The sequence below is a fragment of the Prionailurus viverrinus genome, chromosome C2 (assembly GCF_022837055.1).
Source record: "Prionailurus viverrinus isolate Anna chromosome C2, UM_Priviv_1.0, whole genome shotgun sequence".
Classification (NCBI taxonomy): domain Eukaryota; kingdom Metazoa; phylum Chordata; class Mammalia; order Carnivora; family Felidae; genus Prionailurus; species Prionailurus viverrinus.
This window is the reverse complement of record NC_062569.1, coordinates 152,568,823-152,712,697: the sequence shown is the minus strand read 5'-3', so window position 1 is coordinate 152,712,697 and position 143,875 is coordinate 152,568,823. Positions and strand designations below refer to the sequence as shown.

Genomic DNA, 143,875 nt, shown 5'->3' with positions numbered 1-143,875 from the left:
GGATGTTCCATTTCCTCTGCGAGACGGCTCAGAGTTCACTTTGGGCACAGTGGGTTTTGGTATTCCCCAGAAGATTCACTTCCTCTGCCCAGTGTTCTCTGTTGGTTAGTTATTGTGGAATGTCTATGCGGCATTGCGTCTGTCTCTATGAGGCCCCTGTGATTGTCCTCCCTTCAAGAGGTGGAGCTTAATTCCCCACCCTTCAAGTGTAGGATGGACTAAATAACCTGCTCCGACTAAACAGAATGTGGTAGATGGGACAGCGTGTGTCTCCTGAGATTAGGTGATAAAAGGCATTGTGACTTTCTCCCTGCCTTGTCTCTTGGCTAACTCATTCTGGGGAAAGCTGGCCGCCATGTCATGAGGACCCTCAAGCAGCACTAGGAGGTCCAAGGTGTGAGGAACTGAGAAGTCCTGCCAATAGCCAGCCCTATAGCCCCAATCAAGCCTGCAGATCAGCGTGTCCTTGGTCAAGATTTTGTCCGAAATCTCATAAGAATCCATGAACCAGAACCACCCAATTAAGCTGCTTCTGAATTCCTGACGCACAGAAACTATAAGGGAATAAATGCTCATTGTTTCGACACACTAAGTTTTAGGGAAATTTATTATGCAACAATAGATAACTAATACACCTTGCGTTCTCAGGATTGATTTGGACCCAACCTATATATTGATTTGGACTTTAAGAATGGCTGAGGTGATATAGCCTGGTTTGACTTCAGATCTGCAAGGTGCTTCCTCTGCTTCTGAAATATCTTCAGCTGATTCTTATCTCATTCCACTCTCCGGAGTTGACTCTCCGGTTTTCTGAGACTAAATAATATTGCTTCTTCCCCCAGATGATAAAGGGGTCATTATAAAAGCCTAAGCCTTCGAAATTCTGGGTTTTGTAGATTGTAGTTGAAATGGTGTGGGCTTTCAAACCCCACAGGCAAGCACTGGGTCCTACCCTTTGCTGGTTGTTTGACCTTGGGTACGGCATTAGCCTCCAGGAGTTCTCGCTCCTTATCTGTTGGTCAAATGCCAGTCACACAATTAAATACATGTCACTTAGGATTAAGTTTGGCCATGAAAGAGAAAAACAATGGCTTTATTTATTGTTTTAAATTTTTTAACGTTTATTTATTTTTGGGACAGAGAGAGACAGAGCATGAGAGAGAGGGAGACACAGAATCGGAAACAGACTCCAGGCTCTGAGCCATCAGCCCAGAGCCTGACGCGGGGCTCGAACTCATGGACTGCGAGATCGTGACCTGGCTGAAGTCGGACGCTTAACCGACTGCACCACCCAGGCGCCCCGAAAACCAATGGCTTTAATCAAGGTAGGATTTTGTGTCTCTTCCGTGTCAAAATCCAAAGGTAGGTGGTCTAAGGATTGTATGATATCCTTGATATCAGGAAACCCAGGATCTTTTTGTGTTGTTGTTCCACCATGTGTAGTTATTCTGGTCAAAGATAGATGCTCCAACTCCAAAATATTCACTGAAAAAGCAGAAGTTGGACTTGAACTCTTTATCAGGGTTCTACCTAAGAAACCAAACCAGTAGGATAGTGTGTGTGTGTGTGTGTGTGTGTGTGTGTGTGTGTTTGCGTGTTCCAAGGAATTAGCTTCTGCCGTCATGGAAACCAGCTGGGGAAGTCTCAAATCTGGTGGGCTGGCCAGCTGGCTGGAAGCTCTTGGGCAGAAATTCTTCTTCAGTTTTGCTCCTAAGATCTTTCAACTAATTGGATGAGGCCCACCCAGATTATTAAGGATGATCTCCTTTCCTTAAAGCGAACTGCTTATAGCTGCTAATCACACCTACCAAATACCTTCAGAGGGACACCTGGATTAGTGTTTGGAGACCTGTCAGGAGTGACAGTTGCAGGCTACAAGTCTGGTTAAGATTGAGTCACCACTTCTTGGTTTCCTGCAAAGCTCCATGAAAACTGCTACAGCAGAGTGCTCGGGGGCGCAAATCAGGTCTCCTCTGCCATGTCACAGGAACCATGTCTACAAGGCTTGCACTTGGAGCCCTGGTTTGCCAGACGAGGGGCCAGAGCTCCCCAAGCATGAATCTGAGCGTCTGGGACAGGACCGGAGATGGAAGTCCTGTCACCCCCCAGCTCCAGTCTTGCTGGGAGAGGCAAACTTAAAACCCCTCTAGGGGTAGGGATCCCACTATTCAGCCTGATGCCAGGGCCCGCTAGCCCTCTGGGCACTGCCACACAAATGCAGCAGGCGACGCACGCACCCGCTTCCGTTGCTGACTCCATACGTTTTCTCCAGTTCACGCTTTCCAGCAGGCCCAGCGTGTGAGATCAGGCTGTGCGTCCTTGAGTGCTTGGTCAACATAGAGCTAATGAAGAAGGGACAGAGAGGAAGAGGGACGCAGCGCAGGACGAACGTGCTTACTTCCCACGGATGCACCTAGCAGCAGGGAGTCTGAAGAGGGCCGTCATGATTCCGTTATTACGGAGAAAGAGCAAGGGAAGGGATTGACCTTTGCAGCAGGGCCCCCGCTAGCCCGCTAGCACACAGGGCTCCTTTGTGCAGATTAGAAAAAGCCCTCGTTCTGGGCAGACAGCCTCCCAGGGCCAACGACTCACGGCAGCGTGGCCCTCCCCCGACGCCGAGCCAGCCTCTGCTCGCCCCGTAGGGGTGTGTCGTTCTGCAGTGCCTGGACATCTCAACCCTGTGCCATGGCACTGTCTGTCCCAGGACCGGCTGCTCTTTCTTCCGGCCTAAGTGACTTGTGGCTGAACGTGTCCTTTCAGAATCCGGGCCGGATTCACGGGAGTAAGTGCGGGCCACCCTCTGTTACGGGCGTCTGGCCTGTGCTCCGGCCCAGGGATACAACGCCACGTGAACACAGAACCCCGCATCTTGTCCGTGTGGACGCCAGAAACACTCCTGTCCGGCAACCTGAATGGCAGTCCTTGAGGGGTTCTGGGCTTGGGCCTCACAAAGACCTGGAAAGGATTTACTGACATGACCGTAGCTACACTTTTTAAGGAAAACTGAACACGGTGTACTGAATACCTGTTATTTGCACATATAATGGACTGTAAGGGATACAGACGGAGGACACCTTCCCGTTCTTTTGCACAAGGGAGCCGCACAGGACTTTTAGTTCTAGAAGCTTCTTATCAGGCCAAGAGTACAACTCAAGACTTCCCATCAGGCCCGCAAGGCTCTGGGTGACTTGGCCCTGCCTGCCGCCTTTCTTATTGTGCCACATGCACCCGTGACCTCGTCCGCAAAGCAGGCTTCCTGTTCTGCAGCTCTCAGGGAGGCCTCCCTGCCCAGTCCCGCGGCCCCTGGGCTGCTTCCTCTCCCTAGTGTCCTCTTCTACATTGTGGATTTCCATCATCATCCCGGCTACGGCCTCCCTGAAGGAGAGTCCTGGCCCAGGGCAGGGGAACGCAGTAAGGACCTTTTTACTTGTAGGTGATGCTGATTTGGAAAGTTCGGGGGTGGACTTCAGGCAGGGGTGCACCCTCTCCGTCGGCCTCAATGTCGGGTGGGCTCATTTTACGTCCAAACCAAACTCCGGGCTCCCAGATCTCTAAGCTCCACCACCCTTGATATTTTGGGACAAACAATTCTTTGGCGTGGGGGCCGTCGCGTGCACTGTAGGTGGTCGGCAGGATCCTTGGCCTCTCCCCACCCGATGCCAGTCATGCCGCCCCTTAGCCCCAACAAGATCTGGAGACATATTTCCGGTGAGCCCACGAGAGACAAAGTCGTCCCTGGTTAAGACTCACTGGCCTGCGTCACGGCCTTTCAGCCACTCCAAAGGAAAAGCACTTCTCGGGGCCCCTGGGTGGCTCAGTCGGTTAAGTGTCCGACTTTGGCTCAGGTCATGGTCTCATAGTTCATGAGTTCAGGTCCCGCGTCGGGCCCTGTGCTGATTCGGATTCCGTGTCTCCCTCTCTCTCTGCCCCTCCCTCACTTGCTCTCTTTCTGTCTCTCTCTCTCTCTCTCTCTCTCTCAAAAATAAATCAATAGGGGCGCCTGGGTGGCGCAGTCGGTTAAGCGTCTGACTTCAGCCAGGTCACGATCTCGCGGTCCGTGAGTTCGAGCCCCGCGTCGGGCTCTGGGCTGATGGCTCGGAGCCGGGAGCCTGTTTCGGATTCTGTGTCTCCCTCTCTCTCTGCCCCTCCCCCGTTCATGCTCTGTCTCTCTCTCTCCCAAAAATAAATAAACGTTGAAAAAAAAAAATTAAAAAAAAAAAATAAATAAATCAATAAACATTAATTTTTTTTTGAAAGCACTTCTTTTTTCCAATATTTACAAGAGGACTAACTGGAATTATTCCCTGACTTCGGTCACACGTCCACCCCCAAACCCATCACTGCAGCCAGAGGGAGGCCAGTCTGAGCCATGTGCCCTAAAAGTAGGGTTGGTTCACACTCCGATCTTTGATGGGGGCGGGGAGGAGCTGTTACCCAAAGGGTAGTGAGGGGACCGCCAGGGCAGAGCTATCGCGAGATCCGCAGGAAGTCTCCCCCCAGGGCACACGCTGCTGTTCCCACAGGTGCAGGTCTGCACCGGGCCCACTTCATGCCAGGTCAGGAAAGCTCTCGGAAAGTGCAGATGATTTCCGGACTTTTCCATAGAGCGGAGATCCATAGCTGGGGCTGGGTAACCTCTAAATTGCATTAGCAAAATCCCTTGCATTTATAAATTTTTCTGGTGAGATGGTCTGTTTCTTTCATCAAATCGCCGAAGTTTGCCATCTCCCTGAAATATTAAAGGCAACTGTTATAGAGGCCGACCTCCTAATTTCCAACCTTTCATTTAAAAACATTATTACTTTATTTTATTAAAAAAATTTTTTTTAATGTTTATTTATTTTTGAGAGAATGAGAGACAGAGTGTGAGCAGGGGAGGGGCAGAGAAAGAGAGGGCGACACACAATGCGATGCAGGCTCCAGGCTCCGAGCTGTCAGCACAGAGCCCAATGTGGGACTTGAACTCAGGAGCAGTGAAATCATGACCTGAGCCGAAGTTGGACGCTTAGCCCACTGGGCCACCCAGGCACCCCTTGTGTATCTTCTTAAAATCAAAAAAACCATGAATATAAACTTCTATCTTCCTTTACCTTTTATATGAAATATAGCAGAATACATTCCCTTTACACCGCTGTGTGTTCTGCCTTTTCCACTTAAAAATGCATCCCAGAGGGGCACTTGGGTGGCTCAGTACGTTAAGCATCCGACTTTGGCTCAGGTCATGATCTCGTGGTTTGTGAGTTTGAGCCCCGCATCTGGCTCACTGCTGTCAGCACAGAGCCCACTTTGGATCCTCTGTCCCCCCTCTCTCTGCCCCTCTCAATCTCCCTCTCCCTCTCTTAAAAATAAATAAACATTTAAAAAATGTATCCCAGAGGCATTCAGTTTCCATGAAAGCTTCCTGGTTTGTTTTCATAGCTGCATGGTATTCCAAGACTTGGACGTACGATATTTTACGTGACTTCTCTATTAAGGAATTTTTGACTTTTGCCAACCTCTTGGTTACCCAAGTAACACTGCCATGAGGAACCTTGGACACCCAGAGGAGAATCAGCAGAAGCCAGAAGTGGTAAATGGATGCGTGTTTCAAAGGAGCAGTTTTGAAAATATTTGTAGTAAGGATTTCAACCCTACATACATTTGACATCACCTCGGGGCATCTAAAAACTCCTGATACCCAGACCCAGCTTCCGGAAATTCCAATTGCCCCCATCTGAGGTGGGATCCGGGGGCTGGTCCCTTTACAAGTTTTTCGGGTGCACTGAATGGACAGGGAAGGCTAAGAACCGGGAGGGGAGGAGGGCTGAGAGCGCGTGGAAAGGAAAGTATTTGTGAAGCAACGCTGGAGAGAGAGGAGAGGTTGGGGCTGCCTGCTCTGTGGACTTTAGCAAGATAAGTGGGTTAAAGGCTTTGAAAATGTTTAGGTGTATTTAGCTGGGTTGTGTGTTATGTGGCTCCGCCTCCTGTCTCCCTTCGAGTGACAAGGCAGGGCCCACATTCCTTTCCGGGGGAAGTCTGTTCCGCTCCACGTCTGTTCCACGTGTGGTCGGCAGGGTGGGCTGGCAAAGGAAAGCCTGCTGTCACTCGGGTAAACACATCCTGCTGACCCATCGGCTCTCCATGAGGAGTCAGGCACTCTTACAATCTTCATTTTGTGGAGGAGGAAGCTGGGACTCAGAGAGGTGAGGCGGCCTGCCCAAGGTCACACAGCTCAGAAATACGAGATTCACACTCAGGCCTGAGCACCGAAGCTTCCTGCCAGATGAGACCAGCGTCCTTCCCTGCAGCTGTCAGGACGATCAGACCTGTGGCACTTGCTGCTTGCTGTTTGTCTGTTTCCCTTTATCTTTTCTAGATCCTGTCCTTCCCTGGCCTCTTGAAACTTTGTCCACATCAGCCCCCACAGGGTGAACCAGGCTAGGTGAGGGGTGGACTGTCATCGCTCCCCTACAAGGGGACTTACCAGCCCAGCAGCTCACCGGCCTTTGGCAGGAAGCACTATAGGAATGTGGGGGGTGACCTGTCCCCGGGAGCTTCTGTCGTGGCCACTGATAAGGGCTGGGCGGGCAGAGATGGGAATGTGAACCATCAGCCACCCTGGCTCACAGTGGGAGCGTGAGTCCCCCTCGTGGGACTGTCCCCCCGCCCCCCATCCTGATCTGAGGTTGGCAGAAAAGGGACTCTTTATTTTAGACCAGGCCAGGACCTTGATGAGGCACGTTGGCCATCAGGGCTCATCAGTGTAATGTTTCTCCCGCGCTCTAGAACGCAGCAAGATCTGGGGGTGGACAGTGTGCTGGGCTCACCGCCCCCCACCCCGCGCCCCCCAGCTGAGAGCCTGGGCGGGGCCTGGGGAGAGACGGGATTGAGCCTGTGGGCACACACACTTCTCTTTCTGAATGTGTGTGTGTGTGTGTGTGTGTGTGTGTCTGTATGTATCCCCGTATGTATCCCTGTGTGCATGTCTGTGTGTTTTCACGTGTCTTTGTGTGTGTGTCCCGATGCGTGTATCTGTGTCTATGTTGCTGTGTTTGTGTGTGTGTCTCCACGTGTCCACGTGTATCTTGTCTGGACCCTTGTGTGCCTGTGTGTGTGTGCATGTGTCCACCTGTGTGTCTGTGTGTCCCTCTCTCCCTACTGCGCCCCGGCACCTGCCGCTGGGCTCCGCAGCGCCGGGCCAACCCCGTCGTGCCACCAGGGGGCGCTGGAGCCACGTGCGTCGCCGCTTCCGCAGGGGACCAAGGCCGAGTCCTGCCTCCTTTGCCTTCCTAACTTGGAACGCTTTCTCTTTAAGGCTTCACTTGTCCCTCCGGAATGTAGAGGCCAGTTGTTGGGTCATCTCCCGACAATCCCGAAGCACCAAAGCTCCTTTTTGTGGACGTTTAAGCTGAGGCGCAGCTGTCCCGGGTCTGGGGACAGAGGGAGCCTCAGTTATAAATGTAATGAATTACAGAGTCAGACTCTAAATGTTCATCGAATGTATAGCCTGGCTGAAAATATACCCTACAGGTTCTTAGGAAAACCGTGTAATATTGGCCCTGTTTTCCAGAGGTTGGGCCTAACGTACCATCGGAGGAGGAGGCCCTGAGGTCGTGGGCCGTGCACCTGCCGCGGTGGGGATTAGACCAGGCGGCAGAGCTTGAAGCGGGCGCCAGTCACACGATCCGACTTAGGGGACACGGGGGAGACACCGGGCAAGGGGCTCTCGTGGCCATCCCCCGGCCGCAAGGCTCCCTCTTGCGGGAACCGGAGTGCGGCCTGCCTAGGCCTCCTTCCCAGCAGGCGCGCTCCCTCCCGCCCGCGTCCCCGCTGGGGCCCAGGTCAGCGGCAGCTCCAGGCCCCGGCCCTGCAGCCCAAGCCCGCGCCACCCGGCTCAGGACCCCGCGGGCACCCCTCTGGACGCCTACATCACCGCACCGGCCCCAGGGACACTTCCTCCACCGAAGCCTTCCGCCTTCAACCCCAAACACCCCGGTTGGTCCCCTGGCCTCAGGGAAACAGGTCTGCTGACCTGCAACGGCCAGCGCGCGTGGGTCAGGACGTCTGTCCCTCCTGCCCACAGCTGCCCTGTGAAGAGGGAGACACCTGGAAGCCCTGGAATTCTGTCTCCTCCCCAGGGGTCCTTGTGACAAACCTGGGGCTTCACCAGGATGTAAGCAGTTTACCAAAGGAATTCATGTCCAAGCCCTTCCTTCCGACAGACTGCCTCTCTCCCCTCCCCATGTTCATCTGTCCTCACGTGACAGCTCGGGTCTGTTGGGTCTGTTTTAGACCAGGGGCAGAAGTTTGGTGGGCAGCGCGGCCATCGGGGCTCATCAGGGAGCCCAGGGTTTGTCCCCAACTCTGGAAAACGCAAGATCTGGAGAGGCCGGGGTGCCGCGTGCAGGTGCCCCCGCCAGCCTGGGCAGGGCCCGGGGGGACACTTGGGATGGAGCCTGTGGACACACACTGCCCTTTTTGAGTGTCCGTGCGTGTGTGAGTTGTGTGTGCGTGCTGTGTCTGTTGTGTCTGTGTGTGCCCATGTGTGTATTGTCTCTGTGTGTGTCTGAGTCCCTCTGTGCCTGTGTGTGTGTGTTGAGTTTCCCTGTGTGCGTGTGTGTATGTATGTTGTGTGTTGTGAGTTTCTGTGCGTGTCCACGTGTGCGTGTCCACCTGTCTGTGTGTGTCGTGGGCTGATGCCCCGGAACCGTCCTTTCCAGAATTTGGAGCGGGTCCCCCGAGAAGAGCCAGCGCTGGGAGCTCTGGGCCAGCAGACCCCCTGGTGGCCCCCGGGGTCTGGGCACAAGAGTCATGGAAACTGGGAGCCTCCTGCAGACTCTGCCCCGGCTGTGACTTCCCCGACACGGGCGTGATCCCTGTGTGTGCATTCGAATCCGTCCCGCATGGGGGCTGTGTGTGATCCCACATCACAAGAGGGAGGCGTCAGGTGCCAGGGGCCACGGTCAGGGTCGTGTTTCCCGAGAAGCAGCAGAGAAGTGTCTTCCTGGTGGATCCAGGGTCAGAGCACACGGGCGTGATCCCCGGTTGTGACCGCCCGAGTCGGTCGCACGCGCGGTGCGGTACGTGTCCCGGCCCCAGCACAGTCTGTGAAGGGGAGTTCTGCTCTCTCCGCCCCTCGGTCGGATGTGCTGCCGTTTCGAGAACAAGTCCACGCGTGGTGGTTGACGCCACAGGGAGACATTCCTTTGTCCTAAAACATCGTGAGGTTCAGAGCCAGACTCCCCATCACCCTTGCCAGCCACTCACCCCACCGAGTTGGGTTGGGAAAGACCCGTTTATTATTTCATCTCCTTCTCCGATACAGTGCACAAAAACGGCTCGGCCCTCGTAGGGAAAACGTGCGCATGTGCGTTCTTACTGGAGCAAAAGGAAGAAAGCGTTCTGAGCGCCAGTTGCCCTGAAATGTCCTGTTATACTAAACATTTCTTAAAGGAGCTGGAGAAGGAGGCACACATGAGCCGAGCGCTTGTGTCTGGAGGGCCAGGTAGGTGCTCCCTCTACGTGGGGGGGGGTGCAGTCACGGCCCCGGGGGGCTCCCAGTGGGTGCGGCGCTTCTAAAACTGAGGCTGCAAATCACCGTGTCTGTGTGTTAACAATATGCCTTCCCGAGCGTGGCCCTAACTGCTTTCATAGCACACTCTGCACGAACACTGGCCTCGTGGGTGACCCGACAGGTCAAGCGAAACCATATTCCCGCCTGGTAAGTGTTGTAGGAGGGAACGCGGCCCCTGAAACCCCTTGGTGGCAAACACTCAGTTCTCGGTCCGCCACGGGCCTCTTCTAAGTGCTTCACAGGCACTGACGCACCTAATGCCACCACAAGCGTTGGCGTTGGCTTCTGCCGGCGGCTTTGTTTTCCGGATGAGGAAACGGAGGCACAGAGAGGTTAAGTAACTTGCCCAAGGTCACACGGCTGGAGAGGGATCGGGACACAGGCAGCCTGGCAGCAGAGGGCAGGACGTTGACTGCTCTGCTCCCCCCCGCCCGCCGCTGCTAAGGTGTAGGAAGGAGAAACCCTTCGTGTTACGGGGCTGAACATAATCCTCCTAGAGAATCAGCCTTTGAAGCTTTGAACTGAGCTATGAAATTAGAAACGAGGACGAAAACTCCCTCGAAGGTACCGGTCAAAGACCCAGAGAAACTAGGCAGGAGCGGTTGGGGTGGAAGAGAGGGGAATAAACGTGTCCACCAGGCCCTTACAAGGAAATAGCGAAGACCGGTTCTCGGGGAAGAGGGTTCAGGTGAGGGAATCACAGCCAACAGCCCAGCTGAGTCAGTGCGGCTCTCGTCCAAGAGGTGGCGCTGTGTTTCCTAAAAGGGAAGAGGCTAAGGGCTGCGGCTCTCCAGGCCCCCCTGAAATGCTGAGGTTCGCGGTTGGTTCCTGGGGTGGCTTGAGAGCAGGAAAACCTTTGCTGGGATCCCCTGGCGGGGGGGGGGGGGGAGCACCCCCGGCGCCTGCCGGTGTCAGACCCGGAGAGGGGCGTCATCAAAGCCCTCCTAGCAGAGCCAAGGTCTCAGGCCTTGGGGCCAGCCCGGGCTGCCCTTGGCCTCGTGCAAAGACAACTGCGTGCACGAGTTCAGAAAGGCGCCGGGTCCTGTCCAGCGGCTGCCAGGTGAGCAGTCCCCCAAAGTCCTAATCTTTGCAACGACGACTCTACTGAAGAGGCTCTAGGTTTTTAATCCCCAGTGCGTGGGCCAAGAAATCAAGCCCAGAGGTAGGCAGCAGCCAGGATGACGCGGCCCGGCGCCTGGAGACCCTGCCGTCCCCGCCAAGTCCCTTCCCGCCGCCACCGACCGCCACCCGCCTCGGAGCACCGAGCATAGGGCAAAGGTGCCTGTGCCCAGCCCCCAGCCCCGGCGGCGCTCTGAGTGTTGCAGAAAGAGGGAAGGATAAATCCCAGGTGCGAATTTGTGTTCCCAGTACTTGTTTTCCCCTGAAAGGTAGAAGCTGAGCCGAGCACGGGAGGGTTTCTGTTAGTTGCGTGGTGTTCCGGCTCCAGACCGCGGTGTGACCGCCAACCACGCGTGATCCGTCGAGCTCCCAGCTCTTACAGGAACGGACGAGGCCGCCTTTTTTTGGACGTGGGAGGCGAACGGAAGAGGCCTTCGGTGTCAAGCTTCTTACATTCCCCGGGCTCTGGTCCTAGTTTACGTCATCAAAGCTGACCTGGGAGGAAAGGGGAAAGGAGAAACCGTGTGTCACGTGACTGAGGTAAGCCAGGTGTCAAAATTCTCCCCCTCTCTCCCTCTCCCCCTTCCCCCTCTCTCTCCCCCTCCCTCTCTCCCCCCTGCTTCCAGTCATCCCTCCCAACCGACCAACCAACTTCCTCCCTCCCTTTCTTCTCCTTTCCTCCTCTTGCCTCTGCCCTCCCTCCTCCCCCCTCCCCTCCCTTCCCTTCCTACTTTACTCTGAGCGTGGGGTGGGAGAGGACCACTCAGAGCCAGCCCAGGAGGCAGAGACCAGAGCTTCTCAAAAAAGAAAAATTTTTTAATATTTATTTATTTTGGTGGTGGGCAGGGGGGCAGAGAGAGGGGGAGACAGAGAATCCCAAGCCGGCTCCACGCTGTCAGCACAGAGGCAGACCCGGGGCTCGATCTCAGGCCCCGTGAGATCGTGACCTGAGCCAAGATCACGAGTCTGACGCTTAACCGACTGAGCCCCCCAGGTGCCCCCCCACCCCCCCGCCACAGCTTCTCCAATGTTAATGGGCTCACAGGTAAATAACCTCCGGTCCTCGCTAGCGTCTGGGGTGAGCCCGCGATTCTGCATTTCCAGCAAGCTTCCAGATGCTGCTGCCGTGTGATGCTTTGGACAGAAAGGCATGAGGGGGCGTCAAGGATCGAGTGATGTGCCTGACCTAGTGGTCTTGGGGTCTTGCTGTGGTGACGGCCCAGCAGGGGCTGCTGACGACTGCCATGAGGCCCGGCCAGCTGACCAGGACAGCCGGGCCCTGGGCCCCTCAGACCAGCTACTCTGGGAGCTGCAGCTTTGCATCTTGGGTCTGGGGATCTTTTGAACCCAACACCCTCTTACAGGCTCTGGGAGACGGGCTGAGGCGAGTGGAAAGGGAGAGAAGAAAACGGACAGCCGTCTTGTTGGGGGTCCCCTCATTAGATGCGGGGGCAGAGGTGAGAGGTGTCCCTTTTCGGCTGGGCACCAACTCAGCCCTGACGGGCTTCTGACTCCCCGATCTGAGAGGGTTGGACAAAACTGGGAAATTAGCATCCCATGGAGTGTTGTGCAGGGACAAAGGTAGCCCTGAGTGTGCCTGAATCTCCAGGGGCAGGTGACCCTGGAGCTGACCCATCTGTTGACAAGCAGCCCGGGTGATTCTGACCTACACTCTCATTTAAGAGCCACCATCACCAAGGTCACGTCCAGCTGTACAAGTTTCTCTTTCCAAGCTCGTCAAGCTGTCACTCTTGCAGTGTCTCAGCAGGCCCGCAGGAGGGGCTGCTGTGCAGGGTAGTCGGGGCGGCCAGCCTCTGCCCCTCCCCCCCTCCTCCTTCCCCACTCTAGAGGAACCGAGGCCAGATAAATTAAATCTTGGTGCACAGCCCCCAAGTGCAGGCCGGGACTAAGTTCAGATGTTTGGATCCTGGGTCTAAAACACGTTCATCGTAGCCACCCCTCCCTCCTTTGCCCTGAACATGCCCACTAGTTTCTCTGCCCCCACTCACACATGTTTTTCCTGGTGCCCAGCTACTGCAAAAAAGCCCAACTTCCTGTCTCAGGGAGACCTGCTGTATTTTGCCAGCCACTCACCTGCCGCTCCATTCTGCCCCTTCCAGGCAAGTCTGCTTTCAGCCGCTCCGTTTTCCTGACTTGCTCATCCTTGGAAAATCATCTACCGAGAGCTTTCCTGCCCTGAACACCTTCCCTGCCAAGGTCTTCCTCATCCTTCCGGGACCAACATCAGTATTCCCCCTCTCTGGGGATTTCCGCAAGAGGCCCCCTCCTCTGACTTCCCGTGGACGCTGCTCTGTGGCTGGAAAGCTCTTTGTATTCAGGGGATCTGATTCACCTTGCCAGGCCCAAACCCTCGCCCAGCACGCGGCATCCTGCAGCTAGGAAGTGCCTGTCGATAGGTTGGCAGAATGAATGCATTATTTAGTTTTTTTAGAGGGCCAAGCTTGTGCTGAAAGAGTCTGACGGTCTTTTTCTTTTTTTAACTTTTTAAGGTTTTTTTTTAATCTTTGAGAGAAAGAGAGACAGACGGAGCATGAGTGGGGGAGGGGCAGAGAGCGAGAGAGACACCAAATCCCAAGCAGGCTCCAGGCTCCGAGCTGTCAGCACAGAGCCCGACGCGGGGCTCGAACTCACGGACCGGGAGATTGTGACCTGAGCCAGAGTTGGTCGCTCAACCGACTGAGCCACCCTGGCGCCCCTGGATGCATTATTGACCAAGGCTTATGTATTGAATGACCCATTTTGACTATTTGAGCTTCATGATCTCCAGGGTCTTAGGATCTTCCACTGATTAGTGAAGATAGGTAAAATTTTTGAGTTTTTAACCCAGAATATAAAAGCGCATGTAAGATGCCCTTAGTTTATCCTCCAAATAGAGCGTAACAGACCCAGATCACCACACAGGAACCACAAAGACACATCGGAAAGAAAACACTAAGGGTGATGGTCAAACAACTAAAATTGCCTGCATTTTCAAGGCGTTGTTATTCCTTAACGGGTTGATTCAGAACTAAGGAAACCGTCCGTGCCTTAATACTATGCGCGATAACTGCCTAGAAGCATCTTCACGTCAGACAGCTTGGTTGACATGTAATAGACTGACCTTATTAAAAGAGCATGACAATAAGTCCTTGGGGGTTCATGGTGGGTAGACGTCAGAGACCCGAGCTACGTTCTTCTCTAGGGAGTGTGGGCAACAAATCAGACGAAATAGATTCTCTTATTTCATCTCGAAGTCTGGCCAGTCTCCAGAAACCAGAACCTTCCCATCTCCCACTTAAGAGTAACTAACCACAGCATGCTTCGGCTGTGGAATTATCCTGATAACTGACACAGAATGATGTTTCCTCGGCTCTGGCCTGCTCACTGGCTTGTTCTCCCTGCCCGCGCCCCCCAGGTAATTTGAAAACACTGTTCCACTTTGCTTCCTGTAACTGTAGCCAGACATGCGGGGCAGTGAAGAGAGTCATTATTTCCATAACTGTCCACGAGCAATTTTCTTACTTAAACCACATCTCCGACCCTCCCCTCAGAAAACAACTCAAACGGAGAATATGTTTTCTTAGCAAACCTCAGGCAAATATCTTGGCCGGTTTGCCATTTTCTTTCAGTGGATTCCAGGAAACGGGGATGCAGGGGTGCCTTACGAAGCCCCAGCGTGTGAGGTTCCGGACGTGAACCTCCCATCCTGAGAAAGGGTGGCGAGGGGTCAGGTGTATGTGTTTTTTTTTTTTCTTCCTTTTTCTTCTAGTAGACACAAATTATAAGTTTAGCCTTTTCCCCCGCTTTTCTCTTAAGAATGCTACTGTTTTTTTAGAAACTGTGCTCACATGAGTTTTTCCTCCCTCGTGGGTGCAGATGGTGACAATTACCGGGAAACTTAGCTGCTTATTTCTAACGCAAACAGTGATAGAATCTTTAGGAATCTTAGCGGACACGGCGTGCTTCCCTGTGGGTTGCTGGTGCCATGGACTGCAGGGAAGGGGTGGGCCCTGCTCCTAGCCCCTCCCCTATGAAATCCTGTCCCCAAATCAGCCATGGTTGTGCTCCCCAGAGATTCCTAAGCAGGGACATCTTCGCTCCCAGGATCTGGGGTATCTAGGAATCCGTCTTTCATTCAAACCATTAGACTATGAAACCAGGGTCTAAGGGACTCAGCCTTCTCACATTTCCTGTCCTACCATTGGAGTGACAGATCTCCAGTGTCCTGGGCAGCAGGAAAATGTGTGACTCGGAGGCCTGTTTCCTGATCACCCCCCACTAGAGGCCACAGCACAGGGGACCCACCGCCTTCTGAGACGAGTTGCATCCTGGAAGCCTCCGCAAAGAAAATTCCTGATGGCAGCAAGCTAGCCCTGCTGCGTCTCTCTCAAGAAAAGACTCCTCCTCCGCCGGTCACAGAAGGTGTGGCCCTGTTCCCCTGGGAACCAGCTCTGAGGAAAGAAGTAGTCCCTCCAAAGGGGGTCGCCCCGCCTATTTGTCACATGAGGAAATTACCGTTCGGTTTCTGCGACGCTGTTCAAGTAAACGCTTCCCCTTCCCCCTAAACACTTACTGTCACGGAGCAACCTTCACGGGTGGGGCTTCATCTTCACGTGAGGACCTGAACGCCAAACATTGTCGTGGCTGCACAGGGACAAACCATCTTTGGGAGGAGGAGCACTCCTGTCTGGGAAGCCATCTCGGAACTGTGGTCACAGCTCATGGCCACTGTTTTTGTAAGTCAGGCGACGGGGATAACAGAATAAGGGCAGGAGGCAGTTGGTGGGGATTGCTGTGGGTCCAGCGACCCGAGCTCTGAAATGCACAACAGTCCAAGAGTGATAACCTACCAATATGTCCCCTGGAGAAAATAGTGGCTACCGACGCTGGATCACTGCGTAGCAGGCATTGTGTGTGTATTATCGCACCCTATTGGTGACTATATTTACAGAGGGAAACACTCAGATTTAGAGAGATTCGTAAATTGCGTAAGGATGTAGTTTCGCAATTGATAAATGATAGGGCTTAGAATCTGTTATGGACTGAACTGTGTCCACCCCCCAGATTTGTATGTTGAAGCCCTAATTCCAGCGTGATTACATGCAGAGAGCGCCTTAAGGAGGTAATTAAGGTTAAAGGAAGTCATAGGGTGAGGACCTAATCCAATTAGACTGGTATCCTTTTAACAAGAGGAAGAGACACCGGAGGTCTTTCTCTCTTCACAACACACACGGGGAGGGGTCCGTGTGAGGACATGTCGAGAAGGTGGCCATCCACAAGCCAGAAAGGGAGTCCTCACCAGAAATGAACTGTGGAGGCACCTCGATCTTGGGCCTCCAGCCTTCAGAACGAGGAGAAAATAAACGTCTGAGGTTTCAGCCACCCTGCCTGTGGTATTTGTTATGGCAGCCTGAGGTAACACAGAATCTGACCCAGAATCTATGCTCTTCACCATCTGCCACGCTCCGTGGTCCCCTTGCTGCATAGTAGGGACTTTCACGCTTGATGGGCTGATGTAATGCTGATATCCAGGGCTGATGGGGAGCCCTCTTGCCCCCAGAAAGAAACTTGAGCGGTGATAGTGGCCTCTTCCCCTGTGTGTACACTAACTACGTTATATTAACAAATGGGCATGCCGGATGAGGTGGATCGTAACCAAGCAGGAAGGGCTGGAATCTTGTGAGAGGATAGAACCATGTGTCCTTTGAGGATTCAATACCAGAGATGTCCCTAAGGCACCTCAGCGCCCCGCAGGTCCAAAGGACTCATGCTGTTCCCTGCCTCCCGCCCCAACCCCCAAACACCACCACCCTGGTTTTCTGCCCATGATCCACATCTCGGAGAGCGGCACCCCCCACTTCACCCCAGCTTTATCCCTGAGACGCTCTCCCCGACATCTCTGTGACCCATCTGTAACTGAATTCTCGTCTTTCCTTTAAAAACAAAATGATTGAATTATAAATAACACACGGTGTTATGTGCATTGCAGGTGGATATAATGATTGGGCAGCTCTGTGCACCGTTCAGTGCTTCTCACAAGTGTACTCTTAATCCCCTGTGTCTGTGTGTTCTTTTAATGCCCTACCTATCTTCGAAATACATCTGCTCCTCCCCAGCTCCACCGATACCACCCCACTTAGATTACCGAAATAGCCGTCCATCTGGTCTACCCGTAAGATCGTGCTGGGTAGTCGTTAAGTATGTGACTTCGCAGCCAGATAGCCCGGTTGGAACACTAGCTATGTGTTCTGTCCGTGGTTTAGTTTCTTCGTAGTTAAAATAAGGATCAAAACAGTACCTGCTTCGTCGGGTGCCTGCACTCCAATTAAACACTGGTGAGTACGCCAGACACGTACTAAATCACTCCGTGCCGGCTGTCGTTACTATTACCCGCTCTGGCCTCCTCTCATCTGTCCTTCCCTGTGCGGCCAGAACACTCGTTTGAATGCTCCACGTAAATCGATCGTATGGCTCGTCATCGCGCTTTAGGATAAAGATGATGGTCTTTAACTCACCCGCCAGGAATTGCCCCGTGTGGTTCTCGCTCACCTCTACAGCCCTGCCCCACAACTCACTCCCCTGCTTCCACGGCCTCACCCCCAGGCTTCTAGACCTCGTGCTCACTGGCCCCCTTGCCACGGGGACTCCTTTGCGCTCGCATTTAATCAGACAAGGAACCACCTTCCCTCCCTTCCTTGTCAACGTAACTCCTACCCATCATTTGTTTCTCAGTTCAAATGCCACTTCTTAGTGGAGGCCTTCTGTGACTCCTCTTACTTGGCTCCTTTCCATGTGGGAGGCTTTTATTTGTGTGAGGGATTTTCGGTAATGTTACGCCCCCCATGTGAACAGCACGAGAGACTGGCCTAATGCACGACAGGTAGCGGGGACTCAAGATTACCCTACTGTGAGAGTTTAATGAGAAAATCATGCCCCCCCATCACTTCTAGACCCCCGCTCTTCTCTACGATCAGCTTGCAGGGTGGGAATTGAAGGGCAGAGTAGAAACTCATCCTTTCAGGCTATTGTACCGAAGCTCCTACTGGCTTCTCAATCTTTTGTTGGGGGAGAGAGAAATGGCCACTAGCAGGTGGAGTGTTACGGTTCCCTGTGCTCATTCACATCATTACTCTACCAGACCCTCACACCATGACTCAACTGGGAGGTGGGGAGTCTCCCTGCTTGCCAATGGATAAACAGAGGCCCCAGGAGGTTGATCTATCCAAGATCGTACAGCTAGTGAGTGACGGAGCTAGGGTGAGACAGCTGCCCGAGGAACCTAGCTGTGCTCCAGCACCTGGCTGCTGCAGAGACCCAGACAGGGACAGGTGATGATGGCACAAAGGAAGGAGGTCTGCCCCTTGCCCTTGTCATTCGCTTCTTTGTCTTGGAGAAGTCCATCCATTCTATTTCCTAGTTGTCACAATTTGAGTTGTCTGGGAGAACACTCTGACCTGGAGTTTAGGGTAGGTGTTGATGAAAGGGTGCCCTTGGGATGGACAGGGACGGGCGGGAGGGACGGGTGGGACAGCATGGGTGGGCTGAGGGAGAAGCTGAGCTGCGGTGCGGGACAGGCAGCCTCGGCTGACTCTGCGGAGAACTTGGGAGCTAAAATGGCCAAATGCTGGGCCTTTATACTCCCTCTTCCACCCATCATTGGTTGTGGGCCATCCCCCCGTGACTGAGGCCATCCAGGAGGGCTGATAGCCATCCTGGCAGCTGGGAGCGATACGTCCTCCCCTGAAGGGGAATCTGGGCAGGGCATCATCACGTCTACTCAGCTAGTCCCCATCTCCTGCTTTTTCTGCCTCATCTATGGTTTTTGCCCTTTCGTCTACTCTTTGCATGTTTTCTAGTCACTCATCAGTCTGGGAGGACTTTTCCTGAATGAGTCTCTAATGATACGTGCCTATGATCCTGGGGCGGCCGTGTGTCTGAGCGCGTCGGATTTTTGATCTGTGATAACTGACACTAGAGTGATTACACGGCCTAAGGGATTAAAAGCAAAGAAAGAACCAAAGCAAAAGTAACCTACCTGCCCTTTTCCATCAGGGGCTTTATATTCCAGCCCACAGTTCCTATTCTTTTGAAGATAATTCCCACGAAGCCGAATAATTACATAACGCATATCCTCGCGCAAGGCCCGGCTGTGGTAGGACCAATGCCCCTGGGACCTTGCTTCTGTTTGGCCCTTTGTCCTTCTCAAGGGTTTCCACGTGTGCTTGATTTCTCATATCAAGGCAGGCCCAGCAGATATCAATTCCCTCTCGAGCCCGAGAGGACATACGGAGGTCGGTACCATGCTCAAGGCCACGGCACCGACTCCCGGCAGAACCAGGAGGAAAGCACGGGTCTCTCAACACGTAGAGCTTTTCGTTCTTCCGGTTTTTAGGGAGAAGGCGTCGGTCACAGGGAGAATCCCCTTTTGTGTGATGGTTTACTTTTTGTGAAAATATCCAGATTCCTTTTATCGGCCAGTTGTTAGATTACTCAGGCTTTAAATTGGGATAATTTGCTTTCTTTTGGAGTCAGAAGAGCCCAGGTTTGGGGGCGTCCGACTTTGGCTCAGGTCATGATCTCGTGGTTCGTGAGTTCGAGCCCCACGTTGGGCTGTCTGCGGTCAGCACAGAGCCTGCTTCTGATCCTGTCTCCCTCTCTCTCTCTCTGCTCCCCTCTCTCTCTCTCTCTCTCTCTCAAAAATAAACATTAAAAAAAAAAAGAGAGTCCAGTTTTTGTCACATTTGCTCCAGTGAGCCCCAAGGGAGCCAAAAGTGTAGACAGCAGCAGATGTGAGCAAACAGCTCAGTGGATGTTTATTAATATATGAATATTATAATAATCACGATAATTTTAGTAATACTAGGAATCACGATCTTTTTTTTTTTTTTTTTTTTTTTTTTTTTTTTTTGCCTCTCTGGAAAAACAGGCTCCAGTCTCAGCAGAGTGCACTCCCAATCTGCAAAAGATGTCTTGGGACTGCTCTTTTTCACTCTCTCTGTTCTTTCCTGCCAGCGGGCTTCTAATCTCTCTTGGCATTAGGGCTCAGTTTCTTGCTGTGGGACCTGCACTCAGCCAAAGTGACCCCGGGACAGACTCAGCATAAACACAGTCCCTTGTGAGTCGACCTTCTGGGGTAAGTGAACAGGCGCTGGGCTAAAAACCCGGAACTGGGCACCGTTTAAGGATTGTCACCTGCTCCTTGGCTCTCTTTGTCCCCCGGGGGTGGCTGGCTCGCGGAGTGCATGCCCGGCCCAGAACCACACGAAAGCCAACATTTTATCGACACTCGACAGCCAAGCAAACACTTGATTCGCTTACTTTTTCCTGGCTTTGCTCTACTTGATAACAGAGGAAGTGTCCCGGGGAGAGAGAGTGATGGCGGGTGTCAGCAGGAGTAATTGTTCTGGGCTCGCTGGGGCAGGCGCGGTGCTCACCAGAGCTTACGCTGGCTGCGGGGCCGTTATTCGTGGGTGGGAAAGGGCAGTTCTCATCCAAGTCATCCGTGGCCTCTTTCGCTGGGTAAATGTGCTGCATTTGAATTCACCGAGGCCGTGGAAGGGACTATTTGATTATTCAGAAGAGGGAAAGACTGAGCAGAAGGATTGTTTCCCAGTCTAAGTGACCAAGACTGTCAGATTAAAGGGGCTGATTCTTTCCTCCTCATACAATCCCCATCATTCTTGAAAGACCTTCTGAACGCTAGTCCACTATCATGCTATGGGGACATTTATGAGGTCAGCATCTCTCAAGGAAATGCAAGGCCAATACTCTGGGGTTATAAATGCGATTCTAAATATCTTGATGAGAATGTAACGTCTCAGCAGGTGGCCCGGTGCTTCACAGAGACCCTTTTAAACCTAAAGTCTGTTTCTATTTTCTGATCATCCGGGGGAAGGGACGGAGTTTGAGGCGGCAAAATGAAAAAGAGTTTGAGAAGGTGGTTACAGAGGAACTGTTCCCTCCCTACCAGCTCAGGGACTCCCGGGCTGAACCTGTCCATATACTCCTGATGGCATCTGGAGGTCAACTGGGGAAGTAAGGTAATGAAAGAGATCGAAACCGTGTCGTACAGGTGGGTAAGAAAGAGTGAGGTGGTCAGTGAGTAGCAGATTGGGAGACACAACCCTGGTAATAAGGAGCTGAAGATTTCTGCCAGGGCAGCTGTGACCTAGGCATTGGGGATAAGATCATGAAGGAGAGGGACGTCCCTGCCCTCACCGAGCTAACGCATCGTTCCACAGATAGCAGTTAATTGAAGACATGGATGCCACAAACGATGGGGTGCACTTTTCTGAAAGCTACCAAGCTTTAAACCTTTTGGTGGAGAACACGGGAGATCCGAGCGTAAGACCTCTCATGCTTAATACTTGTACGACATCAAGGGTCAAGATGCAAGGGTCAAGACTGAACACCAGATGTGGCCATCTAAGCCTATTGACCTCGGACTCTTGACCTTGCTGTATCAAGGGAATGGGGACTCTTGGCCACTCCATGGACACCTCAGGCTCTACCGTAGGGTGTGTTTGGAGCAGCAGTGACTGTTGATGACTTCATGTCTCGGTTCTCAGCTTGGGCTTGTTGCCTTTGGCCCTTGGTCCAGGCTCTGCCCTCATGCGTCCTCTGGCTGGGTTCTGATGATCACATGAGGGAGGCACTTTTCCTCAGAAGCAAAAACAGAGTTGTTGGTTAGTTAGCAGGGTGGGCCGGTGGCCCCCTGGCAAAGATGCTGGCTGTGACTTAAAGCACCGGGAGTGGGCAAGGGAAACCCTCCTTTCCAAAAACTGATGAGGGAGAAAGAACAGAGGTTTGTGGTGGGGAATTTGAAACTCTGGGCAAAGATAGGCCTGGAAGCGAAACACAGGCATGACTTCCAGGAACCAGGTCTGCTGGGAACTGCTGGGGAAACGCCAGCCAGGAACACCTGGCCAGGAAGCCAAGGACGCAACAGCCTCTGTGCTTCAAGGCTCTGTAGGCTGGAAGAGAAGGTGCGTGGCTACTATAAGGACTATGTGTTCCATACCCTTTTCCCAAAGAGGACAAGTTATCTCACTGCAATACACGGGCTTCTAAGGATAATAGATCAAAAGAGTAGAATTTGGGATTACTCCGAAAATCTAGAATGTATGACTGTCATGTTGTGGGGGAGGTGACATTTCTTCCCCATCCCATGTGGAGGGATATATATTATGTGGTTTAGCCTCCTTTCTTTCTTTCTTTTCTTTTCTTTTCTTTTCTTTCTTTCTTTCTTTCTTTCTTCTTTCTTTCTTCTTTCTTTCTTTCTTTCTTTCTTTCTTTCTTCTTTCTTTCTCCTTTCTTCTTTCTTTCTTTCTTTCTTTCTTTCTTCTTTACCAATCGCTTGAAAACATGGCAGGTATGAATGGCATTATTTTTTCCTATTTGTACTACACTTCACAATGTTCACATACACCTTAAAGGAAGGATGAAAAATCTGTCCACCCTGGTGTGTATTTGTAAGTTAGCACCTAAATGTTTTCATCACAAGTTTGCACAAGTCTAGTTCTTGGCAATAAATAAGACAAATACACAATATTCTGTAAGGTGAAGTAATATGATGATTGATTATGATTAGAATACATGTTATGTGACTTAATAAGTTTTAACTATTTTATTGAAGAAAGCCCACCAACTGTAACAGGAATCTCATAAAAATTTTCTCTGCACATTTTATGTAATGTAGCTTGAAGAATTTGCTCATTCCACAAAGTGTTCTGCTTACATCTAAGAACAAGTGACGATGACCTGAACTGCTTTGGCTGTTCTGTATTCAGAATATCACAATATAAGTCAAAATATGCCATTTCTAATGCCACGCTTCACCATTAACAGAAATCTCAGACAGGGAAAGACAGGAAGCCCTATGGCTCAATGGTGTTCGTTTAATCATTGAAATGTTCCTTTTCTATGATGCCATAGCTGTATTTCAGCTGAGGGCAATGAGCCACAGTAATATTTGAAGTGGGTGAGGGACACGAATTTTTACAGGGGGAAAGACTCTTCAAATGAAGATTCGCTCTCAGATAAATCTTAGGAAAGCGTACAATGTTAGCATACGTACTTTGGAACCACTCAGAGAGCTGGATGGAGAAGCTGACTGGAGAGTGTTCTGGAGGAAATCTACATCTAAGGAAGTGGGGAAGACACCAGTGAGCAGAGGGAGAGGCTGATAATGGCTATCATTGAACTGACGCGTGTTGTCCCCCCTTATCCACTGCCCAGTCTAGATTCCCTCCTCCTCGGCTACAGCTCTGCTGGTGTAGACAGATCGCCTGATAGAATGACCCAGATTCTCATCTGTGACGAATCTGAGTCCCTGTGTACCATACCCATTTAGGTCATGGTTTCTGTTCTTTTATCATTGGAACTGAGAGGACGAGCACTGAGAGATGCCCTACTTTGTTACCCAAGTGCCAAACCTTTTTTTTCTATGCCCGCTGTGTAGCAGCAGCCTATCATTTCTTAAAGATCAGGACTTACCCTTGGCAGTATGACACCCCCTTTCTTTGCCTGCTCGTCCCTCGGCATAAGGAGCCTGACGTTACTTGATGGCAGCCGTAGCTTAAGTTTCAGCGAGGTTCTTCATATCCCCTGTGAAGCATTTCCCAACTCTGGGAACTAGGACCTCTAGACCCAGAAATCTTCAAACCATACGGACTTCAAAGTGCAAATTCCTTAAATGGCTCATCTGCAGTGATGGTGGGAGCAGGGCCATTTGACTCCCAACCTCTGGTTCCCAGACTTAGATGTTGGACCTGTTTCAGACAGAGCACCATAGGATGGTCATTAGTTGGTGTACCACATCCTGCATGATGGCACCCTATCCCTGCCACGTGTCATCTGTACGTCAGCGGCTCAACTTTAGGAGACCATTCCACTGTCCTCCAGGCCAGTAGCTTCTGGGTGGGTGCGGTGTAGGATAGACAGCACTGCTTTTGTTTGTGATTCCTGATTTGTGGATCAAACATTCTAGAAGTACCCAGATAGTGGGTTTGGCTGGGATCCTGTGGACAAGAAAGGTGAGCCCACACTTGCAACATAAATGTATGTCTAAAAAATAAATGATTGCTCGTGTGCAAATATCTCCTGGAAATTTTCCCCTCTGGTTGGTTTCACCATATGTGCATGTTGCTTAAGTTCAGGCCCCTGGCTGCCTGTGGTTTTCCCAAGAGTGAGCCAGAGAAGGTTCTGGAATAGTCAATGAGGTTAATGTCTTAGATTAGCCTGCTTTCAAACGGGAGCATTTTTACTCCCAGGGCACAGAGCCCTCAACTGAGGCAACGCGAAACCACAGGGCACATTTTTTTGAAGTTCTGGGCAATCTCTAATTCTATATTTAATATAATAGACATCAGTATATTACGGAGTGGGACGTAAAACTCCCATCAATTATTAAGATAAATACAAGACTTCAAAGACATTCCATAATCATTATGGGGCTACTCCAAGCTATCCCTCCAGTCCCGGGGTGTCCTTTATAGCTGGAGGTACTCAGTAGAAAATTCTGAGAAATGCTGCCCTGTATACACCAAGGGCATTGCAAAACTTGACCTACTGCCTGTGGTCCCTGGCTTACCCAAGTCACAGGTAGCTGGACTTATGGTGAGGTAGACATTTGGGGCACCATGGAGAGTCAGTTCAAAGTGGGGTGCAGAGTCACAGATTCTAGAACTCCTGGAGCCACCTGGGGCCCCCCCGGGGGGACTTGGTCTCCAGAACCATCTGTGTTATGTAGGAGACCACTCCAGGCAAACCCCTGGTATGGACTTGCCCTTGAGGCTGAGCTGGGTGGTGGGCCTAACCTCCTGTCTGCCCGGCACCTGCCTGTGGCCCCCCACACAGTGTGAGCACATGACCTGGGACTTCACTTTTGGCCCTCGTTACTCTAGCTGGGTCCTGAGCTCAAGCACATTTTATGCTACACACATCATCTAAATATAGTTGCAATTAGACACCTAAACCACAGCCTTAGGACAAGAGCCTGCATGAGATTTACATACGTAAAGATCTCCAAGTATGGGAAAGTGTTCCCTGACTGAGTGTTCCCTGCCAGGGCTATTTGAAAGCCAGGGCTCATGGAAGGCTGACATTGACTCATGGATCCTGCAGTGCAAACCCAAAGTTTGGCAGAGAGAAGGGAGGAGGAGACTGAGCTCAGAGATTTCAGTCGTCCACTCTCTTTGAGCAAGGAACCCCCACTTTCACACCAACCTGTCTGCCAGTGAAAACGAGAAGGCAGCAAAGAATCGGGATTGGGCTGGTATTTCCTTGAGCTCTCTTTCTGGACTTCTGGCGTCACCGCTTCCTGACTGTGTGATCTTGTGCAATCTTCCCATGTTCCCATCACCCACGCTGAGACTCCATTGCTGCATTTGTAAAGCGGGGAACCGTGAACACAAACAGCATACACCCTATATACAAGGTATATAAGAGCTGTCATCAGAATTAATAAAACGGGTGTATTAAATCCTTATCAGGGAGTGCAGCACCTTGGAAGTGATTAATAAATCTGAGATTTCACATTTTACTTAGTCACATCACAGCTTCCGGCTGCTGGGATCAGAAGGTTGGCGAAAGCAAAGAAACGAGTAAGAACAAGTCCCCGACACAGGTGAGTGCCTGTGCCCACTGGCCTCTGGGGCTGCGTGGGTGCCTGGGGAGGCTGTTGGACAGGGTAGGGCCCTAAAAAAGCTTGGGTGGAAGAAAGATGAATGGTAGTTCCTGCCCTCAGGATCTCAGGTCGTGGGAGGAAAGAAACACGTTTTAAACAAGGAGCGACCGTGGCTTTGGGCATAGTCTAAGCCAGAGGCCTGTGGAAGGCACTAAGAAAGGCTGGGAGAAGAATTCGCCGCACAACCTAGGAGGCAGAAGATGACTTTGAGCGCCCGGTGAGCGAAAGCTCGGGACAGGAGAGCAGGAGGGAGGAGGGGCAGGGATGTGAGGAAAGGAAGCGAGTCACAAGAGGCACCCGAAGGGTGAGGCTGGTATGTGAAGGGGGGCGGAGCTCTCAGCGGGCAGCCGGCTCCTTCGTGGGAGGGAGGGGCGGGAAGGGGGTGGCTGTCACAGGCAGGTGACAGAGGTGCAGACAGCCTGGTGAGCTGGCTGCTTAGGCTTTGAGCACGTGGCAGGGTTAGGACACAGCTAGAACAAAGGGCCCGATTGATTCCAGGCCCAGGGACTCAATAACATAACATAGATTATCCTAGGACCAAGGTCCTGCTGGGAGGCCCCCAGTGGCTTCATGAACCCCTGTACCCTACTTTGAACTGATCTCCATAGACCCCACGTTGCCTCCATCCAAATACTCTGTCTCGTAAATCAAGCTCTCCGGGACTTGACTAAAGCATGAGAAAGCTTGAGGGTGACGTTGTGATTGATAATGGTAATCCCGGGACCCAGGGAAGCAGAGTGCAAGTCACGAGCTTGGTGTAGGAGTTGAGGTGTGACGGTGATCCTGCTTGAGACGTCAGGACAGTCCAACTCCAGGAATGACACCTCACGAGCATATTGAAGTCTGGGCATGACGTTAGAGCAGATCTGCGAGCTGGAAGGCTGAACAAACAGGGCACCGACCAAGAGGGCCTTACAGCCTCACTGCCCAAAGGTAGCCTGTGCCCCAGCAGCACATCCGTGGCTGGGGACTTTCAGAAACGCAGAGCTTCGGGCCAGGTTGCTGTGTCGCAGCTCTGAGAGTCTCCTCATGGTTGAAAGACACTTCCTCTGGCTTCGAGCATCGTGTCCTCAAGGGCTCTTATAGGAGCCAGGGGGCAGGGGTTGGGGTATAGCATCCTTCGGCTGCCATGGCAAAGTTCCGCAGACTGGGGCCAGGGCGGGGGGCGCTTAAGCAACAGAAACTTACGGTCTCACAACTCAGGGGCTGGAGGTCTGAGATCAAGAGGTCAGCAGGCAGGTTGGTTTCTGCTGAGTCTTCTCTCCTTGGCTCATGATGTTCCCTTCTCTACGTCTCATATCATCTTCTCTTTGTGTGTGTCTGCGTCCTAATCTCCTCTTAGAAGGACAGCAGTCATAGTAGTCTAGGGCCACCCTAATGTCCTCCTTTTAACTCGATTACCACTTTAAAGACTACACCTCCAAATGCTGTCACCTTCCATGGTAGGAGGGGGGTGGGGTGGGTGGGTAGGACTACAGCATAAGAATTTGGGGGGTGGGCACAATTCAGCCCCAGACAGGTGAGCGGGGAAGAGAAAGAGTTCTCTTTGCTTCCCTCTTTTCTTCAATCAGGGAGGAAAATTCTCTCCCGGATTCCCTCGGCAGATTCCCTCGTGATACGTCTGCGTCGAATGGTCACCCTAACCGCAAGGGACTTCGAAAAAGAGCGCAACTGCCTTCTTTGACCTCTACAGCGGGAGGGCTCACAGGAGGAGGGGGTCGGTAAAGGGTCTAAGAAAGGGATTCAAGCAGGTCCTGCCCTGACTCAGTTTGTGGCCTTGAGGATACCACTCAAGCTTTGTTTCTTTAACTGGGCAACGAAGGGGCGGGATTAGATGAGATTTAAGATCCCTTTCAATGCTAAGGAATTTATTCTAGAAATCCAAGCCCCGTTGGCATGCCCAACATGCATGTGCAGAAGGGTGACTAATTCGGGGCAATCTTTGGCTTGGGCCTTTGCAACACCTGGGAGCTGGTTGATCTGCTTGGATGATTTCTCTTCCCCAGGGCAGTATAATCAGAAGTGCGTCCGGAGCAGTTGGGCTTGTAGGCATGCATTTCAGGGGCCAGTGATTAAAGTACCAGGTTGCACATCTGAAGTAGAGTCTGGCTGCTAACGGTCAGTGGGGCTGTATTATTAACCCAGCTGCCTTGGGGAAGGTTGTGTGGGACTGGAAAAGTCAAATCGTGGGTGAGCAGAGGAAGAGACTGTGTTTAAATGGAGCTTTATGGCTTTTGGGGGAGGGTAGCATGTGGTGTATTTGCTTATGTTCTTTCTTTCTTCTTTCTTTCTTTCTTTCTTTCTTTGCTTTCTTTCTCGTCCCCTCTCCCCGTCCATTCCTAAGGTGGACGATTACATCTGCCCTGGAAGCAATTGTTTATGGGGTCAGGCTCCAGGATTAACAAACAGATTTGAATGCCAGCTCAGCTGCTTACCAGCTGGCTAACACTGGACACTTTGCTAAGTTTCGGATTCACCGTCTGTAAAATGGTGATATTTTGTAGGAGTGTTTTGATGATGCAGTTACTTGAAGTGTGTGTGGCATAAGGCCTAAAATTAAGGCTTAATGTCATGTGCTGCCTTAAATCTGTTCAGGGGCGCCTGGGTGGCTCAATTGGTTAAAGTGTCCAACTTTGGCTCAGGTCGTGATCTCACGGCTTGTGGATTCAAGCCTCGCATCGGGCTTGATCTCATGGCTTGTGGGTTCGAGCCCCGCATTGGGCTCTGTGCTGACAGCTCGGAGCCTGGATCCTGCTTCGGATTCTGTGTCTCCTTCTCTCTCTGCCCCTCCCCTGCTCACGGTCTGTCTCTGTCTTTCTCTCAAAAATAAAATAAACATTTAAAAAATCAGTTCAAATCAGGAGAGCCCCAAATGGCCCAATGCCTCATCATTCCTCCATTCTGTTCCCGCCGATAGGGTCCTCCTAAGCAGGTAATATTTCTTATCAAGTGGACCAGATGCAATTCTTGCTTATCCGCGAGTAGTAGGTTTCATTCAGTCATCCGCCAGCCCACAGAATTATTCAAGGAAGCCAATCACATCCTGGAGCCTTATCCACTGATGAAGGTGGGGTATGAAAGTCCCCGCTATTGTCAATTTCTTCCTTTAGGTCTGTTACTAGTTGCTTCCACGTAAGCCTCATGGTAACCACAAAGCCAAAATCTATAGTAAACATACAGAACGTAGAGAGAAAGGAATATAAGAATACCATTAAAGAAAGTCATCAAACCACAAATGAAGAAAGCAAGAAAAAAAGGAACAGGGAGAAACTTTTAAACACACACCCACACCCACCCCCCCACCCCCCCCCCCACACACACATACACACAAACACTCTTCTCTCTTGTCTTTTTAGTCTCTATTTCATTTTCTTCTGCTCTTATCGTCGTTATTTACTTCCTTCTACTAACTTTGGGCTTCATTTATTCTTCTTTTTCTAGTTCCTTGAGGTGTAAAATTAGGTTGCTTATTTGAGACTTTTCTTGTTTCTATGAGCTTCCCTCTCAGAACTGCTTTTGCTGCATCTAACAAATTCTAGTATGTTATGTTTCCACTTTCACTTGCGTCGAGGTATTTTTCGATTTCCTTTTTGAATTCTTCTTTGACCCTTTGTTGTTGGGTAGCATGTGGTTTCATCTCTACCTATTTGTGATTTTTCAAGTTTTCTTTGTGTAATTGATTTCTGGTTTCATATCGTTGTTGGCAGAAAAGATGTTTGATGTGATTTCAATCCTCTTAAATTTATTAAGACTTATCTTGTGGCCCAACATCTGATCTTTCCTGGAGTATGTCCTGTGTGCACTTGAGAAGGATATGTATTCTGTTGCTTTTGGGTGGAACGTTCTATATATATCTGTTAAGTCCATCTGGTCTAGTGTGCACTTAAGGCCATGTTTCCTTATTGCTTTTCTGTTTGATGATGTCTACATTGATGTAAGTGGGGTATTAAAGTCCCCGATTATTATTGTATTGCTGTCAGTTTCCTTCTTTAGGTATGTTATAATATTCGTTTTATATATTTAAGTGATCCTATGTTGAGTGCATAAATATTTATAAATGTTACACACTGGTGTTCGATTGACCCCTTTATCACTGTGTAACACCTAACCTTCGTCTCTTATTACAAGCTTTATTTTAAAATCTATGTAGTCTATTCAGCCTTCTTTTGGTTTCCATTTGCATGGAAAATCTTTTCCCATTCTTTCACTTTCAGACTGTGTGTCCTTTGGAGGAACATTAAGGACATTACGTTAACTGAAATAAGTTAGAGAGGGAAACACAAAGACTGTACGATATCTCTCAGATGTAGAACTTTCCAAAACAAACCAAATCAAAACAAAGAACAAACTCATAGATATAGAGAACAGATTGGTGGTTTCCAGAGGAAGAAACAGAGTATAGAGTGTGAGAAACAGGTGAAGAAATTCAAAAAGTATAAAACAAAACAAAACTCAGTTGATTGAAAACAGACATAGACATTTTAAATCATATTCAAAATACTGGCTTTACACACATACACATTTACATAAGGAAAAAAGGAAAAGAAATTATAAGCAAGCAAACAAACAAATAAAACAAAATCTTCCCTCAACAACCTGTCCAATTCTCACCTGTTCAGCTTTCTCCGGTCTTCTTTATAGCACTAACTTCTTGAAAGTATCTACACTCATTGGTTTCATTTCCTAATCTTAACTTTCTATTCAACCCACCCCACCCATTATTTACTTTATCAAAACTGTTCTCCGGGGATCATCAGTGAGTTCCAAGAGAGTGAAGTCAATGGAAACTGTTTGATCCTCATTTTCTTGGCTTTCCAGTGGCATTTGAGACTGTTGACAGTGACCTTGGCTTCTGTGACATCACACTCTGTTTTTTTCTCCTCTTGATATTCAAACAAACAAACAAACAGTGTCTTTTTCAAGCTAAAATAAAACTGTAACTCTAATCGGGATGTCTTACTTCGTCAGTTTGGTGTCTCACACTCTAACCACAAGGGCTACCCGTGCCCAGATGAGAAGGAAGTTCATTTTTCCCTGGCTCTTTGTCTGTTTTTAGAAGGAAGGCACCAAACTCCACTCTTGTCCCTTGAGGCTGGAGGACTTCACAACCTCACTAATGGCAGCTCAGAAGGAGTGCTGAAATGGTCCCAGAGCCTGACGTTAGTGCCTAATCTGGCGGGGGGCAGGGGGCATCTAAAGAGATAGCCCCTTCTTGTGGCTGCCAGTAGCTCCCAGGGCCTGGCAGACTAATGGAGCATAGCCAGCTTGACCACACTCACCAGCTGTCTCCAGTGGCTGCTTTCTATGGCTGCCGAAGCAGAGTATGGTATCTGGCTGCTGAAACGCCATCAGCCTGAGAAGGTGTGGCTTGACTGTGCCTTCATCTCTGGCCTTTGCCCCAACTTTGGGTGCAGATCCCACAGTGGGCTCAGCCAAGGACGGGCCACAACAGAAGTGGATTAAATCCCAATGTGGTCCCTATGTAGGCACTCACCACCCTTTCCCCAGCGTGCAAGCCTGCAACCAGTTTGCCCAGGATGATGAAGTGTCTGACAGACGTAGAACATTCTCTTCCAGGATGAGTGCTGTTCCATTCAATGAACAAAAGTATATTCAACAAAGTGCTCATTACGTAAGGCATACTTCCATAGACCCTGTGGATATAGGAGGAAAGGTAGAAGACGGAGCTAGTATTTCCAGTGTTGGTGCTATTTCCTGCCATTTGGCTTAAGCCAAGGCCAGCTTCACCTGCCCGCCATGTTTTGTGCAGAAGGATGCCTTTCCTCCTATTCTATCTATCCTATTCTCTTCCTCCCACGTGGACTCCTGGAGTTTGGACCAGCAAGCGGCAGGCTGTACCACACCACGCAAACCGGGAAGGTTGGCGGCGGTAGTTATGTCAGAGGGATGCTGCCCCTCTACCTGCCTACACGGCCGCGGCCCCTGCTTCGCGAGAATCATGCCAAAGGCAGCTTGTAATTCACAAGAGCCAATGACCAGCAAGGCCTCTATGCCCACCTTGGCGTCTCAGTAGGCAGCTTCAGGTGAGGGCCCGGTCTACTTAGTTTGACTAGAATGGCTTCAGCTCCCTTGCTTTGCTCACGAGACCAGGAAATACAGCAAGGAAGAAGTCGTCACACCATTACGCGCCATGAGCCTGATCCATGATGGTTCATTGAAGCCCTTCCCCTGCAACCTTAGGTAAAACCCATGGCTCCATTCCCATTGGCTTTGTTTGCAAGTGACAGGGTGTATGTGGTCTAAAATACGTTCGCCAATTCTTTGACACTCTCCTGAAAACGCCACGCTTATTCCCCTCCTCTTGAGTGTGGCCTAGACTTAGTGACTCACTGCTTGTGAGCGGGGAAACGAAGCACAAGTGACAGAGGTCCACGTCACAGGCAGAGCAAGTGAAGGCATCGTGGCTTCTTGCTTGCTTTCCCTCTAGGATCACTCTCCCTGGAAGACGCCAGCCTCCACGCCATGCGGGTCACTCTGCAGAGGCCCGCGTGGTGAGCGAGTGAGAACTGCAGCCAATAACCGGTGAAAACTGGAGTGCTCCCATCAATGGCATCTTCTCCAGGCCCAAATGAGCTTCGCGTGATTGCCGTTTCTGTCACTACCTTGCCTCCAACCGCATGAGACACTTGGAGTCAGAAGCACGGAACTAAGCCACTCCCGCATTCCTGACCGTCAAACACGTTGAGGTCATAAACTCTTGTTGCTATAAACCTCCCCCTCTCAAGGTGATTTGTTATGCGACACGAGATAACTAATAGAAGGCACCAGTGCACTTTCGAAAACTTCTGAGACTCTGGCGTGACATCACCAGTTTTATTAACATCAGGGCTTCGTAATGATGCATCTTAAGTCAGAAACTCAAAAGTTACAGCTTGTGTCAGGGTAGCTAACACCAGCCACCATAACAAACAAGCTTCTCCCACCCACAAATCCCAGTGACTTCTCAGAATCAAGGCTTCGTCCTCCTTTGCAAGAAGTCCAGTGTGCCTAAGCCATCTGCGGTCCCAGATCCCTGAGCAAAGAGAAGGAAGGGACAGACGAATTAACGACCTTGGTCAGAAAAGGATATACATCATTCATAATGGTACTCTGTTGGCCAGAACCAGTCACGTGTCCTCAACTCCGCTATAAAGGAGACTGAGACATGTTGGGGAGTCCAAGGACGTTGACGACTGCTATTGTCACTGCCACGTGGCCCTGTTGGGGTCTTCTAATTTCAAAGCCGGAACAAATACAGTTTTAAAGAGGTATGTAATCTGTTTTTGGTCTTCAGACCCCAGCTTGGATATTGAAATGGGGACGTGGTAACCAGAAGAAACCTTGTTCTCTGATTCTCTGGATTTTGTCAGTTACTTTTACTGTTTCCTGTATAAAGTCCCCACCACAAATTGGCATCCCCCAGGAACCTGAGACCAACTTTATCAGGTACCCAAGGAATCCGCTATTTCCTTCCTTTCTTTGGCTGGGCGGCGTCCAGGACTTCATGATCGGCCCCGTGCCACCATAAACAGAGGTGGGTCCATTAGGGTTTGGTGAGTTACTGTGCTTCCAACAGAAGGCAGACAGACCGTCCCATAAGAAGGGAGACCATTGCCTCTCTCCCCTTTGTGTCTTACTCGGTCTCCTGGAACCTCAAGCTGAGCTTCAGGCGAAAAGAGCTCTCTAGGGCTCGCCTGTGAGTCTTTGGTTGGCGCCACGTCTCTGAAAAAAAGGGGGCGCTGCATTCCTCCTTCTCTACGCCTACCTCCTGAGACACAGTTCTCTCACCACCTCTGGGCATCCATCCGCCCCAAAGCAGCCCATAAGCAGCCCCTTTATCCCATGTCTTATAAAACGAAGAGCTTCCTGGAGAATGGTGGAGATCCATGCGGATGGGTGACGTTAGGATGCCGTAGCTCTGCTCTGTTCTATTACAGCTGCGAGGGATATGCAGCCTGACAGCTGAAATCCAACACCACACTTTCTGGCCTCCCCAGAGCTTATCCTTATGGAACTTACCCACCTTCCCCTGCACTTTCCAAGGCAGTTTGGATACACTCCTTTAGCACGTTATGACCGTGTACCAAATAGGCGTGTGATTCTGGGTCCTAGAAAGGCCCGAAAGTGTGAACTTTAACCCGACCCCACATTTCCTGGCATAGCGTTTTCCCAAACTTCTCCACTGTTTCCTTTTCCTACGGAAGGTGTTTGAAAATAAAAGCTACAACGTATTTCTCAGGCTTCCGAGAAATCTTATTGAACATCTTGATGAGTGCAGTGTGAAGAAGTTGAAACGTACAGATCAGATCCTCTTTAAAATTCGAGAAGGCTCACTCAGATGAGGAGAAACAGGCTGTGCAGAACCACGGGTTTGGTTTTTCTGAACCCAAAGCACTTGAGCAAAATAGTTTGAGACATTCAGTAATTCCAAACTGTGGCTGGGCTCACCCATCCCTAATTTCAAGGGAAATTAAATCCGTGTGTTTCTCATTCATTTACACTCAGCTCACCAAAATAACTGTTCTGTAAGAGCGACGAGACTACCAGGAAGCTGCCCAGGCTGTTTTTAAGCCGTGTCCTCAGCTGGGAGGTGGGCCTGGCCAACGTCCCCTTGGATCAGCTTCTCTGGCGGCTGATGTTCCGCTCTGTGGAACCCACAAAATCCTGACACACTCAAAACTCTCTGAGGTAGACTTCTGGATCCCTGAGGGCTTGGAGAGGTCAGTAGTCCGGGTCCCTTCCTCAGGGAAGATCTACAGTTTGGAGTAACTTGCTAATCTGTTCTTATCATCAACAGCCTCGCCCTTCAGGAAACTCCTCCTTCCGGCTGCCCTGAAAGGCTCCTGTGCTGTCCTAGACACGGTCAATGCATCACACAGATGTCCTTGGACGCTGTGCTCAGCTCCCAACTTCCGCAAGCTTTGCTGCTAGATGAGCTAGAGGCTCACCCCGGGACCTGGAACCCTCTTACCCTCAGTCCAGGAGAGATAACCGCGTATTGTATGGAATAGTTACGTTACTTAAGACAGGTTTCTTTGGTGATGGATCTGGGTGGACACAGAATAACACAACAGAGAGGCATATGAAAGTAAATGGGATTGATTATACTTGCAGGTCCTGGAGGAGGGAGGCCTGGCGTGGCTCAGCACGCAGCCGCCACCTGGGCGGAACACCCAGGGGGTGGGCTCCACCAGGCGGGCAGGGAGCCAAGAGGGGGTGACACCACAGGCAAGTGTCTTTAGTGAAGTCGGGCGGAGTAGACCAGCAAAAAGCATGCGGGGATTTTACTGGTGCATTTGAATGTCACTAGGTCATGGTCCAAGAGGGCAAGGAGAGGAACTTGTGGCTGGGGCCAGCCTTATCACCCCGCTGCACCTGGTTGTTGGGGTGGGGTGCTTGCAGCCTACTTGTGGGGATATTGAGACAACAGGAAAATAGGAGGTTTTCAACATTTACAATCATGAGACTTCTCGGAAGATGGGTAATGAGCCCAGGGTGTCAGCTCCCGCCCTAGAAACTGACTGGACGTAACTGTTTGAGGGGTCACCAGGAAGAAATTCCAGAGGTTTCCCTGCCTTCTATCTCACTTAGGAGCTCCATTACAGCAGGGAGATCTGATCAACACTCCATTCCCTTGATAGCAGGGATCAAAAGGGTAGCCCAAGTCCCCAGAGGCTCATATCATGGCCCTCCCACAGGCTGGGCTCCGTTACGAGGAGACACTAAGGAAAAGGGTGGCACAAATTCTGCTCTGACACAACACCAAAACCAGGAGAACGGAAGGAGGGTAAGGAATGCGGTTGGCATCCTCAGCAAACTGCTCAACAAGCAGACTGCCAATGGATGCCATAGCTCCGGGAGAATGTGGCAAGATTGCCGCCATCTTGTGGATAAAGCCCGACACACGGCAAGTGCTCAATAAATATTTGATGTTGAAACAATAACGCTCTCCGTAAAGAATGACAAAGTGGGAAGGTTCTTCACACGGGTCAGCAGCTCTGACTTTCTTTCAGGCCAGAACCTGTCACATTTGGGAGATGATCATTCTTCTGAGACGACGCAGAGCACAATGTCACGGGGGCGATGACTAGGGCTGAGTCTGCCTCTTCTGGGCATCGGCTAATGATCTTGGGCAAGTCCTTTAGACTCTCTGTGCTTTGTTTTTGACGTTTCCTGTTATAGGATAATAATAGTACCTGCCTTGGCATTGAGGATTAAACGGGTAAATTCCTATACAGCTCTGAGAACAGTGTCCAACACTTAGGATGTGCTTCGTAAATGCCAGATGGGATTGTTATTGCCATTAGAGTCTCACAGGTTGATAAGACTGCATAGGAGAAGTTGTGGGACACACCACAGCTCTCTAAGAATGGGAGGGGTGATGTTAATCACACACTCCAGGAGGCTATAAAATTCTCCTCTGCTACATCTTCTCTAGATTAAGTCCCGTGGTCCCAGGCTCCCTAAGTGTGGAACTTGGACTAGCAGCTTGGGCATCTGCCGGGAGCTTGTGACAAACGCAGAATCTTGGGACCCATCCCAAGTCTAGAGAACCAGAACTTTCATTTTAACTAGCTCCCTAGTGGTTAGCACAAACACCAATTCTTTAATCTGATTTATTGTGGTAAAATTAAGATACGATAACTGCATTCATTTAAATTGTCCTGGGTGTGTGTGTGTGTGTGTGTGCGTGTGCGTTTAGCTTGTTGAGGTATAATTGACGTACAAAAACAGAACCTATTACATGCGTACATCTTTGTGAGTTTGGACATGTGCACATACCCATGATTCCATCACCACAACCAAAGTTCTAAACATATGCATTATTTCGAAAAGTTTCCCGATGTTCTATTTCATGGAGTTTTCTTTTTTTGTAGGATCACTTAACATGAGATCTAAACTCTTAACATATTGTAGATGTTAAATGTTATGATGGTGTACTGTTCATTACATATACTAGGTCATACGGCAGATCTCTAGGACTTAGTTTTGAGGTAGATAGACTATGCACCATCACCAAAACAAAAATTCTGAACATGTCCATCGCCCCCAAGAGTTTCTTCATGCCCGTTTACTTTCTGTTTCTCCATCCTTGACCAGGCTGGTTAGCATCGGATTAGTTTTCTGTTAATATAGATTATTTGGAATGTTTTAGAATTTGATAGGGAATAAATCAGTATGTATTCTCTTTATGTGGTTTCGTTTGCTCATTAAAACATGACTTTGAGATCCAACGGTATTGTCTTCATCAGTAGATCATTGATTTCTCTTGTATGCCATTGTATAGGTAGATCACATTTTGTTACCCACTCACCCATTGATGAACATTTAGGCTGTTCACGGATTTTCTGGCTATTACAAATAAAGCTGCTATTAGCAATGATGTGTGTCTTTGAGTGGATATACATTTTCATTTTAAAAATGCAATGACTGGGTCTCTGCTTGCTGGTACATTAGGCATTTCACATTATCCCACAGTTCCCTGGCCTATGTTAACTTTTTTCTCTCTGTTCTTTAGTTTAGATAATTCTGCTGATTTATATTCAAGTTGACCCATCCTTTCCGTTTTCACGTCCATTCCGCTATTGAACCCATTAGCAAATTTGTTATTTCAGATATTTTATTTTTTCAGTTCCAAAATTTCAGATTGGCTTATATACAATTATGTATTCTATATCACTAGTGAGATTTCTTTATTTTTTCATTCATCACCATTGTATTTTCTCTACCTCATCGAGCAGTTTTAACGACTGTCATCTCAGGGTCAACCTCTGTTAATTGTCTTTTCTCTTGAGTCTAGGTCACGTTTTTCTGATTCTTCGTATGTTGTTTAATTTTGGACTGTATCCTGAATATTGTCAAGGGCGTATAGTAGAGACTCCGAATTCTATGTTCTTCTTATGAAGTGTGCTTATGTTTTTTCTTTTAACAGGCAATAACTTGGTTAGGGTTAAACTTCCGACTTGATCTCACCTGTGTGTATGCAGTGCCTGTATTCTCAGTTTGGACTTTGCAGTCTGTCCTGTGTGTGAACGGTTCAGTGGTCACCCACAGATTTTTCTAGAGTTTATGCACAGAATTAGGGATTCCCACTTCATGTTCCCTCCTTTCTTAGATGTTTGCCACCCTCCAGTAACCCTGGTTGCCCTGGGCACCTTCCCTTTTCTCCGGAGCCAGAATAATGGTGACTTTTCATTGGAGTTTTAGTTGACTTATGACACCACGACTGCAATTGCCTTAGGGCAAAGCTACAGAGAAGGGAGTGTCCCCTGTGAGTTTCAATGCTTCTTAAGAGCTTACTTGCTTCTGTTCACTCTGTAGAATCCTTGGGAAGTTGATTTTATGCATTTTTTCCCAGAAGCTATATAGCTTCTACCTGTAGGAGCTTAAAACTGTAACCTCAAACAGAACTATTGTTTGTGTATTTTTTTATTTCATTGATTTCTATCTTGTTTTTGATATTTCCTTCCTTCCATTTACTCTTTTTCTCACTTCTTGAGGCTGGAGCTTAAATCATTGATTTTAGGCTTTTCTTCTCTAAAATAAAGACCTGAAGTTATAGATTTTCCTTTGAGCATTCCTATTGATCCTATATCTTTATTTAAATTTTTGATAGTTTGTCCATCATGGATTTCTTGCATTGATTTCAATTTTAAAAAACACTGCTTCAAAATATTTGTCTCGATTACTTGGCTTTTAGCACCCCTTACACTTAGTACTCAAGGCAAATGCCTCACTATCTTACCTCACACCCCACCTAGTTTCATCAGAAGAACCAGTGTTGAGTCAGTTACAGAAGTGAACCAAGGATGGGAACTGCTCATTTGCAAGGCCTGGCTCTGGAGATACAGCTGGGAAGGTGTGGACTGTTATCTAGAGGCGCTGTAAGCTCAGTCATGCATCAGGGAAGCCTCTGAGAGGTGAGAACTATGCCTTATGGGAAGTCAATAGCGTGGTCAGGAGCCCTCATCTGAGATATCATAGATATTTTCAAGAAAGCCATTTGTACAAAGCTGTCAGCAGACCTCGCAGGACTTGGCCAGGGAAATCCCAGACGGAGGGGGAAGCATAACCCAAAGCCTAGAGGCTAGAGAAGCATTCAGGGATTTGCAAATGTTTCGGGATGTTTGAAGATAGAACCCAAAGCACAGGGATGACGAGGAAGAAGGTTATCAGGAGCCAGATCTCAGAAAGCCATCAATGCCACGTTAGGACACTTGGCCTTTTTGAAGAGTCAGGTTTGGTGTGAGGGCATAATCCCACCAGATCTTAATGTCATCAGTCCTAGACAACCACTCTGGGCACATCATAAGGGGTGGATTGGAAGGGAAGAAGACTAGAGACAGTACAGTCAGTGTGAAACTTTTCACAAAAACCAGATAAGGGACAATGGTGGCCCAAGTGAAGGGCAGAGCAACAGAATGGGAGCCCTGTCAGGGGTCCTGTGGGCAGGGACTGGCAATGGATTAGATGCTGGTGGAGGGAAGGTGGGAGAAGCAAGGTTGGGTCTCAGGTTTCCAGTGCTGGGGGAGAGACGGCTTGGGGATGAAAACAATATACAAGAGCCTCATTCTCATAAACATGTGATGCCACCAGATTCAGCAAAATGATGCAAGTGTGGGAACCCAGCAGGCGTCCCTCAGCATCTGAAGGGCAGTCCTTGCAGAACCTCCTCCATGAAGCATGCCTTGATTAAAAGAAGAGTTTTTCCTAACCTTTGTAGTAGGAGACACAAAACGCCAAAAATGATAGACACAGAATTATGAAATGCACCTACATGTCAAGTACTTCCAAGTCTTGGGAAATCAGCAAGCTCTTTGTGATAGCAATTGGGATGATGGGGAGCCCAGTATATGATTAACTTGTAGAGACTACAGCTAGCCTCTGACCATTTGAAAACCAGTGTCAAAAAAGCCTTCCTTTGTATGAAGCAATGGAGAGAATTCCCAGGAAGAAGACTCTTGGTTCTCTGCACTGACAACCAGAAACCCTCTCAGAAGGAGCGTCTAGGAGTGTCCACTGTCATAGATTCCCAAATCACAAGGGAACATCTGCTAGAGTTCTGCTTTGTCTGTCCATTCTGCAGGACTGGGAAATTCAGGACAGTCACTATTACTGAAGGGAGCCTTTACCTCTTCCAAGAAGAAGGATAGGAGGAGGGTTGAGTGTGCACAAGCTGGCAATGAAGAAGGTAGGCAAGAATAGTTGTAGGGTGAATTGTCCTGTCAAAAAGCTACGTGGAGGTCCTACCTCTTGGAAGCTCAGAATGTGACCTTATTTGAAAATAAGGTCTTTACCAAAGTAATCAAATCAAGATGAGCTCATTAAGTGGTCCCTAATTCAACACGACGTGTGTGCTTAAAAGGGAGAGACACACACTAACGTGGCAATCACAGAACTCCAGAGGATGTGGCTTGGTAATCACGTGTTTATTAAAGGGTCTGGCTTGGCTGAGTAAATATTAAGCGAAGCGAGGAACCACGTTTTCTTTCAATAAACGACACACCAAGTCTAGAAGGGTGTGCTTGCCTCCTGGCCTCCTAAGCTTTGCTTAGGGAGCCCTGAGGCAGGAGCTCTGATTTCCAGCTCTGACTCCTACTCAGGGAAAGGAAAGAGGCAACGGGCCATTGGGTCCTCACCAAGTCCACCTCGACTTAGGTCCTGCTCACTGCGAACCCTTCTTCCCAGGGAGGAAGCCACGATATTTTGCCCGGTTCCATTCCTACCTTAGCCAACCTCTTTGTGGTGGAGTTCCAACCTCAGGGTTGTTTTTTTTTTTTTTTTCCTCTAGAAATAAGATTTGCCTTGCTTTTCTTCTTCACTGACTCCCTCCTAGGGACGGGGCTCTGCTTCTGATTTGGACTCCCTAGGACTGGAGGCCTACTCCCGAAACTTCACCTCTTTGATCTCATCCTCTGTTGTGGATTCATACTGCCCCTGCCTCCCATTTGCCCATGAAATGGTGTTGGGACCCATCCATCAGAACCGCCTTCCACAGTCAGCTTCCAGAGATTCCCTTGTGACCTTTGTCCGTGTTTCTAGCTTTTCTTGGTGGCTGGGTCTTGATCACTTCCACTCCGTCCCTGGTCACTATCACAGCAGTGTGCAGGGGCCACTCGCTTGTCCTCAATAGGCCCCATAAACTTAGTATCCGGTTCCAGAGAGTTCTGCTGATTCTGTGGTGTTTGCTTCTCTCTACAAAACTCTCTTTGCCTTTTGCTTGACTGGCCAAGACCTTGAAGTGATCGCCTACCTGAGAGTTTCACTGAAGTTCCCAGTATCAATCCTTACGACTCATGTCTTCAGAGCCCAGCCAAACAATCAGTAGGAAATGTACCGCCCCATCCCCAGCAGGCAACACTCAGGCAAAATCCATATTTGTGCTGCTCTGGCTCAGCATTAATTTTGTACTCATGGGCCAGGTCTGTGGTGACACAGCAACTCAACCGTGCTTGTGTTTTCACTTGGCAAAAACACTTGAGGGCCAAGCAAATGCAGCTTTGTTTGCTCTGAGAACATCAACCACTAAATCCCTTATGCTCCTTCGGACGCCCACCCGGGATGCAGGCTAGAGCCCGGGGAAGAAGACAGACTTTCACTTGGGTCCGTCCTGGGTTTTACTCCTGGCTCTGTCACTTACTGGCTGTGTAACTTTGGACAAGTTCCTTAATTTCTCTGAGCCTCGGTTTTGTCTTCTGTAAAATGGGGAATCCTAACAATGTTTACCTGTGTTAAGGACATACGATGCAGTCATAATGAATGTAAGGAACTTTGAACCAAACAAGGTAGATTTGCTGGGTCACCACGACCTTCCTCCAGGATTTCTTGATCCTGGCCGCCCCCCACATCTCTTCTTCGGTTGACTGCTGGTCCCTACTCAGATGAGCAGCAGTGGTGTGGATTCTGCTTCTGTCTTGGCAAGGGGCATTCGTACCGCTCTGCCCTTTCCTTCCAGGATGATTGCTGAATGTCATTTCTGCCTTCTAGATCCTTATCCCGGGTGCTCAGCTCCTGAATCATAGGCCCCTTGCAACATGTTAGGGCCGTCATGGAATTCACCCAGACTCCCAGCCTCATGCTCGCCCTGGATGATCCCATGTTGACCTAGGTCACATAGAAATCAGCTCCATAATGACATTCCATGCTGTAAATTTAGGAGCAAAAAGGAAAAGTGTAGGTTACTGTGCTGGCCTGCGAGGTCACACAGGGTGAGACACTGAACCTCAGGGAACCGTCGAGTCTTCTGGAAAGTACAGGTAACCAGACACGTGCTACCTCCTTCCCCAGGTCTGCAGCACACTATTAAATGTTCAAAGTTGTTGACGTATTCAGAGCCCTACGAGTGTAGGATGGTTTCTTCTCTGCAAATTCAAGGTGTGGCCAGAAGTCCCGAGGCATGTATGTGTGTGGTTGTACGAGCAGAAGAAGCGTGCGGGCAACATAGTAGGTCAGCCATATTCATGGGGGGCGTGGGTAAAGAAAAACATGCATTATTCTGTGTTGCTGTAAAACTGTGAGGCCGTAGTTGCGGCAGACGTGTGGAAGATCCTTTAAAAATTTTTTTAATGTTTATTTATTTTTGAAGGAAAGAGAGACAGAGCATGAATGGGAGAGGGTCAGAGACAGAGGGAGACACAGAATCCGAAGCAGGCTCCAGGCTCTGAGCTGTCAGCACAGAGCCCGACGCGGGGCTCGAACGCGTGAACCGTGAGATCACCACCTGGGCTGAAGCTGGACGCTTAACAGAATGAGCCACCCAGGCGCCCCTGTGGTAGATCTTTAAATGACACGTAAACAGAGTTTATAGGAAGGTGTACCTGCCAAGGGCAAGACTCAGTAGAGGCAAACCAAGAAATACAGACGGTGGCCCCTGAGACTGGTGAAAAGACCTTTGGGACACTCAAATATACTACGCGCTGAGTCCTGCGATGGAACTGTTAAATCCAAGCAAAGAGATAGAAAATTTGGGGGAAAAATTTCAAATGAATACAAATCTCCTGAGAAGAATGTGGACTTTTGCACGGAAAATTAAACCATTAAACTTGTTGGCCTGACAGTTTTGAAGGCAGGTTACCAAAAGCAAGGATTTTTGAGAAGAGAGATCACAGCTGCCAGGAGGCCTTGTTTTCAGCCCAGGAGCAAGGTTTCCCGTGCTGCTGTGACAAATGTCTATCTTCACTGCCCCAGGGACATGGTGTGGTGAAGGCAAAACTATCTTATGGCTTGGACACGGATAGCTCGGTTCTTGGCCAAGGTGACCCCACAAAGACAAGGAGATTCTTTTTTTTTTTTTAAATTTTTTTTTTCCCAACGTTTATTTTTATTTTTGGGACAGAGAGAGACAGAGCATGAACGGGGGAGGGGCAGAGAGAGAGGGAGACACAGAATCGGAAACAGGCTCCAGGCTCTGAGCCATCAGCCCAGAGCCCGACGCGGGGCTCGAACTCACGGACCGCGAGATCGTGACCTGGCTGAAGTCGGACGCTTAACCGACTGTGCCACCCAGGCGCCCCAAAGACAAGGAGATTCTTGAGACAAAGGGTTAGGAAAAAAAATACGTATCAGCGCAAATTAAAATTAATAAAATATTTCCTTCTCCCGAGCCTCATTACTGTGTTCCAAGATACTGTGCGCTTTCTGGAAAACATTTTGTTTTCTTTCCCAAACAGCCTTCTCAAAGTTGACTTCTTACTATATGCGCTAGTCTTTTTTTAATTTCTAAGTCACATTCTCACGCAACGAACAGTCTTGCCACCACCAGGAAGGTGGCAGTGAAGGAGCCAAAACTCCACAAGGGAAGGCTCCAAAAGAGACACCTGTCACAGGCTTAGGACCGCACCTGTTCCTTCGTCGTACGTGTGCGTGGTTTCCCCAGCAAGGCACTTCCAGGAAGATAGCTTCCGTGCACGTCTCTGCCATGTGGATTTTAAATCGTTGTGCCTTTAAGGGTTATGTAACTACGTGTTTTCTTTCTTTTAATCCATCAAAGCAGAAGAGCAATGAAACATAAGGGACTTTGGTAAGGGTTGAGGTGCAGAAAGGATGTTGTTAAATAGTTACTTGATCTTTAATCATTGATGAAAACGAAATGATCACTAGAGCATCAAGGCAAAAGAAAGAGATGAGACAGACCCTTCATCTTCTTTTCTTTGAGTAAAAAGGAAGAAAAATACATTCTTTCAGGCCCTGGCAGATAACAACATCTTAACAAGGTCTTAGGACCCACTCCCAAATTATTGTAGTTACTATCATTGGTAGCAGCTGCTGAGCTCTCCAAGAGAATACTAGGTCCCTCTCCGTCAGAGCACCCCTGTAACGCTGTTTCCATTCCAACGAAATAAAAATAATTTTTTAAAAAGCTCAAGACTATAAAATTAGCCTTATTGGGTTTGCTATTGTCTCACAGACGGGAGGGATTCCACACGTAAACAGGAAGAGGAGGAGATACTTACGAAAGCAAGAAATGGCTCGACACACAGGTGTGTGGCTTTTTAGAACATAAAGGGACGCATGCCAAGAACAATTACTGATAGGTCAGAGGTTGATTGGGCTTGGTGGTCACATAGTATACCTATATTAACACCCACCAGTAGCGACCCGATCTTGGGATCGATTGGGATCTTGGGAGTCACGATGCTGCTTAGGCAAATCCAAGCACGAGAGCGGCTCCAAAGTCACTGACAAGCAAGGACAGGCGTCCTGTGACACGGTGCAGCAGTCAGACGTAACGCTGCATGTAGCAGGACACTGAGGCCTGATCGAAATTTCGCTTCGCACACACGGCCAGGGTTTATGAGTCGTGGGACTGTTTGCTTGTAAAATCCGCAGGTCATTGGGGATTTTTGCTCTCCATAACATTCTCATGAATTTGATTAAGCGGTGTCTTGGAATGGGTCCTTTTGGAATGGAGCTGTCTGTTTACCAGAGTGAAACACACTTTTTGTAACTTATAATTCCATGACACCCTACAGAAATAATTCTTCCAAAATAGATCCAAGTTGGCTGTTATCCTGTCTTCCTGTCCCAACTGCTATTTAATACTCTGTGTCCGCACACAAACACAGCTTCCTCTTGCGATCTGGAAGTTTGTTTTTGTAAAAAGTCCCTGATACAGTCATACTTCCTGTAATGATTTGATTTCATACAACATCCTTAATATTAAGATTTGATTAAAGATGAAAGAATAAAGTTGAATTACAGTGAATTTTAAAAAAATCCCTCCTTTGAACTTCCCAATCACCTTCTTGGAAGCTTTTTACTTTTTCCATTATATTAAGGACATTTGCAATATCACAATAATAGTAGTTACAAGCTAAGGGGTCACATTTCTTAGTTCAGAGTCAACAACTTCTGATTTTTTTTTTTAGGCGGTAAGTACCCTTTAATCAATTGTGGTAGCTTCCTTCGAGTCTAATATTTTAAAATTTTTTTAACGTTTTATTTATTTTTTGAAAGACATAAAGCAAATAGGGGAGCAGCAGAGAGAGAGGGAGACACAGAATCTGAAACCGGCTCCAGGCTCCGAGCTGTCAGCACAGAGCCCGACGCGGGGCTCGAGCTCATGAACCATGAGATCATGATCTGAGCCGAGGTCGGATGCTTAACCAACTGAGCCACCCAGGTGCCCCCTTTGAGTCTAACTCCGGGCGGGTTCTACCTTTACTTGAATATTTTTGAGGGATGAAATTGGGTGTCCTCAGGGTGTGGGTGTGCCTGGATGCTAGACACGGTTTGGCCTTGAATGAAGAGGAGACCATGGTGAGTGAAGACCATCATCAGGTGGGCCTGCTGAGAAAAAGCTTGGAGATGGACTTTGATGCCGACTTCCATGTCTTTGGCTTTGCCTCCCCTCCTCCGCACCCCTCCCCCAGTGCTTGTTGAGAATCCACCCTAACCATAGGCCTGATTCTCTGGTACGGGCTTGGGAACTAGGATTCCTGTCCACCATGTGGCAGAGGACTTTGAAGCCATCATCCTAGGCCCTTCCTTGATAGCCTCGAAGAACATGCTGTTCTGCGCCACACGGAATGTATCCCTGACCCTTTGTGTTTTGCCGAAATGTACTCTTACTAAGGGGGCAAGCCAGGAAAATACCCTTCTGGAACACTCCCTTTCTTTACTGCCTGCTGTATGAAAACCGTAGCTTCTAAGTGAAGGGCCCTTCTAGAGATGGGCATAGTTTGGGATTATGTGAATACTCTCTGCAGGACTGTCAAATTTAGCAAATAAATATGCAAGACATCCAGTTGAATTTGAAATGTTTTTCTAATTGGTTGTGTGATTTTGTAAGTTTTTTGGAAAAAAGTGAATACAGGACACTTAGAGCATCTTTTTAAAAAGTTATTATTTATTTATTTATTTATTTATTTTGAGAGGAAGAGAGAGAGAGCATGAGTGAGGGAGGGCAGACAGAGAGGGATGGAGAGAATCCCAAGCGGGCTCTGGGCTGTCAGCACAGAGCCGCATTTGGGGCTTGAACGCATGTACTTTGAGACCACGACCTGAATGGAAATCAAGAGTCAGATGCTTAAGTGACTGAGCTACCCAGGTGCCCCTGAACACTTAGAGCTTCTTAATAAAGTCCATGCAGGATGTAGGACAAAAAAAGAAATCATTAAATACAAGACATGTTCTGTAGACACAGCATGCCTAGCATTCCTCACTCTGGTATGATTATTACTACTCAGAGTTCTATGGCATTTACCTATCCATAAGATATCTTTGGCTTTTGTACTCCTATATCAATTATGTCCATTGACTTCCACAATCAATTATTGTAATTTAATTAGGAATTAACTATCAACTGCAATTATCAGCTGTTCCTTGGTCTTCTATTTTTTTTTAAGTTTTATTTATTTATTTTGAGACAGAAAGAGACAGCTGAGTGGGGGAGGGGTAAAGAGCGAGGGAGAGAGAGAGTCCCAAGCAGTCGCCACACCGCCAGCACAGAGCGCGACGTGGGGCTTGAACTCATAAAACCATGAGATCATGACCTAAGCTGAAACCGAGGGTCAGACGCTTAACTGAGTCCCCCAGGCATCCCAGTCTTCTATTTTTTATACACCAGCAAATGCCAACAGAAAAATAAAAATTCGTGTTCCCAAATTTTGGCCATCTAAATGTTCACAAATTACTAATTTGAATCAATTATTAACAAAAATTTTTTTAATGTTTATTTTTGAGAGAGAGAAACAGAGACAGAGCGTGAGCAGGGGAGGGGGCAGAGAGAGAGGAGACAGAGAACCTGAAACAGGCTCCAGGCTCCAAGATGTCAGCACGGAGCCGTATGCAGGGTTTGAACTCACGAACTGAGATCATGACCTGAGCCGAAGTCAGATGCTCAACTGACTGAGCCACCCCGGTGCCTCCCGAATCAATTCTTTTTAACCCACAGAATAAGTTGACTTGATAGAGTAGATAGCAAAGATGAAAAACAGCCAGTGAAGCACACATTAAGTGGAAAGCAAACTGAGCTCAGCAGAACTGACAGAGGAGGAAGATGAAGTCAAGTGGCTAACTCCTCATTTCCGCCTTCTGTTTCTTCTTCAGTAAGTATTTAGCGGAAAGCTTCAGGAAAGAGTTGGACTTCATTCATCAGTGTCTCTTAAAGGCTAGGAAAATCACTGCCCGCAGGCCCAAGTTGGGGTGGGCAACGCATTCTGATTCAAGATAAACTGAAGTTCACAGAGGGTTAAATGCAAATAATCAAGGAGGAGTGTGAGATGTCAAACTTTAGTCTTTCAAGTGTGTCTTCCAGGAGGAAGAAAATGAAGTGCATCTTGACTGTATCCAAAGTCAAATGCTGCAATTCAAGTGCACACCACAGAACATGGAAATCGAGACTCGAAATGCTAACATTTCATTTTAAAAAACACCATCCCAGAAAACTTTGATAAAATAACCTTCATTCAAAATACATGTTTCAAATAGTTAACAGGCAAAGAAAAAAGTCTGACAAGAGTGAAAACCAAGACTGTCAACCACACGGTCAAATGTCAACACTTTGACCACAGTGACAAACCCAAGCCTGAGGATGATGACCTTTGACTGAGCTACCAAAGCAAAGACCTAGGGTCTTCTATGTTTTTTGTCTCTCTTTCCTTCTTTCTCCAGATGACATAAGTTCAAAGGATCCAGGCAAGGACAAAAGAATAATACAGGAGTAGAAGTGTCACTTTTTAAATATTTCTTAATTTGCATTTAATGGCATCAAAATCGCCATCAATTAAAATTGAAAATTTAAAGAAAAAGCAAATGAATCATCGTTTAATTTCATCTCAATACCCGATCCCCTTATTCATGGCATTTTTCACTTTTAGCCAGTTATTTTAGATTTCTGGAGTCTCATCTGGTGCTGTGATTTCCCCCTGAATGGGAAAGCAAACCAATGTGTGTCTCTACCCCGTCTCCAAAAGTGGCTTCTGAGGAGGGTCAGTGAGTGAATCTCGGCTCTGCTGTCTGGGACCATTGGCTACCAGGTACCAAGCAAGTACAATATATTTTCTTACTGAAATAAATCAGATTACACTGATTTGCCGCTATTGGCTTTGTGATTTTTCAAAGGGAACGTGACAGTTTGGAATGGTCTCACCGAGAAGGCCTGATGCATTGGACATGTTCCAAAATGCAGAAGGCTTTTTGGGTCAAAAACGTTGCATTAGCTCGATTTCTTCTCAGTTGGGTGTTGAGCATGAATCTGTTTCAGTCAAAAGACCATCCAGATATAATCAAATAAGTTTGCCACCTACATCTTTGGTTAGTTTGTTAACACCAGAGTGCTGTGCACCAAGTAATAATAAGTAAGTGTGCTTGGGAAATGCTAAGTTTCAACCAGATATAAGTATAGAACTATTTACAAAATATCGTATTACTATATGATTTATCAACTTGAACAAGTATTGGCTTTGGGGATGCTGCTTCGGGTAGTGCAAAAGATCAGATGACCAAGTCTTCCAGATTTGGCTGAAATAGATAAGCTCAATGGACACACAAAAGATTTCTCCACCTCATGCTCCATCAATATACCAAATACTACGCAAGTATGCAGGATTCCTCACCTTAATCACATTTAAATTAGCACTGATGTAAATACCATGAAGAGAATTTAATAGTGCAATAGAAAACCTGTAAACACGCCCGTGGCATTATTTTCCTGTCGATTACACCACAATATACAATAAAAAAAAAACATAAAATAACCAAAAGGGCTAATGTCTGTATATGCAATTTCGTTAAGAGAATAAAGATCTAAAACAATCTGCCATTAAATTATCAACAGAAAGAGAAAAAACAATTCCTGAATAATAAAAGAAAAGCCTCTTGTACATTGAGATTGTTCTTTAAACCCCCTCTATCTCTAACTTTACCCCTGTTATTCTTACATCTGCATTAAGTGTTCAGCCCCCAGTCAGATGTGTGAGCCACATCTTCTCTTACGTGGAAGGACTATTGAAAGTGTGGTAGCCTGAAGATAGGGCCGGATTTGCTGTAATCCGTGTTGTCATTTCCCCGATAACCCGAATCCAGATTGCTTTCCCTTTTTCTTCGGAGCCCCAATGTCCCCATCTTTATAGAAGAAAACATCTATGAGCATATTTGTTGAGGACTGGCTCTCTTCATTGCAAACATCTTTCATTGATCGTTTCCACAATTATGCTTGAAGAGCCAGGACGTGCGTGCGTGCGTGCATGTGTGTGTCCGTGTGTGTACATATATGTGGGCTCGTGTGTATGTCCACACAGTGCCTCCCCGCTTACAGTCACATTCTTCTTGAGGGAATACACAAATTGACCCCAGTTTGAATGAAATGTGAATTCACCTGTGGCACATTTAGCTAGTCCCGGCCCCACATATATTCTTTGCCCCAAAGAAATGTGGTTCCTGGCCCCTAGATTCTGCCAAGAGCAAAATGTTACCCCTGTAAGACTCAGTTGCATGAGATTTATTTAAATGCTGGAGGCATTCTTTACACGTTATAAGATTACCAAAGTTCATGCCCCAAGGAGTCATCTGTATACGAATTCATTATCCTCACCCCTTGTGTTCTTCATGGCCCCATCCAACCCTGTGGACTTCAACATCTGAGCAAGTTTCTGATTGTAATGTGGCTTCATTTTCTTTTGTGCTAACTAGAGTCAACAAGCATGTGCTTTAGCATGACAGCCGTTCCTCTCAAGTAATTTTTTCAATCTTGGAATATCAGTGGCACTTCCTTTGCAGATGAGGAAGGTAGACGGTTGACAAAAATATTGGCCCATGATAACAAGTTGAAGAAAGAAGGATGGGTCCGGGGGCCAAATGGGTTTGGGACCCATGGGGTCCCGTGGCTTCAGAAAGTTCCCTTGAAAACTTTCAGAGTGGACGTTTTTCAGACTTTCGTTTGTATACAAATCACTTGGAGGTCTTGTTAAGGGACAGCCTCTGATTCTCTAAGTCCGGATGGGGCCTGAGAGCCTATATTGCTAATAAGCTCCCAGATGGTGCTGATGTTGCTGGTGTTGAATAGAAAATAGCAGTACATTCCGACCAAAAACTTAATAGCATCAAGTCCATTTGTGTATGTTTTCTCAACTGTTTACCCCTGGTTTGATCAATTTCACTCCTACAATTCAATCCAACGAAGCAAGGCAAAAACGGAACTATGATTTTTGTGAGCACAGAGTCCCTTGCCCCTTTTTATGTATTACCAGTAGCTTCCATTGTATATATAGCATTTTCTCTCCTTGAAGAGGGTGCTTTAAAGCAACGGTATAAAGGAATACCGAACCACATTTCAACTCTCGGCCATAACGTCTTTGATAATTGTTTTGAATAAATACCTTATATGATGGCTGATATCCTGTGTAGAAATGCACTTCCTTTCAATACCAGCATTGCTAACTGTCTGTCCACCCGGCAGGACATTATTTCAATTGCCCTACACCAAGTTTGTGGAAATGTAGCCCCATTTTAGGAAATACGAATTTTGAGAGATCGCTGCAGACAAAGCATTGGAAAAGGAACTCCTCAAACGTGGCGATGATTGCTTAGGCACTAGATCCAAGGGGCGGGGGGTGATTTTGTATGTGTGTGCAGCTTTTTAGGGTGAATCCACACCTTCACGTTTTCACGGTGACCTCTGCATTCTAAGGGAGCTTGGACGCGGAAAGGGCTCCCAGGGCTCAACCCGGGGCGTTCACTGACATCAGACGTTGCTCTGTTGTAACAAAAGAGTTCTCAGCTCCCTTTCCCTCTGCTCCTCCTGCCTGTACTTCTCCTCAAGTTTCTGCTTCTCAGAATCCGCACAGTAAAAGGTGCAATCTGGGCTCTTTCGGATCTGTTCGAACTGACTGAAATCAGCCACGTACTTTCCGTTCTTGGAGAGAGAAACTACAGGCACAAATTCAAAGCCCCAGTAGATCTCCTCTGGGATATAAGACGTGCGGCTCTGGCAGACCGCGCTGGTGGATTCCACGGTGGCATTGAGGAGGACGACGAGCTCAAACTCCTTTTCCTTCAGGTTTTGGGGCGTGAGGTCTCTCAGGGGGCTCGTCTCATCCAGCACGTGGTAGAATGTCATGGGCAAAATGAGGAAGGGGCTCTCCGAAGAGGAGTCCACGTGGAATTTGACGGTGGCTTGGTTGAGCAGGATCCGCTCCCCCTCCTTGGTGACATGGGTCTGCAGGAGCTTGCCAGAGAGCTGGCATTGGATCAGGAGGCTCTTCCTCATGTTGGCCACCTGGATCACCAAACACAGCTTCCCGTTCTGCTTGGTGATGACCGCGCAGTGGCTAAACTTGATGGTCTCCGCCCGCTTTTTGGGTCTGGCAATCTTGGCCAGGAAGGTGCCTGTGATGAAGATCTCAATCAAGGTTGTGATGACCAGCTGAGCGACCAACAGGAAAATGGCATGAGGGCATTCCTCCGTGATGGAACGGACTCCGTAGCCAATGGTCGTCTGGGATTCCAGGGAAAAGAGAAACGCCCCAGTGAGAGAGTCCACCTTCATGATGCAGGGGGTGTGATTCGAAACGTCCTCGCTCGGCTCTAAGTCCCCATGAATGAACGCGATGGCGTAGTAGATCACTCCAAAAAGGAACCACGTCATCACGAATGTGGCGGCAAACAGGGTGAGCTTGTATCTCCACTTCATGTCGATGACGGTGGTCCACAAGTCTTGAAGGTAGAGTAAGTATATGCCATCCACTTTGTCAATTCGCACATTGCTGTGCCCACTCTTGGACATGACTCGGGGCCTGTTGGTCTTGAGTCCACCTCCTGAAGGCTGCCTCACGAGGGAAGCGCTGGACATGCTGAGGTGAACGGCGTCCATTGTCAGGCTCTTGGGACCACCTGAGGAGATGACGAAGAAAGATGTTCCATTACTGTCACGGGTGGTAGGACACCCAGAAAACAGACACAGGATAATCAGGTGAAATATGTAGGAATACATACGGACGTATATAAGAAAGGAGAATTTGGAAGGCAAGACTAGTCTGCTAGGTCTGGAGGAAGGCAGTAGGGTGGAGTGAGGGGCTTGGAATCTGGAGATAAGCAAACCTGGGCTAAATGCTGACTCTCCAATTTATTTGCTGTGTGACCTGGGACACGCTATGCAGCCTCTCTGGACCTCAGCTCCCTAATCTGTAAAATGGGAACACAACCTACTCCTCAGAGTTTGTGTGATGGTTAAATGAGATAATGACCAGAAAGTTTGCCAAAACGAAGCCTCACCCTCAAAAACGACGCTGAGCTTCTCGTTGTGAAATGACACACACATGCGTCCACCCCACAGAGTATGACGAATGTTTGTGTATACTCAGCTACCACAGATTTCCAATTCTGGAAAATTTAAAAATAAGTTGACTGAGCATAGGGTCAGTACTGATATAACTAAAACATACCATCTATAAGATAGTGTTGATGCAGCAATGGAGACTATTACTCCATATTTTTAAAACTTGGGTAATATCAATAAACTTTTTAAAAACTTACCCTTTTGTGTGCCATTCTCTGCAACAGAAATTCACTCCCCCCACCGCACCCAGTGAATAATCTATAATCTATCACCTCTCCTACTTCTTTTTTTTTTAATTTTTTTTTAACGTTTATTTACTTTTTTTTTTTTTAATTTTTTTTTCAACGTTTATTTATTTTTGGGACAGAGAGAGACAGAGCATGAACGGGGGAGGGGCAGAGAGAGAGGGAGACACAGAATCGGAAACAGGCTCCAGGCTCTGAGCCGTCAGCCCAGAGCCCGACGCGGGGCTCGAACTCCCGGACCGCGAGATCGTGACCTGGCTGAAGTCGGACGCTCAACCGACTGAGCCACCCAGGCGCCCCTCACCTCTCCTACTGCTTGATTACATGGGAAAGCATTAAGTTATCAAACAACCAACACCCACCGCATAATGAATAATTACACTTTCTTAATAGCTCGGTCGATACGCTGGTTATTCTTGGGAAAATGCTATAAAATCCCACGTTAGATACGACATCTAGGTATGGCCCCAAATTTCTGCATTACTCCTTTAGAACCAACTAGAACCATCATAGGAACCTCTTTTCAAAAATTAAAGAACAAGTAAGCAAGGACAGGCATCCGACGCTGTGGCAGAACAGTCCCACCTAGAAGACACGTCAGGCTCCCGCGCTAAGTCCCAGGGAACGTTCCCCTCTGCATCAACAGACAGGAACAGACTGGGTGTGAGGCCACACGGCATCTTATACTACCTGCCTGGTGACGGGAATAAATCACCCTTACCTTCCTTGAAAAAGATGTGAGGGAGTATGGGAGAACACCACCTGGTCGGCATGGGTTTTTCCCACCTCACTGGTATTTGGAGGATAAAGGAACCCTCCCCCTGTCTAAAAAGGAACTGAATACAGTGGTCTGTGATTCATGCAGGAATCTTTGCTGTTAGAGCAGCACTGTCTCCATAGCAGTTTTGGAAGCAATCTTCTGGGCAAACCCCTTCAAGGAAAGTGAAACCATCCATTAGTAGCTAACACTTGTTGGGGATTCAGTAAGTGGTTGCACTTTTTAATTTTCCTGTTTCATGAAGAGCGTGTCACTTCCAGAGCGGCCCTCGAAATGCTTTTTTTTTTTCTCCCCCCTTGGGAAGGAAAGCTACTTTTTCATTTTCGCTGCAGAGAAGGGCCCTAAGCTATTCAGAATGTCTTGTTCTTGCTGCAGCCTCTTCCTCGTATTTGGAGATCGATTTAGAAGGAAAACACAGGATGAGCTTTGGCTTTATCAGCCCCTCAGCGGCATTTCTCAGTCAACTAAGAGGAAAGTGGCCCCAACGGAAGTTTGGAAACAAAACGCCATGCTGCCATGCTGGAAGGCATAGCCACGCTCAAAACATGAGCACCAGTAAGACAAATGCAGCTTCGGGGCGCCTGGGTGGCGCAGTCGGTTAAGCGTCCGACTTCAGCCAGGTCACGATCTCGCGGTCCGGGAGTTCGAGCCCCGCGTCGGGCTCTGGGCTGATGGCTCAGAGCCTGGAGCCTGTTTCTGATTCTGTGTCTCCCTCTCTCTCTGCCCCTCCCCCATTCATGCTCTGTCTCTCTCTGTCCCCCCCCAAAAAAATAAATAAATAAACGTTGAAAAAAAAATTTTTTAAAAAGACAAATGCAGCTTATGTGCACGTAGACACATGCACCCCGTGCGCTTTCAAAAGGGAGAGAGAGAGAGAGAGAGAGAGAGAGAGAGAGACTGCCAGGGGAAAGTGCATGCCATTCCATCCACTGGAATAAAAACAGAGGCTTAAGTTTTCAAGAGTGAGTGACACCCGAGTGTCCTGCGGGCATGAGCGGCACTCCAAGCTCAAGTTCAGCTGTCTGCCAGATTCTGGAGAAGTTGGCCCTGGGTACGTGAAGGCAGTGCCATGAAGCTTCTGTTTTAACCTCTCTTTAAAAGGGGCAACGGGCCAGGCTTGGGATGAGCTGGATCTTTTCCCTCTTTCTGCGGAAAGCTCTCTTCTGTTGCATTGCCGCCCATCTAGTGTTGGAGGTGACGACACCAAGAGCTATCCGAGATCGGTGGTCTTAAAAGGGGGAACGCGACCGACGGCCTCTGGGGGGGGGGGGTCTTGGGTTCAGCACCTCTCTGTGGGAAAGAGCAGCTGGGGGGGGGCCGCACTCACGGGGTAAACGCGTTTTCCCTCCCTCTCAACACCCCGTGCCCCCAGACTGTTTACTACCTGGTCACTCCCTCAGCAGGTCAGAAGGCGTCTTCTTCGAGGCAGGTGGAAGGTGCCCGCTCCCCTTCGCCCACCTGGCTACCAGGGGATGCTGCTTCTGCCTGAAAGAGAGAGGGACGCGTGGCGTTCACAGGTGTTTACAAAGAGACTGACCCGGTGAGACTGACCCTTAACCATACCCCCCCCCCCCCCCCCCGCCCCAGGGCTAGGGCCCTAGCGTTCACCTTCCAATCCCTGGTACTCTGGCAAGGTGCCCAGAGTAGACCAAAGGCCGAAGGAGTGGTTTAAGAATTAAACCGAAGGCCCAACCACAGCCCTTCCTACAGAATTCCCACCCTGTGGAGGGAGCTCAATAGTGAAACACCCTGGAAAGAGTGGGTTAACTCACCCCCATTGAGGCCCACTCTCAACTGACCAGCAAACAGGGAGGCAGGAAGGGGAAGTGCAGAGGAAGTAAACACCGAGCACTGGAAGGGAAGAGTCTAGAATATTTTTACCGCCTGTGGAAATGCATTATTACTGTTGAGTCACAGAACATCAGAGCTGAAAAGATTGTCAAACCCAAGGCGTCTGACACACATTTTTCAAACGAGGAGACCGACCCGGGAGGTCAGAGCGACCGGTCTTCGTCACACAGCTGGCTCAACGGCGGAGAAAGAACAAAGTCCAAAGCCTTTAAAAACTAGACCGGAGCCCTTGTCCATACACCACACGTGCCCCTTCAACCTCCAAAGTGTAACGTAACCTGTTCGCACTTCGAAAGGCTCTTTTGCATCCTTCTCTTCTGGATTGCTTCTTCCAAAGGTAGCTGTCTGCAGACCTCCCCACCTTTCTGTCCGTCTTACACGCAGGGGCACCCGTATGTCTCCCACTTCCTCTCTGGGTCGCCGGGTACCGTGAACAGTTACCAGACGTACCCTGTCCTCACGTCAGCGGCCCCGGTTACCGACCCGTACGGCCCTTGGCACACTCGATTCTCGCTGTGTGTTCGCGGGGCTCGGCAAACGCTCTCTTCATCACTGCCCCTATTGTCACCCGTAACCGTCATCTGTGAAGATCCTGCGTCTCCTCCTTTGCACCCATCCATCTGACCCGTATGCTTCACCATTCGCATTTCATCATACGTGCCCAAGTGACAGCATTGTATTCTGCAGCAGACGTCGTCCTCGAAACTGACTTCGGGGTCCGTACACACACTCATCCCACATAATTTTATGTCACGGACTTAGGTATTTTTCCCCTAGTGGTTCTGCAATCTACCTGGCTTCGCTTCTGACGCGTTAAGAAACAACAGCGGTTTCCAAAAGCTAAGGATGGAAAGAGTGATACGAGATATGCTCCCCTAACGTCCCCTCTTCTCATCCCACAAACAGGCAATATTCCATACAAACCATTAGAGTCTTCTTTAGTCTCTGGAAATTGTATGTATTTCTCCGGTTTTCATTATCTTGTTCCGACATGTGGGCTGGGAACGTAATCTTAGCAAGGTGATATCTTTATAAAGTGTAGTCCTTGAAACTACTGAACGGAGAGGTCAACATCCCTCTCTACTTCAAGCCAATAATGCACACATGGAATGAAGTCATTTATTGCTTATGGTGTGTGGCGTTTGTTTTCTGGAGATAAAGGAAAGAAAAACATATTTTTGAGACAGAACTAGACAGCGGGCACATTGAGAAAGGTATTTAGTGATATGACGAACTACACTTCCAGTCTTGAGGACGAAACAGTGAGAATGGAGAAAACTAAAGGGAGTTCCCATCACCTCCTCAGAGAGGAGAAAGTGCCAGCAGAGAAAGAGGGTCTTATAAGAATGGGCGATCAGGGGCGCCTGGGTGGCTCGGTCAGTTAAGCGTCCGACTTCGGCTCAGGTCATGATCTCGCGGTCCGTGGGTTCGAGCCCTGCGTCGGGCTCTGGGCTGACGGCTCAGAGCCTGGAGCCTGTTTCGGATTCTGTGTCTCCCTCTCTCTCTGCCCCTCCCCTGTTCATGCTCTGTCTCTCTCTGTCTCAAAAATAAATAAACGTTAACAAAAAAAAAAAAGAATGGGTGATCAAAGAAATCAGCCACAGTGGGCTGGAACACTCTGTCCTATCAGAGAGAAGTCAGTCTATAAATGACCAGAAAGCCACCGACCAAGTAGAAGAAATAGGTATGCATGTAATAAGCACGAAGAGAGTCCGAATAGAGTTAGAAGTGGTCCAACGTGGGAAAGATCCAGATGAATAATAACAAGGGCAATAATAAGACAAAGTTGCAGATAAATTATAGACATCATCATCAACATAGATAACAGTACGGAGCCATGTGCCAGCCATCGTTCTCAGTGTTTTCCACGCGCGTACTCAACCGTCACACCAAGCCCACGAGGCAGGCGCCTTCATTAGTCCCACGAGGAGGAAACTGAGGCACAAAGAGGTTGAGCGACTCACCCACGTTCCCAACAGCTGACATGAGGCAGTAGTGCCCCCGTGAAGCTCCCGTGCCTGCCCTCTCTGCCACCTTGAAGAAAGTGCTCCAGCTTTAGCTGCGTCAGAATCACCTGGAGGGGTCAGAGTTTCCGGTTTCAGTAGCTTTGGGATGGAGCCCGAGAATCCGTGCATCCAACTATCTCCCAGGTGACGCTGCTGTTCCAGGAGCTCACAGTTGAAAACGACCACACTGCAATATGCGGGTGGAGTGAGAGAGACGGCTTTTCCCTCCTTGATGAAGACCCTTATCCCCTCACTCTCCCTGACCGTTCTAAAATAACACTTGCACACAGGCGCGGAGAACATCAGGTTGTTAGTTTCCAGAGATGTCCAGTCTCCCCCGTGCTTGTAGATGAGTGCCATCCACCTCGTGGGCCGGTGATAAGTACTGATTTTTTAAAGCATGAAGGAATGATTTTCCCCCTCCTACGTAGCCCACCACTGATTCCTTCTAAAAACTTAGCACTCCGTTGAGTCCAACTTTGAGAGTTTTCAATTTGTCCGTCCTGATACTTCATTCTGTATTCCCTGGTGGGCAGAAAAAGAGCTGATTTTCAGCCACAGAAAAGCAGCTGATAACAAAACAGGGAGGCAGCAGGGATCCCTCAACCACAACTCAAGTGATGTCGCATACCTTCAAGGGGAATGGGCCCCAAATCAAACCATAACTTTGGATTTCCAGACGAAAACTGCGATTTGAGGGGACCTGACCTTAAGTTCTATCAAAACAGGTTCCTGTTTATAGGAAAAGTTGCTTTGAAAGCTTTCTTGGATATCAAATATTTCCAACAAAACATTTCTTGGATGATCTGTCTCCTCACTATGAATCCAAAATACCTGGATTAAATTTCACTTTAAGGAACCACGGTTTTAACTAGTAAGTAGAAAAAGACATGCTCGACAAGAATGTGCTTGGGGTTCACTGAACTCAAAAGGTTTAAAAATAATTGAAAATAAAATCAGTGAGGCTTGGCTATCCTCTCTTTGGATCCTGTGACTGTGGCCACTCGAATTCATGTGCTGGGACCTTTGGCTTTGGCCTCATGCCATATTCTTCCCCGCTCTCCAAAGCAGCCTAGGACTCGCCGTTCTCAACTCCATCCATGTCAGCTGAGGACACACATGGCTTTTCCCAGGCGGTCTCAGCAATGGACATGTCTACCGAGATAGAAGAAGGTGGACAAAGTTGACTCCCAGCAGATCCCAACGGGTGGCTCTTTGGTTCTTATCTGCCCCCCGGCAGATAAGATGACTCTTCATTCTGAAAGCCCATTTTTCCCCTCAGGCCCTTGAGAACTGAGCACGATTAGGAAGAATGATTGGTCTTTCTCCTCCATAAGAATCTGAAGGATCTGAAGGGCAGTGGCGGTTGAGACTATGGGAAATTTGCACCGAGTTTCCTCTGTCTCGATCTATATTTTGAGGATAAGAACTTGGATCCTAATCGACAAAGCTGTGGTTGACTACTGGTTGTTGTAGCTGATTGTGGCTTCCAGTTATGTGCTGTCCCTTTCGACTGGGTCCGTCGAGAACGAATCTTTCCCTGGGTCTGTCCCTGGGAGTAGGAAATGGAGACTCTGTTTCCATCCTTTTGTGTCAGGTGCGGTCATGTGACTGCATTAGCCAATGGAGTGTGAGCCTCAGTGACTCCTGCCCGAACAGAGGCAGCCGGCGGACTCCTGGTAGGGTCTCTGGTGGGTCTCAGATGGGGCAGCTCCTTCTTCTGGAGAATCGGAGAAGGGAGACACCAGTGGCTGCGCTACAGCTACAGCTGAGCCAAGGCTAACTTGCAACAGGGGTGAGAAAAAAATCTCTTGTAGCCTAAGCCACGGGATTCTTGGAACTGATTGTTACTGAAGCAAAGTCTAGTGAAAGCCTGACCACAGGGACACAGCTAGTGTAAGTTTTTGTGTCTTAGCATGACAGGAGGAGACAGGATTCGGTAGGCCGAGAGGGAAAGACTAGGACCTGAGGTCCCAGGGGAAAAACACCTGTTTTGGAACAATGCTGGGAGTGTCTGACCACAGCAAGCCCCCTCAGGAGTAAGGTTCCTCTTAAGAATGGAACAGACCCCACCTACTCCCCCTTAGGTTTCCCTCAGGAATTTGACCAAAGACCTAAGTATGGCCATGGACCACCCCGCGTACAATGAGAGCCAATCAGGAAGGGACACCCCAGCACCTAGAGCTATCAGGCCAATGAGGGAAGAATCTGAGAAGGAACCAGGGGGAAGAACGGGGGGAGGGCTGACCAGAACCTTACAAAACAAGGACCCTGGCCTCTAGTCCTCACACACTTTCGAACGTCGCCTGTCTGTAAAGAGAGCTTTCCTACTATTCTCCTTTCTGATCTTACATTCTAATAAACTTTTGCCCGCTGCTCATTTTGTGGCCGCCTCTTTGTTCTTCAAAGCCTCATGAGGCTTTGAATAATCTGTGATGAGAGACACACGTTATCATTACAGACAGCTTTCATTTGGGAAAGGGACTACTTAAAAGGAACCAGGAACCTTCCAAAGCAATGACAGACAGGACTGTATGCAATCCTTCCCTTCCCTCGTGAAGAAAGTATTTTCTTGATTTTCTAAAGGAGGAAACGAAGCTTAGTTGAAGTAATTGACACGTGTTCACAGAGTTCATTCACGGCGGACCTTGTTGGCAAACTAGACCTGTCTTCAGAGCTTTGTTCCCACGTGGCCACTGTGGCCCTTGGTCATCAAATTCAACTCACAAAGAGCATCTCTACTCATGATGAACATTCATGGAGCATAATGGAAGTTCCTGGTCACTACATGTGAGCATCCATTACAGAATACATAGCTATGGTTAATTTATTGCTGATACCCTGTCAGACCGTATAGAGGTGTCACATATTAATTTGAATTCTGTCATTGATTCTGAAAGAGGGACTGCTATTATTGCTATTATTTGAGGGTTCCAGGTTAGGAAACTGGGATACAGCACGTGGTTTGCTTGAGCCTGTGCTCCAAGCCTCTCGTCTCTACGCCATGACGTCTCTAGCTCCCATGAGCCTCAGATCACCCAGAGGTCTGGAAACATGGCTGCGTCCCACCCCAAGCTCCTGATTCAGCGGGTCTAGGTGGAACCTGAGAATCTGCATTTCAACGTTTATTTATTTTGGGGACAGAGAGAGACAGAGCATGAACGGGGGAGGGGCAGAGAGAGAGGGAGACACAGAATCGGAAACAGGCTCCAGGCTCTGAGCCATCAGCCCAGAGCCTGACGCGGGGCTCAAACTCACGGACCGCAAGATCGTGACCTGGCTGAAGTCGGACGCTTAACCGACAGCGCCACCCAGGCGCCCCGAGAATCTGTATTTCTAATAAGTTGCCAGGTGATGCTGGCCCCGCTCCTCTTGAGACTACGCTTTGAGAGCGTGACCTACACTATGCACAGCCTAATGAATTGCATAAAATATGTAGGAAATTCCCAAGCACATAAATTGGGTTGTCTCAAACGTCCGTTGCTTTCAAACACAGGGATGGGCCCTTTGGTGTAAGGACGAAGAGAAAGTTAGTGGGGTTAAATATACAATTATGGTATGCCCAGTAGAGTTTTCAATCACCAGGAGAAGGGCCCCAGGGGACGGAAGTTCAGGTACATTGTCTTGGGGGAGGGGTGGGAATGAGAATCTGGGGGAAAAGGAAAGCAGCTGATTGAAAGTTTCCCCAAAGTCTCCTCCCCGGATGGTGGGTGTCATTCTGTTCATGGGCCAAGAATGTCCTGGGCCTAAGGAGGGAACCTAGACTCTATGGTTGAAGAGTTGGAGCTGAAAGTTCTTAGCAGTCTTTTGTTAAGCCTCCCCCAAGCGTGTGGTGCAGGCATGCCACAAATAGATGGATTTGTGCTCAGATAACGAGGGGGAAGTTTTGCCTACCAAACAGCCAAACAGCTCACAATCTCTACCCACTGGAGACGGACCCCTCATGTTTGTGTGTTACAGGGTCTGAGAAGCCCTGCTGAGCTATGCCCGGCATTTCTAGCACAGTCCGAGGAGTGCGGACTCAGTTTAAACCCTGCACTTTGTATCTGGGGGAAAACAGGATGGAAGCAAGCAAGGCTTTGGGCCTGTCCATCCGTCTTACAGGCAGGTGTCTGCGTTGCCATGAGATCTCTTGCGATGCGCTGTTCACCTCAATGGACACTGAAGACCGGTACCGTAGAAGAGGGTGAATCTGCACTGCCCCCCCCCCAAAGCTGCAGCATCAGTATCGCTTGGAAGTTCATTTGAAATATCAATTAAGCGACGAATGGATACAGAAATTGTGGTTCATATACACAATGGAATACTACTTGGCAACGAGAAAGAATGAAATCCGGCCATTTGTAGCAATGCAGATAGAACCGGAGGGTGTTAATGCTAAGTGAAATCAGTCAGGCCGGGAAAAACAGATACCATATGTTTTCACTCTTATGTGGATCCTGAGAAACTTAACAGAGAACCATGGGGGAAGGGAAGAGAGGGGGAAAAGTTATAAACAGAGAGGGAGGGAAGCAAACCTTAAGAGACTTAAATACTGAGAACAAACTAAGGGTTGTTGGGGGTGGGGGAGAGGGGAAAGTGGGGGATGGGCATTGAGGAGGGCACCTATTGGGATGAGCACTGGGTGTTGTATGGAAACCAATCTGACAATAAATTATATTTAATAAAAAAAAATAAATGAAATGTCAATTAAGTTTCACACTTCAGCTGCTGAGTCACAATCTCTCAGGCGCTGCCCCCAAAACCTGGGTCTTAAGAAGAATCCAACTTCCCAAAGGATTATATGGCCAGGGCTTGTCAGCAATGGCTTGGTGGGTTGACGAGGTCTTTCTTGTGCCCTATTATCCATTGGAGAAGCAACAAGTACTCCTTCAAAGACAAATCCTGCATTTTGCATTGCATGTGAGTGTCTAATGATCCAATTTGCCGCTGTGGTCAAATACTTAGCCTTTTCCCTATGTTTCCATTCCATTATTATTGTTTCAAATTCCATAAGTACTAAAAAAAAAAAAACCCTTTTCCATCTCTGAATGTGGTTTGCATAGTTATACACTTTTCCCCTCAACGCAGATTCTTTTTTTAATTTTTTTCATTCCATAGAACATCAACCTTTCTCTGCTCGGCAAAAACAAGTTTAAACAGACACAGGGTTCAACAGGAGACTCATTTTCCATTTTCCATGGCAAAGAATCTGAGCACTGGAATAAGGCAGAGGTATCATTTGCAGAATATTTTTGCAAAGACAGTTTAATTTCCAGCCCTTTATTTGTGAAAGAGCTGGCTAACCTAAATAAAACATTATACATCTGTCTGTTGTTACAAGTGACCAACTTAGCTGAACGTTATTACTTAATAACAGCTAACTTTCCTATAGAGTAAGAGAGTGCGGCAGCTAAAAAGCAAATGGAAATTTCCTTTGGTTTACCACCGTTCGTCTCTCCGTGCTCCGACATGCGAAGAACTTGGGTAATAGGCATACGCTCCCCTCTAATCACAGCATGGCTTGGATGTGCATTGTTGTGGAATGACTGGTAAAACAGGAAAATTTATGTCTGGGGGGGGGGGGAAAAAACAACCAACCAAGACGAATTGTATTGCGTTAGCCTCCCTAACGCACTGCCCCCGGTTTTCTCTTCGGGGAAGAGATTTCTTTAACTCGGGGATTCTCACTATTCTTGTCTGGATGAGCTCAAACGTAACACAGAGAAGGCGGCTCAACAGGGTCCCATTCAGATTTTAGCCAAAGAGAATAGAATGCAGAGCGTTTTGGGTTTGTCTGACCGTAACCTGGAACACATTAGAATGAACGCGTCTGCTTTTGCAGACAGTACTCGTAGAGAAACAAATCTTTTATTTGGTGTATTCTGTTTAATAAAACTCAAGCTGAGCATGGCTGGAGCATTAAAAGTGGAAGGGAAAAAAAAAATGGGAAGCCAGCCAGGACGGTTCGTTTTCCGTAACCTTCATCTCAGCACTGTTCGCAGAGTACCTCGTTGTTGTTACGATGCATCATTACATAGTTTGCAAAATTTCACGTTGATTTGCCCTTTAACGAGTCTCTCACTCCCTCAGACTCTGGATCCACCACCTTTAACCCCTCCCATTTTCCTTGCCTCACACACATAATATTTTTACTATCGTAAAGGCATAGAGAGATAAAAAAGCGTATCACGTTATAAATCTACATACCGATTTCAGGCTGCCTTGTTTTTCTGGCTGCACGCTGACTACTTTTTCTTCTGTTTAGAATAAATTTGGAATTGTTGGTCTCTATCAATTGATGATTAATGGCCTCGGGGGTGATTCACCTGGACACAAGAGCGGAATTCTTCTTGTTGTTTTCCACGCACACCATTATCATAATTGGAATCTCGTCCCAGACGAAGGAAATTGGGGCTTTCGCTTGATTTGGAACCTAGTTACTTAACAATGGGATCAGTGTCAAAAGATTTTGAAATTCAGTCTCACTGTCGGCTTAAACTTTGACCACGTTTCTCTGATAGAGAAACTGGATATCACAGGATCTCAGGGGAACACAGTTTATACCCAAATTCTTGGATTGTGGTCAAATGACTTGAAGGAATGGTCATATTTCTGAGCTGTCTGCCTGTTGCAAAGTTGAAAACATAGGAGCTTATGGTGACTGAGTGATAATAAGAAAATCTCAAACTTCAAAATCCCTTTCCATCCAATCAAAGTCTGAGACCCTTGGCAGTTAACTAATCTCCATCAGTAAACAGTATAAGAAGACACTTTCTAACCATCTATAGTTAATTAGCTGGAGGACTATCAGCCCAATTTGGGTGATTTTAGGGGTTGCCACGTAGGATAGGAGATTCCCGGTCAAAAATAAATTTAGGCAGACCACCAATGATTTTCTACTATAACTATGTCCCATGCAATATTTGATATACACTTACACTAAAATTATTTGTTGTTTATCTGAAATCCATAAATATGTACTATATAGATATAGTACAAAGGAGACCTATATTTTTTTTTAAGTTAATGTTTATTTTTGAGAGAGAGAGAGACAGAGCACGAGCCGGGGAGGGGCAGAGAGAGAAAGACACAGAATCCGAAGCAGGCTCCAGGCTCCGAGCTGCCAGCACAGAGCCTGACACGGTGCTCGAACTCACAGACCGTGAGATCAAGATCAGAGCTGAAGTCAGATACTCAACCGACTGAGCCACCCAGGCGCCCCAAGAGACCTAGATTTTTATTTTCTGAATGTGGCAGCTCTAGGGAAGAACAAATGTATGCTCGAGGGTAGCTCAGAAGGTCAAAAAAATGTAAAGACAAGTTTACTGCACAGACGACATTCTTAGAAGAGCAGCCAGTACTGGGAACCCTGCTGACTAACGTGACCATTGTAGGATGACAGAGTGGGGTCATTTCATGCCTGGTTCACCAGAAAGTGTCAGAAAGTCTAGCTAGCCGGTCTCAGTTTTCATCTTTTAGCTCGGGGGTCCTTAACCACTTCTGCATTAGGATCCTGGTGGTCAAACTGCCTTCTCAGAATGGGTTTACGCAGATGAAAATGCAAGAAATATGATTACAGGGGCGCCTGGGTGGCTCGGTCAGTTAAACGCCTGACTCTTGCTTTCGGCTCAGGTCACGATCTCACATTTCATCAACTTGAGCCTCATGTCGGGCTTGACTCTGACCGCACAGAGCCTGCTTGGGATTCTCTCTCTCTTTCTGCCCCTCCCAAGCCTGTTCCCTCTCTCACTCTCAAAAAAGAAATAAATAAACATTAAGAGGGGCGCCTGGGTGGCGCAGTCGGTTAAGCGTCCGACTTCAGCCAGGTCGCGATCTCGCGGTCCGGGAGTTCGAGCCCCGCGTCGGGCTCTGGGCTGATGGCTCGGAGCCTGGAGCCTGTTTCCGATTCTGTGTCTCCCTCTCTCTCTGCCCCTCCCCCGTTCATGCTCTGTCTCTCTCTGTCCCCAAAATAAATAAATGTTAAAAAATAAAGAAATAAATAAACATTAAGAAAAAAAAGAAATGTGATTACAAATGACACCGGTGACAGTAAAAGGCACTCATTAAAGCATTTTCAAAAACAAAATTGGGCTTCTTTTTCAAGCATTAGTTAATAAGCGCTGATGTTTTGAAAGTGCAGTGAGCAGAAATGGCGATTCGGATCTTGGAAACAACTGTACGTAAAGCGGAAATTCCCCCTGTGACCGAATCCCAGTTGGGGGTAGAAGGGTTGCAAAAAAACGTATACATTTTGCTTACAGGTGATTGAGGGTGAACCGTCCCTCCCCCGCCCCAGCCTAGGCCATGGACACTCTACCCCTAGCTTCCCCAGACTCCATGGACCTGGGTTTAAACCCTGCTGTGCATGAGGCCCCACGTGCTGGTCCTGTCGCAGAAATTGAGCCAATGTATTAAACCCTCCCCGACTGACTTCCCCAGGGACCCCCCTGTCCCCTGTAACGGGATTTGCCTCTTCTAGAAGAGTAGCTGGGATACCGAACAACCAGAAGCACAGTCCACTCCTTATCCGGCGGGACATCACCGCACGGCCCGGGGTTGGCAGCGACCGGAACGATTCGTGTGACGGTCCCCGTGGGGAGATGCCCCCTCACCCCTTACTAGGAAGCCACCCTGCGGTGTCTTCTGACGAGGAAGCAAAGGGGGAAGTGACAGCTCAGAAACACACAGGAGCCCCTGTCTTCAGAGCCCGACACATTGCATTTCCCAGAATTGTGAAGCTGGATTTTTACAGTAAATCTACTATTTGGGCACACGCAACCTTATGTTACCATGATTTCATCATAACCCTTGCCAGGAAGAAGGAAAGCTTACTCATCCACAGAGTAGCTGTTCTGACAACACTCCTCTTTATAAATCCTCCCTTCGGCTGCCAGGATAAGTCGTACTCACCTTTGCAAAGCTAAAGACTCCAGCTCTGCTCTTGCTTCACCTTTCTTCCCTTCAGGATGTGGCCTGGGTGCATCGTGGCCTCTTCCCCCGAGTTCAGTGCCCTCGGGGCTCCTGTCTCCCGCCTGCCACTCCTTCCTGAAGGTTCTCATTCTCCCCTTCTCGGGTTAATTTCCACCTGTTCTTTAAAAGTCAGGTTGAACATTACCTCCTCTGGGCTTAAAAAAAAAAAAAAAAGCCTTTCTTCATAAACAGCATAAAGGTTAAGAGTACAGCGTCCTGCTTCTGTGAATAGTAGCTGTGTGACTTTTGACAGCTTACTTAACCCCTCTGGGCTCAGTTTCTCATGTGCGGAATTGTGACACTGAAAATTCTTACACATGATGGGGCCGTGTGAGGTTATAGTACATAGCGTGCTGCCTGCTCACACTAATTATTATATAAGAGCTATTATCATTAGGTGCTTGCAATAAACAAAATGTACGGAATATGACGTACCAAAAGGAAATTCTGGTTCACACAGACGACAGCGGAGGGTTCTTACTTTGGTTATAGCAAGTTCTTGTCAATGAATAAAAAACCATTGCTCCCCGCCCCCCCAAAACAGCAACCTTTATAGACATACACTTCAAAAACATTTTAAAGGTGGAAAGTCGAAAGGTATTTCATCACTCGTTCCTTCATCCGAACGCCAAGAGATCACTGAGCACCTGTTATGTGCTAGGCTCGGCACCGGGTGCCGGAGATCCAGCAGGGAATCCGAGACCAGCGTGGTTCTTGCTTCCAGGCCGTTGATGATAGAGCAGGGAAGGGAGGGATTAGATAAACCGGGAGAGGAAGGTATAAAGGTATTTGTGGGAAGCCTTAGGGAGAAATTCAGGAACGGATGGGAGAATCGAACCCGGGCTGTGTCATACATCCTCGTCTGGGGTCCCGGGAAGGCTTCCCTGGTGTTAAGGTGGAGACATAAAGACTGAGGAGCACTCGGCAGGTAGGTAGGCGGGCTTGGAGTGAGAGGAGCGTTCTGGCCAGAGGGACACACGGTGTCGGTAAAGGCCCCGGGTGGCACGGAGCTTGCACCTTCCAGGGAGTAGGGGAGTGGAGCGGAGTCAGGCAGGAGCTCGGGGCAGAGCCACACCTCGCAGGACTTGGGGGCTCCCTGAGGACATCGCCTTCATCCCAGGGGAACGAGAAGCATCTCAGGGTTTCAGTCAAGGAAGAGAGGACCACTCCGGCTTTTAAAGTCACCGTGTTTGCCGCAACATGCAGAATCAGTCGGAAGAGGCTAGCATGGATGCTGGAAGGCTGGAGAGCTGGTGCTTTCGGTAATCCAAGCTATAAATACCGGTGCGTGGACAAGGACAGCGTCAGCCGACCGAGAGGAGCGGGGGGCTCTGAGTTACCTCTTCCAGACAGGGTCAATAGGCACTTGTAACAGGTAGGGGGCAGGGAGCAGGTGAGGTCTCCAAAATGACTGCTGATCTCCGGGCATGAAGATAAGGGAGATGGGATGGGGAGGGGGTGCTGTTAAAATGAACATACTCATTCAGAGGAGGCTGGATCTTCCACCGGAATTTAAAAATCATTCATAGATTCTCAGACACCCGTGCTGTTCAAACACTTGGATGGTATATGTGTGCGGAGCTCACCCCTGGTGACCCAGCCCCTGCAGGGGTGAGGTCTGGGGGAGCGCTCCGGGGTAGGGGCAGGACAGACCTAAGCAGAGGTAAGACCTGGGGTCTGGGCTGATGTTCACAAGAGAGGGCTGGGCAGGAGGGATGCCTTTAATGTTTCATCCTGCAAATGGAATTTGAAACGTGTAAGTGGATGAGATTCTCCCAGACACGGAGTGTGGGGGAAGCAGTCCCCGTCTGAGCCTTGGGCAGCTCTGGGGACTGGCAGAGTTGGAGGCATTGGCCAATGAGACCTAGAAGCCACTGGTCCAAGAAAAGTCATCACAGATTTTTAGAGGCATGTCAACCGCCCATCTTGTCGCCCATGCAGAGATGAACGGCTTCATAGACAGCTTCAGACAGGTCACTCGCCGTGGCTTTTTCTGGTGGAAACTGACAAAGTTACACCCAAAGTTTAAAATCTTTATTTAGGGGCGCCTGGGGGGGCGCAGTCGGTTAAGCCTCCGACTTTGGCTCAGGTCATGACCTCACGGCTTGTGCGTTCGAGCCCCTCGTCGGGCTCTGTGCTGACGGCTCAGAGCCGGGAGCCCGCTTCGGATTCTGTGTCTCCCTCTCTCTCTGCCCCTCCCCTGCTCGTGCTCTGTCTCTCACTCCTTCCAAAATAAATAAACATTAAATTTGTTTTTTAAACTCTTTATTTCTACTCTTTGACCCAGTGACTTTATGTCTAAGAAGTACGAATTGGGATTAGGTCCAAGAATGTCTTCTGCATTAGTCACAATATTGAAACATTCAGATCGAGCCGCATCACCCAAAAGAAAGAAACGATTTTACATGTATAAAATATGTATAGGCTAAAACAGTGTGCAGTCTTTGAAAACCATGGCAAAACACTAAACGTGTCCCGTTGAAAACAGGAAGCTGATAAAGCTGGACAGTGTGTTTGCTCCGTGTCTCCCTCGGTAGGTAAGATTAAAATGGAAATGCAGCTAACGTGTTAATAGCAGTTATCTTTTCAAAGGAGAACAAAATTAGGAGCGTTTGTCAACCAGACTTTCCATTTTATGGAGTTGATCTGAAAATTCAATTTCCCTAGTACAGACCATTCCCAAACATTCCAGGTTTTACTGTAAATGAGAAGTGCTCACTGCGCCCTACCGAGAAACTTTCCACACGCTGTGGTGGCCAAACCATACGAAATAATTTACTTTCAGAGACGTTTAGATTGTACCACCCCGAGGACCCAGTGTTCAGCAAGTGTCCAGGCTTATTATTTCACATCAGCTTCGGGCCTCATTTAATCGACTGGGTGGGAAGAGTTTGCATTCCACCCAACAGGTTTCCTGCCCCACGCCTTTGTTCGGGCGGGTCCCTTTACCCCGAATTCCTTTCCCGTGCCCTATGTCTGGCAAACTCCTATTCATCCCTCAAAGCCCAGCTCGAACGCCACCTCCTTCAGCTTCCAGGGAGAGTTCCCCTTGTTCCTTTCTGCTGCCTTTTGTAAGTCGTTCACACCTCACAGTAACACTTAAGTGTGGCTGTACTGTTATGTCTGGGACCCCTCTTTCTCCTTAAACCAGGCTCGGTGAGGGGGTGTTGCATTTAACTTTTTTTTTATTTGATGTTTATTTATATTTTGAGAGCGAGACAGAGAGACAGAGAGACAGAGCATGAGCGGGGAAGGGGCAGAGAGAGAGAGGGAGACACAGAATCAGAATCAGGCTCCGGGCTGTGAGCCATCAGCACAGAGCCCGATGCGGGGCTCGAACTCATGAACCGTGAGATCGTGATCTGAGCCGAGGTCGGACGCTCAACCGACTGAGCCCCCTAGGCACCCCATGGGTGTTTCATTTAACTTTTAACCCCAAGGCCAACACAAGGACTGCCACATGGCAGGGACGTAATGTTGGAGGAAGAGTGGGGTGGCCGAAGATATCATGGAAGTGAACTCCCGGCTGTCCAGACTTAGTATCTGCTGAAGCTCATTTAAAGATATGCCGTCTGATGTTCTGGGTCAGAGGGGAGGCCAGTCCAAGGCCTGGCATGTCAGAGAGAAGAGGGTACAAATATGCCAGTGACCTTGAATCACTGAACTACCAGTGAAGATTTAGACTTGAGTCATAGCTCAAAGAATAGCCTACAAGATCTTGCCTTAAAGAGAAAATGGGTCTTAGGTTTCTCACGCTGATAAAATTGACAAGCGTGAGGGCATAAATATATTCAGTTGAGCCTAACCAATTTCTTTCTATGTGTTTCCTGTTCTGCACACTGGCCATCAGAGGTTGAAGGTTTAAGACACCTTTGAGTGCTAGCTCTCTGTTTGAGTTCTCAGAGCAGGAGTCTCTGACGTTTTGTGCCTCAGGAATCCAACAGCAAGGACAGAATTGAAGTATTCAAACTGAGTTTGTACTTTATTGTTTTCAACGTTTGTTTATGTGTTGTGCATTTTAAAAAATGTGCATAATATATTAGTACATACTTGTATATGTGTATTAGTACATATATGTACAAAAGTGTATGTGTTGTGCCTGTAAGTCCAAAGTGTTCGTGTATGTGTGTGTGTGTGTGTGTGTGTGTGTGTGTGTATGCAGTGGGGGTGGGGGACTGTACATTTTTGAATCGAGTGCTTTATTATTATTTTTTCCTGTTTATTTATTCTTGAGAGAGAGACACAGAGAGACAGAGAGAGAGGGAGACAGAGGACCCAAAGTGGGTTCTGTGCTGACAGCAAAGAGCCCGATGCGGGGCTTGAACTCAGAAAGCAGGAGATCATGAGCTAAACCGAAGTTGGACGCTCAGAACCTCAAGACTGAGCCCCTCAGGCACCCAGAATCCGATGCTGTGGACGAGTGCTTATTAAACCTTCATGTGCAGACAGATGTCCTGGGGATCCTGTTAAAATGCAGATTCTGATTCAGAAGCTGTGAGCTGAGGTCTGAGAACGTGCATTTCCACCAGGCTCCCAGTGACGAGGCCGGCCACTAGCTTTGGTTTGCAATCAGCATTTTGCAACCCGAGTTCCTCATCGGAACTACACAACACAGAACACAGAGCAATCTGAAACGGTTTCAGTGACCCTTTTCTCTCCCATGGTGGCCGTCACCAGCTGATTTCGCTTGCAGAACTCTATGGAGAAGGAAGCTTTACCTCTGGGAGAAAGTTCAAGGTCACTAGCTGACTTCCTTTTTTTTTAAACCCTGCTTATAAATCACCGTGCAGCATCACACGTCAGTCCCGTGTTTAATAATTCTTTTCCAATGTTGGTTCTCCTTTACGAGAAGCAGAGCTAGAAACCAACGTTTTGACCACTCCTGATCATCCAGGCTCCCATGTTAAGCAGAAGAAAGCTCAGTCGGAAGTTTCTGACTAGGAAGGGCTACCTCCGTGCACCCTCACCCTGATGGGAGGCTGGTGTTGAGTGGGTTGCAAACGTTCTTAGTCCAAAGGAAGAGGAGAAAAAGAACCCACCACATCTGTAGCGCTCAGTGAAGATTTGTGAGTGAAAACACACGTGCACAGACGCACACGATATTGACACAACGATTCTCTTAATTCACAGAGTCTACCTGGCCATTCACGTTCGCGTGAATTTTCAAATATCTGTGTCTTCTCGGCTGCGGGGCTGGTATCCAAGTATTTCCATTCCCTGCGGAAAAGTGACGTGTGATTGAATTGGAACAGTGCTTCCTCCGAATCTAGGCCCACGTCCCACACAAACACAATGCAACCCACAGGATTCAGACTCAGTGCCTGAGATCACGTGTTCAGGATTAGCGAGGACAGTGGCGTGGACAAAGGAGAAGTCCTAAAGGGCCATTCCATTGGCCGTTTGACATGAGTTGGCCCCCAAATGACATCTGGTTGGCCAATTCTTAATGTTCTATCTTGGATCTGTCTTCAGCCCTGATTTCAGTCAAGAGATCCCGGTTTCAGAGGGTGGAATTGGGAGCGAGACCCTGGTTGCAGACGTTGGGCAATGCCCTTTTGTCTTTCCTGCATGCCATCTCTTGTTTCTGTTTGATCGTAGGTAAATAAACCTCATGGAACAAGAAAGGCCAAATGACTGTCTTCGGGTGGTGAGGACAAAAGGTTCAGCTGAGAAGAATGTCTTGCATCACACAGCCTCGAGGACCCCTGGTTTACATCAATATCCCTTGAAGCTGCCCCTCCCCTTCTCAGCCCCACTGCCTTGGCTTAGAGGCACATACTTTCTTTCTTCGGTGACCCCAGGAGGCTCATAACCAGGTGCCTGTCCCCAGTGGCCATCCGTGTGAGGCATTCCCCACGGTGCAGCCTTGCCGATCTCCTGAAATCTCTCCTCCACTGCCCAGCTCAGCGGCCCCGGTTATCTACAAACCAAGGCCTGATCCCTTGACCTTATGACCATGGCGTGTGAGTCCTTTAGGAGCCACCCCTCCTACCCCTGCCTTGGTGGCAGCTTTTCCGCGGCCTGCGCAAGCCATGCCGAATGACTCACGGTTGCCCAAATGGGTTGGTCCTCTGTTGACTGATTCGATACCTTCAAACATACCAGGCCATCTACTGGAAAGCTCTCTCCCCTTCTTCACTCACTTCCTCCTGTCTACCTTTGAGACCTTGCTCATTCTGGGGATGTGCTTCCCTTGTTCTCACAGGTTAGGCGCTTTCCCTACCTGCCCCCTTGTCCCTGTGCTTCTGTCTCTTGGAATATTTATCTCAGTGTGGTGGAACTGTTGGTGGACTTCTGAATATCTAATTGCAGTAACAATGATCAGATTAACAACAGCCATTAGCCGAGAGCATACACATGGCCAGAACTGTGTTGACAGCTCGTATTCCTGAACTCCAAACTTCAGAGTCACTCTGGCAAAACTCTGGTAAAAATAAGGGGCTCGGATGAGTCAGACAGTTCGCCTGAGGCCACACAACTGGCCAGTAGTGGTGACAATATTTAGATCCTGGTCTGACTCAAATTCCGGCTCGTGCATCACCCTCCATTGCCTCTTGTTGGAACATAAGCTCTCATACCTTATGTTGCGTGTGCAAATATCGAGGTTCCAACAGGCCCTTAATGTTTATGAATGAATGAATGAATGAATGGGCGAATGAACGGAAGCAGAGGCATTTTGGAGTCTTCCGGTGCTGAGAAAAGCAGCCATGGGTCTCAAAATGAATGCTCCCATATATTGGTGCATTGATGAGCGAAGCGGAGGAAGAGTACTTTGGCTCGGTCCACTCACTGCTGAAAGACTCAGGGGGGACCATGCCTATGAAGCCAGTGTTCCCTGCAGGGTCATGGTGCTTCCCTGCACCTGCCTGAAGCTGCTGCGATGCCTCTCTTCTTTCTTTCTATGAGTGACTCCGCGGCCACCCAAGCCTGATGCCCGTCCGCCTCTCTCTCCCCACTTCCTTTACAATTACAACACATCGTCTTCGGTTCTGCCTGCAGCTAAGTCTTGTTTCCATCCCCTGCTTCTCTGCCCTTTCAAGACTCTACCCTGCTCACTGTTCCTGACCTCCTTTCGGCCCCTCTTTACTCTGACTCCCCTTTAGAGCCACTCTCCCTTTCAAAAATGATGACGTGTCTATGTCCGTCCCCTGAGACAGCCCTCAACCTGGTTTTCATGTCTTATGTGACATAAAATCTAAACTTTTTACCCAATGTCCGAGTTTTCTAGGTGAGACCCCCCCTGGCTGCCATTTTGGGCACATCTCTGGACGTTCACTCCATCATCCATGCTTCAGTGATGGCGAAATGCACTTCTCCGCACACCGCGTGCTGCCCCACGTCTTTCTACCTGCCTTTGCTCCCAGTGTGTCCACTGCCTGAAAGGCCCATGTGAGCACAGATCCCCCAGCCGAAACCCCGTGATTCCCCTGCTAACTCCTCCCACCGCAGGTTCATCTAAGACCCGCCTCTCCTTTACTGCTCTAAGGTATAGTTCACTCACTTCGGTATCATGACTTTCTCTGAATGTATCTGTCTCCCCTTCTGGAAGGTGAGTTCTCTGAGAGCAGGGGTTGGGCCATGTTCATCTCTGTAGCCACAGAAACACAGTCCCTGGCATATAGTAGGTGCTCCAAAACAAAACAAAACAAAACAAAACAAAAACTTTTGATGACTCATCCTCAGGACTCTAAACGAGTCAATAGATTGATAACCAATCCATAAATTAAAGGATGAATGAAGGTCAAAGACATGGCCTAAAACATATGAATGGTTTCAACATACTTATCATTACACGTGAAGCTTTCTAAATTCTTTCTTTGAAGGGACTTACCGTCACGTATTGTCCTATCTCTGCGAGAAGTGAGTTTCCACCGTGCTACAGTTCACCGGTTTAAGGAATGCTTCCTTTCGTCTGTCCTGACTCAGACGCTCCCGGAAGCGGGGAGCTTCCTCTGTTGATGACCCTCACTTGGTGATTCACTGATGTCCTCAAAGAGTACATACACAGATGTTCAGATACGGCTCTTCTCCCCAAGGATGGCTTGCTTTTTTTTGGGAATGATTAATCATACCTGTAGTTGCTTGAAGCATTGGAGCTTTCCACTAAAGAAGTCTAATTATGTTCGCATGTGCTTTGTTTCCTTCCTTGTTTACCCCGCTCCCCGTACACACACATACACAAAAATCAGCCTGGAAACTGTGGCAGAATCCTATTTGTTTTTATTCACTTGGTGGCCTTTTTCGCAGCTTTCTCGACAACATCTTTCAAAATCCCAAGGATTTCACTGGAAGATCGTGGCTAAGGTCAGAAGGAAAGGAGGGAAGGCTCATGAATCCACACGGCGGGTAGGCGTTTCTTCCAATCTCTCCCCTCGCCCTCCAGTCCTTCCCTCCATCCACCAAACCATCGCATTTGATTCCCAGGATTTACTTACTAAAATCAAAGGGCCTAAGCCTTATTTTGAGCAGCCCATCACCGCCTCCTCAGTCGTGAGAAATGGGACCTAGTTTCCAATGCTATTTCTATTACCATTTCGCAAAATATGCAATGAATGATTGAGGAAAACTAAAACGACACATAGTCTAGGATTAAAAATGGTGCCATGGCCTTCAAACTCCAGTGGGACAACCCCTCGCTCTGGGTCATCATTTCCTAGAAGCTGTGAGTATTCCTCAGTGTCTCCTAATCACCAATATATCATTCACTCTCACTTACTCACTCACTCACTCACTCACTCACTTATTCAGCAAGTATTTAACACTATTATAAGAAAAATACGGTCTTATGCCTGGTCCTGGTCCTCAAGTTTTACCATCTAATAGAGGAGATGACATATACCTGAATTGTTATAACACCAGGCAGAGTAGGATCCTTTCTGGCTAACTCTTAGGGACATGTAAAAACTCCTATAATACAACTTATGATGTTTATTGGTTCATGTGTTTCTCCCAACCCACAAGTCTGCAAGCTGCATAAATACAAGGACTGTGTCTTATTCTAATGCTCTGTATTGTCCTGAGCTAACAGTGTCTTCCCAGCTGACGTGAACGAATGTACTATATAGAAACATAGGGAAAACGTCCCAGAAAGGATCGATTCTTTCCAACTGGAAGAATCGCAGAAGTCTTTGTGCATTTTCTGTAGGAAGAGGAAATAGGAGAAAGGGAATTTTCTGTGAGGGGAACTTCCCAGGCAAAAAAAAAAAGGATGATGTGGTGGCAAAATACTTTCTTGAGTAGGTTCATTTGATTGGACCATAGGTTATATCAATAATTCCAACTGTGGCTGCATATAAGAAGCCTATGGAGAAGTTTTTAAATGTCTTAATCCCTTGGCTTCTCCACACATCAGCTGAATCAGAATCTCTCATCGGGGGGAGGAAAGGAGAGACATATTATTAGGAGCCTGAGTTTCGGTACTTTTTCAAAATTTCCCATTTGCTTCTAATGTGTCCTGATGGTCGAGAATCACTGTGGTGCCTCAAGAGATTAAATAGGAGGATGGATTAAAAGCTCAAGTGGAAATAGATTTGATCTGTCGACAGGTAAAAAGAAGCCAGGCTCATGTAGCAAGACAGATTGAGATGAAGAGAGTAGATAGAGAGAGATAAGATAAGATGCCGTTAATGCAATAAAAATAAAGCAATACACGGACTCCAGGGCATCGCCACCTTGGCTTACCAACAGGTAACACTCACACACCTGTTAGATGTGAGGTGGTGGCAGGAGAACAGGAACTGCTTTGTCCCTGGATGAAGAAGAAGGCTTGAAAGACAGAGTATTGAAGGCAACGCCGTGAGATTGGCTCTCCTCGTTCGCTTTGAAGCGTTCTTCTCTAGGAAGTAAATTTGGGGCTGGCGATGAAGCTTTGGGAATCGCCGCCCGGGAGCAGACGTGAACCGCACGAGTCAATGAGATCTGTACCAAGGAGAAATACCAACGGCGGAAGGAAGCTGCGGGCTGAAGCTAGGAGACGGGCCACATTGGGGAGGGACTGGAGGACTTTTCGGAAATGCAGCGGGGCAAGAGCAGCCAGAGGGTTGGGCAACCGTGTAGTTCATCAGAGTGGACAACCAGGGAAATGAGATTTCAGGAAATAGGACATGATCTAGGAGTTGAAGATTTGAGGGTGGACAGGAGGCACTGCTGCTCCCAGGGGTGAGTCCTGGAAAGGAGGGGGGACCCCTGTTTCCCTAAGAAAGAAGGGAAAGAGGAAAGGTTACACCCACTGCTCATGTACTTATTGAGCACCTACTATTTTTCCGGACTCTTTCGAACACTGGGGACACCACGGTACAAGCAGATGCTTGTTCTCATGAAGCTTCTGTTCCAGCTGAGGGGGAGGGGAAGGAAGGTAGGAAACGTTATGGGAAAACACTGAGCAGTGGAAGATGAACGTTGCTGAACTGTGCCCTTGGTCCAGGGAACGGACTAAGTATGGTCCTCTGGGGAAATGTGAGCAGGGCGGAAAGATGTGGAAGAAACTGGGGCTAGCTCTAGAGAAGCCAGGAGACGAGACGAGAGAGGAAGGAGTCTAAACAGCCGCAGGACCCGGTCTCTTGGCTACACCTGCTATGACTTCGCAGATGTCGATGCTGAGTACCTGGGAGCCCCGGCCGAGTACAGAAGAGGAGAGGTGCCCGGAGCCGGGGACCGGCGAGGCCTCATTGGTAAAAGGTGACCGGGACTTGGATTACAAATACCACGGTAGAAACATAAACATCAAAAACCCGCAGAATGTAAATTCTCAAGGTCACGGCGCGCTCATCGGCTCGTGGAATCCATACGGTAATTGAGCACATTAAGAAGCCTACTAACTCTGCTATTGAGTTTTAGAAGGGCTATAATTTAGTATCGCCAGCTATCAATTAGGCCTGTTTTCCTCATCTGGAAAATGAAAGGGTTGGGCGAAATGGCCTCCAAGCTCTCTCCGGCATGGGCAGCCGGTGAGCAGCAGAGAAAACGCGAACATCTGAAACTCGGTTTACTTCTTTAACGTGTACATTGAATGTGTGACTCTCGTGTCAGCTGCACAGCTAACACGGCTCTGGGCTGACTAGGCCCTTGGTCTCCAGGACCATCGTGGTTTTAAAGATTAATCGCCCTGTGAACACACACAGCCTAAGTTCTGCTGGGAGAAATCTCAGGTGTCACGGGTAATTGACAAGTTGTTGATAGGACATTGGAACAGACTGACAAGAAAATTCTTAGAGACCAAGGGGTTCTAGTTATTTGCAAGCTGGGGAAATTGATTTGTCAATATCGGGGAAAAGGGGGAGACACTGGCTAAAAGACGCCAAGGAAGGAAAGAAGGAAGGAAGGAAGGAAGGAAGGGAGGAAGGAAAGAAAAGGAAGGAATGGAAAGGAAGGGAAGGGAAGAAGCTTTGCAAATATTGGAATGAATAGGTAGGTATATGAAATAGAGTTATACACATATGAGTCATCTCTCAGAGCTAAGATGAATTTACAGCAGTCTATGTAGGATCTTTCTCACTCCCAAAAATTGTGACTTAGAGTTAACCAGGCCTGAAGCAGATCCTAAAAGCCTAAGGTAAAATGCTATCAATTGGACAGTCGGTAAGGATAACTAGACTACTAGCTAGCTATCATCACTTACTATTTTAAATACCTTCCCCCTCTTCACAAGCCATGCGGTTTGTGGATAATACAATACACGATATTGGAAGAAGTAAGCCTCCGTATGTGCTTGTTCAAACAGCTGCATTTGTTAGACACCTTGCCATTGAAATCAAGGTCTTTAAGGCTCAAACATCAGTGCTAATGCTGCAAGTTATTTATTTGTGAATTTAATCTGAATTAAGAGCTAATTGCTATTTTTAGAAGCATGCCTGTTCTTTACTAATAGTTGTATACCCAAAGCCTTCGTTCAGGAAAATAAACTGGGGCTTCAGTCTCTACAGCATAGGGTACAAGTATTCATCACTCTTTTTCCTCACGAGGTTAAATACTGTCTTTTATTTGCAGTCCCATAGCGTAGTGCCTACTCACATTTAAGCACTAGAAGTTTCAAACACGGGAGTTTTCTTCAAATCAGTAAGATACATATTAGTTGAAATGGAAAAGAGTGGAGAGTAGGGGGAAAAAAAATCATGCCTGAGGTCACGATGAATCATTTTGGTTGGACCTTCCAGAAATTCCCTAGTCTTTTGAGGTTTGGATGTTTTATTTTTCCCTTCCCTCGGTGGCACCCTGGGTGGCCAGCGGGAAGCACTCTGGGGGCCTTACCTTGAGTCCAGGTGCTGGGACCCAGCTCAATCGAAGGTCCTGGAGATCTGGGGCAGTGACCAGGGGGCCCGGCTCTGCAGGAAGGACCTGGGACCGGGTGTGCAGTCCAACCTTGGGCCGCATGCTCACGGGATGGCCAAAGCTGGGTAATGGAGCCTTCCTCACCCACTTCCATGGTGGATGAACAGCAGAGCCTTTGGCCCACAAGGAATTCCAGCCCAGGACTTTGGATTTTATGGGTGAACGACAGCCCCCTTGCAAAAAAAGAAAAAAAGGTACTTGTATCTGACCTGGCTCCAGATTCTTTTATATGCTGTTTGCTATAGAAACTGCCAAGCAGAACCACTGCCTGGAAGGAGGCACAGCATTTTCTCATGCTTCATGGGTGCTGGGGACACTAGCAATTCTCCCTCTCGCCTGGATTCTCTCCCACGGGGCTCTGGAGCCTTGGGAGGTTATCTGACAAAGAATCACATTTCAATCATTCTCAAAGCTGTCGTGGGCCTCACACTCTCGGTCACGGGCCCGATCGCGGTGCTAGGTCACGGGTTGCGTGGTTGGTTTTCAAGACACCAAGCTACTGGGGCACCTCAGTCAGTTAAGCGTCTGACTTCGGCTCAGGTCCTGATCTTGTGGTTTGTGAGTTCGAGCCCCGCGTTGGGCTCTGTGCTGACATCTCAGAGCCTGGAGCCTGCTTCAGAGTCTGTGTCTCCCTCACTCCCTGCCCCTCCCCCAATCTCTCTCTCTCTCTCTCTCTCTCTCTCAAAAATAAATAAACATTAAAACACCAAGCTACCAAGCAGCCCCTTGGGGTGGAGAATTTTTGTAAACAAATGAGAACACACTAGAAATTTCCCATGACTTTGGATGGCTCTCATGTGCCATCATTTTCGATGACCTCCATATGCATTTCTCCAGATGTTTCTTCTCTGCCAGTCTGTTCCCATAATGACCTCTGGACAGGATGTGGAGTACCTGCCCGGAATAATAACGACCAGGCCTGCAGCCAGGTTGTGGACAGTTGTATTGGGGAAGCATTCTAGTGCACAGGCTCACTGCTTCCTGACTAGAAAATACTGACATGGTGTTCAGCTCAGTCCTCAGAACATTCTTTATAGGACCATCCCTGGGAATGACAGTGTTCAGGGAAGGAACTATTAACAAATGTCAACAGTTTAGGGGCAGCACGGATTGTTTTCCTGCGATCAACCTGTCTTCTCTCTCTCTGTCTCTCTCTCTCTGTCTCTCTCCCCACCCCACACACACACCCTGGTCCAATTTACAGTTTTTGACAAAATCGGATGAATCATCACATATTCAGTCAATATTATTCCATGCTCAGCTTTGTCTCGAGCCCTTTGGTGATAGAGACGCAACATGAAATAGTGAAAAAATATAGGGTTGGAGCCTGACAGACTTGGGTTCAAATGTCAGGTCTTCTGATATGACAGTGTGGGGAGAGGGGAGGCCCTTAAAGTCTGGAAGCTTGTGCCAAGCTCAGGAGGGACTCATCCCGAGGACAAAGGGAGATGCCCTGTGGAAAGTACTTGGGAAAGTGACCTTGGACAAGTATTCAGTCTCCCTGATTGTCAGATTCCTCCTTTCAAAAAAGGGGCGCCTGGGTGGCTCAGTCAGTAGAGTGTCAGACTCTTGATTTCGGCTCAGGTCACGGTCCCAGGGTCTTGGGATCGAGCCCTGTATTTGACTCTGTGCTTAATGTAGAGCCTGCTGAAAAGTCTCTCTCTTTTTCTTTGCCCCTCTCCCCTGCTCACACTCTCTAAATAAATAAATAAATAAATAAATAAATAAATAAGGGAGATAATAAGGCTCACCTCGCATTAGGATCATAAACAGCCAGCCGAATGCACCCAACACAGGGTGCAAAGCAGGACCCTGAGAAGCATGGCTGGCTGTCACTCGGTCAAGGGCAAGAGGCCCCCAGACATCAGGGGCGTGTCATCTGATTGGGGTGGGAGGCAGCACCTGTGCCCAACAAACAGCCACTCGGGGACCCAACATATGAAAAGGGCTTCATTGCCCAGAGACATTCTGGGTTGGGTTCAGCCCAGAGAGAAGGAAATTCAGGGAGTCCAGAAGTGATGAGGCCCCTGTGGAAGGGACAACCGAGCCTCGTGGGCCTTGAAGGGAGGGTGTTGAAGGCGGATAACAAGACCGGAAGCATAAGGAAAGAACGGCGGCCTTGGGGAAAGAGGCCACACCGGCAAAGCCAACAAGGTGAGGTTGAATGCAGAGCAACTGAACAGAGGGCCTGGGTGAGGAGGGGAGCTTGGGAAACGGAGGTCAAGTGACAGCGTTGGCGATAAGCAGGTTGGCTAACGGACGCCCTGGTCTGTGCTCGTGACCGTCCGATTCCAGAAATCTGGGTAAGACGGCTGCCAACCGCACACGTCCCCAAGTCCTAGGGACACCTGGTGTTTTGGTGCCAACCTTCCTCTCTGTCTCCTTTTCCCTGATTTTAGAGAGCACTGTGGTTTCTTTCCCGACCAGGCTGTGCAGTATGTACTCAATTTATAGTTTACAGGGATTTCTCACACACCCATGTATGTTTTCCACTGAAGTCTGTACTTTTTCCTAGACCCGCCCAAATTCCAGAGCATGGCTCATTTGTACGCCAAGTTCATAGTATTTCTCTTTGTCACTCTCCTCTTCTTCTAAAACCTAGGAGAAAGTTACCTTTTTAATGTTTCTGCGTGTTTTTAACAGCAAAAAAAAAAAAAATGAAGGATGTCAAAAAAATAATTACAAGGGTAATTTCTGATTCAATCTGCCTTGAGAACAACCCCGTCAACGGGCTTCTGCCAAGTCTAAAATCTTGTTCATCAGAGTTTGAGTAGCTACAGGGGCATGATCCCTTTTATAAGTAAAAGAATAATAATAAAAAAAAAATCTGGTTGAAGATTTTGTAAGAGTGGTGACCTAGCCTCTGGAATTCTGGGCTCCTTTACAAAGTCAGGAAAACAGAACCATATAAAAAGGGAATTAGGTCCTCGGGGAGGAAAGTCAGCTCACGTGGGTCATTTTGAGAGTGGTTCTATCTACTGATGCCTAGAAGACAGAAGAGCCTTCCCTGACACGTTCGTCCAAAGCGTCTTCTCTGACTCCCTGGTGTCTCTATGGCAGGCATTCCTCCAAGTTCACGGATGAGAAACAGGGAAGTTGGGGACGAGGCAGAGGCTCACACAGCCCGGAGGTGGGGGCTCCAGCCCAGGGTTTTCACCTCCTTTCACTACCCTTCTTCTTGCCAGCCATCCTAAGGAAGTGTGCTCACCTCGGGCTGGGCGGAAGGGGGTGCTGAAGAATCTGTTGGGGAAGTGGGGCCCTGGGGTGGAGACAGAAGGAACCAGTCTCTGTTGTTTGATGGCTTCCTGTGTGCCCCAAATATGCAAAGACACTGGGGCTCATAACACCAGTGCACGTTACCCTAGGGCTCCATGGCTAGGAGTTCACACACATCCAGAATGTCTGCTTCCAGAATCCAAAGTCTCTCATCATGAGAGCATCCTGCCTCTTTCTTTTTGAAAAATTTGTTTTTAATGTGTATTTATTTTTGACAGAGAGAGAGAGAGAGAGACAGAGCGTGAGCGGGGGAGGGGCAGAGAGAGAGGGAGACACAGAATCCGAAGGAGGCTCCAGGCTCTGAGCTGTCAGCACAGAGCCTGACGTGGGGCTCAAACTCACAAACCGGGAGATCACGACCTGAGCCGAAGTCGGATGCTCAACCGACTGAGCCACCCAGGTGCCCCTTGCCTCTTTCTTAACAGAGTGAACTTCTTTTTGTCAAGCTTCCACCATTACCTGACAGGGGCTTTTTCTCTCTCATCTTTTGTTTCTTTAAGGCTTCAAGAATTCTTATCACATATGTATATTCTCCTTTCCAGAAGTTTCTGAAATATTACTCGTTTGACTTTTGCTGAGAAAAATTAAGGCTTCCACTCTTTGAATCCACGTATGCATTTTTCAAAAGGGCTATAATACTGCACTTTGTGTTTTGCTGAAGTTTTGTTTAATCACAGCACGGCACGAAACACCCAGAAGGTATTCCCCGCAAAATAAACTTCAAGCTGTAGGTTCAGTGCCAACAGCAGCTAATTGTTCTGAGGGAACTGGCATTGCTTGCTCGTTCTCTCTCCCTCGTTATGACTGTCTTTGTCAGATCCTGCTTGTGTTCACAAGGTCGCTGATCTTAAGAAAGAATAAACTTGAAAAGTCTTGCTTTAATCATGGCAGTAATTAGCAAATTTGGACACTGCATTATCTTTCCCTTTTTACTGGAAACACATTCAAGCATGGGCTTGTCGCTTTTCCAGGGCGTCTCAGGAAGACTGAAGCTCATAACTTGCAAAAACCAGGTATCCATCCAGGTACGAAAGAGTCTGAGTTGCTGGAAACTTCCTTCAGGAGCACATGTCAGTGCCCCTCCCCACGAAACCTATACGTTTACAATCATGATAGAGGTCGATTTATTGGATCACTTGGTTGACTTTCAGGAGGAGAAGGACCAGGCTCGCCACCCTTAGAACGCAGACTGGAAGAGAAGAGACTTTCGCCATCGACGGGCTCAGAAGGGGCCATCCATCCTGCGCTCCTGAGGACTCCGATTTGCCAGCCGCAATAATCTCTTGGTCCTCTGAGCGTTTACCTGGAGTGTGAGTTGGGAAGAGGCTACTGAGCCCTCCCCACAACCTTGTCTTGTTGGCATTGTCAGACCACCTGCTGCTTCTTCCCCTCAACTTCCAGACCCGCTTCCTGCCCGCTCTGATAAATGAGTCAAGGCGGCATCAGTAAGAGCATCTCCAGAACGTTCCTACCGTCTTTTGCTACTTTGGTCTGCCGTCTGCTTCTCTGCTGAGTCCTTCTCTTTCATTCTCTTCCCGTGCGGTGGACTTTTCCTCTTGTCTGCGTCCGCCCTCGCCCCCCACTGGTTATGGTCCCCAAGGTCCTACGCTCACCCTCCTACACTACTCTTTATAGCACGTCTCGTGTCCTCTACCTGACGCTCTTGACCACGCCTGGTCCCGTTAACGTTAACTGTTGTTGACCGACAGCACAACTCTGAGAACAACTCTGTCTTTCCCTGGGACGCCCCTCCTCGAGAAGTGCCCAGAACTGACTTGTCCCGAACAGAAATCATATTATTTATCTTCCCCAAATGCAGTTACTCCTCCCGGTGTTTGGTCCCAACAACGGCATCCTCGTTCTGCCACCTGTGAAATCCTTCCCTCCTGACTAATGTAGTGCGAGCCCTTCTAACGGACCCTGCCGGTGCCTCCCTTTCCCCTTCTGTTACCATGCCGGGCCCCAGGTCTTCGGGCTCTCTACTGGCCTCTCAACACCCCATTCAGGCAAGTCACGTGGCCTGCATGCCCAGCCTGATATCCCTAGAGTGCAGCTCAGAACCCCCCAAAACCAAAGCTTTCGGTGACCCCTCACTACTTACCAAACCAGACCCCAGACAGTCCTTGGCAACCCGCCCGCCCCTGAGTCTCATCTCCGGAGGCTCGGCCCTTAAGGCTCTGGCCACTGGAGGCCAATGACCTTGCGTCAGAGTTGGCTTCACCCCTTCTGAAGCAAGCCACATACCCTCTACACCCTGTTTTCCCCCTCTCAAAAACAAGGCTGATAGAAAAGCCCCCCAGGTAGGATAGACAGTTGTTGTGAGGATTAAGGTGGACCTAGAACCAAGTTGTCTTTAGTGAGCTCTCAGCATCGCCTTGACCGTTGCCATCACTCCCCACCCCCACCCCCCTCCTCCCTGATGCACCTGCCATTCTGCTCGCTCTGATGGCTCCTCCCATCCTGACTTTCAAAGTCCTGTCCACTCACCTACACTCTCTCAGATTCCCCAAGGCCTTTCCCGACCGTCCCAAACAGATCTGCTCTTCTCTCTTGACTATCCCCGACCGCTAACCGCTAGCCTGGCTCCTTGTGCGATTCTGTTCTGCCTGGTGCCACAGACATTCTGCTGCACGAGTGGTTTCTACTATTTCTTCTGTTCTGTTCCCACCCGTACGTCATCACAGAAGCCGACTGGGGGGATCCCTGTGATCAAGGACCGCGTCTTCTCCCGCGACCACCCAGCCTCCTGCCCAGCTGGCCAGCAGCACACACGCACTGGGCGAAGGGGTTTGGGGCTGGAGCCCAACTCTCCAAACTCCTAATAGGAGTTGATTAAAAACTCATTCAATATACATTCCCACCAACTTTGGGCCAGTGCCTCATAGACCATTTCTTCAGCTATCAAAAATTTAACAAAGGGTGCTGCAAAAAAGCGAAGTTTAGAGAACATTCCCAGGAGGCTGGGCTGGACAGGCCAATATCCATCATTATAAAATTTATTTTTAATTTTTTTCATGTTTAGTTTTGAGAGACAGAGAGAGACAGAGTCTGGGAGGGAGGGAGAGGGGTAGAGAGAGAGGGAGACACAGAATCCGAAGCGGGCTCCAGGCTCTGAGCTGTCAGCACAGAGCCTGACGCAGGGCTCGAACTCACGGACCGCGAGATCCGTTCATGACCGTTCCGCTCATGACCTGAGCCGAAGCCAGATGCTTAGCCAACTGAGCTACCCAGGTGCTCCTACAAAATTTATTTTTTTTTAACGTTTATTTATTTTTGGGACAGAGAGAGACAGAGCATGAATGGGGGAGGGGCAGAGAGAGAGGGAGACACAGAATTGGAAACAGGCTCCAGGCTCTGAGCCATCAGCCCAGAGCCTGACGCGGGGCTCGAACTCACGGACCGCAAGATCGTGACCTGGCTGAAGCCGGACGCTTAACCGACTGCGCCACCCAGGCACCCCCAAAATTTATTTTTTTCAATATACATACCCTCACACAGCCTCACACTCCAAAATGCCATGTACTGGCATAGGCTGCTTCCAGTCGGAGTGAGATGCATTTGATTACAATCACAGCAAAGAGTCTCTTCTAAGGTTTAGTCCCATTAAATTTCATCCTCAAAATGGAGAAATCTTAGAAAATTCTCTTCGACTTAAAATTTAAAACACACTGAGAGCCAAATACCCTGACTGCCACAGGTACACTAACACAGGCCTTAACTAAACATAGCACTTGACAGAGACTAGAAACGACGTGATGCCTGGGCCTTGCCCCCCGGATTGGCCGCACCCTGGGTCAAATCCCCCTCTGCCTCCTGGGATTGCAGCCACTTCCTCCTCTTTCTTTCTTTCCCTTGTTTTCATCCCCAGGATTCAACTTTCAGTGCACGCTCCCATGCCAAAGCCATGGAGTTTTATTTCAGTGTCCTTCTTTCCAAAATACTCTGCGTGCTGCTCGCTTTCCCCGCATGGGGTTTATTCAGCTACTTTGTGGTAGGTGCGTGCTGCCCCATTTAAGCACTTCTAGCAGCCGGTCTATCACGTCGAAACGTTCACCGAGGGAAAAAAATGCACCAGGTAGTAGTTTTCAGATGCATGCTATTTTAAAACACTTTGGATAAAAAGTTCTCTGTTGGCGTAAATGCAGGCCACGGTTCGGGTGAGGATGTAATTATAGCAAAAATCCCACCTTCGTGTCAATGCCTGTTGACTCAATGAGGATCGCCCAAGGAATGATCCGGACCAAGCTCTGGGAGCGCCAAGAAAGCATCAGGTAAGTCTCCATTGCCCCAGAGCTTACAACTAGTCGGTAGGTGAGACAGACACATAGGTTGCCTTGTAACGTAGGGTTGAGTGGGGTGAGCCAGCTCGTCCGGGAGGGGGAGGGACGTCTACAGAGGGTTCCTAGCCCAGGCGTGGCCGGTCATAGATGGCCTCCTGGCAATGGTGCCAGACCCGAGTCTAAACCGGTGGAGAACATTTATCACCTCACTTATGGACGAGCAAATTATACACATAGTGACAATTAAATTATAGACAGTGATTTTAAAAAAGAAAGATCTGAAGAGCCAGAATAGACACGATCTTTCAAAAGAATCATAAAAAACGATGCCTGTAAAACTCAACACTGCAAGGGCCTGATTGATTCCCAGTTTCAAACACGAAGTGCATTTAAAACTCACATTTAATTCTGAGGCCCCAAACGAGATTCTGCCACTGTGGGCCTGCCTACGTTCAGTTTGCGGTTCTCAAAAAGCAGATAAAACTCGGGGCCAGATCAGGTCGATCAGGTGAGCATCTGACTCTTGGTTTCGGCTCTGGTCATGATCTCACGGTTTGTGAGTTTGGGATCCTCTGACTTCCTCTCTCTCTGCCCCTCAAAACTCATATAAAGTGAGCAAGTGATTTACTCTAACTACCTCTCTGAAGCGTACTCCTATTTTCCCTTCTCATGTACTTTTTATGTAATGTTACATTTTTTTATTTTTTATTTTTTATTTTTGGGACAGAGAGAGACAGAGCATGAACGGGGGAGGGGCAGAGAGAGAGGGAGACACAGAATCGGAAACAGGCTCCAGGCTCTGAGCCATCAGCCCAGAGACTGACGCGGGGCTCGAACTCACAGACCGCGAGATCGTGACCTGGCTGAAGTCGGATGCTTAACCGACTGCGCCACCCAGGCGCCCCTGTAATGTTACATTTTACGTGAGGGGCTGTGAGTGTCTTTGGAAACTCACTTAAATCCTTAGGGAATAAGATGGAGAGAGAGATATATATATAAACAAAGAGGCAAAAAGTAAACACATTCTTAAGAGCTGACTATCTGTAGCCAGTTCGGGGTCCCCAAGGCCGGCCAGTCACCTGTAGGGATAGCGCAGGTCCCGAAGGTGTAACTCAGAGCCAGGACGAACACGAGCACTGTAACATGTTCTTGGAGTGAATGACACCTCGCCATCCCACGCCAACAGTAGTCTGCAGAGGTGGCCCCAGTGGGGCCGGATGACATATTCATTGGAGGAGCGAACGATAGCTATAAGGAAGCAGGAGGTGGGAGGCAGTTCTGTCGCCCAACATGGTTGTACAACACGTGACTCCCAGTTAAAGCCTGGCTCTGCCGCAGGACTTCTCAGAGCTTTAGGATGCTGACGATGACTGTGGAGTTCCAAGGGGGGCCTACAGACCGCGGTAGCTTCCTATCTAAGCGTAAACCTTATTTTTTGCAGGGCGAGAGTTATGTGGAACCCTCTTCAGGACTCTGCTTGCCACAGAACTTCCCAGGACAGACGATGCTTTACAGTCTAGCTTGACTGAGGTTCAGGGTATGCCCTCCTGCCTTTGGGCTGGGAGAACCGCTCTTGCCCCAGAAGCCGGAGCCGGGAAGTATAGGGCCAACGACTAGGTGGTCTCCCCCAGTTCCCAGGAGATCGAGTCCTGGAGGCCCTGGAGTGGCACCCTCACTGCACCCCTCTTACCTCCTGCTGCAGCTCTGGCCTGCCTGGGAGAAGCCAGTTCTGCCCATAGGGGCCAGGTGGGTTGTGGTATCAGGAACTAGAACCCTGAGCATTTCTTGATCAGATCATCCCCGCATTCGTATTGACAAGAATCGAATCATGCGACCTAACACCCAACTCCTTTGTTAAAGACTGTTGTTAAGACCAGCATCCCTATGATGGCACTTTTTTTTTTTTTGACACTGTTTAGAGGGCAATTTGAGGGGATGTTTCATCTTTAATACGGACCTCGGGTGGAAATGATGGATTTGAAACTTATGAAACAAGACAAGGTGTCGAAAATAAAGCCCCACTCTATGTTGTTAGCATTGAAATACTTTCTCTACACCTGCAGTTTCATTATTAATGTGTGGGCTAAATACACACCCATGTGGCGTTTGTGACCTGCACTTATATGTCTGTGCATCATGTCGCTCACAGTTTGTTATGTAAAGATCCCTTCCATGGACTTTTGAAGATATAAAGAAGACAGGGCGGATTCTCATTCTTTAGCATTTAAAGAATTCTAGACAAAGGAACCAGGCGCTCCAAGGCTTGTCCATTTCCTTCAGTTCCCGGCGGGTATGTGGGGAGGGCGTTTTTAGGAAGAGTACAGATGATGTCAAAGGTCGAGGTGCTTCAAAACAAAGGATAAAGTTTTCCAACGTGTTCTCCAAAGGTAGGAATACAGGGCACCTCAGGAAGTGAGAAAGCCAGAACTGGGGAGCTGATCTTGTATTCTTTGGCACGGCGGAGTAGGATCGAACAAGATACGGATGCGCCAACATTTGCAGGCACAAACATCGCTGAGTGGGAGCGTTATCTGCCTGCTAGGCATGGGTTTTGCAAGCATTCATACGGAGAAATGGCACTGTTAACTTCTGGCAGAACCGGGAACAGCATTAACAGAAACCGAGGGAAGAGGCTTTCCCTTGCCGGACACGGGGACATTTCATGGCCATTTCGGGAGGGACACCCGGCACAAGGATCCACATTTCACGGCAACCCGCCAGTGACAGGAGGAACATTCTACACATCGCCCGGATCAATTTTCCATATATCACCGATCATTAGATATGCGTAAGCACGATGGTATTTTCGCTTATCTTTTTCCAGTTACTTAGAGGGCAGCCAGCAGTTAAAATTTACATAAGCGAATGCAACCGATCCCTCAGAGATACTAAGTATCAGGCCTTTATTATGTACGACAGGGTGGATTTATCCTGAAGGTAATGACATTAGCTTCAAGATGCCTCACTTGTGCTGAACCTTTGTACCTAGTTTTCTAGTCACGTTTTTCCTTAAAGAGCGCCCCGACATTGAATATTCTTCAAGCTCCATATGACCTTGATGAGCCTCTGGTGCCGGTACTCGAGAAAACACACAAGAATTTCATAGTCATCAGCCCGACACTAGGAAGCAACTTCAGCTGAAATACAATGTGGATTGAAACCCAAATCTGACTACCTGGGTCCTCCAAACAGCCTGAGAACTGGATCCCAACTCAGAGGCGTCCCCTGTGTCCCCCATCGGCCCCATGCTGATCTGTGATCCCAGGGGCATGGTCAGGTTGAGAACCCAGACCCTGGGGGTTGATGGGGGTTGGTCAGGGGCCAGGGCAGGCACACTGGCTCTTGGCCAGTGCCACAGCCCCCCCCCCCCCCCCCCCGGCCCAAGGAACTGCTTACTTCTCCTTTTACTGTGGATCAACACTATCCAGATTGCTCTGAATTTGAGCCACCGAGTGGTGGGAAAGAATGAAATGAAACTGTTGCTAAATCTTTGCCACATTTCCTCCTGGCCTCAGCCCCCAGGCAGCACAGACGTGCTTTTCCACTGTAATTGCCAATTGCTTCCTGTGGACATGTGTGTTTTTGTATCAAATATCAACACCTTGTCCTTCTCGAGTCCCGCCCGTCTGATGCTGTGAGCATGATCAGGCATCCCTGGTTCATGACCGTATCATTTTGTGCTCTAGAATTTTAGGTCTAGAACCACAGACTGTATTCTGGAATCAGGCTGTATGTGACCTTCTAGAGTCAAATTGGATGGTGCTGACTATGGGTTTATCGATCTTTCCACCTGTTAAGGCATCCTGCCCACTGAAGGGAACACAGGTACACGGACCCCTTACGAGCTCTGATGACCTTTCTGTAAAAGAAGTGTTTGGGCTAAAATGCCCTGGGACTATGGTCAGCATTTCCACGTGGACTCCAGCTGCACCCTGCTGAGCGGAGGAGCCCTCACCACTGTCTGCATTAAACCCACAGAACATTTTGTGACATTCGTCAGATTCCAGTTTCTTGCCTTGTTTTACGCAGGAATGTGGATTTTGCTCATTTCCCCCCCTTTCATCTCAACAAAGTAACACTTACAAGATAAAACTTTTTTTCCCCCCAGAACATATTTTTTAGATTATAAATTATTTCCTTCTTTCTCTGCCCTCCACCCTCCCTGTCAAGGTGGGGAAGCAGGATGTCCTCTTGTCCTTTAGTTGAGGGAAGGCTTGGCATTTCTAGAACTCCTCACTTCTGGCCACACGGTTCCCTTCACCTGCCTGTAAAAAGGAGGGACGGGGGAAAGCTACCTGAACGGCAGCAGAGGGCCAGACGTGCTGGGTCAGAGCTGTCTGCTTCCCGGGCACTGCATCCTTGAGGGGCACAGAGCAAGGCTATCCCACCACCCAGGGCTGCCACACCCCACTCTCCAGCTGCCCCCACTGCCCCGCGGCCAAGGTGGATCCATGACACGGAGGCGAAGGGCAGAGGAAACGAAGGATGGATAATAACCTCGGTCTGATATGCCCCTTGCATCTGTCCATGAATACGCAACACCTTCTTTGCAAGCATCCAAACTAACATTAACTCTCGCCATAGCTTCCTAATTATTTTTGAAGTGGAGCTACTTTGACTTGAAGGACGAATGCAAACACATTTGGAGATACCCGATTTTGTCCAGTGTGAGGTGCTTAATAAAATTTCCGCGGGCAGGGGGAGTGGGGAGGGGCGCGTGGGTGGCTCAGTCGGCTGAGCGTCCGACTTCGGCCCAGGTCATGATCTCACGGTCCGTGAGTTCGAGCCCCGCGTCGGGCTCTGTGCTGACAGCTCCGGGCCTGGAGCCCGCTTTGGATTCTGTGTCTCCCTCTCTCTCTCTGACCCTCTCCTGCTTGCACGCTGTCTCTCTCTCTTTCTAAAGTAACATTAAAAAAATTTAAAAAAAAACTTGTGAAAAGACAGTAGCTGAATTACCTATATAGTAAAGACTGCAGGAAATGATTAGGGAGGTTTATATGCCTTGAACAGGGGATAGTCGTCTGTGCCCTAGCATGCTTACGGCTGTCTGTGGACTGCTTGTGTCGCTTCTAAGGTTCTGATGCTGCCAGCAGGCAAATACAGTCCACGAGCAGCTCAGGACTCTGACGCCAGGCATGCGAGGAAGTCAGCGGATGACTCCGTGTCTCTCTCCGGGGAGGGGGTGCGGCAGGAAAGGCAATTTCGAGTGTTAGACGTTCACTGATTAGGTCTGAAAAGGTTTGCCTCTGTGCAGCCGCTGCCCCACATGGGTGGGTTTTCTTGTGCCGAGCATGTTGCTGTCTTTCAGGTATATAATTACACACACATGCGCGCACACACACACGCACACACACCGAAACAAGAAAGCGCAGCCCTTTGGAGATCTCCTGCACGCCAGGGCAGAGCCGGGGTGTGCTGAGCCCTGTGTGAAGAGACCCGCAGACCCGATTTTACTGGCTGTCACGGCCGCTGGCGTGGGAAGCCTGGGGTCTCGCTCTCCTTCCCTGCAAACACGGGCCGTCTGCACTGGCTTGAAGTGTGATGAGAGGAAATCGGGGGAACAGCACTTTCCGTAAAATGGCCACGACTGCTGGTGGCGGAAGGAGTGGTAAGAGGGTGGGAGGGCTTTTTAAAAATGTGTTTTCCGGGGCGCCTGGGTGGCGCAGTCGGTTGGGCGTCCGACTTCAGCCAGGTCACGATCTCCCGGTCCGTGAGTTCGAGCCCCGCGTCGGGCTCTGGGCTGATGGCTCAGAGCCTGGAGCCTGTTTCCGATTCTGTGTCTCCCTCTCTCTCTCTGCCCCTCCCCCGTTCATGCTCTGTCTCTCTCTGTCCCAAAAATAAATAAACGTTGAAAAAAAAAATTAAAAAAAAATGTGTTTTCCTTAAGCTTCCAGAATCACAACATCCAACCTAGTCTATTCCTGCAAACCCCCAACGATTTATGCCTTGATTTAACTCGGTGAAGACCCGCCAGCTCCGTTATTTGATGAGCATTTCTGGGATACGATGACCCCGGTCTGCTTAAAGTCTTCCAATTTGCAAGCTTTAGGGGAGACTGGCCATGTTACCTCTGGGTGGCTCCCTGCATGCTCATCGATTACATTTGCAGCTAGAAAAGAAGGAAAACTGCTCAAAACAAAAAGAAAAACAAAAACCAACCAAAAAAGCCCCGGGAAGGAAGAGCGGAGGAGGGAGCCCTGCATGAGCTAAGCGCTGACTTGCACGGCCAGCGTCCTGACACTTTCCACCAGCGGCTGGTGTTTGAATTGAACACGAGTGGTGGCTGCATTTGACTCTCTCCTTTGGATCCTTAGGACAAGTTTAAGTCGAGAGAATCCGTCACCTCAGGCTATGGCTGCTCGTTACACAGGTGTGTAAACATTTACAAAGACAGGACCCATAGGGTAAGATCTGGGGTGGCAGTCGACTGTGCGTGAGTGTGAGCGGGGTTCTGAGGTTTCAAAGAAAGGACTTGGCAAATCCTTTGTCATTTTCTTTTTTTTTCAAAACGCTTCCTTTAGGTAAACACACACACACACACACACACACACACACGCATGAAACAAAACAAAGATTAAACTATTTTCCGCTCGGAAGAAATAAACCCACGCACGTGTGAATCGAGCGGGGCACACGATTCGGGTCTTGGATTCAGTCCAGTTGAACATCGCGCTGTGGGGTCAGTTTCCCGACCCGCGGCACAGAGAAGCTGGGAGGTCAAGAAACACCTCCTCGGACGGCAGGTTCTCATAGCCTCCAGGCGACGCCACGCGGAAGTGCAGGCAGGAGATACAACACCGGTTTCACGGGAGCAGCGGGAACTCACAGGAAATCACACACGGGTTCTAAGGCAGACGCCTTCCCCCGCCGGGTTGTGAACAGGGTTCCTGATGTTTCCGAAGCCAGAATTGTTTACCTACCGTGGAAAACTTACGTAACTTTCTCCCTCTCTCTCCCTCTCTCTCCCTCTCTCTCTCTCTCATGAGGATAGGTAACAGATTTTAAACTATTCCGGTGAGGTTTCGCCTTACGGCAGCCCACCCTGACTTCTCCCCGGACAAAGGAAGCTCACGGCCAGAGAACGACCCAAGAACTATCTCATGCCTGCAAATCAGTACCAAACCCGCTCCGACAGACACCGTGAGAGAAAACACTAGCAAGGAGAAGCCGGAGTCATTCCGTCCCTCCACCTAGATCACTTACACCCACAGCAAACAAGACCACATCTGGATATGGTTTCCCAGGCAGGAATAAAGCGCTTTTTTTTTTTCTTTTTGCCCCATCATTAAGTAAAAACCCGCTTTCCACATGCAAACGGCACTTGTAAATCTCCCCCAGATAAGCTAGGAAGTTTTGAACGATTTAAGTGAGTTTTAAGAGACTCACCAACCCCCTTCATTGCCTTGGAGTAAAGTTTTCCAGAAAACCCTGCAGCCGGCTGAGGGCTCCGGTATTGACCGAGGCACGTACCTCTTACCTGCAGGGATGCACCGGGCTCCTGGCTAGAAGGCAGGCGGTGACCTGGCAAAGAAATGGTCCTGGTGATACAGGTCGCCTTGGGAAAGATCGGTGTTTGGGTTGGTTCTCTCGGAGTGAAGAAAAGTCTCTCGCTGCTCGCTGTCAGTCAAAAACTAGTTGGTACAAGTTTCAGGAGGATTTACCTGAAGGAACTGAAGAGAGGAGGAAAGAGATTGGGAGAGATTGAGCGGAGGGAGGAGGGACCTGGAGGGAGGAGGGCGGGGGGGGGGGGGTGGGGGGGAGGGAGAGAGAGGGAGAGAGAGAGAGGGAGAGGGAGAGAGGGCTCCATGATGTCAGCAGTGTGCCTTAAGGAAACCTACAGACCAGCAAAACATTCTAGTGGACACCAGCCCTGAGGTCCCTGAACACCTGTAGGGGAGAAAGCTGATGTCCTTTCCAAGAAAAGGGCCATTCGGCCGTTGAGGAAACTCGGGCCACTCAAAGGCTGTTTTTAGGCCCTCTTGCCCGAATAAACCATAAATAAATAACCCGACGCTCTCTTCTAGCCAGCTCCCCTATACCTCCTGTTCCCTCCTCCTCACCCTGTCCCCACTGCGGCTGAATGTTAACAGAAACTCCTGCCTCTCGGGAAAAGCAGAGGGAACCTGTACCGATGACTCATATGGTGACTATATACATAAAAGCAAAATATCACCGAGAAAAACTGTGTGCTTTCCGCTCGATCCCCTTACGGCCATGTTGATTTTTCCTCCAGCCTCTGTGTTCTCTGATCAGGAAGCATAAAGAAGTGGGACGGATATGGGTAAAATCAGGTTCTTCTGGGTCGCGGAAGCTGGGGTTGAGGTTCCCCGTTGGAATCTGGCTTCCAGCGTTTGTGTGCAGAGTCTGGCGCCTTTAAGACTTCCGTCCTCGAAGCAGAAGGCTAAGGGGGAAGGCTCAGTCTCTGGAAATGGAGGCAGAGTTTGTTTCTGGGGCACAGTGGTAAGTCCTCGCTCTATCAAGCCATTTCTTGCGGCCATGACCCACCCAAGGGAGGCCCGTCCAAGGCCTGTGCGGGTCTCCAGGCTCCCCGTGGCCAGAGTGCACAGGGGCCCCAGCAAACTCCGAGGCGATGACCTTCCCACAGGCGCCTGCCCCAGTGAGACCTCCTGCATGGGCCCAAAGGCAAGGCCAAGGGAAGCAAAGGCCGTCTGTCACAAAGGTGACGACGGCACCCTCACACCCACCCTGTGCAGGCACCTCGGAGGGCTCAGGGCTCTGCGGCTGCTTTATGCTGAATGATTTGTTGGAAGCAAATGATACGTCCCCTCCCCTGATTTTTGGGGTCCGCGCTGCTGTGCATTATCCCCTCGGCTCCACGCTGGGCGCCGCTGTGGCTTTTCAGGCGGCTGGAACTCAATGGGGGCAGGAAGGGGTGAGGGGCTATTCTCGTTTTCAAGGGGGGATGTCTGAAAGTCCCTATTTTGTCCCACCCCCTCCCTTGACTCCAAGGACTGGCGTAAATCATTCCCTTTTTTCCGGTTCCCCAGTGGGAACAGTGCACCCTTCCCTTTTGCCTTTCTCTTTCCCGGGAAGCAAGGGCTTCCTCTTCTGCCCGCGAGAGTATGGTGGCCCCTCCGAGAAGATGCTGGGCTCCCTGGGGGCTCAGGGCTTGAGAGGATGAAGATGACACGGAAGGTGCAGACACCTTCCAGCTGGTGATCTTACTCCATCATAGGAGGCTCGTAAGGAAGCCCCATATAAAACAGGTAGGGGCACCTGGGTGGCTCAGTCAGTTGAACATCCGACTTCAGCCCGGGTCATGATCTCACGGTTCGTGGGTTCGAGACCTGCACTGGGCTCTGTGCTGACGGCTCAGAGCCTGGAGTCTGCTTCCGATTCTGTGTGTGTCTCTCTCTCTCTGCCCCTCCCCCGCTCATGCTCTCTCTCTCTCTCTCTCTCTCTCTCAAATAAACATTAAAAAATTAAAAAAAAATACAACAGGTAAACACAGAGGTGGAGAATAACAAGAAAGGGGAAACCCAACTTCAAGGTCTGTCTATATCCTACCTCAGGTGATGGGCACAGGCTGCCCTACCAGCCCAGAAGGTTCTCCATCAGATCTGCCATTTACCCAATTGACCCCATTCAGGACTCAGCCCAATGGCACCTGCTCAGGGGGGCTGGGCCCCTCATCTCATGGGACCCCAACCCAACTCGCTTCCTAGGTCTCCCTTTTACTCTGCATGTCCCTGAGCACTGCCTGAATTGTGCTGGTTCTTTATCGTTTCTCGCTGGTTTCATTTAGACTCATCCGCACCAGTCTTGTTCGCTGCGTGCCCCTGGCACGTCGGAGTCCCTAAAATAATCAATTGTCACGTAGATTTGTAAACGGACACTACAGTTTGTTACAATTGAAATTTAATTCTTATTTTCTTACTTTTGATGAATATTTCCGGTCTCCGCTTTAATTAATAAACTAACATTTGAATACTCATTCTCAACTTATTCTCAGGTTCTTTCAGGGATGTTATCAATTTGATACTCAGGCTAAAAAGGCACGATTAGTTGCATTGAAGGGCGAGGGAGCCAGGGAGGTTAAGTGATTTGCTCAGAATCATAGAGCTGGAAGGGGGTCAGGGGTGAGGCTCAAAACAGTTCTCTCTCTCAGCCCATGCATTTTTCATTAGGCTACATTTTTCTCAAATTAGTCTATGGTGGGCATACATATGCATGTGTCGATTCCTTTGAATATACTACATGAATATGTAGTCATACACTACATGAATGATAATCACGGTCTAGTATTCTGGCTTTCGTTCTTGCAGGGCCATACAAAGTAGAGCTCATGTTCATTCATCACACACTCTTAAATGTGACGAACGAAGAAAATGATCTCAAAATAGTGTGAATACATGAAATCATTTAGAGGTTAAGACAATTAGGTGCTGAGGTTGTAGGTAAACAAAAGGTGGCGAGGCATTAAAAATGCAAGGCAAAGTGTGGAGAGGTGAGTAGGAAAGTTCTAGAAAAGTATCTATATGAGATTTCGGTCCCACGGGGACAGACTTTCCTTAGCATGTTTTGATAACCGACTGAGCTAATTATTTCGGATGCTAAGTGAGAAAACCAGGGTAAATTATTAATCTTGACCGAAAACATTTTGTGTCACCCAATCTCTCTCCTAGCCGGTGAATGAAATCTGCTTTACAAGCCGCTTCTAGAGAGGAGGGTCTGGGATCTACGATCAGATTTCTTCAAAACACATAGCATATCATCTTGTAATTGAAGAGGGTTAATGTTATTAGTCTATTAGCTTAAAATAAAAAATAAGCATGAATGAGTATTCAGTAAATCTTTCTTTCTCCCTTCCTTCCTTCCTTCCTTCCTTCCTTCCCTCTTTCCCTCCCTCCCTCCTTCCTTCCTTCCTGATTAATTGAAAGCAAGACTCTTACATGTGTCAAATTTGAATAGAGTACACATCTAAAGTCTGCATTTTTATCCCAAGTTCTAAAATGATGTCTTAAAACTGGACAGAAAAGATCACAAGACCTAGGCCTTTCAGGAGAGCCATTTCCCAAGAATAATTTCCAAAAAAAAAAGAAAATGCTGTCGTGTTTCCAATTCTCATCTTGGCTTAAACGGAGACATAAAAAAACCTTCATTCTCTCAAACACCTTAAGTGTTTTAAGAGGGAAAAAGTACATTTTTACCTTTGAGCAGATCTATTTAAGTTGCTTCAGATATGGGACTGTTGATGGAGTATTATGTCAGTGTTATGTTAAAACTTCCTGGAAGCTGCCTATGACCCCACAGCTGCAAGTCCCTGCACAGGCTCAGCAGGATGTGGCCGGGTGCCTCATTTGCTCCCACAGCTCCTGTCCCGGAGGCCTGCAGAACACTCCTCCTTCCCCCGAATGTAGGTGAGCCGTGAGGAATGAAGAATGTCCGTTTCAATCCTCACAAGACTCTGCAGACCAGAGCTGGGGCGCCGCTTGCCTCTGACCTTGTCAATGGGAGGCTTGCCCCAGGAAGCCACAGAGCTGAACTCGTCTGGGAGTGGCTTTCTAGAAGCAGGTGTTGCAACAAGGATGCACTTGAGATTTATTCAAGTGCTCCTGGAATCGCTCTGACGGAGAGAAAGGGAGGCAGGCAGGGGAGGGATGAAGTTAAGGAAGGGGACAATTTTAGGCTCAGGCCTGAATCTGGAGAGGGTTCTGGAGTGCAAGTAGCATCTTAGAGAAGGGATCTGGACTTTCCTGCTCTTGCCCCGGCCACTATTACTAAGAGAAGGGCTGATGGGACATCCAACCTCCCCGGTGCTCTGGCTTTCTGCCTCTGCCAGGAAGTGGCCAAGGGTGGCCTTAAGGAGGTGGTGGACGGGGTGGCGCAGTTGGTTAAGCGTCCGACTTCAGCCAGGTCACGATCTCACGGTCCGTGAGTTCGAGCCCCGCGTCAGGCTCTGGGCTGATGGCTCGGAGCCTGGAGCCTGTTTCCGATTCTGTGTCTCCCTCTCTCTCTGCCCCTCCCCCGTTGATGCTCTGTCTCTCTCTGTCCCAAAATAAATAAAAAACGTTGAAAATATAAGTTATTTGGGGCGCCTGGGTGGCGCAGTCGGTTAAGCGTCCGACTTCAGCCAGGTCACGATCTCGCGGTCCCTGAGTTCGAGCCCCGCGTCGGGCTCTGGGCTGATGGCTCAGAGCCTGGAGCCTGTTTCCGATTCTGTGTCTCCTTCTCTCTCTGACCCTCCCCCGTTCATGCTCTGTCTCTCTCTGTCCCCCCAAAAAAATAAATAAACGTTGAAAAAAATATTAAAAAAAAAAAAAAGGAGGTGGTGGACGGGGAGGAAATATTCACACCGAGAAGCAGGGAAGGAGGTCCGAGGGGATCTGGGCAGGCCACCAGGGGCATGGGCTCATCCTGTGAATGCTGGAAGTGATCCCTTCCACTGGTACAGGCCCCCCCTTACGGTGAACCCTCACCCCCTCAGCATCCGCCACCCCCCTCCTCTGCTACATCGATTTCCCAATCAAAATAAAATTGGGGATGTCAGCACTAAAATTTCGAATTTCCCTTCAGACGCACATGGTCAGTTCCTCAAAGTGCCAGGCAGATCCCAGCAGGGCCTAGCACCGATGGAACACTTCGCTATTGAGGCCGTGTCAATTTAGTTTGATTAATAACTGAACTGGGTGTCTTCTCTTTGCTGGGTGACAACGACCCCACGGTCCCAGGCCTGGAGGAGAGTGCAAGATCGGGAAGTAGCTGACTATAAACTGGGTGATAGATGCTACATGACCAAAATATTCTAGAAGCCCATAGGAAGGGCAATGGACTGTGCCCTGGGAGTTTGGAGGTAGGCTTCCAGAGGAGGGGACGATCGGGTTCAACTGGTAAGTTTTTCATAGGCAGGGATACTGAAGGGCTGTAGGCATTATAGAAAAAATAAATAGAACAAATGATGGTGAACACGGGAAGAGCCAAGCGATCTCACCTGTGGGACAACTCGCCAAGGTGGCTCTAACCTGAGCCTTACGGGATCTTGTTTCGATGGCAAGAATCACAAAAACAAAAATGGATCCAGCTATAGAACCATTAAGGGTATTTCATTAAGTACGAAAGTATATAGGTCACACTGGCCTTAGCGTGAACCTCAAGAGCCTGGAAGGTGCCCTTCTCTCAGTAACACCAGAAGAAGATAGAGGCTGGGGTGCCTGGGTGGCTCCATTGGTTAAGCATCTGACTTCAGCTCAGGTCATGATCTCTCAATTCATGAGTTTGAGCCCCACGTCGGGCTCTGTGCTGACCACGCAGAGCCTGCTTGGGATTCTCTCTCTCTCCCTCTCTGTCCTTCCCCCACTTCCTCTCTCTCAAAATAAATAAACTTAAAAAAAATAAAGGCCACATGTTTATTTATTAATGTTTACATTTTATGAATATTAACTTTGTAACGAAGAGATCAAAGCTCATATTTGTTCTCTATCATTTCTGCCTTCCATTTAGACATTCCAGTCACCAAGCAGAAGTGAGCTTGCCCCAAACCCCCAAGAACGCCATTTTGCCAGGGCATCTCGCCAGCTCGCCAAGCCATCCCGTTCATGTAAACACCTCATCTCCCACTTTTGCCGTCCTGCCTCTCCCACCGGACATCTCTCCCTGGAATGGCTCTGAGGGAGAGGGAATCACTTACTGATGTTTATGTCCCAGAAAGGAAGCAAGGAGAAGAATCAGCAAGGCTTAGTCACAGCTCGAGGGAGCCTACAGGTCATTCTGTCCAGTTTCTTGATATTTTGAGTTAGACTCCAAAGACCGGACAGTTTCCTTCACAGTGTCCACAGAGCCTGGAACCCAGGATCTACACCAGCATCCCACTGTAGCTTCTCATACCCTGCGCTGTACTATGTTAGTCCCTACTTTTACACATGCTTGTACCCATATAATTTATTCGAATGGCAGAAACCCATGTCAAAGCTCGAATTGGTGTAAAAAGAGCTGTGGGTCTCAGTGTGAGGCTGTCAGGACACGAGGACAAGCTATTGGACTCATTCTCTCCCCAGATTTGCCTGATGGGCTTGGAGCTTGAAGCTGATAAAGTGTTAATAGAACAATAAGAATAATTTCCCCAAAGGCTCAAGCCTTCGGAGGAGGCTCTCCTGGTGGATACTACACCAGATCAGGCTAGAAACAAAATGGCGTCCCCAGACATCGAACTCAATGTGGAAGCAGGCACCAGCCCGCATCCCCAGAGCTCGCCCTTCGCTTTTGGAGTTTCAGTGACTGATCGTTGACAATACGTTCAACATCTCTGTAGACCACAGGGGTCTCTCAGAACAGTATCGTGTTGCCTTTCAAGGATTGTGACCGGTTCTAGCGTTCTCTCTCTCTTTGCTCCTCCTTCCCATAACATGGCGTATGGTCCAAACAAGATCCCTGTTGCATTAACTTCTTGCCGCCAGCTTGCCTCCACCCAGAACTCACAAGCCACTCCATTTTTTTTTTCTTGATTGAGGTTGAGACCGATGGGGAAACAGATAAATACATGTTTGGGCCTTTTCTGTTGAAAACAATCATGATCAAACACGCCAAGTTTGAGGGCATCATTTAGGGTGAGGAGTGTGGCTGTTTTGTGTTCCATGAAGGACCTGAGAGAATTTTCAAAATTATCAACAGCAGCAAATTCTGAAAAGGAGCTAAACAAGCCAACTACTCAAGGCCTAGGGGCTACCAACTGAAAGAGTAGGTAAGGTGAAGTAACGGTATTTCTATAAACCTAATGGAAAAACTGGCCTCATAGGTAAGCTCGCCCAACTTTGTCACAAGGCCAGTTACACCTGAACACTGTGAAGGATGATCCCTTGCACAGAACGGGTGAACGGCCCTCACTGAATTACTTACAAGGTCATCTGTTCTTGAACTTGATTTCATCTATTGGTTTTTAAACCATCCCATAGGACACAGCCCCTGGACTAGTAAATCATGTGCCCTGTTCAGAAAAAGGGGCACCTGGGTCGTTCATTTGGTTAAGTGTATGACTCTTAGTTTCGACCCACGTCAAGATCTCACAGTTTGTGAGTTCGAGCCTCACGTCGAGCTCTGCACTGCCAATGAGGAGCCTGTTTGGGATTCTCTCTCCTTCTCTCTCTCTCTCACACACACACATACACACACACACTCAGAATAAATTTACAAAATTATAATGGGATGCCACAGAGATTACCCCAAAATTCAAAAGTTCCTTAACAGCAATGAACCTCCGAGTTACTCCTCTGGAGGGTAAGGAACCATCTTCTGGTTTTCCCATGATTCTCCCTGTTTTGACCCTGGCAGTCTCATGTCCCAGAAAATCCCTTAGATCTTTTGTAGTCAACGGCTAAATTTTCAAAACTTAATTTGGAAATAAAAGTGTTAGCGTAGGCACGCTATCCTAATTTTTTAGCACCAAACAGACCTTTGCTAGGGCATTTGTATGATACAATTTTGTCAAGTGGGAAAATGTATGCTTAAAAAGTTAGACACAGAAATGATCACCACTCTTCATGGGGCGTGGACACCTTCCTTTAAACCTCTGCTGGAGCTAGTTGTTGATTCCAGGTCCCCACCTGCAGCATGGCTCGGGTGTCGGTGACGAACGAAGCACCACTGACGTGAACCCAGTGGTGATCCAGTTTCCCCTTGCCTTTTTCAAGTCGGACTTTGTTGCTTTAGCTAGTGTTGGTGCCACCTTATATCTCATGTTCAATATGCACAATTTGTTTCCAGTTCACCTGACATCCACTCTTACTAGGTGGATGGTGGTGAGTCCCATCAATGAAAGGTAGACGGTATTGTCTGTTTTTCAGTGTTGACAGCGTGGGCTGGGAAGCAGGAAAGCAACATCCACAGGGTAGAGTTCCCATTTCCAGGTCATTGCAACCAATGGGATGCCACCTTCCTTTCAGAGCCCGGCCATATCACTGATCCGGCAACGTGTTACAGGCATCGACTCACATCTTCTGTTGCCATCTTACTGTTTAATCTTGAACCAGCTGTATAGGTAATAGGCTAGGCCAGACAGTGAACTATCGGTGGCCATGGACCCTATCTCTACGAGATGGGCAAATGCAGTATTTTGCACCCAGTAGACTGAGTCTGTGTTGGAGAATCCAAGATTTACGTTTAGAATATTTAAAATAGAGTCGTACAGAAAATGGTTATTATCACCCTGAATAATTTCAGTGATCACTTGGGGAAGACAAAAGCAGTGAATATTTTAGTGCTGGCTCCTTGGTTAGTGATAAAAAGTCACCAAGTCGGAGTGCTCCAGTCAGTGGAGCGTCCGACTCTTGATTTTGGCTCAGGTCATGATCCCAGGGTTGCGGGACTGAGTCCCACATCGGGCTCTATGCTGAGCGTTATGCCTGCTTGGGATTCTCTCTCCCTGTTTCTCCTTCCTTCTCTCTCTCTCTCTTCTCTCTCTCTCTCTCTGCCTCTGACTCTCTCCCCTCCTTGCATACTTACACTCTAAAATAAAATAAAATAAATCAGCAACTCAATGGGGCATCTTTCTTTTTAGGCTGGAAATATCAAGGGCAAGCAAGGTGTGTGACTCCATCTGGTGATGTGGACACTACCCTTCATCAGCACATCGCATCCAACGGTCCCCTCCCTCCCTACAGGCCTCGCTTGTTCTGACACTTGTTGCCCTGAGGTTTTGGTTCCCGAACATACACAGAGCCTCTTGTCCACTTCTGCCAAGTTCAGCCCCTGACCTCTGGCACAGCCCCCTGGGGGCGCATTGCATGTTTTCCGGCTCTTTTTATTTCGATTTACCAGTTATTGAAATGATTAGGCTGTACCTCTTTCTTTTGCAGCATCCTGAATCGCTTCCCTATGAGCCCATATAGCTCCCATCTCCGACAGCCACACGGAAGAATGTCATAAAACCTCCTGATTCTCCATCAGTACCCCTATTTCTACAGGACGTAAATGCACCTAGGACTCATTTCAGACATTTATTATTAGCAAAATTGGGTAAACAACTGGGGTTTTTGCTTTTGGATCTTTCCCATTGCGGGATTGTGCCTGTGGCCAAATATTCTAGCTATTGTGGAAAAACCGAGTGATGCAATTTGGCTAAATTGTGCAAAGTGAAAGATCCCAGCCAAGTTGTCATAAACTCTAAAGGACTTCACACCGAAGACGGAGCAGGAGTGCAGAAAGAGGGTACCAGGCACTCTTAAAATATCAGCCGTGAGCCCCTTCTGTTCCTTGTCAACCTAAGCAGAGGGTCCACACTGCTTAGGGAAACACTGCCTCGCGCCGATCTACCCAAAGGTACACACATGTGTTAAACGAAACATGGGCTCAAGGGGAAGACTGTCCACGGCCACTCTTGTCCTCGCACGGCATTTCCCCTTATCGAGGGCACTTGTAGACGCTGCCGAGTCATCAGCAGGGCAAAGAGATGGTAAAGAATGCCAGTAAAAGGAGGCCTTTTTCTTTCTTTGTTCTCCTTGACGGTCCAGCCCGAATAAGAGGATCTGGAGAATTCCGAGGCAAGCTTGGGCTCCTGAAAGCCAGGCTGTGCCTCCTGCAACTCCCTCGGTGGCTGACAGCACGTATCCAGGCTGGAAACGGCATACTGGATTGGCTTTACTCCCCCACTAAGAAATATCCCTCGGCTTACTCCCGCTTTGTGCATTTATTTTTGGCCACGTGCTGGAGGACATTTTCTTTTTTTTTTTTCTTTTTTTCCTTATTATTATTTTTAATTTCTTTCATATTTATTTATTTTTTTTAGAGAGAGAGACAGACAGAGTGCAAGCAGGGGAGGGGCAGAGAGAGGGGGAGACACAGAATCCGAAGCAGGCTCCAGGTTCCGAGCTGTCAGCACAGAGCCCGACGCGGGGCTCGAACCCACGAGCTGTGAGATCATGGCCTGAGCCAAAGTTGGACGCTTAACCTACTGAGCCACCCAGGTGCCCCAACATTTTCTATCTCCATCATCTGTTGTGTCCCAACTGCTTTGGTTCACCACTATGGTCACCCCCGTCCGGAGCGAGCGTTGACTAACAACTTGTAAGTTGTCACCCTACTCCCATTGTCGAATTTCTGCTAATCACTAAACACTTGCCTTCGCTCACTTCCCTTCTGAAATCTGTGTGTACTTACTAGGCGGCGGTGATTCCAAAGGCACGGCATTATGGTTTATCAGTCAATAAATAGCCCTTATCCCCCAGTGGAGCATGTGCACCAACAGGAACCCTCGGGTTATCGGCTTAGACTCGCAGCGATCTCTTGGGCAAACAGCGTCATGTTTTGCTTTTCAAATTGTTTAATGGTATATCTTATCTCACCCGTCAGCTCTCGCTCCGTAGTGTGGAGACCAACAGAGAAAAAAAAAAATGAACCCAAAATGTAATCCTTGCCTCGGAATGCTGAACTGTGATATGATTTCTTTCTGGCAAAAGAGTACGCTGGAACGGGGGGGAACGTATAGGTTTAGTCTCAGATAGGCATGGAGTTGATTCTAGAATGTACTGACTGCATGACGGGGTGGGGGGGGGGGAAGTTCACTGAATCCTCTGAGCCGGTTTGTGCACTAGTGAACTAAGGGAAGGAAATTTATCTCCCGGATTCTCACGCAGTTTAGACAAGGGCGAGGGATGTGTCTGGTTCCATGAGCGCTCTGTCAGGGGACCCCAGCGAGCAGGGTTCCGTGGGGAAGGGGGCCGGTGCCAAGACACTCTTCCTGCCCATGGCGCTTGGCCACTGTGACAGGACACTCGCTTGTTTTGCCTGAACCCACACCCCCCACTAATGATCCCGTGCAAAGCCCCGTTCTAATACCTAGATGCTCTTTTCTTCTGTGTTTGCCATGAATTGTGGGACAGCTCAATTGTGGGAGACTTGGATTCCTCCAAGATCTGCTGTTTCTACCGATCCTCACGCAGAGACCGTGAGCCGGCCTAAAATATCTCCAATGATTTCATTCCCCAGAAGTCCTGCTTCTTCTTCCAAGGACGGCAACATAGCTCTAAGGGCTTCCGAGGGTTTTCTGAGTATCGCTCTATTTTTTTCTTTATCGAAAACCACTTGGGTAGTCAAAGAGTTCAGATTGCTTGAATAAATAGGACCTAATTAGCTCGATCCTAGGAAACGAGTTTGATCGTGCCAGTTTTCCTGAAGTGCCTTGCATTGCAGTGATAAGCTAGAAGGTTTATACCACTGAGTTAAGCATTATTTCTTGACTTTTATGGGACATTAGCATTCCCAGAAATCAAGCTTGACAATCTATCTCCAATCTTGGTGATAGAACCTAAAACAATATTTGACGTTGCACAAACACCCCTCCGGTTTCTTGTTTGCTACTGACGTGTTGACTCTGCCTGATACTGAATCAAATACAGATACAACTAACTTGGTGATGTGTGCGAACAGAGATACGGGGTGGGGGTGCGCTGATGGTTCACGGTTCCTGGTGAGGCAACGCGTTCCTACCAGCGGTAAGTATACAGTGAAAACCTGGGGGTGTGGAAACCACTTGGGCGGGGTCAGCAGGGGCCAAATGTGGAAGCAGCGACGCTGGTCAGTTCACTGCGTCCCAGAGATGGAATTTCAGTTAAGAGGGAAGCCTGCGTCAGCAAGGTCCCGTCTGGTTTTGTTAGGGGAGCGGCGAGGAGTGGAAAGCCTTTCTACAGTGGTACACGAAAAACTGTGTGTGTGTGTGTGTGTGTGTGTGTGTGTTCCTGGTGCACACGGGGAAGCCTGGGGGGAAACCGGCACGGGATGAAACACACAGGGGAGACGCAGGGGCCGACTTTGCTATGTGCAAACAGGGTGGTTGGACCTTGAGTTTTGAAAATTGTTTTCTGCTTTTTAGGTTTGTTTTCTGAGGACCTGTAATGAACAAATGTCAGGATGCCCAATGCCAGATAGTGATGTTATGTTTATTTTTTAAAAAGGGGCACCTCGGGGCACCTGGGTGGCTCAGTCGGTTAAGCGTCCGACTTCAGCTCAGGTCATCTCAAGGTACGTGGGTTCGAGCCCCGCGTCGGCCTCTGTGCTGACAGCTCAGAGCCTGGAGCCTGCTTCGGATTCTGTGTCTCACTCTCTCTCTGCCCCGCCCCCATTCATGGTCTGTCTCTCGCTGTGTCTCAAAAATAAATAAAACATTTTAAAAAGGGGGGGCACTTGGGTGGCTCAGTCGGTTGAGGGCCTGACTCTTGATTTCAGCTCAGGTCATGATCTCATGGTCTTGGAATCAAACCCTGTGTCAGGCTCTGTACTGACAGCACAGAGCCTGCTTGGGTTTCTCTCTCACACCCTCTCTCTCTCTGTCTCTCTCTGCCCCTCCCCCAGTCTCTCTAAATAAATAAACATTAAAAAAACTCATTTATTAAAAAAAAACACTCTGTCACCAACCTGACAACAGTGATGTTGTCATCATCACAACATCTTTCTACCTGGAGGCTAAGTGTGGAGTGGCCTTGGGAGCTTTGGGGGACAGAATAACAGGCATTTCTTTTCATTCCAGGGCTTTATTAAATCTATCATCTATCTATCTATCTACCCATCCATCTACCCACCTGTCCTTCTTTTTCTGACTTTCTGGTGGAACTTTCCATTTTTCTTTGAATTGAAGGTCAGGATAGCCTCCCATTTAAAATGTCTCCTGTCAGAAAGACGAGGTTCAAGTTTGGTTCTCAAACATGCATTTATACTATCGTGAAGAGCAAGTTCTAGAAATTTTGTGGAGTAGGACTGGTTCTACCAGTCTGATAGACAACTAAGTAAATACTTGGCCCTTACACACACACACATACACACACACACACACACACACACACACACACCATATTGGCCAGGTAGCCAATATTGTGGTCACAAGGTAGGGCGACATGAAACATAATTTACCTCCTAAACATTATGTTAGAACTCTACTTGCTTTGTGGTATATTTCTACTTGTTTTTTTTTTAATTGAAATCAAGCACTGGAGATGTTCATACTTTGCCTAAATGATTAACACTCATTTCAACCAAGATTATAGAAACACTCCCTTCAGGTTACTATACGTGATCTCTTAACCTCCAGCAGATAGTAGGGAATATGGAAATATCCTCATCCTTCACATGAGTTTCTGTGCATTCAAAGAAAATCAAAGGCCTCCCTGGAATTTTTATTTTTGGCCTGTATTCTGCAGAAAGTTTCCTCCAAACATTTGTCCTCATTGTATGCCGACAGTAACCAATACCCTTGGATCTGATTGTACTTGGCAACATAAGAAAACTTTAGTGAGCTCACTGCTCAAGAAAAATCAAGAGTTTCTTCATGGGCTTGAGTCTTATTCTTGAACCATTATCCCTTGAGAAAAGAAATTGAGACTCTGGCCCAGACACACCATTCATTTTGGTTTTAATGATAAAAACCATCATTGGTTGAAGTCTTACCATGGAGCAGGAATTTGATTTAGGTGTTTATTTCCACTGCCTTGTTTAATTATTATTATCTATCAAGTTATTTATTCTAATAGTGCACTTACTATCATATTAACAAACCAGGGGTGCCTGGGTGGCTCAGTTGGTTAAGCATCTGTCTCTTGGTTTTGGCTCAGGTCATGGTCTCACAGTTCGTGAGTTCAAGCTCTGTGTCAGGTTCCGTGCTGATGGTGCAGAGCCTGCTTAGGATTCTCTCTCTCCCTCTCTCTCTGCCTCCCCGCTCTGCAAACAAATCTTTGAGATAAGGATTATTCTTTCCACTTTATAGGTGAGAAAACTAAGCTTTAGGTTAAGTCATGTGCCCACCAAAGAGCTAGTAATTTGAGGCACAGAGATTCAAACCCAGGTCTCACTTCAAAGCTCACACTCTGAATCACTGTATTTTACAGCCACCCATGTGGGTCACCTTGGGGTTAACTGAGTGCAGTAACAGGTCACACCATGAAGAACAGAAATGGCCAAAACTGAACACATGACATCAGACTGGAGTCCCGTATGATTTCTAGTTGTAGACATCCTTCATCTTTTAAGTTTTATTTTATTTATTTTTTATGGTTTATTTTTGAGACAGAAACAGACAGCCAGACAGACAGAACACCAGCGGGGACGGGGCAGAGAGAGAGGGAGACACAGAATCCGAAGCAGGCTCCAGGCTCCGAGCCATCAGCACAGAGCCCGACGCGGGGCTCGAACCCACCGACCCCGAAATCATGACCTCAGCTGAAGTCAGATGCTAAACCTACTGAGCCACCCAGGTGCCCCTATTTACTTATTTTTTAAGTTTATTTATTTACTTTGTGAGAGGGAGAGAGAGAGAGAATCCCAAACAGGCTTTATGCTATCAGTGCAGAAACCGACATGGAGTTCAAACTCACGAACGGTGAGATCATGACCTGAGCTGAAATCAAGAGTCAGGCTCTTAACCAACTTGAGCTACCCAGATGCCCCCTCCTTCATCTTTGGAAAAGAATATATAAGTGGAATCATTTACAAGGTGACCTCACAGCCTAGTTTCAGATGAGGAGGATCTCAAGGGAGGGACCGGTGGGGAGACTGGTAACCTTTAGTAACTTCCTTCCGATAATGTTTTCAGCACTGTGACAGCAATGAAGTGGAATGGTGTTCCCCAACCCCAACTACACATTAGAATCACCCAGAGAAACTTTGTAAACAGCCAAGGGATTGTGATTTAGTTAGTCTTGGGTGAGGCCTGGACGTCAATATTGTGTTTCCCATCCTGAGATGATGGGTTTGAAACCAAGGCTGAGAACCCCTTCCGTGGCCACAGAGAGGGCTGGCTGTACCTTTCCCCATCCTGAAAAGAGCATCTTGGACCCACAGTGTCCATGCGGTCATCTGCCTTCGGTTGTGTCCACGGCCCCTGGTTGGCCCTTTGCTCTGTTCCTAGTCCAGCCCTCTGGTGACTTCGATGACTTCTTCTTAAGAAGAAAAGAGGCTGTTCTCAGTCTGGAGTACCTACTGGTTCCTATTAGTTCCACAGACTAAATACTTAAAGGTTACAAGACAAATCCCCACTGTCTCAGCCACCGGTGCCATTGTCCCCAGGGCCTGGGATAAGACACAGCTTTTCCAGGAGTCAAAAGAAAAAGTTCCCTCTCTCCCACTTCCCTAGGTCATTGTGAACTCTGGGTTGTGTGAGAATGAGGTGGAACCAGAGATAAAGATTTTTTTTGGCTGGGCTTAGATCTCTTTAGAGGGGGCACTTGGAGACCCGGGCCCAGGGAGTCAAAAGTTCTACAGACAATCTCCAATCTGTTCGAGATCAGACAGAGGCAAAGTGGAAGGCACAGCTATGCAGAGGGGTTTTGGTAACCACCAGACGACGAAAGGCAGTGGTCCACGGTCAATTCCTAGGGCTCGGTTCCGTTTGGGTTTCTGTACCAAGCCTGGAACGTCAACGCATCTCTGCTTTCCTGGCATTTTTAGGGTCTCAACTAAGGGACCAAAGCCCATCCCTTTGTCCTCCCTTGTGTACAATTTGTATATGGGAATTAGCTGTTGTTAGACCCAGGGAGAATGAAGGAGGTACAGTCTGGTGTATATTACATATTGATCCCTCCTCAAAACACATCTAATCTGGTACAGTCCTCTCTTTCTCTCTCCCGGAGTCTGGTGGGTGAGAAACCAGTTTGACCACAAAGAGCTTAGTGAGCCAGCGCTAGGAGCTTTGTCTCAGGTTCAGTTTGTGTCAACAGGATAGTCACAAAAATGAGGTATTATTTAAAAGAAAAAGGAAGAAAAAAAAAGAAGGCAGTGCCTCGGTACGTTTCTTAAGTGGGTCAAGTTTCATACCTTCTGAAAAGGGAATAAAGAAGGACTCAAGCTTGGGAGTCACTGAGCAAGTCTTTATTCAAGTAACAAATGAATAACACTAGAAATGCAAATGAAAATGATCTCACATAGTTTACGTCCAATTCAACACGAGAGAACCAAACAGTTCACTTTAGGAATGGTTATTTTATGGTAAGAATAGTCTAGCACAGGAGAAAGCAAACTACAGCCCAAAGGTCGAATGCGGCCCACAACCTGTTTTTATAAATAAAGATTTATTGCAACGCAGCCATGCCCATTTGTGTTTATGGCTACTTTCATGCTAAAACGGTGGTGTGACAGAATTGTGACAAGGAAGTATGGCTCGCAAAATGCGTAATGTTTACTGTCTGGTCTTTTTGAGAAAAAAAGAAATTGCCGATCCTCGATTCGACAGATCAAACTACGAAGTGTATCGTTCGAAACAGACTTCCTGGTCACAAAAAGTACAGGAAGTCTCCAGAAATAAAGGGGTTCTTTCCAATAAGGAATTATCGAGCTCCAAGCGCAAGGTTTGTCCTGGGAATATAAGAGAATGAAGAGATGCTCACTTTATAACCCTGCCCTTCGGAAGATTACAGCCCAGTAGAAAAAGTCAGAAAGAAGATAAATACTCCCCGAACGTTGTGGCTTGAAAACCCATTCAAAATCTTAACTTCCGAAAAATCTAGCCCAAGTCTCACTGATGGCGCAGACAAGGGCGAGAGGCGTTCAGTGCTTCGGAATTAGACGTAAGCTATGGCCCATCTTTTAGCCACATTTCCATTGTTGGCCATTTGTCACTTAAATAAAGACTTGCTCGGTGACTCTCAGGCTTGGGTCCTTCTCTCTTTCTAGACTGTGCTGAGGTCACAGCGCCGGGTGGAGAGGCAGGGAGTCGAACCTCCACCATTTGTTTCCTCCTTGTACACCGCACCATTTGGCTTGACAACTTTGTTTATTTGACATTCACCAAGTTGAACCAAGTGCGATGGGTCAGGCGCCTTCCTACCAGCTAGGAAGACAGCGGTAAACAGAGCAGACCCTCCACGCAGTCCCACTTTCTTTCCTCTTCACCATCAGCTTCTAAGTAAACATACAAAAGCCTCATTCGTCGGGAGGTAAAGAAGACAAGGAGGGCAGTCATGGGGGTCATGGGGGTCATGGGAGTCATGACGGGGGTCATGGGGGTCATGGGGGTCAGTGAGGTGGCCGGGAGGCCGGGCATGTGCCACTGAAGAGGCTCGTCTGGCGCTGAGATGGGGGGAATCGGCCGAGCAGGTCGAGTCCTAGAGGGGAGGCCGGAGAAGGGAGGGTTTGGGGGTGTGCGGGGGAACAAGGGTGCCAGTGCGGTAGGCGAGGCGTGGGGCAGGCTGGGGAGGAAACCTTGCAGAGCTTGTGGGCATGGTAAGAATTTGAAACAAAGCTCCTTGGGCATCGATAACAAATATTGCACGGGCCTCCGTTTTAAACTCCTTACCCTGGGTGTTTGTTCGGTTTGGCTCAAAGGGCGCATGTTCGCGTGCGTATGTGTGCATGCGTGTGCTTGCAGGGCCGGGATCTTTTCTGCGTGGAGACCCGTGTGAAACCCTGGTGCTCGGGCACCCCCAGAGTGCTGTCGGTGGGGCAGAAATAAGCAGCAGAGAAGCAGCAGAAGGAACGGCATGTATCTAGAAGCAACTTTGGGTCGATCCGGGAAGCTCATAACCACAGTAGGCCCGGCTCCCTATGTTTTCTGTTTGGGTAAAGAACCAAGAAAGAGCATGAAAAATGCACCATTTGGGTCTTGCCTGAACAAAACAAGATGACCTGGGAGCACAGCGTCGGGTAGAGGTGCCCAGAGCCCAGGGAGGGAGGCAGCCACGACGGCCGGTACTCTTGCATCTGTTGAGGATAATCCCTCCCTGGACAGAAGAAAGCGGTTTTGGGGTGCCTGGGGGGGGCTCAGTTAAGTGTCCGACTTCGGCTCCGGTCATGATCTCACGGTCTGTGAGTCTGAGCCCCGCGTCGGGCTCTGCGCTGACAGCTCGGAGCCTGGAGCCTGCTTGGGATTCTGGGTCTCCCTCTCTCTCTGCCCCTCCCCCACTTGTTTTCTCTCTCTCTCTCTCTCTCTCTCTCTCATAAAGAATAACATTTTTTTTTTAATTTTTTTTCAACGTTTATTTATTTTTGGGACAGAGAGAGACAGAGCATGAACAGGGGCGGGGCAGAGAGAGAGGGAGACACAGAATCGGAAACAGGCTCCAGGCTATCCGCCCAGAGCCCGACGCGGGGCTCGAACTCACGGACCGCGAGATCGTGACCTGGCTGAAGTCGGACACTTAACCGACTGCGCCACCCAGGCGCCCCAAGAATAACATTTTTTTAATTAAAAAAGAAAGAAAGAAAAGAGCAAGTCATTCTTGAAAAGTTTAGGCTAAAAAAAAACCCTAGGATAATCCACGGAGGGTGAAAATCTCATATCGCTTTGCCCAGATTGACTTAGGTAGTTGCCTCAACGGCCCACATTGTCATGAATTTGCTGTTTGTAGCATAGAGTCTGGAACTGGAGAGCGAGTGCCTTTGTACACGTTGGAAGTGCCGGTGGGTCACCCCCATCCTTGCCGTTTGCCAGGGACAGGGAGGTGACCGGCCGGCCTCGCCACAGAGGCTGCAGGTTCCTGGGGTCCACCGGTGACCTGAGCTCCCGTACCCCAGCCTTCGATGAGACACCCAGCACGAAGGCAGTGCCCCAGCGCACAGGAAGGTGACCTAGCTGCCTTGCACTTAGGGAAACTGCAGACCTGAAAATTCTCAGCAAGAAAAACACGTCTCACCAAAACGCAAACCAGTCACTTGGCATCCAGTCTCTGACGCAGGGCTCCCCGACCGGCAGGAAAACCACAGTAAAGAACTGATTAGGCTGTTAGAACACATTCCACGGGCTGTCCAAGGCTATTTTTATTTTACAATAAGGTACAATATGTTCCATGATGCTGTCTCTCCTGGCTTTTTTTTTTTTATTATTATTATATTTGCCTCCTCATCAAATCCAGTAAATCACAGAGAATCTTTCAGTGATTTGAACAAATTATCAATTTGGGGGTGTGTTTATTCGATTCAACAGCAATAATAATGCCCACGTGCCACTTTTATTGTGAGTAATACACTAATGGCTGGTACCACCTGTTGACCACAGAAGCCTTTCATGGGAGGTGGGCCTTTCTAGAAACTAAACCCCAGGAGGGTGGCTCAGTCAGTTGGGCGTCTGACTTCGGCTCAGGTCATGATCTCACGGTTTGTGAGTTCGAGCCCCAAGTCGGGCACTGGGCTGACAGCTTGGAGCCTAAAGACTGCTTTGGATTCTATGTGTCTCTCTCTCTCTCTCTCTCTCTCTCTCCTCTCTTTCTCTAAAAATAAATAAACATTAAAAAAATAAATCTTTTTTTTTCTTTTAAGAGAGGTCAATTGTGAAAGCAATGTCTGGTTAAGTGTTATTTGGTCAAGAAATGTACTCACTCCTTGTCATATTCCAAGAACTTTACCCCTAAGAAAGCAAATGTTCCTGTCTTCACTTAGACTCCATAAAAATTAGCATTGTTTTGGAAGAAGGAATAGGCCCCTGTAACATAATGGATATTCAACAACCCAGATGCATTGGGGGAACGACTTCCCACCCACTTCTGAAAGGAAAACAGACAACCGGTGTAAGATTACTGGCAAAGCCCAGACCACGCATCAAGACTCACACTCAAGAAAAACTTCCTTGCTAATGCTTAACTTGTTATCATAACCGCGGTTGATTTTTCAGAACTTCCTAGCGACTTTTTAACCGTTTTCAGTCGGGAAAACTGGACAGAGTGCCTCCGATCCAGCCATCAGGCTCTCTGAAGGACGGTCTCGTCTCGATGACCTTTGAGAACTCCCCATTGTTTTAACTTGTTGCCGACTTTGGAAAGTCTAGAGGCCACAGGAGGTTGACCATCCGCAGTGCCGTGGTGGGAGTCTACATTTCTTGATGGTCGTCAAAAAAGAGGGCGGGAAACAGCCATCACTGCGATAAAGTGTATTTTACTACAGTGGTCCCTGGAGCTACAAGAGTGAGGGGAGGTAGAAATGACTAGTAAACCCGAGGGCTGTATCTAGTTTTTCATAACGAGCAGAAAGACTAGGGAATGGACCCCAGAACTTGAAGCCCCGCAAGGGGGTGGCAGTTAAATCGGTGCCTGTATGTGCAAATTTGCACCTCATAGGAAAGCATACGTAAACCGAGACTCTTGTTCTAACGCTTCAGTGTCAATTTTGCTGACAAGATCAGGAGACGGGAGCCAAACTCCTGCATGAAACGATACAGTCGTGGCAAAAATGTCCTTTTTCTGCTGTCGGACCATCACAGCAAAGCAGATGCGCAGGATGTTTGCTGTTCCCATTTCAAGGTGAGGTGAGAAGCCGGGGATGCTCCTGTGCCCTGGGCGGAGGTGCTGGCCTTTCCCTCCTGACTCTAATTTGTATTTTGAGATAAGGTTGGAGGAGCTGATGGGTTTTTTTTCCCCCCATCTTTGGTTTGCTCATGAGCCTGCCAAGATCTTGCACGTCTATGCAGTACCTCGTCCATTGTTGAACTGCTATTTTTTAGTTAGCTTTTATAGGGTACCAAAAATGTGGCTGGAGTTAAGTAGCTTTTCTACTTTTCCAGCTACAGTGGAAATTATTTTTGTTTGAAGCTCTTCAAAAGAAGAAACGCAGGGCCGGTCGGGGGCGGGGAGGGGGGGCACCTTAAAATGAATCAGGACCCAGAAGAGGTTTTTCAGAACTCCTGTGTTCAGATTCCCTGCCAAGGGAGTCCTGTGAGTTGCCCATGGGTTCTCTGAGGAAGCAAGATAAGTGCCCTAGGTGGCTATTAAATTTGGTGTATTTTCTGGCTTGGCTCTGTGACCTTGGGCCGTTCAGATAGCAATCTCGTGGGAACTGAGGATTGGTTACAAATATCAAAGTTGTAACGTAAATGTGACATCAAAGAGATTTCTGGTTGAATTCTTAGCGGCAAGTGTGAACATGCTTCCAGGAACATCTGGCTCCTTGAAGTATTGAAAATGCGCAAAAAAAAAAAAAGTAAATAAAAACGAGTTCTGAATCCTTCTCCATCCATCCATGCCATGTGGATAGACCTTCTCTTCCTCCTGTATCAGCAAGCCGGGCACCATGGCTTCTATGGTTCAGTGGGAAATGGCTTATTTCTGCAAGTTCACCTCCATCCAGAAACACCCTAGATGTCCATTGTCACGGCTGCCAACCTACTGGTCGGATTTGAACTTACGGACCTTCCCAAGGGACCTGCCTTCCAATTGCAGGGCTGTCTTTAACCAGGGAGTGAGCTCTGAGTCCAAACATGCTTTGTAAGGGAAGGACAGGTAAAGAGATTTAGAGAGCCCAAGGGAGAAACGTTCTTCCCCTACCCTCTTGTTTTTCCAGGCCAAACCCTGGACAATACAGTATTGAAAAATACTTTTATCTAATTATTCTATTTTTGTCCTCTTGTCCTTCCACTGGGAAAAATTTCTTCCTTTCATGAATAATCTTTCAGAGGACTTCTCCCTCAGGTTTAAAGAATTACAGCCTTCGACCTGGAAGTCAGAATTAGGCTGATTTTTAAATAACGTGCGTTCGTTTTGTCTTTGCAATTAACAACAAGAGCTGTCGCCGTGATCGAGCTTTAAGACGCCTGCATTCGCACGCTTGTGTTTATATCGAGCACACACTGTGGGTCCTGCTCTGGCCCAAAGGGTGGCTGCTAGCCCCTTCTCGGAGTCGCCTCGTTGATCCTCTGAGCCCTGGGAAAGCTCACATTGCTACAGTTCGCTGGACCCGGTCACCTGCCCAAAATGAGCAGAGCGCCTGAACGCCACTGATCTTGATGGACAGCCAAGATCGCTTTTCACGTCCAAATGAGGAACACCAGGAGGGACTATTGCAACAGTTGCTGAGTGAGGACAGTACGAAGGAAGAGGCTGGGACTTGCCTAACTCACCAGCACGAACTCTTTCTGCGCGAACAGTCAGGCCTCCTCGGTGGCGGTTAAACCCTACACTTCTCAGCCGCTTACGAGCGATAAGCAGGAGACTACAAGACGGTGTGATTGAGTCTGACTCCATTTCTGATCTCTGACTGCTTGTAAGCCCCACCTCCCTCCCTCTTTTGCCCCACATCTAGGAAGCTGAGAACCAAGCCTGGGTGCTCCTTCCTTTGCCGGTGGTGGAAAGTTTCGACCCCACAAGCTCCGACCCACATGTAGCAACTCTCCCCCTGGCCTCCTCTCCTACTCTCAGTAGAGTACAAGGCAGGCTCCTTTCTCTGCTGTCTTAAGATATTTGGGGATCATCTTGGGATGATCCGCCCTGCTCACCCCATAAAGCCTCACTATATCGGTAGCAAACCCTTCCATGCCCTCTGGATGGATGCAATTATGGTATTATCAGCATCAACACCTAAACTCAATTTTGGGCAAGGGGTCCCCCGCCTCTGGAAGACATCTTCACCAGAGTTTACTTAACTGGCCGTGTCAATGTCACCCTTCACCTTTTCCCTATTCCTGCTGGTGGCATAACAGCCGGCCCCCTTGCGGTGTGGAGACTCAAACCTGTACTGAGTAGAAAGAAAGAGGGAACCTGGGTCCCTGTGACGTTGTGAGTTACCCCCACCCCCAATCCCTACACCACCTGCTTCTGGGTCTCTCGGGGCTTGAAAAACAAGCCGAATTTATTCCGCTGCTTCTAGCTCAAGACAGTTCCAAGCATAGAACTGTGACTGAGTTGTGTCTTGACCTCATAAGTAGAATTTAGTGCCGGGATGTGGACAGGTGAACATCAAAATACTTGAGACACCTAGGACTAAGTCACTCTCAGTGCAGTGTCCCTGCAACCAAGAGAAGTCCCTGGATATTTTCTGGGCCAGACTCCTTTGGGGAGAAGCGAGCCTACCTAAGTTCCCAGACAGAGCCTGCTTTCACAGCTGGAAAATGGTCCGGAGATTGGTCTCCAGTAGAATTTGGAGAGAGGTTCAGAACCAAGCGTTTTGGGTGGGGAGCCACGCATATATCTAAGTCATACTGCGAAGGTGCCTGAGAGAACCCATGTGTCAGGAAGAAAGGGGACTGTTAACTGAGCACGATTCTTCCATTGCTAACGTGCTAGATGTGCAGAGAGAAGAGAATATAGGCTTCCTTCCCTTAACACCTGGTGGAGGAGTGAGGACAAGGATGCTCAGAAGTCATGAAGGGAATGACAACGGGCTTCTTCAAATATAATTAGAATTTTATTTGCATAAATTGACACTAGAAGCCAGGGCAAGCGATGATGAAGGAAATCGTGTTAGCCAGGTACAGGCAACTGACCAAAGCTAAAACCGCCATCACTGCCCTCAGTAAGCTGAACAGGAGGTCCCATCCTGACCTGGAAGATAATGCAGAAAGTGGGGAGAGCTGGAAGCAGGCCCCCTGATGGTGTGGCCTTTCCATACAAGCACTTTGATGAAACGACATGGTATTTGTTTTATTTTTTATTTAAAAAATGGTTTAATGTTTATTTTTGAGAAAGAGAGAGAGAGAGAGGAGAGAGAGACAGAGCATGAGCAGGGGAGAGGCAGAGAGAGAGGGAGACCCAGAATCCAAAACAGGCTCCAGGCCCTGAGTTGTCAGCACAGAGCCCAACACGGGGCCCGAACCCATGAACCGTGAGATCATGACCTGAGCGACGAAGGATGCTTAAACGACTGAGCCACCCAGGTGCCCCCACAGTTATTTATTTTTTGAAGAAATGAATGAGTACAAAGGAAAGCAAAAGGAAGTAACAACACAATTGCAGAATAGAAATGTTAGCATAGTCTAAAGGGCCTATGTTTAGAAAAACTACATACTTATTCTAGAGAAATCATCTCTGACTGGAGCTCATCAGATATCCAAGCATTTTACCTCCACATTTCTCTTTGTTGTCCGTAGAAGTTAACAGACAACTTCCAGAGGGCTTCACAGACCAACAGACGCTGACTTGAAGCGGTTTTTTAGAGTAGTTGTAAGTACTCAGTATCTTAGTATTTTTAATAGTCCACACGTCAAAGACAAAATGCTAAACACTCATGCTGTTGAGTGAGCACACAGTCAGAGGGAAGAAGGAGGACAAATCCCCCTCACGGGGCTCCCATCACAGCCCTGCGTGGGGTTGTAGTGGGAGCGTCTACACCTTCTTTTCGAGGAGTAACAAATATGCTCAGATTCCAGCTCATCTCTTTGGGCAAAAGAAGAGAGAGTTTAGTCAAAACCTGAAGCAGTTTGGTGACAGATTTTCTAACAAGCAAAGGCAAAAGGAAAAAGGAGGAAACTTCTTAAACTACTTCAAGAAAAGCTCCAGGGGCACCTGGGTGGCTCAGTTGGTTAAGCGTCCAGTTTCAGCTCAGGTCATGATCTCACGGCTCATGAGTTCGAGCCCCACGTCAGGCTCTGTGCTGACAACTCAGAATCCGGAGTCTGCTTCGGATTCTGTGTCTCCCTCTCTCTCTGCCCTTCCCCTGCTCGCACACACACACTCTCTCTCTCCTTCAAAAATAAATAAACATTCAAAGAAAAAAAGAAAGAAAGAAAGAAAGAAAGAGAAAGAAAGAAATAAAGAGAGAGAGAGTGAAAGAGAAAGAAAGAAAGAAAGAAAGAAAGAAAGAAAGAAAGAAAGACAAGACCCAAACTAGAGTCTCCGTGTCCAAAAACCTGTTAAATCTACTGAAACCGTTCATTGACCATATTGATTTTTTGGGAAAGCGAAGTTCTCAGCTGAACTCCCAGCATTTCTTGATTTTAGCAGGAAACTACTTTATGTGGGTGTCTGGACATCACCCTCCGCTGAAGCATGGAGAAAGTGATCTAGTAACACACCCAACCTGCCCGACAGGTATTGCCTCTACCTGGATGGCTTATTCATGAGTCAGAAAACACCTCTGTTGCCAGCCTGGCCTTTCATTTCATTCTTGAACTTGTCAGACTTGGGATGCTGAACAAATTTTAAAATTCAGAAATATGGAACATCGCAAAAACAAGTCCCTCACGACTCAGCTTTCCAAAAGAGCAGATGTCTTTGTGCATAAACTCATATGTATTGAAATGTTTATATAGGCAAGAAGGAACTCTATAATAATATGACACCACTCAAGCTGGGTCTGTATAACCACAGGAAAATCAGACACTGAAGCAGCTGTGAGGGTTTCAGAGCATCATTGACCAGTTCAAAACAAGTTCCCAGTTGTGAAGTACTCTTTCATGAATTAGAGATCGTTAGACCCAGCCTTAGTCAGTCTGTCAAAGGATCGCAAAGTCAGGATGTCCCTTAAGCTTGCCATTGTTATATCTTGCTGAAAATAAGTCGTTTCATTTGTGTATTTCTCTTTGGTCTACATGAAACCCAGGACTACAATAACTAATCACTTCACACCATATTGTGTAGAACTTTTAGTCAAAATATGGTTCAGGGCTTATAACGTATGTGAATGTAATATATATGACCATGATAGCATAAAGGAGGTGGAAAGGAACAAAGCTATGGTTACCCAGATGGTAACTGGAATCTACAGGAACAAATGTAGCGAACAAGAAATGAAACATACCAAAAAAATCGATCACAACAAAGCCTTGAGATATATAGTCTCTGTCCTTTCTGATCTTAGCTTCCTTAAAACAGATGAAATTATATAAAGTCAAAATTGCAGCAATTTACTGTTGGGCTTATAACATACAGAAAATAATATGTATAACAATAATATTACAAAACAAGGGAAGAGGTTGGAGCTTTGTAAGAGAAAAGTTACTATATCTCACTGGTATTAAGTTAGCATGTCTAAAGTCGATTTCAATAAGTTAAGGCATATACCATAAACCCTAGACAATAACTTACTCGAAGCCTAAGAAAATTACTCAAAAACAAAGGAAAAAAGTCACTGGAGAAATTAAAGTCTTACGCTAAAAATATGCATTTAATGCAAAGGAAAGTAGTGAAGAGAAACAGAGGAACAAAATGTGACACGAGATATGTAGAAAGCAAAAAGTCCAATGGAAGCTACACATCCAACCATACCAATAACAATAATAAATGTGGAAGGATTAAACAGTCTAATCAAAAGGCAGAAACTGTTAGATCGGAGAAGAAAACATGATTCAGCTCTACGCTGTCGACAGGATGCGAACTTTAGATTCAGTGATACAAATAGGTTGATGGGGCGCCTGGGTGGTTCAGTCAGTTAAGCGTCCGACTCTTGATTTTGGCTCAGATCATGTTCTTATGCTTGTGAGATCGAGCCCCCTGTCAGGCACTGGGTGTGGAGCCTGCTTAAGATTCTCCCTCTCCCTCTGCTCCTCCCCAGCTCACGCACGTACATGCATGCATGCTTTCTCTCCCTCTCTCTCTTTCTCTAAAAACAAAACAAAACAAGGCAAAACAAATAGGTTGAAAATCATAAGGCTGGAAAAAGATATGCCATCCTAACAGCAACCAGAAAAGAAACTACTAATATCAGGCAAGGTAGATTTTAAGACCCACCCCCCAAAAAAAATGTTACTAGAGATAAACAGGATATTTTATAATGATGAAAAGCATCGACTGATCAGAAAAATATAGTTGAAAACATATATGCAACTAACAACAGTGGCCCAAAACGGATGAAGCAAAAAACTGACAGAATCGAAGAAGAAATAGACAATTCAACAATAACAGCGGAAGACTTCCATATCCCACTTTCCATAATGTATAGAACAATTAGGAAGCAGGTTAAAAGGATATAAGACTTGAAAAACACTACAAACAAACAAGAACAAACAAACATTTATAAGCCACTCTACTCAACAATAAAACAGATATTTTTCTCAAGTGTACATGGAACGTTTCTCCAGATAGACCATATGCTAGGCTTAGTAAACTTCAAAGGTTTGAAATCATGTAAAGTATATTCTCCGAACTACAATGGAGTGAGATTAGACATCTATAATAAAAAGTAGCTTGGGAAATTAGCAAATATGTGGAAATACACAGTACATTCTTAAATAACCAATCAAAGAATACATCACAAAGGAAATTAGGCAATACTCTGAGATGAATAACAACTAAACACAACATATCAAAACATACAGGATACAAGTAAAACAATGGTTCTAAGGAAATGCACATCCATAAACACCTACATTAAAAAGGAAAAATGATCTCAAATCAATAACCCAAACTTCCACCTTAAGACACTGGAAAAATAAGAGAAAACTAAAGCTAAAGTAATCGTAAGGAGTAAATATTAAAAACTTCAGCAGAAATTAATGAAACAGAGATCAGAAAGATCATGGAAGAAATTAATTAAATCAAAAGTTTATTCCTTGAAAAGATCAACGAAATTGACAAAGCTTTGGCTAGACCAAGAAAAAAATCGGAAACTCAAGTTATTAAAATCATTAATAAAAGACCAGAGCAGTCATCACTGCTAATCTATAGAAATAAAAAAAGAATAATAAGGGAATAGTATGAACAGCCCTGTGCCACGGACACACATTACATGGACAAGTTCTTAGAAAGACACAAACTATCGCGAGGGTGCCTCGGTGGCTCAGTCAGTTGAGCATCCGACTTGATTTCAGCTCAGGTCATGATCCCAGGGTGATTGGATCAATCCCCACACAGGGCTCTGTACCGGGCATGGAGTCTGCTTAAGATTGTCTCTCTCTCTCTCTTTCCCTTTGCCCCTCTCCATGCTCTCTCTCACTCTTTCTCTCAAATTAAAATTTTTAAAAAAATTAAAAGGACAGGAACTACTACAACAGACTCAAGAAGAAACAAAATTGGAAAGGACATGTAATAAGTAAAAAGATTAAATTACTAACTTACAAACTTCTTGTAAAGAAAAACCCAGGTCCAGATGACTCAATGATTACATTTGACCAAACATTTAAACATAAATTAATAGCAACTATTCACAAAGCATTTGAATAGAAAAGGAAGGAACAATTTTCAGGTCATTCTATGAGGCCAACATCACACAGACATGAAAAGCAAACAAATATATCATAAGAAAACTCTCCAAACTACAGACCAATATCTTTTCTGAATATAGACCCAAAAATCTTTCAGCTAAATACTAGCAAACTGAATCCAGGAATATATAAAAAGGATTATCCACTATGACCAAGTTGAATATATCCCCCAAATGTAAGGCTGGTTTAACATCCAAAAATCAATGTAATACACCATATCAACAGAATAAGGACAAAACCACACATCATTTTAAAAGAACAGAAAAGGCATTTGACAAAATCTAACACCCATTCATGATAAAAAATATATTCAACAAACTAGGAAGAAAATAAACTCTCTTCAACCTGGTAAAGGACATCTACAAAAATATCCAGACAACATTATACTTAACGACGAAAGATCGAATGCTTCTTCCCTAAGATGGGGAACAATACAAACATGTCCACTCTTTTTTAAAAATGTTTTTAAGTGTTTATTTATTTTTGAGAGAGAGAGAGAGAATCAGAGCATGAGTGGGGGATGGACAGAGAGAGAGGGAGATGCAGAATCTGAGGCAGGCTCCGGGCTCTGAGCTGTCAGCACAGAGCCCAAGGCGGGGCTTGAACTCACGGACAGTGAGATCATGACCTGAGTCGAAATCGGATGCTTAACCGACTGAGCCACCCGAGCGCCCCAAACGTGTCCATTCTTGATACAGGTATTTAACACTATGTTGGAAGGTCTAGCCTGGGAAATTAGGGAAATAAAAGGAAGAAAATCCATCTAGATTATAAAGGAAGAAGGAAAATTATCTCTATTTGCGTATGGCATTGTCTTATTTATAGGAAACCCTAACGAATCCACTAAAAAATTACAAGTTCAGCAAGGTTGCAGGATATGAGACCAATTTATAAAAATCAATTATCTTGCTATATGTTAGCAATGAACAATCTGAAAATGACATTAAGAAAACAATTCCATTCATAACGATATCCCAAAAATGTTTGGGAGTAAACTTGACAAAAGTAATGTAAGACCTGTACACTGAAAACTGCAAAAAGTTGTCGAAAGGAATGAAAGGAAAGCAAAATAAACGAGAAAGCATTTCATGTTTGTGGACTGAAAGACTTAATATTGTTAAAATGGCAATATTCTTCAAACTGATCTACAGATTCAATGCAATGTCTATTAAAATCTCAGTTGGGGGTGGGTGCCTGGGGGGCCCAGTCAGTTAAGTGTCCGACTTGGGCTCAGGTCATGATCTCGCGGTCCGCGGGTTCGAGCCCCGCATCCGGGTCTGCGCTGACAGCTCAGAGCCTGGAGCCTGCTTCCGATTCTGTGTCTCCCTCTCTCTCTGCCCCTCCCCTGCTCATGCGCTCTCTCTCTCTCTCAAAAATAAACATGAAAAAGAAAAGCTCAGCTAGCTGTTTTTCAGAAATTGTCAGTTTCTATGGAAGTCCAAAGGATCCAAATAGCTAAGACAAGATTGAAAATGAATAAAGCTGAGCAGCCCAGGCTTCCTGATTTCCAAACTTATCACAAAACTACAATAAACAACAGCATGTAGAACTGGCATAAGGACAGACAGATCAATAAAATAGAATTGAGGCCCCAAATAAACTTTCACATTTGTGATCAATTAATTTCAACAAGGGTGCCAAGGCAATTCAATGGGGACAGAAAAGTCTTCTCAATAAGTGAGGCCGGCACAACTGGATGCCCGCTTGCGGAAGAACGAAGTTGGATGCTTTCGTTACATTATACAAAAAAATTAACTCACAATAGACTATAGAGCTAAATGTAGGAGCTAAAATTATACAGCTCCTGAGAGGAAACATGAAAGCAATCCTTTGCGACCTAAGGTTAGGCAAAGCCACGAATATGACTTTAAAAACACAAGTAATAAAATGGAAAAAAATAGATGACTTGGAGCCCAATCAAAATTGAAAACTTTTAAGTTGTAAACCACACTGGCAACAGAGTGAAAAGCCAACCCACAAAATGGGAGAAAACATTTGCAAATCATACACCTGATAAGGGACTTGCGTCTATATAAAGTCTTTTTAACAACTTAAAAATAAAAATTAAAAAAAAAAAAATCCTGATTGATCTGAATGGACATTTCTTCAAAGATAAGCAGCTGGTCAACCAGCACATTGAAAAGATGCTCGCTGTCATTAGTCATTAGGGAAATGCAAATCAAAACCACAATAAGATGCTACCTGCCACCCACGAGGATAATTATAATGAAAAAGACACGGAAGGGAGAAATTGGAACCTCATACATTACTAGGAGTGATGCAAAGTGGTTGCACTAGTTCGGAAAACAGTTTGGCTGTTCCCCGAAACGGGAAACTTGGAGGTAGATGATCGAGTAATTCTACTCCTGGGTCTGTGCCCAAGAGAACGAAAACATACATTCCCACGAAAACTTGTACGTGAATGTTCAAGCAACACTATTCAAAATAGCTGAATGCCATCTACTGATGAATGCATAAGGAGATATAGTTTATTTACACACCACACCATTCGTCAATAAAAAGGGAGGAAGTATTGATACATGCTACAACATGTATGAACCTTGATAACATGATGCTGAAAGAAACCAGGCACAAAAGGTGGCCTCTCGTATAATTGTGTGGATATGAAAGCCGCACAGTAAGGACAATTCTATACAGATAGCAGGCATATCTGTGGCTGTCGAGGGCTTGGGGGGCGGAGACGGCGGGGGCGAAATGACTAAAGTGGATTAAAATGTGACATTTGGAGGGTAAGAAAAGTGTAAACTTGATTGTGGTGATTGCACAAGCCCGAACAAACTAGAAGTCATTGAATTACACTCTCCAAAGAGGTGCATTTTTTTGGTATGTGAATTACACCTCAATAAAGGTGCTAAAAAGTCGAATCCATGTAAATCAGTCGTGCAGTATGAGTTTTGGTTTCCTTGGAGGAATCATTCATTATGGTAGCGTTTTTCAGTGTTTCCACTTGGGATATTTTGAGCTAAATCATTATTTGTTGTTGGGGAGTGTCCCTTTGTCCTGGGCATCCCAGGATGTTTAGCGGTATCTTTTGCCTCTACGCACTAGAAGACAGCAGCGTCCCTTCCCCCCGGTTACGACAACCAAAACTATCTCCAGGCATTGGCCAATGTCCCTTGGGGGTGCAAAATAGCTCTCGGTTGAACCACTGTATACAGTGCTTAGTAGCAGTAATTGGACAAAATCAACACTTCAGCTTTTATTAATCCGTTAGGCTGATAGAAGCTTACATGCTTGCCCCTTGTTTCTTACAATAAAACCAAGGAATAGAATGTTTTTGCTACTTTCAACTTTTGTCCTGGGGCCCCAGGGGCATCCAGTTAGGAAAATGGTCTAGGTGCAAAATTATAACTTGCCACAGATTAGTGCCCGCACCGTGCCTCTATTTAACTACCATACTTGGTATTGTAATTTAGCAGGGTCTAATGAAGTGTTGAATGTGCTTGCTACCTATTTAATGGACAGTCTTCTTAAAGAAGAAAGGATCTGGAGAAGTGAAATGCCTTTGTTTTTATGCTATTATTGGTAATAGAATAAATATCATTGCTATCTATGCAGAGTAAGAAAAAAACCGAGCAGGACTCCGTGGAGATTTTACTTCGAATGTTTCGCTTGAATTTACTTGCTTTTGGTAACTTAGCCAAGGGAACCTCTCAATCGGTGTTCAAGGAGTGCCACCAAAAGCCCAGTGATCGGAAAACATGAAAGTTGATTTCCAAGGGACGCCACAAGGCATGTGATCGATTCTACCGCTGCTTCACACAAAGCTAAAAAGGAACGGATGAGAAAAACAACTATCTTGAAACCCCAGGAGAGGCCAGAAGCAGAACTGTGAGTCCAGGAGAAAAAAAACAACAACAACAAAAAAAAAAAACGAGAAAAGTGTGATGAATGTGACAAGAGGGTGTTGAATCAGTCACCAAGAAAAGGGAACGTGTCACTTTCTCACAGAGTTGCAGCAATAGAAGCAAACAAGGAAAGCCGTGAGCCAATGCGATGGGGAAACGTCCTGGGTTTTATGCTCACATCCTCATAAACACATTATTCGCCACTGAGCAGCAATGCCATTGTCACGTACTCACTTTATGCCATGAAAATCGGAGGTCTCACATTGGCTGACTTTCCCTCCACAGCAAAATCATGTAGTCTTTCCATAACTGAGCCCTATGCTAATGAAAGACCTCCCCCCCCGCCCTGCCCCCACCACGGAGTCCTCTACAAAGGACGTTAAGACAGGGCGGGGGGGGGGGGGGGGTCTGAGAATTGCATTCCGCCTTTCCACGTTGCCCCAGATCAGCGGGGAGCACAGCCAGGATTTTCCAGCTCGTTTGTTTCATAGGGATTTCTCGCCTTATCCTGTGCTTACTTCTTTCAGTCTAACCAATTCAAAGAAATGGACAGCACCAAAGTCATGCTCCTGTCCTTCCCTTGACACTCACAGTCTGATCTGAATATTTGGCAACACCTTTTAACCTCTCCTGTGACTAAATCCTACCCTGGGCTTTTCACCTTCAAGTTCTGCCCGGTCTCTCCTGCTGTGAGCCTCCAGTTCCAAAACTCCAGACGATCTTGGCCACGTGTTAGGAGAACAGGAGGCATCCAGCCACCAAGCTGCCTGTTGTGAAAAGCCATTCTGCACCCTTTTCTGCTTGGACACTTACCACTCCAACTGGTCCTGTTCTGTTCCTCTGGGAAGTCCCGGACTCCAGTGCTGAGGGAAGGACAGGATGAGGAAGGCTTCCACGAGAGTGTGTGTGCACGCTGGATGTGTGTGCGCTTTCACCTGGCCGTGTGGCTCTCTGTCACTACGTGTGGAGTGTGACGTAGAATGAGAACTTAGATTCGTCTAAGTGAAGGCACCAGGGTCCTGGGTTTTAAACATCTCCGCAGACTCGCTTGTCTCACACGAAATTTCTTCCACATCCTTGGAGTTGACAGGAATTGGACAAGCCTTGGTCTTACCACAACCCAGCGCATTGGGCAATCCAAGGGCGGGACTCTCTCTCCCTCAACATTGGGTTGCCAATTCAGTAGGGCCTGAAGTTCCTTTTCTGAAAAGGAAAGTCCATGCTGTGGCAAAACCCAGTGAACATGGTTTTTCGTTTCTCATGTTTTGTATTTTGGGGGGAAAAGAGGGAGGGTCACTTTTAATCAACCCAAGTGAGCAAAGAAAAAAAAAATAGGGTTTTACCATCAAAGAAAGAACCACCTGGTGAAAAGGTCCCATAAAACGCAGGCTTTGCCCCACTTTGGATATCTCCCTGTCTTTGTCCTCTTTTCTTTTGTTCGGACAATCACTTTTCCTTTTTCTTTTCTCTTTTTTCTTGTTTTTCTTTTGAGAAAGGTGAACAAAATTTAAATAGAGTCGTGTTGGCAGACATTTTCCGATGTCGTTTGGGAGATTAAGGTATCAGCTTCCCTGACCGTCTCAAACTTGAGACAGCCCCACCTCTCCGTCAAAACTCTCCTTTTAATGATAAATGGTTCTCTTCCTTCTGATTCTGTGCCACACTCAGGCCATTCCCTGGAACCTGGTTGTATTTACGCCATCTACTGGGTGTTGGTGGAACTGCATTTGCTGGGCACAGTATCCTGGTTCTGTACCCACAGCTTCCAAGAAAATAAAGGTCTCGGCCATGACGAACGCTTTAGGAGACACAAATACGTAATTCGTCGTTTAAAACATCAAGAGGGACACCTGAGATGTTCATTGTTTTAAGTTTATTTATTCTGAGAGAAACAGAGACAGTGTGAGTGGGGGAGGGGCAGAGAGCAAGGGAGCCGGAGAGAATCCGAAGCAGGTTCCATGCTGTCCGCACAGAGCCTGATGTGGGGCTGGGGCTCATGAAACTGTGAGATCATGACCTGAGCCGAAACCAAGAGTCCGACGCTTAACCAGCTGAACCACCTGGGCGCCCCGAGATGTTAATTTGATTTTTAGAAGTATTTTTTCAGAAGAGGATGTGTTCCGTATTTTAACACGTTAGTTCTTCTGAGTGTCGAATCAAAGGAAACATCCCTGAGATCAGCTTGGATAATAACGTAGGTCAGCTTTTAAATGTGGGTCTTAAAATATCAGGGTGTGTGGCCAGCACTGTGACAGTCTGGATAACCGGAAAAGCCTTGGGCTGCAAATATTTAAAAACACTCCATAGCATTAAAACGAAAGAAGAAGACGCAAGTAGAGGTACGAGAAGCATGTGACCTGATGCTAAAGCAGTTGGGCGTAGAATGGATTTTAGTTTTGGAAATGTAGGAGGCTAAGGTTTCAACACCCAGACAGGGACAGACGTTGAGGTCCTGGAGCCAGACAAAGCAAGAGTGGGAACTGAGACTACCCCCCATTTGGGCCGGATCCTGAAAGCTGACCAGGAAATCACCTACCCATTAGTACAGGGTTACAACAAGGGTTACAACTATCTCCTTCCACCCGGATTTGGGTGTAAAGGTAGAAATACCCTTAAGAATCCAGTAGCATAGCCCTTTCCTATCACCAAGTTAGGGTTCCAATTTGCATCCCCCCACTTTGTCCAGGAATTCCCTGGCAAGAAATAAGCATAAAACGTGTCCCAAACCAGTGTGCCCCTCTGGAATCTTAGGAGATAAACAAAGATCAAAACCTCTTTTGAGAAGCACTCTGACAACCCAGACCACATAGAAAGAAAGGAAATTCCAGGGACACCTGGATGGCTGAGTTGGTTGACTATCCAACGCCGGCTCAGGGCATGATCTCACAGTTCATGGATTCAAGCCCCGTGTCAGGCTCTGTGCTGACAGCTCAGAGTCTGGAGCCTGCTCTGGATTCTGTATCTCCCTCTCTCTCTGCCCCTCCCCTGATCCTGCTCTGTCTCTCTCTCCCTCTCTCTCAAAAATAAATAAACATTAAAAAATTTTTTTAAAAAAGAAAAAAGAAAGCAAACTCCAATGAAGATTAGTTCCTATAAAAAAAAATTAAAATATACAAGGACATCATACACTCCACCAGAGGGCCAGCAGGCACATAGTAAATAGGAAATTAGAATTCCATTACCTGGGATATAAGAAAACAATTGAAAGAGAATATAAAATGAGTGTGTTTAAAATGATGAAAGATATAGGTTTAAAAATGCTAGTAAAAAGGAATAAAAAGATGTAATGTTTATTTATTTTTGAGAGGGAGGAAGGGAGGGAGACAGAGAGAGAGAGAGAGAGAGAGAGAGAGAGAGAGCATGAGTACCAGTGAGCAAAAATGCAGGAGGGTCAGAGAGAGAGGGAGACAGAGGATCTGAAGTAGACTTCACGCTGTCTGCACAAAGTTCCACATGGGGCTTGAATCCATGAGCCATGAGATCATGACCTGAGCCACAGTCGGACAGTTAACCAACTGAGCCCCCAGGACACCCCAGAAAAAAACCGTTTAAAAAACAAGTTATATCTTTGAGAAATAAAATATAATTACTGAATTTAAAATCTTAATTGGCAGGCAGCACAACAGAAGAGATATGGCTGAAGAAAATATTCGTGAACTGGAAGACAGATATGAGAAAATTACGAACAATGCAGCAGAGACATAAAGAAATGGAAAATGTGAGAAGATAAATAACTGTAACATATGTTCTACAGGTGTTCCAGAAAGAAAATAGAAAAAATAGGGAAGATGCAAAATTTGAGGAAATGATTACCGAGAATTTTCTAAAGCAGAAGAGAAAGACAAATACCATAGGGTTTCACTTATTGTGGAATCCAACCAAACAACCACACAAACACAAACAGAATCAAACACAAAGAACAAACTGGTGGTTGCCAGTTCAGAAAAGCCCCAAAGTGGAAACAACCCAAATGTCCAACCAACCCTGATGTATTGATGAACGGATCAATAAAATGTGGTCTACTCATGCAACGGAATATTATTTAGTCTTAAAAACGGACGCAGCACCACTACATGACATGACGTGGGTGAACTTGGAGAACATTACGCTAAGTGGAAGAAGCCAATCACAAAAAGCTACACAACGTACGGTTCCATTTGTATGAAATGTCCAGAGTAGGCAAATCCAGAAGAACAGAAAGCAGATTCGTGTTGTTCTAGGGGGTGAGGGGAGGGGAAAATGGGGAGTGACTGCTAATGGCGTCAGAGTTTTGGGGAGAGAGATGAAAATGTCCTAAAATTAAATAGTGCAACAGATGGCTGTACAACTCTGTGAATGTAATAAAAACCACAAAAGCATATGCTTTAAAAGGGTGAATTTTATGGTATGTGAATAAAGTTCAATAAAGCTGTCATTTTATTTTTTTTTAATTTTTTAATTTTTTGAAATTTTATTTATTTTTGAGAGACAGAGAGAGTGCAATCAGGGGAGGGGCAGAGAGAGAGGGAGACACAGAATCTGAAGCTGGTTCCAGGCTCCGAGCTGTCACCACAGAGCCCGGCACGGAGCTCGAACCCACGAACCGTGAGATCATGACCTGAGCCGAAATCAGACTCTCAACCGACTGAGCCACCCAGACGCCCCAAAGCTGTCGTTTTAAACAATCTGGAAAGGTAGACAAACTTTCCCTACATTTTCAGGTTTCCAAGTTGCTCATCTGGGATTCACCTGTAACTTTCTGACATTTCTCCTCCTCTAGTTGATTTGAGGTTGTTTACTTACCATCTGGTAGAGCGAATATTACCGCCCCTCCCTCTTCTGGCCTCTGCTCTTTTGCTCTCCTCCTTCCTCTATAAAACGGTCTTGATAATTCCTGATCTCTCCCAGAGGAACATAGAGACCAGCTTGCCATTTTCCACAAAAAAAAAGAAGCCCTGGTTGGATTTTGTCTGAAATTAGATTAAATTCATAGATCAACACGAGAATGCTCACCTTTGAGAAATGAAGTCTTGCCATTTGTGAACATGACATGTGTCCCCACCCAGAGCTCCTGTGTACAGCTTCGGTAGTTTCTTGTTTGTTTTTTACTTTTTCCACAAGGGCCTCCATGCCCTTATGTATGCAATAAAATATGTATTTTATTGCATACATATATTCTATCTATACGTATACATATATTATACATACTGTGTTTGTATGTATAGGTATATGTAGGCACATGTATATGCATATATACAGAATTGATCCTCATTATTCACAGATGCCATATTTGTAAAATTTCCTACTTTCTAAAACGCATTTGTCACCCCCAATCTAGACTGGTGATGCTTTGTCTGTCATTTGCAGACGCGCACGCACAAATCGGTGAAAATTTTGGGACGTCCAGTTTTGATCTTCTCAGGGGAGGTTAAGGGGGGTAACACCCTGCCTTTTTGCCTCAGCTTTTGCACTATAAACAAGTGTCCCTCTTTCAGTCCATTTAGTGTGACATTTTCCACACTTTTGTACTTTTCGTGGGCGACGTCACTGTTTAAAATACCTCCCACCCCCAGCACGGTGCTGAAGTGCCCGCGGTGTTCCTACGCCCAAGAAGGCCATAACGTGCCTTACAGGGAGGGTATGTGAGTTAGATAAACTTGGTTCAGATAAGAGTTACGGCGCTGTTGGCCATGAGTCAATGTTTAATGAAATGATATATGCTAAACAAATATGAAATCATGTATCTTTAAACAGAAACGCACATGAAACAAGTTTATGCATTCACCTACTGATGACATCATTGTGACCAGAGGCTTGCGGGGCTCACCTTGTATTTCTCTAGAAGCAATGGCTCAGGATGCGCTAATTTGGTGTTCATGGTGATTTCGCAGGATATGAGGACTGTGAACAACTAGAATCAACTGTGTGTGGGAGTATACTTAAATATGTACATATGTATAATTTGAAATATATATAATAAAAAACAGGGGAATCTTACCGTCTTGTAAAAGGAATATTTTGATTTATTTAAATGAAATCTTTTAGGGGCACCTGGGTGGCTCAGTGGGTTAAGCGTCCAACTTCAGCTCAGGTCATGATCTTATGGTTCGTGGGTTCGAACCCAGCATCAGGCTCTGTGTTGACAGCTCAGAGCCTGGAGCCTGCTTCCGATTCTGTGTCTCCCTCTCTCTCTATTCCTCCCCCACTCACACTCGGTCTCTCTCTCAAAAATACATAAACATTAAAAAAATAATAATAATAAATGAAATCTTTTAATTATTTCTTGTAATTTTTGTTTTCTATGTAAAGGGATGTAATTTACTTTTTTGTAGGAGCCTTCTCCCCGGCAAGATTGCTGAGATACATTTTCTCTAAAATCTTCCATGGAATATTGAACAGAAGAGTCAGAACCCTTCCTGGTTTTATAGGAAATGCCTACGAAATTTCACTACGAAGTATCATATTTGCTTATGATCAGTATCAGATATCTGTTAGATACACCCTGTCATTTCAACTTCATTAGTAGATTTTCTTATGAAGGAGCACTAGATTTTTTGTTGAATTAATTTTCTACATCTATTAAATGATCATGTTTTTCTTCCTAAATCTGATAATGTGGTGAATAGATAATAGATTTTCTTTTTTTTTTTAATTTTTTAATGTTTATTTATATTTGAGAGAGAGAGAGGCAGTGCAGTGCTGGGGGGGGGGGGTTGTGAGGGGCAGAGAGAGAGGGAGACACAGAATCCGAAGCAGGCTCCAGGCTCTGACCTATCAGCACAGAGCCCTAAGCAGGACTCGAACCCATGAACCGTGAGATCATGACCTGAGCCAAAGTGGAACGCTTAACCCACTGAGCCACCCAGGCACCCGGAGATAATAGAGTTTCTAAAGCTAAACCGCTGATACAGTCCTGTGATAAATCCTACTTCACTATGATATATTTATATGTAAGTTCTATTTGGTTTGCTAACTTTGTTTGGATTTTCATATGTAATATCGCTTGTTTCTATTATCCGAGCCTTGTATCTAGTTATCCGAGCCTTCTCGTTTCCTTCCATGTACTTCTCTGGCTTTGTTATCCAGGTGTTTTTTTTTGTTTCTGTTTTTGTTCTTGCCTCATAGAGTAAGTGATCAGACTTACCCTATCCATTACTCTTCTGGAAAAGTGGTATGGACTACAAGTATCCCTTTCTGAACCATGTGATAATGTGCCTTTCTCACATAGAGACAATCAATTGCATTTCTTTCATTGTTCTGGGTCTATTTACATTTTCTCTTCAGTCAATTTTGGTAACTTATGTACAAAAATACTACACTGTGACCTCCTTATGGTGAGTCGTGAAAGACAACTCTGTGGCTTTCTTCTTACTTACTCTCGGGTCCCTCGCTCTGGGCGAAGGCACCTGTCGGATCATGAGGACACTCAAGCAAACGGATGTATGAAGAGGCCCACATGGGAGCGAACTGAGGCCTCCTGCCAACAGCTGAGTGAGTGAAGCATGTGGGAACAGACCGGCCAGCCCCTCGCACCTTCAGCCGCCTCTGTGCCGGCCAGAACCTTGACCGCAGCTCCACTGAGATCCGAACTAGAACCGAACAGCCGAGCTTCTCCGGAATTTGTTTTGGTTTTAATGTTTATTTATGTATTTTTGAGAGACAGAGAGACAGAGAGAGACAGAGGAGCCCAAGCAGGCTGTCCGCACTGTCAGCACAGAGCCTGATGCGGGGCTCGATCTCACGAACCGTGAGATCATGACCTGAGCCAAAATCAAGAGTTGATCGCTCAACCGGCTGAGACACCCAGGTGCCCCTGGAATTTCTGGCGCGCAGAACTTGTGAAATAATAAATGTTTGTCGCTTCGTGTCCCTATTTGGGGGGTAATTTGTTATGAAGCAACAGATAACTAATAGAATCATATCATTGTGAAATGAACCCAAGAAAGCATTTATACCAAAATACACATATGCTCAGCATTCCGAAAAACTCAAAGAAGTGTAAGTAAGAAAAGCTACATTACAATTTTTACCCACCAAATTAGCAAAGATTTAAACAACCTATTTCATGTTAAGGAAAAAGGTGGTGAAACTTGAACTCTCCCTCGGTGATCACAGGGCCACAAATCAGCACAATATTTCTAAAGAGAAAGTGAGCAGGTAGCCCAAAAACTTAAAACCGATCTTGAAACTGATCTCCTCAGGAAGTTCCCATTAGGAAATTGTGAAATCACTCAATCAATTCCTTTTACAAGGTGGTTCGGGGGCTGTGTCTTTAGAAATTTCTGCCTTTGCCCAGTTCTGCTATAATGTTATTTCATGAACAGAAAAAGAAGCAAGTATTCATTTTCAGTGAAAACAGAAAACGGTCTGTATACAAGCATGAAATGTGAAATTGTCAGGCTGTTATGAAGTCAAGAAACATTCAAGTCAGGCACAAATGCACAGGGCCCCCACCCCCTTCCTGGCTTTTTAAAGGTACGCCCTTCTAGTCATCTCAAGGCTCAACAGATAAAAGCTCAACTCAAGGGAAAATGAATTATGTGCTTCATCTGTGCAAGGAACTTGGACAGGAGGGAGCCACTCCCCTCCCGTGGGGGAGATTTTATTTTCCCGGGTTTCAGATTAGGAAAAGGGAACTCGGCAAAGGCCTGTAGTTATCTCAAGATTAGGTAGAACTGGGAGTGACCTTGGAAACTCTAAATACGGGGGTGGAGCCTTTTCCGAGACCCACAGACCCGCCCGGGCCCTAAATCCTGCAGGAACGCCCGCCTCCTTTCCTAACTGCTGGTGGCCGAGGGCTGCCTCAGGACAAGGGGAAACTTGAACCAAGTGGGCCTGAGGCCCCTTCCTGGCAACTTCCAGGTGTCTGTCACCCTACCATCACTCGACTTTATGCTCCAACATCATGGGCTTCTAATGCTGCTTCGTGCAGATTCCCATTCCCGACCCCCAACTTGCGCCTGGATTGATAGGACGTATTTTGCCTTCCTGCTTTGACTCTGAGCATGTCATTAGACACAGGCAGCACACACAGTGACTCTTCACCCCCTGGTCCCTTTGGGCTGCCTGCCCAGCTCGGGCCCCTCTCCCCAAGCTTCCCCCAAGCCCGCCCAGGGGGCTTGTTTCTAAGATTTAGAGAGTCTGAAGGAACAATAAGTGAACATTGTTTGCAGGCACAATCAGGTGGTGCCCAGGGCTGTCCCCTTCCCCAGGGCATGTGCACACAGGTGCACATGCACACACACACACACACACACACACACACACACACACGGGGAGTCCGGACAAGAAGCCCTGTGTTACTCCGCAGGCAGAATAAATGGGCATGACTTCTTGGGAATGAGTCTTTCCAGTAAACCTCCGTGTTTCAAGTGAAGAGAGGGCACCCAGAGTGGAGAGGATCGTATTGAAATGTGTGCCCTTGAGAAAATCTCTAACGCCCCTGATTTGGGGCAGTGTTTCCTAGTATTTGGCTAACAGTAACCACGTAGTCACATGTTAGAATCCCAAGCCTAATATCTGTTGCTTTAATGGCTTGCTACCAAATCTGTTCCAGAAATGCCCTGGAGCAGTGAGAACACCCCACCCTTCCCCAGGCTACCGGGAGTTGAGCTGTGGTTTTGCAGGACCAGGCGAGGTCCATCATGGTGCCAGTACTGACCTGAGGCCGAAGGAGCCAATGGCTTCATCAACTGGTCACACTGGGAAAAACTTTGAATGAAGGGTGCTCAGTATCTCTGGACATGAAGAGGGACAGTCACAGGAAGTAGATCAAGCATAGTCACAGGAAATAGATCAGGTACCTTATGATAGGTGGGAAATTTCACCTCCTAGTGAGGGCTAAGAATGATATTTCTTTTGGTTTCCTCTGAGGTGACAAGGAGATTTCTTTTTTGGGGGATGGGTATCGGCAAAGTTTTGAAAAATTAAATCATGGCCTCTTAAGTATGATTGCTGTTGTCACTAGTATCATATTCTTTTTTTTTTTTTTTTTTTTTTTTTTTTTTATTTTTGGGACAGAGAGAGACAGAGCATGAACGGGGGAGGGGCAGAGAGAGAGGGAGACACAGAATCGGAAACAGGCTCCAGGCTCCGAGCCATCAGCCCAGAGCCTGACGTGGGGCTCGAACTCACGGACCGCGAGATCGTGACCTGGCTGAAGTTGGACGCTTAACCGACTGCGCCACCCAGGTGCCCCACTAGTATCATATTCTTAGGTTAAGATGGTTCTATGGGAAAAGTGAACTCTTTGATCATTTGGTAATTGAATTTTAACCTTTTATCGGACAAGACCCAGAGGCAAGATCTAAATATCCCTCCAGAGATAGGGGTATAATTTGTTTCCAAGCTCAGACACAAGAATAATATAATTATTTTTTTTTAATTTTTTTTATGTTTATTTATTTTTGAGAGAGAGAGACAGAGCATGAGTGGGGGAGGGGCAGAGAGAGAGGGAGACACAGAATCTGAAGCAGGCTCCCGGCTCTGAGCTGTCAGCACAGAGCCCGACGCGGGGCTTGAACTCACAGACCGTGAGATCATGACCTGAGCCAAAGTCGGACGCTCAACCGACTGAGCCACCCAGGCGCCCCAAGAATAATATAATTATTATTAAGTAATGATTTAATAAGAGTCACACTAAGGAGAAAGCTGGTGAAATCAGACCCTGAAAGACCATCCGGGGCTCGCCTGTCTATTTCCTACTTTGTTGCAAACATCCGGGTTGAGCTTCCGTTTCTTTGTGACCCTGTTGGGATAAGCTGCCTTTACTGGAACCCCATAAGTCGCTAAGGAGTTGTGGGGATCCTTCACGGGGCTGTGGGGACACTGATGAGAGCTGCTTGTTCAGCCATTCAAGACAAAGAGGAGACACAGGTGCAGGACCAGGTGCCATCCCCAGCCACCAAAGGCACAGGGAGGCACGGCTGAGACAGACCCAGGGAGAAAGACGGAGGTGTTATGGGCTGAATTGTGTCCCCAAAAGATGTTGAGGTCCTCAGTACCCATGAATGTGAACTTACTTGGGCACCGAGTCATTTGGGTGCACCAGATGAAGTTAAGATGAGGCCATTATGGTGTCCCTGATCCAATATGACTGATGTCCTCATAAAAAGGGGACACTTGGGCACAGAGACCAGGACCCGAGGAGGGAAGACAGCGTAAGACAACGTGAAGATGCAAGGACAAGATGGACAAGGACAAGGAATGCCTGAGGCCATCAGAAGCCAGGGAAGAGGCCTGGAGCAGATCTTCGAGGCCCTCAGAAGGAACCCCTCTGATATGCTTCCTCTCTAACTTCCGGAACTGTCAGACGGTAAACTTACTGTTCAAGTGACCCAGTTTGTGGGCACTTTGTTACGGAGGCCAGTAGCTCCCCCACCAGAGGCCTCTGGCCGGGTAGGTGAGGTCCGCTGATGCGCCCTGGCAGTCCGCTTACAAACAGCTGGTGTCCCGGCCACTGTGCTGGGGCTCATGGCTGAATGAAGGACGGAAACTCGGGAGGAGCGGGGGCGCTTTATTTGTGCCACGTACGCTCCTTCCTAGATGAACAGAGCGGGGCACAAAGGCACACATATTTGTTTTTGTCATTTTATCGTGTATTTATCCAAGGTACACCATTTTTATACCCGGTCTGAGAAAGCACTTAATAGATGACCTTCCAGGAAAAATCGGGCTTGTTCGGTGCCCTGTGCAGGCTCCCCTTTGTCCCTTAGTGATGGTCACTGAATCACCCCCAGAGATCATTTCGTATCTTCTCTGCTCTCAAGAAAGGATTCATAATGCATTCATTTCAGGATATAAAGAGCTCCAGAATCACATCTCTGGGGGTGAGCCTATAAATCTATAACCGTGCTCCCTTCTCTCCCTCCCTTCGCCTAGGTTACTGTTATAGACAATTCGATCCCTCCTCCTGGAGAAACTGTTGCAAATGACTGCTGAAAGTGTATGGCTTTACCTCCGTGGCATCAGCACTTTTGTAAGCCATGCAACCTCAATAGGCTGAAGCCAATGATATGAATGTCTAACTGTGGAACGCTGGGCTTTGGTGAGTTGGATGATGGGGACATCTCAAATAGTTCCCCTGCTGGGCTGGGCTCATTTGTCAGTTGCTGGGTAGGAGTTGTTCTTGCATCTTTCAGTCTGTGTGCTTTTCTGATGCCCAAATATACGAGGTGGTCCCCACAATGGTGACTGTCCGTCCAGATCAGGGGGCACAGTGGGGAGAGACGACACTCTGTGCAACGAGTCATGAAATACTGACATATTTAATTCCATGTAGAAAAGCCATGCCTGTGTCTGCAGAGAATGTAACCTTATCATATGCAATATAATGTAACAATCTGGGGGATATGAAGACAGCAAACAACCATGCCAAGCATGAGTGACGCCTTCGTGGCTGATCTTTTGCCATATGGTGACTCATTTCTTCACAGGCAAGTAGTGAAAGCCCAAACCGCATGACATTCAGCGGAGAAAAATGTTAATTAAAATGTTGCGACCCATTGATTTCTTTTTTCTGTAAATCGATCAGTCTATGTGTAGCGAAGGGGCACCTCAGACCAACTCTAGAATTGGGTTGGAGATTCATTTTTCTTGAGGAAATCCCCTTCCTCCCAGCCTTGAAATTATGGCCAAGGAGTCCATCAATGAATATTCGTTTTTCCACGTGTGTGTGTGTGTGTGTGTGTGTGTGTGTGTGTTGTGGGGTGGGTGGTGTTATGTATAAAAATTACCAGTGAGTTTTTTCCAGTAACCTAGAGTATTTTAAAGATGCCACCCAGGCTGCCTGGGGGGCTTAGTCAGTCAAGCATCTAACTTTGGCTGAAGTTATGATCTCGTGAGTTCGAGCCTCACATCGGGCTCTGTGCTGACGGCTCAGAGCCTGCTTGGGATTCTCTCTCTCCCTCTGTCTCTGCCCCTCCCCCACTTGCACTGTCTCTCTCAAAATAAATAATTAAACTTAAAAAAGAATTTTAAAGATGCTACCTAAAATTAAGCAAAAAAAAATTTCTTGGAGGTGCGGGCCATAGCAGTGTTCAAATGACACAAACTAAAACGTCAAAGAGTATGAAGGAACAGCACTTCCACTTATGTAGAGCGAAGCATATTTCATTTTTATATCTTTTACATATTATATGTTTTATAATTTTATGTTTTACCAAACAGATTGCACTTTATATTTTATTATATTTACCTATAATAAAACTTACATTTTATATTTGTGTCCTGCCTATTTTCTATGAAAACAAATATAAGTATGTTTCAGAGTAGGCCGCCAAGTTCATATAAATATTTTAGAAAAAAACTCTAAGTTTCAAAGAAGTATGTTTGCCATGGGAGTCCTAGGCATTCAGCCCCTCGGACAGTACAACATAAGAATACAATCGAATTAAGTGGAAAAGCATAAGCCAAATATATAGAGAGCAAAACACAATTTTGTAGAAAAAGAAAAAAAATATATACATATATATATATACATATATATACATATATATATATATATCAGAAAATGGTCATTTTTCATCGAGAATTGAGTCCTTTGGGTGATTTTATTTTCTTCTATATGCCATGCTTTCATTTCTCCTCTTTTCCACTAAGAACATATTACTTACATAATCAGAAAAACAATTCCTTGACCAATTTTCCATGCAGTTTCCTATTTCACTGCTTCTGTAAATCTGTTTTCTACATGATGTTATGAGCTCCTGGTACAACCAAGAGCAGAGGTTTTCAGGATGCAACAGCACGGATTGCCAGCCACCATCATTTCCCGCCTCCAGAGCTGCTGTCCTGCTCCCCCCGACGATCTGGCTCCCCAGCTCTGTTTGCGTTATTCCCAGCAAACACTCCTCTAGCTAGCAGAACATTCGCGTGCGCATGGCTTTTCTCGTCGTAGAGTGAGCCATGTTAATTCCATGGGACCTGATGAGACCGTCTTGGAAACACTTGCTCTGGTGTTTCAAAATAACAGTGTTTGATCTCTTTCAAGGTTTCCCACCGGAGGACGGGACTGCAGAGTTCAGGGCACGTCTCCCTTTGGCAAGGTGTAAAATGTGAGCTCGCCTGGTGAGTTAGTGGGAACCCTCCGGATTCTGGTGCCTGTTAGTCATGCCAGGTGCCACGTCCTGACTCTCTGCACCCAGGGAACTTGCTAGAAGAAGCGGCAGTGGCCCTCTTTGACTGAGGCGTTTGTTATAAGGAAGGTACACCGGGGACAGCCTCCTACTTTAGAAAAGACGGTGAAAATCGGTTGGAAAAACAACTTCTTTTCTTGCCTCCTCTTGAGATTTCCATGAAGAGTGTTTATTCTTGGAGGATGGGGATGAAGGGAAAAGATGTTTCAGATGTTGGTGTGGGGCCGGATGCTGAGATTTGCTGGCGTTCAGCTTGCGGTGAAATCGTACAATGCACACTTTTGGAAGAGCTGTTTAATCCCTCCTAGGTAGGGATCTTGGTACCAAAAACAGGCTTCCTCACTGGTATTTGTGACTAATGCTTTGGTAGTCACCACTTAACTTTTTTCGTCTCCAAACCTTTTTAGAACGACTGTTTCCAATGATTCTTTAGAGCGGGACACTGACAGAGATGATTCCCTTCCATTTGGAGGGGATGAGCCCAAGCACAAAAAGGAAGGGGGGTTTCTGGGCGGACTTGACCGCTTAGATCACAGCCCACCCCTTCTCTTCCCAGGTGATTCATAGGGTTGCGCCCCCACCTCCCCCCAGGATGGCTGAGCACAGCATCTGCTCACTGGCCTGAAGTTCACAGCGATGTCGGCCCTGTCATTGTAGCCTGGGGCCAACCCTGTTTCAAGAGCAGAGTCTCCCAAGAGTAGAGAGGAAGCCTGCCACCTCCAGGTACATCTTTCTCCATGAGAGGCTGCAAGCCTGCTGCACAACACACATTATTTCTTCGGTCTTGTCAACCTGACTTTGAAGTTGACATTACAGGTGAGTAAACTGAGGCTCGAGAGACTAAAGGAAGAACCTGAAGTCACATTTGTAGGTGACAGAGGGGATTCAACCTAGGGCTGTTCTGGAGCCTGGCTATTCTCCACATATCCTGCTACCTTGTTGTTGTTGTTGTTAATTTGCTTATAAATAGAAATAAAAGGAAACAGTCAAGGACCAAGGCAAGAGAGGAGCTAACTGGGCAAGAGAGTTGGTTTTCTTTTACGTAAAGATTAAATTCTGAAGATTCTTCTTTGTCCTTTGAAAGTTAAGAGCTTTCTTTTTTTTTTAACTTTTCAATATTTTTATTTATTTTTGAAAGAGAGAGCATGAGCAGGGGAGGGGCAGAGAGAGAGGGAGACACAGAATCAAAGCAGGCTCCAGGCTCCAAGCTGTCAGCACAGGGCCTGACGCGGGGCTCGAACCCACGAACTCTGAGATCATGACCTGAGCTGAAGCCTGAGCCACCCAGGCGACCCTGGCAGTTAAGAGCTTTAAACAAAGGTATGAACAAATTATTCGTACCTGTGCCCAAACCAAGTGCATACAGGACCAGAGCAAGAAGAAAAACAACCAGGGTGTTTCCTCACCTGTACGGGAAGCTGCCCATCCATGTCTCGCAGAGCAAAGCTCTCCCGAGACCAAGCCTGGAAGAGATTCGCTGCTTACCAAGCACCCGAGTTACTATTTTCATCGCTGCTGTTCTCACAAACTCTGGCCCTTGCATAGGTGCAGCGAGAAAGGCAGCCAGAATTTCTTCTACGTGACTTGAAAGTGAAAACCATTCACTTGGTTCCTCTGGGCAAGTTGTCCTAATGGATCAGGACTCAAAATACACAGTCTGGAGGTTTTGTTTTTTTCAGTTGATCAAATACGCAAGTAATTAACTTTTCCTTATCTTAGAGCTAAAATAACTAGAATGAGGTTGAACAGAAAAATTCAGTGATTCCGAATAACTCAGCAGGCGACAGTCCTCCGTGAGCAACAGGGAGCCCGGGAGCCGGCTGCCCAACGTACCCAGCATGGCCATCCTGTGGCCCCCATAAACAGGGCAGCGCAAACCTTTCTTTTCTCAGGATCCTGCATAGAAGCTGTACATACGACGGGCGCTATGTTCGGTACACTAAGGCCATGGGAGCCAGGGGCGGGACGGGCGTATCTGTGGAATAGGAATAGAGAACAAAGAAGCTGAAACAGCAATGCGGGGGTGGGGTCTCCCTGGGTGGAGGCAGCCTCTGAGAGGTAGGTGGGGAGAAAGAGCCCTATGTGAAGGTAAAATCTAGAATCAAGAAGAGACGAGACTAACTCTTTCTTTTGACAAAGTTGAAGCCACATAACCCCTGTTCCCCGAGACCTCCTAGTACACGCCCGCGATGGTGCGATGACCGATACTGGCATCTAACGTTGGACACAGTGCTTGTCTAATCCACTGTTCGCATTCACATTGTCTTCGTCTTCTCAAATGCTATTGCCTCTAACTGTTTCTTTCCTGTGGCCCAGCATCGAATCCAGGACCATGTCCTGCACTGAGTGGTCCTGTCCGGTGAGTTTTCCTTGACTATGACACAATTTCTCAGGCTTTCTTGGTTTTAACGACCTTTAGAGGTTTGAAGCATACGGGCCAGTTCCTTCCGTCGAATGCCCCCTATCTCAGGTCTGTCTGGAATTTCTTCGTAATCCGATTCCAGTTACGCACTTCCGGCCGGGGAACCACAGGGGAAATGCTGTGTTCTCTTCAGTGCATCACATCAGGAGGCTAGTGGCGTTGGCCTGTGCCGATATTATTTCTATTAACTTGTATCATTTGATTAGGAAGGTGTGGACTGGTACCTTCTAAGTTATTATGTTTCTGTCTGCTTAGAGATCAAGAAGAAACCTCCCAGTGTGTGCAGAAATACCAGCTCCATATGTGAGATCTGCAACCTGTACAAGAAGATGGCCCAGGACGTGGGCCAAGAGCTGGAGAGAAACTCCCGCTGTCACCAGGAGGTCCTCGCCCACTGGGACAGAGCCCAGAAGAGCTGGGCGGCAGCTGTGTCCACCAAGAGGAAGTTCGAGGCGCTAAGGGCAGAAAACGACCACATCAGGCAGCTGCTGGCCCGCTGGGAGTCCAGCTGCCAGCCTTTCCCGAGGGGCCCTTTCGCTCCCGCTGCTCCCCCCGCAGCCCAGAGAGGCCGGGAAGGGTCAGGGGGGTCCCCTGGGTCACCAGGGTCCCCACTGTGAGGGCTCAGAGATCCGGGGTCGCCTGTGGGATCGACTCAGCTCAGGGCAGCGGGGCCCTGAACACCCACACCCCCACGCACACCTGCACGCATTTCTGCGACAAATTTCTGATCGTCCTCGCTTTCCTTATGCTGTTCTCACTACGCTCGTGCTTTACTTGTCTTCCTAGGGGAGCAGCATAGCTTTACCGCGGCATCATATTAATATAGCTGCGTGAATGTTCTCACGAATACATGATTTCCCCTTCAGACGCTTTAGAAACATGGAAGTATTGCGTTTTGATTTAAACTGACACCACTCGTCCTTCAAACATTCTCTAAGGTTGACATAGAATAAGGTCGGACATAAAAATGTCCAAAACAAGACCACTTCTGCGCCCTAGGACTAGGGTCACAAATCTGCAGAAGCCACCTAATATTTACATGAATAACATTCGGTTGGTTTTAAAAACAATGAGAAAAAAACGTAAACCACATCCCACTCAAACTTGCACAGAATTGTTATTAGCGTAGTCCCACGTTTATATTTTAGCCCTACATTCATATTTTCATCCTAAATTGATAGGATTAGTTTAGTCCTAAATTTATAGATGGGAAAACTTAAGAATTTGCAACCGTTTCTTTCTTGTTCTGACATTTTTTTCTTAATCTTTATGGTTTTAAGATGCTGTTGTTGAACACTTATAAATTTTATGCAGTCAAAAAAAGTTTTCTCTCGATGGCAAACACACACTCCCATGCACCCGTGCACACACACACACACACACACACACACACACATGCACACAGGCACACACACGTGCACATGTGTAGAATCTAGGCTCTTCTAGTTCTTTCTTGAGTACCTGAAAATGTAAAAATAGAATTGAAAATTTTAAAAATTGTTTTTAGATAAATAAATAACTGAAAAGCAAAAACGTGTGTGTGCGATGTGTAAACAGAGGAAAGACCCCTTGATCTCATCCCCAGAAAGCAGGTGCCCTGTGTCTCAGCCAGGGTCCCAGCCAGGAGCACTTCTCCCCCAGGGTGCAGAGGACGACGAGGCGAGGAGATAGTCCCCAGCTCCAGCACGGATGAGGGCAGGACCTAGGAGGCGGGCTCCCAGCCCCCAGCACCAGGGGAACCTGGTCCCACCTCGGTCCGGAGGGAGGAGAGGGATGTGGCCTCAGCTGAGCCCAGTGGAGGCTGTCGAGGGAACAGGGAAATGCCCCCTCTGTCCTCCGGTCCCCCTTGGACTG

The 143,875-nt window shown here is 47.6% G+C and overlaps 1 protein-coding gene and 1 long non-coding RNA gene across 11 annotated transcripts; one reads left to right on the top strand and one right to left on the bottom strand.

Annotated features, from left to right (window-relative positions):
• The first annotated feature begins 24,912 nt into the window (after positions 1-24,912).
• On the top strand, positions 24,913-36,704 carry LOC125175064 (uncharacterized). 2 transcript variants are annotated; one of them, XR_007155650.1, is made up of 4 exons: positions 24,913-25,298; positions 31,807-32,626; positions 33,864-34,078; positions 34,156-36,704. It is a non-coding gene; the product is annotated as an uncharacterized LOC125175064 (long non-coding RNA). The 2 variants fall into 2 exon arrangements; XR_007155651.1 differs by lacking the exon at positions 33,864-34,078.
• A 9,094-nt stretch (positions 36,705-45,798) lies between these two features.
• KCNJ15 (potassium inwardly rectifying channel subfamily J member 15) lies at positions 45,799-126,524 on the bottom strand. 9 transcript variants are annotated; one of them, XM_047875332.1, is made up of 8 exons: positions 126,299-126,524; positions 94,023-94,271; positions 93,320-93,519; positions 78,213-78,466; positions 73,798-74,265; positions 65,907-66,121; positions 54,542-54,642; positions 45,799-51,689 (listed from the first exon to the last, which is right to left on the bottom strand). In XM_047875332.1, exon 8 carries the CDS (start codon positions 51,667-51,669, stop codon positions 50,542-50,544), a length of 1,128 nt encoding a protein of 375 aa, XP_047731288.1. In that variant the 5' UTR covers positions 51,670-51,689; positions 54,542-54,642; positions 65,907-66,121; positions 73,798-74,265; positions 78,213-78,466; positions 93,320-93,519; positions 94,023-94,271; positions 126,299-126,524; the 3' UTR covers positions 45,799-50,541. The 9 variants fall into 9 exon arrangements, with proteins under 9 accessions (XP_047731288.1, XP_047731289.1, XP_047731287.1 ...); XM_047875333.1 differs by lacking the exon at positions 94,023-94,271 and having other exon boundaries at positions 93,320-93,571; XM_047875331.1 differs by lacking the exon at positions 94,023-94,271.
• Positions 126,525-143,875: the final 17,351 nt, after the last annotated feature.

Excerpts from the sequence above, each read along its gene's own strand:
- KCNJ15 (XM_047875332.1), bottom strand. The coding sequence starts at position 51,669 with ATGGACGCCGTTCACCTCAGCATGTCCAGCGCTTCCCTCGTGAGGCAG.